The sequence below is a fragment of the Canis lupus genome, chromosome 10, assembly GCF_011100685.1.
Source record: "Canis lupus familiaris isolate Mischka breed German Shepherd chromosome 10, alternate assembly UU_Cfam_GSD_1.0, whole genome shotgun sequence".
Classification (NCBI taxonomy): Eukaryota; Metazoa; Chordata; class Mammalia; order Carnivora; family Canidae; genus Canis; species Canis lupus.
Genome location: NC_049231.1, coordinates 33,251,487 through 33,370,159, shown reverse-complemented (window position 1 = coordinate 33,370,159; position 118,673 = coordinate 33,251,487). Strand labels below are relative to the sequence as shown.

The 118,673-nt window shown below is 40.8% G+C and overlaps 1 protein-coding gene and 1 long non-coding RNA gene across 5 annotated transcripts; both read left to right on the top strand.

The window, feature by feature from the left end:
* The first annotated feature begins 7,168 nt into the window (after positions 1-7,168).
* On the top strand, positions 7,169-114,569 carry POLR3B (RNA polymerase III subunit B). 4 transcript variants are annotated; one of them, XM_038550791.1, is made up of 28 exons: positions 7,172-7,411; positions 11,634-11,666; positions 14,664-14,720; positions 14,906-14,970; positions 17,483-17,558; positions 20,894-20,994; positions 23,155-23,246; positions 25,067-25,184; positions 26,845-26,953; positions 35,212-35,334; positions 40,908-41,027; positions 42,705-42,839; positions 51,927-52,088; positions 54,738-54,938; positions 56,945-57,107; positions 58,257-58,410; positions 61,267-61,341; positions 62,349-62,447; positions 66,413-66,540; positions 75,267-75,476; positions 78,048-78,206; positions 80,326-80,443; positions 82,276-82,418; positions 101,850-101,953; positions 102,551-102,717; positions 106,365-106,478; positions 109,519-109,692; positions 114,120-114,569. In XM_038550791.1, exons 1-28 carry the CDS (start codon positions 7,340-7,342, stop codon positions 114,247-114,249), a joined length of 3,402 nt encoding a protein of 1,133 aa, XP_038406719.1. In that variant the 5' UTR covers positions 7,172-7,339; the 3' UTR covers positions 114,250-114,569. The 4 variants fall into 4 exon arrangements, with proteins under 4 accessions (XP_038406723.1, XP_038406719.1, XP_038406720.1 ...); XM_038550793.1 differs by lacking the exon at positions 7,172-7,411 and adding an exon at positions 8,258-8,277; XM_038550792.1 differs by lacking the exon at positions 51,927-52,088.
* On the top strand, positions 86,772-101,843 carry LOC119873647. The gene is made up of 3 exons (XR_005365691.1): positions 86,772-86,906; positions 88,665-88,819; positions 97,603-101,843. It is a non-coding gene; the product is annotated as an uncharacterized LOC119873647 (long non-coding RNA).
* Positions 114,570-118,673: the final 4,104 nt, after the last annotated feature.

Below are 118,673 nucleotides of genomic sequence, written 5' to 3'. Positions count from 1 at the left end.
TATAACCTAGGAAGAAGGACAAACTTGTGAACAATCACAACAAAGTGTAATAAAGGCCATAAAACAAGTACACATAGTGTGCTATGGGGAATACCATCAAATTCTATTTCATGGAGATCGTTCTTGAACTACAATAGGAAGGATGGGCTGGAATTGTCAAAAGCCTAAGAAAGTAAAAGTCACAATAGGCCAAGTGCATGGTGAATCCAGTGGGGTAGAGAGATGGCAAGCCAAGAACCAGCAAGCATATGGTAGAAAAGTGAAAGTGAGGGGAGGAGAAATGAGAGTGGTAAAAAGGTTCTGAGATGCTAATGCTAAAATTTTGGGGGTTGGTCCTAAAACAGATAAAGAATCTGAATCTTTTGAAATGGGAGGGTCGTATTTTAAAAATTATATATTTGGAAATTATATTTTGGGAAGATTACCTCAGCCAAGAACAGTTGCTATTGGTGCTGGAATATTCCTGTGTGTAGATTGTGTACTACGTGCTCTCACACATGAACACGTGGTATAAGCAACAGAAATGGACCCAGGCCAACTGAAGCAGAAAGGGAGCTTATTGCACAGATATCAAGTACCTCACAGAATCTTCTTAATCTGGGAAATCGGGCTCTGAAAATGAGTAGGAACCAGGGCAATGCAAGCTGCAGGACTCTGGATTCAGAATGCAATGCAAGCTGGATTCAGTCTTACAGCTCCAGAGATTCATTTCTCAACTGTCCTTGCTTCTTTGCCTCATTTGCTCAAGGGTTTTAACCCAGATATCAACAAGCAGTTAGAAGAATCCAGGCCAAGTGCCCAGGCTCTGATTTGTAGGGCATGGAATGAGTGAGTAGCTGACCCTTAGATTCCCATGATCCCATCAAGGTTACCCAACTAGAGATTTCTTCCAAATGGAAAAGACTTGTTGAATAGCAGAAACAAACAAACAAACAAACAAAAATCCATGATCACATACATTTGTGAAGTTTTAATAATTTGAATGTGAGAAATGTGTGAGGCCACCTAATCTAGCATTGCTTCTGAGAATAACACTAAAAAATGATTCAAGGGAAGGTATAGGCATGTGAAGTCAACTTTTATTGGTGTGTGCAGATGAACTGTTGAACAAATAGTTCCCAGATCTCAGTGGCCTCACATACCCACATTTCTCAAATTATGGCTGAAAGCAGGGGGTAGGTTGGTGGGCTCGGGGGGAGGTGCTGCTCCATTCAGCCTTTCAGTAGCCCAACTTCGTCCATTCTGTTGCTGCTGCCCCCTAGATCTTCAAAGTCTCCATTCACTCAGAAAATAGGGAAAGAAAAGGCTTGCCCACTTCCACTCATGGTTCATTGGCCAGAACTCAATCATGTGGCCTCATCTAACTGCAACAGAGGCAGAACAATGTGTTGAGGAAGAAGAGGCCGATTTGGGTATGTTGGTAAGCATTAGCAGTCTCTACCTCGGGTCCTTCCAGCTTCCTTCCACAAGCCCCATGGAACTTCTTCCCATGAAAAAGATTTAAAACCATGTGCTTGCTCTGATTTTTTTTAGTCGTAGTTCTCCAGAGCACCATGCAGAGAGGATTTTGAAGCCAGATCCAGGATAAGCAGTAAAGAGTGCTGGTTGGCAAAGCCTGCCACGGCTGTGAAGTGCGCCACCTGTTGTGCAACATATTTTTATTTCTAACTCGAATCATTCTTCCAACTCAAGTTCAGCTTGTTTTACTTCTGGGGATGTTAAGTTACAAAATTTTCCACTCATTGTTTAGTAAAAGTAACATGGGACTGAGGAGTCACAAGACCTGAGTTTGAATTCACTTCCTCTACTTAATAGCTCTATGAACTCAAGCCAGTTTTAATCCCCTTGAGCCTGTTTCCTATCCTACCTCACAGAAATGTTGTGAGAATCAAATAATGTATTCAAAATTGTCTGCAGACTCTAAAGCATAATGTAGTCAGAATACATTAAAATAACTATAATTAAAAAAAAAAATTAAAAAAAAAATAACTATAATTTATTAGTCCTAAATCTCTTTCAAGCTTCAGGAGGTTTTAGTATTGTGAGCTGTGATGGTCAAGCACTTAACTACATCAGAAAAGAAATTGTCATATCCCATCAGAACCACGGTTCATTAAGCTCAGTATTGTCATTGGCAGAGAAACTCAAGGATATGCAGAAGGTGGCGGTAATTGTCCTTGGTGTCAACTGCAAAGCAAAGTGACAAACCCAACATGTTCTAGTTGTATTTAGTAATCACTTACGATCTAATCTTTTAGAAAGTATGTTGGTATTATCAATTTATGTCCTCTTATTCTCTATTTTTGGGGTGAAGCTTTCTCTTTTTCTTTCTAAACTTACGTGAGCCTCTTTCAGATTTCAATGGAAAGAGACCGAGACATTTATTGCAAGGCTTTATAGAGAAGAAAGAAAACCCAGGAATCTGTCTCAGCAGCTTCACTGGCAGGCTTGATAGAGAACCTGAATATAATTCTTTAATCTTTCAGGAAAATAAATAATAATAATAATTATTAAATAGCAATAGCCACTGAGCACTTGCCATATGGCAAGAAATACTCTAAGCACTTCATACACCTGATCTATAAATGCACAACACCCTGAGCACCAACCTACCCCCTGCTTTCAGCGATAATTTGAGAAATGTGGGTATGTGAGGCCACTGAGATCTGGGAACTATTTGTTCAACAGTTCATCTGCACACACCAATAAAAGTTGACTTCACATGCCTATACCTTCCCTTGAATCATTTTTTAGTGTTATTCTCAGAAGCAATGCTAGATTAGGTGGCCTCACACATTTCTCACATTCAAATTATTAAAACTTCACAAATGTATGTGATCATGGATTTTTGTTTGTTTGTTTGTTTGTTTCTGCTATTCAACAAGCCTTTTCCATTTGGAAGACTGAGAGACTGACTTTATCACTATTTTCCATGTAGGCAAAATGAAACTCAGATTGACTGAGGAAGTTGTTCAAGGTCACAGAGCTAGTGTTTTTGAACCCGAGGAGTCTAGCCCTGGAATGTGTGCTCCTAAACTACTTGTTATATTGGTGTCCTAAGGGCCTCCAATCAAAAGTATTTCTCACTGACTGTCATGATGCTACCAAATGCATCCTTGGCATTTTACTTCTCTGCTTCTTTCTATGGCTGCCCTCCTTCTGATATCTCATTAAGAACATCCCAGAGAGAAGTTATTTGGTCCAATTGCCATTACTCAGTATGGACACTCTTCCCCACTCTCCTGCACTGATAGGGGTCTCCTTTATGGCAAGATACCTTGGCTCCCCTACATCACCGTCTTTGGCAGGTTCCTGGCCCTATCAATTCTCACAGTACGGGTGGATCCCTTGACACAATGCAAGGCTTTTCAGAGAAGGGGCTTGTGGGCATGTCAAGCAGCAAGAGGTTTTTGGACCATCCATCCTTGCTCAAAAGGCAGGCTGTTCTCTGATTACAGTGGTTTGGGGCGTCTGTCCATGTTCTTTCTTACCTTGCTATTTGTGAAATGATAGGCTTCACAGACTCCCATCTTTGCCCTTGCCTTTTCAGACTGAAGAGCCCATATTCTTTCTCCAACACTTGTAGTCTTTTCTAGTTCTATTGTTTACTCAGGTATAGAAATCAGGATCACAGGTTTTCTCCCAGTCTGGGGATTTTGAAGAAGAGAGGACCATCTTTTTCTTTTGTTTCTAGCGTCTTCATGTTGAAGCCTCTCAGAATAAGGTCTAATTTCTTTAACATGGCATAAAAGCTAACAACAGCCCAGCCCCACTGGATCTTTCTAGTGTCCTTTATAGACACTTCCCTATAGACAGGCTGATGGAGAACCACACTCGGTGTAGTGCTGTGTAAAGCTCTCATGCCACTGCTCACGCTGTTTTTCTCTGCTTGGAGTGTCTTCTGCCACCGTATCCACTCAGTGTGGTATCGTGATAGAGCGACTGGAAGCATGAGCTCTGGTGTCAGATACTTAGGGATTTAAATTGCACATCTGCTTGGCAGATTTCTTAATCCCTATGAACCTTAGTGTCTTCACCTGGATATAAGCATACTTAGCTCCCAGAGGTTGATCATTCCATCAGAGAATGCACACAGAGTGTATTCCAATGCCTGGCAAAGAGTAAATGGGCATCCAGCTTGGACAATTCCACTGTTCCCTTTTGCTCTGCTTTAACCAATGCCCCTATTCCCCTCCCCACTTCTCCACGGCACTGGTCACCTTCTCACCTGGCCCCTTGGCACTTTATACTTAAGTGATGGTCCCGTATTCCAAGATGTCAGCCAGGTTTCCCTCTGAGATTCCTTCCCCAAACGTCCAGGCTTCTATTCAAACCATGAGTCTTTTTTGCACTAATATCTCAAGTGACAACAGAAAACAGAGAAATAGGAGAACTGCTTCTGGCTTTTTGGTTTTTAAAATTCAGTTCCTTAGGTAATTAGAGAGGTCTTTTTAGGGAGGTTCTTGAGGCATTGTATCCTGTAGACAGAGAATCCATGAGATGCAGCACCTCTCCTGGGTGTACTCATTTTGAATTACTGCTCATCTGATGCTCACGTACTGTCACTGCCTGTTTGAGTAGACAGTGTAGGAAAGCACGTGCCCTCTGTCCCGATGCCTGCATTCATGCCCCCTACCACCCTACCCCAGCCCCCCACAGTTGGCACCTATTTGCTTTGAAAAATCCCACTTATTTTTGAATCGTGTAAGACAATTAGAATCTAATAAATGTTTTTATTTAATTTGTGGTGCCTTGCATAATGTTCAGAAGGCTCAAGTGTTTGTGAAGAAGGAAATAAACTATTTTTAAAGCTAAAAAAAAAGTACATTAATAGTACTTCACCTTAAAGAAATGAGGGTGCTTTTAAAAATGTGAACCGATAGGCTTAAATAAGTTACATTCCTATTTGCTGTTTGTAGAATTTATATTCAACACGTCAGCCTGAAATATTCTGACTCGTAACTCCCTTCTTCTCCATTTTCAAAAAAAATCTAAGACAAGACTAAGTTACCAACCAGTCTTAAACATCTTTTATAAACCCATGCTACTATAAATTATGTGACTAAATGATATTAAAAATAATTATAAAAAATATGGTGGCTTGGTCATGGTCAATGGTCATGGATTGACCTGGGGGCAAATACCAATACCAGGAGAAGGGGGAATTGGAGGGGGGAGGCAGGTGTACCAAGGGAAGGATTGCAAGGATTGTGGCAGCTGTGGTGTAAGGGGTCCCCACACCACTCAGCATCAGCTGACTGCTGCCATGCGCGAGTCTGGGACCACTGCCACCTGATCCACCTCTTAGCAAGAGAAACTAAAATCAACTTTTTAAAAACATGAAATATCAAATTTATTAACACTCATTGCATTATTTTCTTTCAAATTATTCAACAAAAATTTATTCAGGAAGGCACAGTGGGTGAGAACCCGGGAATGCAAAGACAAACAAGATGGTCCCCGTTCCAGGAGCTCCCCGTCTGAAGAGCTAGATGCATGAACAGAGAATACGGTATGCTGCGATATGTCTTACATTGGAGAGTGATTCCCGAAGTGTGATCACTGGGCCAGCAGCGTCCGCATCACCTGGGAACTTACTGGAAATGCAAACTGGCAGGCCCCAGCTCAAACCTGCCTAATATGAAAATTGAGGTTGTTTTAACAAGCTCTCCAGGTGATTCAAACGCTAAAATTGGAGAACCACTTTGAGCATGGAAAGCCAAAAGGACTTTGGAGCAGTAAGCCAACACATCTGAGCCAAACTTAAGAACATCTAAACATCACCTCGCAGTCCCCTACAGGCTCGATTAGAAATAGGCTGCTCTCTGGTAATTCACAAAGATGATACAAAAGTATATATGCCTCTTTAAGTTAAACCCGAAGATCTCTGAGAACAGGGTTAAGCTTCTTTTAACGTTTCTTTCCCTTCTACTTTCAGATCTCAGTGCAATACTTAGGAGATAAGCACTGAAATTTACTTGAAGTAGCTAATTCACAAACTGCATGCAAGGGTTATACGTTCACGATGAGAAAACGGTAGATCTACAAATTTTCAAAATTTACTGTGGCAAAATACACAAAATTTACCATTACAACTGTTTTGAAGTGTGCAGTTCAGTATGCTTTAAGGATGTTCACACTGTCCCGCAACACTTACCATTGCCCAATTCCATGATTTTTTTGTATTTTCCCAAATGTAAACTGTGTACCAATTAAACAACTGTTGGTCTTTCACCCTGTTTTCTTCCAATGGGAGCTTTTCCTATTGATCTGTAGGAGTTCATTTTAAATTAGGGCTACCAGTCCAATCCTTTGTCTTCTCTCAACTTGTGTTTTTAAAGAACTCTATGCATGGTGAGTTTAAAAATCTGTGCAGAAAAATCTGCACTTTTATGGAACCATTATAACTATGGTTACAATTACATTACCAAATCTATGAATATTTCCCTTTAGGATTTGTATGTTGCTGTCCTTGAAGGCTTTCACAATCTCAATCTAATGAACACATTTACTTACATTTTCTTTGAACGTCTTAAATTTAAATACTTAAGCCATATAGGGTTTAAAGTTTTTTTTTTTTCCTAAATGGCTCATCAGCTGTTCCAGTATCGTTTATTGGATAACCTGTCTTTGCCTGATTTAAAATGACAATTTCATACTAAATTTCTCCACATCCTGGTATTTATTCCCAGTCCTGTGAGAATTGAACATTGTCCTAATTACCATCCTGTTCTGCTCTAGTCTCTAGTGAGTGAATCGCTCACTTTAGGTCATCTTGATGGTTGCACAATATTCCATCACACACGTACTATAATTTTTTTTTAACCAATCCCCTACTACTAAGCATATAAGTTTCCCTAGTTTTCCATTCTATACAACGTGTCGTTTTTGGGTTGGATTAAACGAATTCTCTGCCTCGGCAGCTCAAGTCGCACAGAGTATCCGTTTACCCTTTTCTCTGGATTATTTAAAACATTGCAAGCAGTAGTGTACACAAACAACAGCGTATATAAACATTACAAACGATAGTGTAGTGTAAAAAATCACAAAACTGGTGTCCATCGTGGGAGAGCCGGCACTAAACCTGTCCTGTGGTTCAGATGAGCTGGCAGAGACCTCCGGGCGACGGCAGGGGGCGCAGGTTCCCGGCTTCGCCGCAGCCACATCCGGGTTCCACCGCAGGTTCGGGCCAGGAGCAGGCGGAACGTTTCTGTCACGCCGCCGATTAACCTCCGCGCGGGGACCGTTTAGGCAGGGGCGCGTCGCTCTTCACGCGTGTTGCAGCGAAAGCGGGCGCGGGGGCTCCGCTTGTTTCTGCCTTGGTCGGGAGCAGCGCAGCATGGATGTGCTCGCGGAGGAGTTCGGGAACCTGACCCCAGAGCAGCTGGCGGCGCCCATCCCCACCGTAGAGGTGAGGGCCGGGCAGGCGGGGAGCGGAAGGGGCCGGGAGCAGCCGCAGGAGGCGTTGCCCCGAGAGCTCTCGCGGCGCGGCGAGCGGGACGGGCGCGGCAGCTCTGCGCATGCCCGGGGCGCGGGGCCGGGTCTCTTCCGGTGCGGGTCGCCGCGTGCGCGGGGAGGGGGCAGCGCCCCTTTGAGGCTTTGCGTGTGTCGCTGCGGCCTGGGTCCTCGCGCCCAGCTGCGGGCCCGGAGCGCATCCTCGCAGGGTTGGGAGGACGCCTTGGGGAGGTCCCACCTCCGCGTCCCGGGCTAGGCATCATTTTAACCTGGAAGTCACTTTCGGGCTGCACGAGTATTTTCAACGCCCTGAATATTTACCCAATATCTTTTGAGTTAAAAAAAAAAAAAAATCTACATTTTGGGGAGTAGCCCCATCTCTTTCATCGGATAACCGGAGGCGAGCCCTACCGTGAGCCGCCTCGTGAGGTTCCGCCGGGGACAGGATTGTGCTCGCTGGAAAGGCTCACGTTACCTCTCTGCGGCTCACAATCGACCGGCGGGGAACGGGGACGTGGACCAGTCCAGGAGGGCTTTAAGGGGGAGGAGCAGGGAGGGTGAGGGTCAGGCCTGCGGCGTTCTCGGGGCCGTCCGGGGGAACTGGAGTGCGGAGAGCGCAGGGAGAGAGACGGGCAGTGAGTAGTGAGGGGGGCGCTCACCGGGGACGCTTTGGACCTTGCGTAGACCTCGGAAGGAGCCGTGCGGGATGCTCTTGAAGGGTCTAAGCCCGCCAGTGACGTGATCTGTGAATCCATTGCACTATAAGAATTTCTTTATAACCATTTGGCAGATTAGTGAGGTCCATCACGATGAGTCCATCAGGTTTGTTTTTTATTTATTTATTTATTTTCAAGATTTTATGTGTTTATTCATGAGAGACCCAGGCAGAGGGAGAAGCAGGCTCCCTGCGGGGAGCCCGATGCGGGACTCGATCCCAGGACCCGGGGATCACGCCCTGAGCCGAAGGCAGACGCTCCACCGATGGGCCTCCCAGGCGTCCCCGGTCCATCAGATTTAGCCCATGAGTGCCTGAAGTACATGGATGATCATCAGGCATTCCTGGATTTTTTTTTTTTTCTTTTCTTTCTTTTTTTAAAACTTGGTTGAAGTTAAGAGCCAGCATTTCCTGACCACGTGCTATGTGACAGGCTCTGGTTAAGCCTAGCGTGCATTGCATTATTTGATTCTCTGAAATAAGTACAATTTTCACTCCATTTTGCCAGTGAAGATTTTTGAGGCCCAGAGAGGTTATGTAATTAATCCAGTGTCTAAAAGCCATTAAGTGGCTGATTTGGATTTTGGATTCTTGACAGTCGGATTTTAGTCTTCATCCTTAGGCACGTCTCCCTAATCGTAAAGGATTTCTATATCTTTCCTGAATTTGCACAAATTGTGAAGGAACCAGAAGCACAGTCCCAGGCTTCTGAATCAGGAATAACAATCCTCTTCCTGGCCCTCTGTGTCCAGTCCACCATCATATCTTTTTTTTTTTAATTCTTTTTTTAAATTTTTATTTATTTACGATCACACACAGAGAGAGAGAGAGAGAGAGAGAGAGAGGCAGAGACACAGGCAGAGGGAGAAGCAGGCTCCATGCAGGGAGCCCGAGGTGGGATTCGATCCCGGGACTCCAGGATCACGCCCTGGGCTGAAGGCAGGCGCCAAACCGCTGCGCCACCCAGGGATCCCCTCCACCGTCATATCTTAAGGGTGCTACCTACTAAATACACTCAAATCTGTTGCTTCATTCTCATTACTTTTGAACTACTACTGTCCTCTCTTCTTACACTGCTGACTTACTTGTCTCACTCCAAGCCAGAGCCCTCAGTTTTATTTTTATTTTACCGTCAGTTTAAATACACAAATAAGATCGTGTTGCTCCCTTGGTTAAAATTCTTCAATCTCTGCCCTGTGCTCTTAGGGCACAATCTAACATCTTAACCATGTTTATAAGGTTCTGCTCAATCTGGCCACTATTTACTTCTACAGATTCCTTTCCCACCATTCCCACCTCCTTCCCCATTTTGCCCTGAAATCTTCATTCTCTACTCACAGTTCCTTCTAGATTTTTCACTTAATCCTTTTTGTAGATTTACATATAATAAAATGCACAGATGTCGAGTGTTCAATGACATTTGTTTTGACAGTTATGTATTCCCAAATAACTACCCCTCAAATACAAGGTCTAGAACTTTTCCATTACCCCAGAAAGTTCCCTTATGAACCTTTTTGAACCCCAAGTACCTTTAGATTAGTTTTGCCTGGCTCCCTTCTTTTTTAGTAGACTGACTTTTTTTAGAGTAGTTTTAGGGCCACAGCAACATTGAGAGGAAGTTACAGGTACATATGTACTCCATATGCCACCCGCCTCCTCTTCTTGAAGAATGTTTTTTACTTTCTCTAGGTTGTTTGCTTCCCTCCCTGACCACTCCTGGTCAATCTTCTTTGCTGAATCTGCCTTCTGCTGCTCCTTTCTGCATGTTGGAGTGTTTGTAATCTCACTTCATGGACTCTTCTCCATCCACACTCCTTAGGTGATCTCATCATTACATGTCTTTAATTGTCCTCCATCCGCTCACCTCTCCCTAAGTTATATCTCTAGGCCACTCTCTTCCCAAGTTCCAGATCCCCATTTGTTGTCTATTTGCCATCTCCCCCTGAATCTCTAATGGGTACATCAAACTTAATATGTTCCCAGCCTGACTCCCGACTCCACACCTGAACCTGCTGCTCAACAGTACCCCAGTCTCCTCCTCTCCATAAATGGAAGCTCTGGGGTGTCAGTCCTGACTCCTCTTTCTCAGAGTCTCTAATGTAGGATCAAGTCCTATTGACTTCGATTGTGCCTCCTAACTACAATTTCTCACTCTCTATACTGTGACCATTGGCCTGGAGTATTTAAATAAACTCCTAAGTCATTTCTCTGCTTCTAACCTTGTCTGTTCTCAACCCAGCAGCTAGAGTCATCCAGTTAAAATGAGTCATCATCACATCACTCTTTTGCTCAGAACCTACTGATGCTTCTAGTGAAAGTCAGTCTTTACAGCTATTGCCAGTCCTGTGTGGTCCTCAGGCCTTTACTCAGAAACTGCGATTCTTGCTTTAGACTCCTTTCTAACCATTTATCGGATTTCCCATTAGCAGAGTAGGTGCTGTACATAGACTTCTTATCTCAAGCCACTTACAATCTCAGGAAGGTATAAAAAGCAGACCTAAGAGCTTGAGCAGTGTGTGAGTTTGAAGTTATTTAATGAAGGAGATAAATATCATGTGTGGTCCTCCTGCAGCCATGAGATGAGCTTTGATCAGGCACTAGTTGGAGAAGAATGGGAGGGAGAAATAACTCTTTTTGGGCCAAGAGATCCAGCTTCCCCAAACTTACTTTCCCTGTCTCAGACTGGCAAGTCCCACTTGCTCAGGAGGTGTCATGACATAAAGTATGAACAGTGCTTGGAACCTTGAGTCATCAAGAGATTAAAGTCTATTCTGCTAAAGAAATTTTTTATATACGTGTACGTATATATATGTGTATATATACATATGTATTTGTATGCACATATATACATATATGATTTCCGTAAAGGTGGTTACAGTTTTTTTTTTTTTAAGATTTTGTTTATTTATTCATGAGAGACACAGAGGCAGAGACACAGGCAGAGGGAGAAGCAGACTCCATGGGCAGCCCCGGTGGCTCAGTGGTTTAGCGCCTCCTTCAGCCCAGGGCGTGATCCTGGAGACCTGGGATGGAGTCCCACGTCAGGCTCCCTGCATGGAGCTTGCTTCTCCCTCTGCCTGTGTCTCTGCCTCTCTTTCTCTTTCCCTCTCTCTCTTTCTCTCTCTTTGTGTGTGTGTATGTGTGTGTGTGTGTCTCATGAATAAATAAATAAAATCTTAAAAAAAAAAAAAAAAAAAGAGGCAGGCTCCATGTAGGCAGCCCAATGCAGGACCTGATCTCAGGTCTCCAGGATCTCACCCTCCGCTGAAGGCAGACACTTAACCGCTGAACCACCCAGGGGTCCAGGTGGTTACAATTTTTAAATTGTTCTTTTCATTTTTGTTTATTTTCTTCTGTTTTCTGTGATCAAGTAAGTTCTTTTTAGTAGACTAAAATAACTTCTTACAAGAATATTGTGGTTGCTGGCACAGAATGCTGATACTCCTCTTGTTTTGGTTCACAGGAAAAATGGAGGCTACTTCCAGCATTTTTAAAGGTAATCATTTAACATTTAATAATAATTGGTTATTTTTTAAATGAAAAAGCCAAGTTCATCTTTTTAAAAATGATTTAGTGTTTATCATCAACTAATAATTTTTGACTTTGCACAACTATGTAATTTGCTATATTTTAGAAATACAAAAAATTATAAGGCAGCTTCCCTGCCTATATCTAAGGTGCTGGTTGGGAGAGTGGTAATCTAATTTTAGAGGTAGGTTGTAGTTTAAGCAGTAGTAAAGTGGTGGTTAGCAAAAGAGTGATGCTATAGGTGGCCAGAGAAGGTCTCTCAAAGAGGTAAGATATAAACGGCATCTTAGGAGGACAGGGTTTGTAAGCTGAAAGGTATAATGCAGAGAGCATGCCATGATAAAAGCACTCAGGGGAGCCTCCACAGTGTTTATAGGAACAGTGACCAGTCTGTGTGGCTGGAATGGATAAGTGGATAGTCATAGGAACTGCTGAATATAAGGTTAGTGGAGGGCTTCAATTCACTTTAAAAGAGCTTATGCTAGGCCGGGGGCGGGTTCCACAATGACAGATCGCTTGACACCCACTAGGATGGCTGTAGTTGAAAAGAAAGGTAATAATAAATGTCGATGAGGATGTGGGGAAATTGGAACCCTACTGGTGGGAATATAAAATATTGCAACTGCTTCGGATAACAGCCTCAAATGGTTAAACAGAGTTACCACATATGATCCAGCGATTCTACTCCTACTTATTTACTCAAGAGAAATGAAAACACATGTCCACATAAAACTTGTACATACATGTTCATCATAGCCAAAAAGTAGGAACAACCCAAATGGAATCAACTGATGGATGGGTAAATAAAATACGGTATATCCATACTGTGGCTCTACAGTGGGCTATTATTTAGCAATATGAAGAAATCAAGTGCTGGTACATACTACAATATGGATGGATGTTGAAAGTATGCTAAATGAAAAGATGGAGGCTTGAAAAATGAGTAAAGTCTTACCTGACTTGGTTGTGTGTTGTAGGCAAAAAGAGAGTGTTGGGGGGTGGTTCTGGGGAGGCTGTCAGGGCCAGATTGTTAACCAGATTTGAAGCCACGTTAAGGAGTTGGTTTTTCTTTTAACAGCAATAGGAAGCTGTTAAGGAGGTTTTAGGAAGAAGAGTGACCCAGGATGATATAAAATGGTAAGAAGGTCAAGGGAAGGAAAGGTTTTTTTGTTGTTTTTAATTATTCCCTTTTTTTTAAGGGACTATATATAAGCAGAGGAGAAAAGGTGGTATTTATGATTCAAAAAAGAGGAGACAACTGATGACAGTCCAAGAAGAGAGTGAGAATTCAGTAGAAACCTAAGTCTGTGGTCATTTCATTCATTCATTCATTCATTCATTCATTCAGTCACTCAAAGTTGAGAATCTCCTTTACTCACACCACAATATATTTGTCCAAAAATATAGGTATAAAGATTTTAATACACAACTGAAGATAGAAACACAAAGTTTATAAGGCTGCCGATGCTGCTGGCCAACTGAATCAAGACTTAGTTCTTAGGCTAGGATGACAACAGTGAAGAGGGACAAATGTAAATCCTTGTACTTGGTTTCACACAAGCACCAAATTAGGTGTATTTGACTTGATAGCATTGCTTGGTGAAAATAAACATTACCTTTTGAGATTTAGTTGATGAGTTAGTAGTGTGGCCTTGATTTTTAAAGATTTTATTTATTCATGACAGACACAGAGAGAGAGACAGAGACACAGGCAGAGGGAGAAGCAGGCTCCATGCAGGGAGCCTGACATGGGACTCAATCCTGGGTCTCCAGGATCATACCCTGTCCTTGATTTTTTTTTTTTTTAATAGAAGTGCTGTAATATCCAGAATGAGGGAGGCCATATCCCCACTGTATGCATCAGATTGTCAAGAACACTGTCAGTGAGTTCAGGGTCCCCATGTTAGAAGGAACATTGGCCACCTGGAGCATGCCCAGGACCAGGCTGATAGAAGGGTCTGGAAGGCATGCATGTGAGACATAGTTGAATAGTTCCTAGTTATCCTGAATGTGACAACATGGAGAGTTGTGGTAAATAGTAAATAAATGGACTGTTGGAGAGCAGGCCTTTCTTTCCAGAGGGACAGTTAAGTTCAAGGGGTGGGACCTGGGGGAAGGGAGACCTCAGATCAGTATATGAGGTTAAATTTTTCCCTCAGTAATTAGGACCGCTTCTAAATGGGATGGTTGCTCTGTGAGCCTGTGAGATCCCAAGAAGGAAGTGTAATTAAAGCAAAGGCTCTGATTATGTGTTAGGATTGTTCTTGCAGTGCTGAACCCATTGTGCTTGAAGAATAAAGTGAAAAAAAAAAAAAAGAACACATGCAGGCCTTTTAAATTCTAGCACTTTAGAGTCCGTGTTACTGTTGCAGTGTTCTCCATAGCACACTACACTACCTCTGCCCGGTTGTTTCCTACTTCTGAGTTGAAAGGAGAGTCTCTGCTGGCTAGTATGTGTTCTTCCATGAATTTCACCTGCCTTTCCATTTCAAATGCCGTGATTTTCAATTTTCTTGATAAAGATCCTCATTTTTTCCCCCTCAGTCTTCTCTAAGTTATCTGAGTTTTGAAATTACCCAGATAGGGGAAAACAGACATTTTGAGGGTTGAGGAAATGATGCTCAATTGCTGTATTTTGTTTCTTGTCTTTTTTGTAAATTCAAAGTATGCAGAAAACATCTTGCCTCATTTGTTAGCTTATGGAGAGTCCTTAGATATGTTCAAATACTCCTACCTTGAATTTTCAGGTCAGATTGATTTTCAGGGAGGAAAATTTGAGTGTGTATTAGCAGGATGGAGGAGAAATGGAATGAGGAAACATAAATGTGAAGTTCCACCAGGTGACATTTGTGGATTTTTTTTTCTCACTTTGGTTTTGAGAAAAATCTGAAGATCACCTGTGGTTAGAGTCTGACATAGTATGCTGTATTGTTGCTAACCTGCTTTCTATTTTTTGTCTGTCTAGGTGAAAGGCCTTGTGAAACAGCATATAGATTCATTCAACTATTTCATTAATGTGGAGGTAAGCAGCAGGGCCTAGAAGCAGAGAGAGGGGTGCCTGGTAGGCTCATCAGGGTAGCAGGTGACTTGATCTCAGAGTTGTTGAGTTCGAGTCCCTTGTTGGGCATGGAACCTATTTAAAAAGAAAAGTAGAGATGAGAATTGATGGAAGCCAGAAATGCCCTAATGGTGCTCTTTCCACTGTAGATAAAGAAGATCATGAAGGCCAACGAAAAGGTCACGAGTGATGCCGACCCCATGTGGTACCTGAAGTAAGGAGTCATCTACTCTTGCTGCTTTGATTTCATCTAACATGTTTAAAAGTGAATATGGTTGTTAACCAAAAGCCTATCAAAATAACTGTCTTTATCTGGTTAATAAGAAAAGCACTCAATTTTTAATTGGTAAACTAATTATAACAAGTAGAGTTATGTTTGAGAAGTACTGAAACTGAGGTTTAAACACTTTTTAGAACAGTTTTTAAACTTAGAGAAAATTACCAACATAGTACAAAGAGTTCCATATTATCCTTTGCCCAGCCTGTGCTAATATTAGCAGCTTACATAACCAAACCACATTAGAAGACCCAGGCAATTAGCACCAATATAATACTGTCAACTACTCTGCACGTCCTATTTCAAGCTTTCCCTCTCATGTCTTTTTTTCTGGCCCAGGCTTCAATCCAGAGCCCGACATGATGATTAGTTCTCACGTCTCTTTAGCCGCCTCCAGCCTGTAACAGTTCCTCGTACTTTCTTGGTCTTTTATCACTTTGACACTTCTGAAGAATTCTGATCCATTGTTTTGTAGGAGGTCCTTCAATTTGGGTTTGTAAGATGTTTGCTCGTGATTCAGTTGGCTTATGCTTTTTTGGCACAGAAGTAATGTTTTGTGCCATCTTCACTGCATCATATCAGGGCTACAGATGTCAGTATATTTTACTGTTGGTGGTTTTAACTTTGTTCACTTGATTAAGATGGTATATGCGTGTTTGTCCACATATGTATTTTTCCTTTTGTAACAAGGGTCTTAGGGGGAGATCCTTTGATACTATACAAATAGCTTACACACTAATTTTAGCATCAAGGATGGTTCTTCTAACAGTTACTGCTGTATGTTTACCTATTGATGAGGCTTTCTTGTCATCGTTCCTTATACATTCATACTAGAATTTTATTGGAAGGAAGAGCTTTTTCTACCCTGCACCAGCCTGGAATCATCCATTTCCCCAGGAAGCCCTAATCTCCTTTTCTGGACAAGTGTTTAAAAACCAAGATAGAGATATTAAAACCTTGGTAGATGGAGCAAGGAAATATGTGTGTGTTTGCTAACATGCATGCACACATCCATATTTCCATATCCTATCCATTTTTATATAAAAAACCAGCATACTGATACCTCCAATTTCTGTTCAACTCCACGGGACTCATTCTAACTGACCTCTTTCCTTATTTGTAACTTCTGTCCCTAAAATGAAAAACCTGGCTCTCATTATCCACACTATTTGTACCTATTTATTCAATCCTAGAATATGCATATTTCAGAATTGCTAATTGATAACTCTGTGAGAATAAAATTTGCTAATTAGAGTACAGTATCTGTACATTGCTTTTTTGTCTTTACCTCTACAGTATCCAAGCAAAATATTGTTTCCAAAGCAACTTAGACTTGTTTCCATTCTCACCTTCTCAATGCAGTTATGTTATTCATTTGTAAGGCAGTGCCATTTGTATTCCATTCTGGGTCCCATTCTGCATCCTGGTAGATTTTAATTATGCGTTTACTTTTTGAGTGTGTGAAACATGGTTGTAAGAGTTAGTCCTTTAGAAAAAAATACTTTCAGGAAATTGTCACCCTTTCCAGTTCTTTCCACCCCTGTTGTCAGACACTCCCAGTAGGTATCCAGTCTCGTTAGTTTCTGCTTTCTTCCTATTTCTTTTGCTGTAATGAGTATATACAGATGGTCCCTGATTTACAGTGGTTCAACTTTATGATGGTGTGAAAACTAGATACATTCAGTAGAAACTGTACTTTCAATTTTGAATTTTGATCTTTTTTTTTCCCAGGCTAGCAATATGCAGTACAATCCTCTTATGTTGCTGGGCAGCGTGGCCACAGCCCCCGGCCAGCCCCACAGTCACAGGGATCAAGAACCGACACTCTTAAAATTGTTTTTGTTTTTCACTTTCTGTATAGTATTTAGTAAATTACATGAGATAGTTAACACATTATTTTAAAATAGGCTCCGTGTTAAATGATTTTCCCCTCCTATAAGCTAATATAATTATTCTGAGCGCATTTAAGGTAGGCCAAGCTAAGTTATGATGGTTGGCAGGTTAGGTATATTAAATGAATTTTTGGCTTAATAGTCTTTTCAACTTACAATGTGTTTATTGGGCTGTGACCCTGCTGTAAGTCAAGGAAGAGCTGTATTTTTTTCCCCTTTATAACCTCTTATTTCTTACATGAATAATAGTTCTTTTCATTAAATATCATCTCTAGAGAGCTATCTTTGCAGTATTTAAAAAAAATAAATTTACAGTAATTTCTTAAAGACTTCGATAGTTTTTTCCCTCCTTCATAGAGCTATATGTATTATCATGTCAAGAAGATCTCCAATTACAGTTTTTGACGTTCTTAGCAAGGTAAGTATTTATAATATACTCAAGTATAATATACTGATTATACTCAAAGTATAATCCTTGTATTTGGGAAGAAAATAGCTTGTTTGTTTGTATGTTCTTTGAAAAAGTATAATTGGTAATGGAATAATTTGCTTTTCAGGTATCTTAATATCTATGTGGGGCTTCCTGATGTTGAAGAAAGCTTCAATGTAACTAGACCAGTATCCCCTCATGAGGTAATTATCTACCTTACTATAATTGTATTTGTTTGCCTTGACTCATGGAGTCTGTGCTCTTAACATGTGAGCTTTTTAAAAAAGATTTTTAGGTCTATATTTTTGCAAGGGGGTGGGGGAACACAAGCACACACGTATGTGATCATGAGCAGAGTGGAGGGGGCTGGGCAGAGGGAGAAGCAGACTGCCTGCTGAGCAGGGAGCCCAATGTGGGCCTGGATCCCAGGACCCTGTGATCAGGACCTGAGCTGAAGGCTGACGCTTTACTGAATGAGCCACCCAGGCGCCCAACATATGCTCTTAAAATGATTTTAAAACAAGGAAAAAATATCTCTTATGACATAAAGATGACCAAAATAAATTAGCACTTATATAATACTGTATTAGGAAACAGTTTTGCACTAGTTTATTATTTAATCCTGCACTATTAGTTAATCTGCACTGTTATATAACTTTGTCCTATGTACATCCGTGCTTCTGACTTTTGAGCAGCCTCTCCATCATCCCCTGCCCTGGCCAGCCACTTTTGCCTAGTGCAGTGTGCGGTGCATTTGTAGATATTACTGAGCACATTTTTTGAGAGTCAGGCATTGTGTTAGGCAGGGGAGACCAAGGACAGGAGTTCACAGTCTGGTAGAAGAGATGGATAGGAAGAAAATTTAACTACCAGGATTTTAACAGACCTAAAGGGTTATAGAACAGGCCTATTTATTGGCTTTTAACATGTTCTAGATTCCTCTGGAAATTCTTCCACTTAATGTCCATAATTTGGAATTGATTTAGGAAAGAAAATGATTCTTGTAGATTTATCTAGTTTGTGTTAATGTAAAGCTAAACTGTAAAGCAATTAGGGAAAGTGGCAGAGGACTCTATTAAACAACAAGTAAGTTGTTAGAATGTTAGGGTTGTTGTCTGAGCAAAGTTAGACAGGAAGTATGATCATGGAACCAGACATTTCACACAAGCTAAATGTTAGTGTTATTTAATCGCCAAGTATTGAGTGTCAGTTGAACGTTTATTTTGTGCCTCCGCATTGAGAGATACCAAAGAAATGAGACCCTGTCCTTCCTCAAGGAGTTCATACTCTGTGGAGAGAGTAAAATAACAAAATACATGAAACAGACAGCAGGGGTTGCACACTGGAATGCCCAGGAGGGTGAGGTAGGCATGGTAGGTGACGTTGTATTGAGTAGGAAGTGGTGAGGTGTGGAATGTTGGGAAGCATGTGCCCCACTTTGGCTTTCCCCACTTCCCCATTTCATGTTGCTGGAGTTTTCCAATTTTTTAAGAACTATGCAGCCGATTAGCAATTTCTAAGTCATCTTCTGAACTGCATTACTGAGTGTAGAGAAGAGAGAAGACAAAGTGGTTTGAAGTAGTTCGAGAAGCCTGAGGCCACAGTTGTCATAATTATTCTTCCTGATGTTGGAAGAAACACATGGATGTTATTGCAGTTAGGGAGAGAGGGCACAGAGATTTCTTGGAGGGATTTTGATCCTTGGAGAGGCAGGGAGAGTGGGAGAGCAGCCGGGTGGGCAGTCAGGGTACCTACAGTAGGAGTGGTGGGATGCTGATTCTGCAGATTCCCCTGAGCAGTTCTACTCCTGTGATGACAGAGAGACAGAGCGGGAGAGAGGGAGCTCACGGGGGTTCTTTGGGGCCTCTGGAAAGGGTCCCCATTTTCACCACATTTATCAAATTTTATTTCCATTTGAAGGAGAGGAGTTTGTTGAAACACAAATGTTTGGGGGTGCTGGGTAGGTCAGTTGGTTAAGCATTTGCCTTCTGCTCAAGTCATGATCCTGGGGTCCTGGAATTGAGCCCCTGCATTAGGCTCCCTGCTCTGTGAGGATTCTGCTTCTCCCTTTCCCTCTTCCCACTTTTGCTTTCTCTCTCTAGTTCACACTCTCTCTCAAATAAATAAAATCTTAAAAAAAAAAGAAAAAAAGAAACACAAATATTTGCCCATCATGGGTGTTATGTTAATTTTTAATTTTTTAAATAAAAATGGGATATTATTTATGTAATACTCTGTTGCCAGACACTATTCCAAATATATATATATATATATATATATATATATATATATATATACACCACATACATATATATAAAACCTCTTGGGAATTAAAACTATTCTCATCCCCACTTTACATACGAGGAGACCAAGACACAGAAGGGTTATTCAAAACTTAGGTGGTAGAACCAGGATTTGAGCTCAGGCAACAGGGTGCACACAGAACCTCTACACATATCGCCTTTGGTGTGGCCTGAAGATGGAGGCTCAATCTAATTAAATATAAAATAAACAATTTTTATTCAACATTAATAGAGATATCTAATATTTTAAGATCCCAGGCCCTGGAAAAGAAATAAAAAGTTTAAATCTGTCTTTGGTTCAGATGAAGGCAGAGAGAGGATGCAGTAACATGAATTGTATGACTGATGTTACTCTCTTTTTGAGAATACAAGCCACTGATGACCATCAATAAAACAGGGACGTTGGGGCACCTGTGTGGCTCAGTGGTTAAGCGTCTTCCTTTGGTTCAGGTGGTGATCCCAGGGTCCTAGGATTGAGTCCTGCATCAGGCTCCCTGTGGGGAGCCTGCTTCTCCCTCTGCCTCTCACTCTGTGCCTCTCATGAATAAATAAAATAAAATAATAATTTTTAAAAAATTAAATAAAGGGGACATCATAAAAGATTTTTGCGGGGTTTGCTATGTCTGATCATGGCTCAGGTAAGGGCATCATTGAGCTCATTATCACTTTGTCAAACTGACACACACACCAGTAATTTCTAAAGTTCCCCAAATGGTGCAGAAATTGTTAATATGATGTGATGAATGATTTGTGCTATAGGATACCACTTGTTAAGGAATTCTGTGATAGAATTTATTTGGAAAATAAAAGGAAGTATAGTTTAATTTTTTTAGTTTGTGTATGTGTATACTTTAGGCATTATACTGGTGGTTAACTTTTTGAATAAGGTAACCACATTGATTACTTTCCATGGACCAGATTTTCAAGGAACAATCTAATTGCTTCAAAGGTGGGAGCAGACCGGTGATGGGATCAGATAGCGAGAAGAAAGTCAGCACCATATTTATTTCATGTCTGGGCTGGCAGGGGCAGAGAGGCCATGGGGCTGTCTAGATCAGTGGCCAGCATCATTCCCCCTATGGAGAAGGTAGGCTCATCACTCCCAGCATCCTTACGGCAGCACATTTAACAACTCAGTTCAGTGTGGGCTATACTTGTACTGGAAATGTGGCTCTTGGAGGCTTCAGGACCCTTTTCGAGGGAGGAGAAGCAGTGACTGTCTGATTATCTTTCAGTGCCGTTTACGGGATATGACGTACTCTGCCCCCATCACCGTGGATATTGAATATACCCGAGGCAGCCAGAGGATCATCCGTAATGCCTTACCAATTGGCAGGTGAGAAATGATGTCTGGGTTGGAGCCACGCTGCCTGCATTCTAGCCCTCTGGGGTGACCTTGAGCAAGGACCACAGTTCCCTCTGCCCTCATTTCCTTATCTGAAAAATGTGTGAAATGGTGCCTACTTCATAGGAGTCTTTTCTGGGGACCCAGTGAGTCAGCCCAGCACAGCACTCAGAGCAATATCGAATGCATAGCTGTGGTGGTGAATGCTTTTTCATTGAACTCTTTTCTGTAAAGCTAAGGAAAATACTTCCTTTTCTTCCTGAAATCCAGGCTACTAGGGAAACGTCAGGTAAGATAGCGTTTCAGTGAAGTTTCCTGGCCTCGCCTTCTTAGTGGATTCATGTGTATTTTGAGTTTCTTGAAAATTGAACTGTTTCCAATATAGCAGTATTTAAGGGAAAAGTTACTTATTTGCCTGGAACAGGTTTGGAAATGACAGATTGCTTCAGCTAGCATTGTTGCAGTCTGCTTTTCCTAATTAGGGAAAGATACTTGCCTGTAGAAATGGACAAAACTCAACGGTACTGTGAATCTGATAAGGTGTTGAATTTAAAACTTAGTGCAAACAGTTCCTGTCCAGTGTTTTTCAAAACCCCACCTTTAAAAATGCTAAGAGCTTAATAAACATCCACTGGTTCAGCAAATATGCACCAGTTGCCTGTCACTTGTTCTGCACTATGCTGGGTACTTGGGTAAACAGAAGATATTTAGACGTAAGTCCTGTTAGCTATGTTCATTTCTAGCTGCCAGGGAAGCCAGAGGGGGCTGTTTGTATCGTTCCTGTCCTCACTCTTCAGTCAGGAAAATAAGTTGGGATAGCAGAATAATAATCTTCATTTTATCAGGACTATTTATTTGTGTTAAGACCTTCTCTCTTTCTCACATATGGACCTGGTTGTGTCCAGTTAAATATTGGATCGTTAATAAATTCTTTCCCAGATTGAATATTATGAAGGGAAGATTGGAGAGACAGGAGCAAAGCATAACTAGTATGATTTAGGGATTAAATCCTGGCTAAGAGGAGGCAGGGAAGGGTGTTTAGTGTTAGGTGAAAAATGTGTTTCACCAGTGTTTGGTGAATACCTGCTATGTACCAGGATCTGGGAGAGATGATTGCATTTACTGCACTCATAAAAGTGACCTTGGTGAATCAGAGTGCTTGTACGTACCATGCACTGTCTACATTATATGCATCACCTTGTGCAAGTATTGTGGGTTTGGGACTTTTTTTTTTCCTGAGTGAAAAAGGTTTCCGTTTAATTCAGGTAATGTTCCTTCTCAGTAACAAATCAAATAGTATATGAGAGCACTTTATACAAAGTGATAGCCTCCCCCTTTCCTTACCCTAGTCCCATTCCCAATCTCATGACTATGTCTCTCATTCTGGTGGTTACATATATACCTCTGTTTCTTGGTACATCAACTCTAGATGCTATTTCTTAAAAACTCCAGAATTCTCGTTTTGTCTGGAAATCTCCTCATCTGGACCTCATTCTGAAAGATGACCTAACAACACACCAGTTAGGTTGCCAGTGACTTTCTGTCCGCACTTTGCATGTCCCCCCACCACTGTCCCTCATTGATTGCAGGTGTGTGCCTGTCCAGTCATCTTTCCCTGTTTAGTAAGCGGCCTTTTCTTCTCTCAGGGTTTTAACTCTTCTCTTTGTTTTGATGATTGTATCTTGACTATGGTGTGTTTTGATGTGGCTTTTCTGTTATTTACCCATGTAGATATGATTGTGCAGGTTTATGGCTTTCGTACATTTCTGAAAGTCCAGAGCCACTATCTCTGAATAGGACTTCTTGCCCAATGTGTGTTTTTTTCCACCTAGAACCTGATTAGATGTCTATGAGACGTTTTCACTTTGTCCTTCCATGTTTCTTAAACTGTCATACCTTCTTTATTTTCCTGAAATGTAATCTCAGTAATTTCTTTGGTTCTCTTTTACAACTCAATAATTCTGTCTCTTTTACAACTCAATAATTCTTCATTTCACTTGGTTTTTAATGTGACTGCCACTCCTCTGCCTTTTCTAAAATGTCCAAGAGGAATATGGACCCCTTGGGGATATGTACAGGGCAGGATTCTCCTCTTTTCACCTCTTTTGCCAGTGAACATCTTTATGTGATATTTTCTTTTATTTTCAACAGAATGCCCATAATGCTGCGTAGTTCGAACTGTGTTCTTACAGGGAAGACACCAGCAGAATTTGCCAAACTGAACGAATGTCCTTTAGATCCAGGTATGTCTGATTCCTTGGATTTTTGCCCCCCAACTCTTGCCCTTCTTTGGCTTTCTATTTACTGTTGCTGTTTCTTTAATTCTCAAAAACAATGCCAGCTTTTCTGCTTTATAATGAACTTGAATAAAACTGTTTACAGAACATGGGGCATCTGGGTAGTTTAGTTGATTAGTCCTCCAACTCTTAATTTCAGCTCATGTCATGATCTCTGGGTCATGAGATTAAGTCCTGCATCAACTCAATAATCCTTCATTTCACTTGGTTCTTAATGTGACTGCCACTCCTCTGCCTTTTCTAAAATATCCAAGAGGAATGTGGACCCCTTGGGGATATGTACAGGGCAGGATTCTCCTCTTTTCACCTCTTTTGCCAGTGAACATCTTTATGTGATATTTTCTTTTATTTTCAACAGAATGCCCATAATGCTGTGTAGTTCGAACTGTGTTCTTACAGGGAAGAGCATCAGGCTCTGCTCTCAGCACAGTCTGCTTAAGATTCTGTCTCTTTCTCCCTCTGCCTCTCCTCCCACCCTCTCACTGACTCATGTGTGCTTGCTTGCTCTTAAAAAAAAAAAAAGTTCACATAACAATCAGAAATTTAGCTCCAACTCTATTCTTTTAGTCTATATTTGTGAAAGGTGTAGTTTCCTCTTTTATTTCAGGTTTAAAACTGTAACACTCCAAGAAGTGATTTATTGTTATGGTTTGTCAGACTTTTCTTTGTCTTTGCTCAGTGATTTCTTTTGGTATGCCTAAAAATTCAAGAATAATCTTAAAAAGTGGCTTCTTTAGCTGGTTAGGAAAAACTCAAATAGCTTATTACTTCAGGCTGTTTTAAATGCAATAAAGGGGCAAAAACCAAAGTCTTTTGTTTAAATTTTAAAAACTTACATATTTATACGTAGTCCTAGGCAGTTCATTTTGCAAAGTTTCAGGCTTAGCGCTTAACAGAAAATTTTTCTTAATTCCTCAGTTCAGGTTGCACATTTAATTTGTAGTTATTTTCACCTATTGCTTTAAAGTTGCATTGATACAGAATCACAGAGGGTTTTGGAAAGAGGTTAACAAAGGACATGACTTTATTAGACTATAACAAAATGTTATGTAAGTCAAATATACTGCTTGTTTTTATTTATATTCTAAAAGTAAAATAAAATTTCGTTTTATTCTGAATTGTGTGCAAAAAAAGGCTATATGATAATGTTTTATGGGTTTTGTTCAGTATGGAATAGTTAGGAAACCTGATCCTTTTTTTTTTTTTTTTTTTAAGATTTTATTTGTTTATTCATGAGAGAGAGAGCCAGAGACACAGGCAGAGGGAGAAGCAGGCTCCTCACAGAGAGCCCGATGTGGGACTCAATCCTGTAATCCTGGGATCACGCCCTGAGCCAAAGACAGACGCTCAACTGCTGAGCCATCCAGGAAACCTGATCCTAATCTACCATTGTCACTGATATGTTAGAAAACTTAGGGCAATTTTGAGTTTATATTGAAGATTGTTGGTTATTTCTATGCTTAAGAAACTTAGAGACTAATTTATTTAACATACTTTTTTCATTCATCTCTGTACATGTCAGGTGCTGGTGATAAATACAACAGTGAGATCTGTACCCTATCCTCAGGAAATTTATTTTCTTGTGGCTCATGTGTATAAACTCATGTGCTGACACTGTCATCAATTCATAAAACAGTATCAGCAAACTCCTGAGTATTGGTTAGCACCACAGAGCAATGGTCTCTAAATCAGAAGATTGCTTGTTGTTACTAAATCACACTGTCAGAAAAAGAGGCAGTGAAACTTACCTTGCTTCCTTTGGACAGGTGGCTACTTCATTGTCAAAGGAGTAGAAAAAGTAATTCTTATCCAAGAGCAGCTGTCTAAGAACAGGATCATTGTGGAGGCTGACAGGAAAGGGACGGTTGGTGCTTCAGTTACCAGGTATGCACAGCAGGGGTAGTGTTAAGAAATACTGATAATTCCACTAATATCATGGCTGTCTTTCAGTACAGTGGTAGCCACTTATTTCTGATAGCAGGCAGCAAAATATTTACCTGTTTATTGAATTTATTGTGTAAGATGGGAAGCATATAGAATATTGTTTTAAAATTTTTAGTGATGGAAGTGTGTGAGACATTGGTTGTTGAAAGGCCACTAGTTTTATTCAAGTTGAATTTTGTTGCATTTAAGGAATCTTGAAAAAAAAATATGAAACCACTCTTTGTCACGTTTGTTTTTAGTCTTTGATCATTCTACATAATGTATTCCAACATTGATATAATTAGAGATTATTTTTTACTTAATATTTAATGAATTGTCATGGACTTAACATCTTATTGTTACTTTTCTTGACTGGTCTCTTTTACAGTGTACTCATTTTTCTCCAACATGTCATTTTTCTCCATCTCATGTCTCTTGTAACTTCTTTTCTCTGATTTATTATCATATGTAATTTGAGATTTATAAATCAATGAATTCTGAGAAAAAAATCATAGAATAATGAAGATGTCAGTATGCAATAATGTGTCTTCTAACAACCTATAATAAGATGTTTCACTCAGACTTTTAAAATTTTTCTTTCTAATGGGGGGTCAGCCAACAATAATGGCCATTTATTGAGCAGTACTAGGAGCCAGGCAATGTATCAGGTGCTCTGTGTTATTTGTCACCTCAGCCCTCCAAGATAAGTAAGTGGTGCATCTCTATTTTACTGCTGAGAAACAAGCTTTGGGCTCAAGGTCATACTGATCAGAAGAGGTGGCCAGCATTTGGACCCAGATCTAATAATTCTTCGACCAATGTCTTCCTACCATATGCAACTTTCAGAGCCAGGGAATTGGGAGTTGAATCCCAGAGTTGTTATTCGGTAGCTCTGAGGCATTTTGGGGAGGGTGACAGTTACACATCTTCTCTAAGCATTGGTTTCCTTATGTGATTTGGAGATACTACTTGAATGTAAGTGTTATTAGTATGGAGATCAGAGCTAGTATTAGTGGAGTATGCAGAGCAGTGTACATGGTATGTAGCAGGTGATCAGTATATGCCCTGTTGTGGCTGATTAAGCTTGGAAATACTTTTAAATCTGTTAGCAACTTTGTAGCTAATAGAGATACCAGTAAAAGGCAATTACTTAGCTTCTTTTGGCTTCACTGTGGAGTAAGAACATAGATGTGTTTTAATGGATTATTAATTTAAATACAGTGTATGACTTTCTTTCTTCGTAGTTTTGTCATTATGGTGTAGACTCATTTTGAGGTTTTTCTTTTGAAATGTGTAAAATTCATCATGAATATACCCCATACTGAATTTAAAGCGATTCAGGTGGAGTCAAAGTGAAGTAGGTCAAAATGAATTGGTGAGTGTCACTCATTCACCCCTAAAACTTCTACCATAATCTCAAAGCTAAAGAAACATCTATAGTGTGTTTTTAAATAGTCATGGAAGTGACAGGGAAGCTAGGAAAGGAGTTGTGTATCTTTAAAAGGAATTGTGTATCTGTTAGGAAGGACCTACTGATTGGTGAACCTTATTGACTGATGATCATGCTACTAGCTTGAAACCAAGTGGGGATGTGCTTTAACCAACCTGTGTTTCCTTGTAGCTCTACCCATGAGAAAAAAAGCAGAACCAATATGGCTGTGAAACAGGGGCGATTTTATTTGAGACATAATACTCTGTCAGAAGATATTCCCATTGTCATCATATTTAAGGTAAAGCTGCAAGTACCTACTGAAAATTATAAGGAGTCTTTCTCTGGTTAATTCTCATATGTCATTAGAAATTTCGAGGATAAGGAGTTCTAGGAATAGAAAGATTTGTGGCATAGATAAGTTGTGTCAGGTATGTAATTTTAATCTGAAAGCTACTAAGATCAGGGTTCAGATGTTTTCAGAAATACTATTTTTTAATAGTTACACAATAAAAAATCCTAAAGTACAAAGGGATATATAGTGAGAAATGAGCCTTCCACTCACCTGTACATAACCACCTAGTTATCCTACCCAAGGACACTACTGCTCCTGGTTTCTTGTGCATCTTTCTAAAGATAGTCTGTGCCTGTACAAGCACGTGAGTGTATAGCAGGTTTTTATTCTGTTTTACTTTTTACTTACATTGCACACCATTTTGCACTTGGCTTGTTTTCTTTTTTTGTAACTTCCATCTTGGAGATCAATGGTGTTATATTATTAGTTCATACATTGCTGCCACGTTGTTTCTGACAAACTGTTCCGTTATGGGTGTATGATAGTTTACTTAATTGTTCCTCCATTGGTGGATATACACATCTGTTGCTGTTACAGAACTGCTGTAATACCACGTTACACAGAGACAAGGATATCTATAGGCAAATTAAATTCCTAGCAGTGGAATTTTCCAGGTCAAAGAATGTGAACCAAGTTTGTTACTTTTTATGGACTTTGGGAGTCTGGTGTGTTTCTACATTAATGTGAATCTTTAAAACTGATGTTTTCCAGCTTGTTTGTAAACTAGTAACTTAGAAGCCAAAAGACATTTTTTCCATAGAAATTATATTTAAATGGTGCCTTCTTCGCACATAATTGCAAGATGGCTCACTTAACCTGCTCTGAGGCTTAAACATTACACATGTTTTAGGAACACTTGAATCGTTGTATTAGTCATTAAACAAGATTTTAAAATAGCATTATCTGATACAGTTGATCCGTGGAATTTGCGAATTCAGTTATTTGCCAATTCTACTTGCTAAAATTTATTTGTGACGTTGAAATCATCACCCGTGGTGGTTTTACGATTATTTATGCACACCCACTGGCTCAGTCTTGAAAACTTTGGGTCCCCAAACTCTCCGTTCCCAGCTGAGGCCCAAGAGAGCCACACTCCACCTCCCATCTCTGCTTTCATGCTGTAAATAGGTACCCTCTCTGCCACCTCTGCGGTGCCATGTTCTTTCACATTTTTGTGCTTTCTGGTGGGGTTTTGCTGGGTAAAATGGCCACTAGTTCCAAGGCTGAAGTGCTGTCTGGTGTTTCTAAGTGCAAGAAGGCAATGATGTGCCTTATGGAAAAACCACGAGTGTCAGGTATGCTGTATTCAGGCATGAGTTACACTGCTGCTGTCCTTGAGTTCAGAACTAGGAGTCAACAACATACGTTACCCAAGGCATCTTTGAGCAGAAACACACATAAAACAAGGCTCCATATTGATGGGCTGAAGGAAATGTAACCAGAGGCCAACAGGACCCACCTGTGTTTCCCACGAGCAGAGCTTCCCTGTTCTCCCTGCAGGGTTTGTGGCAGCTCTGTGGAACGCAGCCCAGGAGGCTCAGACCTGACCATGTATGGGCCGGAAGTGAATCTTGCTGACGAGGCTGATCGAAATGAAGGGCTCGGTTTGAGTCAGTCCTGAGGAGAGTGGGTACTTGGGATAAAGGTAGAGGTTAACACTCTTTTCTCATTTAGTTTCACTTCAGAGTCAAATATTCCTGTTCAGCAGTTGTTACAGTAGTAGAAACATCTCAGATGGCAGTAACTGAGTTGCTTAGAAAGGAAAGACATTTGGGTACTCGCCTCAGAGGAGTAAGAGAGAAAGACTTAAACTTGTCTTGTTGGAGTTGTGACCCAGTGACAGCAAAGGAGTGGGGGAGACAGTCCTCTTCATGTCAGGTTAGTGCAGGGCCGGTTTGGGGGTCCTGGGGTGCTCATAGGTGTTGAGTGGATGTTGAACAGTCAGGTTCTTTGACTCAGGAAATCATTGTATTCTGAATGCAATTACATGAAGAAGATTGTAGGAGGTTTCTGGGTTTTTTTAAGATTATTTTGTTATTTGGGAGAGAGCAAGAGCGACCGTGTTTGAGCAGAGGGATGGACAGAGGGAGAGGGAGAAGTAGACCCCCCCTGCTCCGAAGGAGCCTTACTTGGGCTTGACCCTGGGACCTCAGGATTATGACCTGAGCCGAAGTCAGATACCTAATGGACTGAGCCACACAGGCATTCCTATAGGCGATTTTTTTAAGTTTAGTGCAACTTAATATACTTTTATTTTCTCTAAATGAGATGGTGTCATTTTCTTTTTAGGATGATAATCATAACAGCAATACTATTTATATGGGATTGGGAGAAGCCAGAGAGAATTCTTAACTTATTATGTCTCCTTAAAGCTTATATTTGTAAAGCACTGAAGTAATTTTGGCTTTTTTTGGAGGCATCCCACAGCCCCCAATGGCAGTGCCTTGTGAACATAGTGTTGATTGGCAGATGAAGAGAATTTCATCTATGTGGAATTACATCTCCAGTAGAGGGCAGTGTGTTCCCATGCATCAAAAAGACTTCGCCGTTGTATTAAGAGACTTAAAGATGCATAGGACTGATGCAACTGAAATTATTGCATACTACATCTGAAACTAAGTATGTACTGTATGTTGGCTAATTGGATTTAAATTTAAAAAATGTATAGGACTGCTTTCCTTCGACCAGAATTTATAAGTTAATTATAATACATGTAGTCTTCTATTACTCACTTGGAAAATACATTGCTAGACACATGGACACATTAAAATCAGAAAACCTTTATCAAATACTTTTTTTGGCTAGGTAACAAAATTTTGGTAAGACAGTTTCTTCTGTCAAATTTAATATTATGTTACAAACGTGTCCACTGTTTATAGCCAACTTAAATCCTTTCTAAAATGTGTCTGTAAATTAACAATGTGCACTTTTATGTAACCTGCAGTTGAGATTTCAGATTTCTCCTTTTCTGATTATGAAACAGTCCTTGAATTGTACAAATTTAGGAAGCCACTAAGAAGTAGAACTACATTTTTGGAATTTTTTTTTTCCAAGCCCTTTTTTCTTTGCTTTGGTAGTAGTATATACAGCGATTTTACTATTTTTTTTTCCCACTTAACAGGGAATTGTGAATAGTTTTTCATATTTATAAATCTACATCATTTGTTCTACAACTCGATCTACATCTAGATCTATTTATAGATCTACATCATTATTTTTAGTAGGTATCAAACAGGAATTACACATGGTTGGTGTAATCTGTTTAACCAGTTCCCTATAGGGGGACATTTAGGTGTCCTTTTCCCCCCAAGTTTTCACTCTGATACATAACCCTGGGTGTTCTATATACATGTTTGTGCATATTGCTAAATATTTTATGAGACTTAATTCTTGAGAGTGGGATTATACATTTTTTTTAAAACTTGATGCAGGGGCACCTGGGTGGCTGTGGTTGAGTGTCTGCCTTTGTCTCAGGTCGTGATCCCAGGGTTCTAGGACCAAGTCCCACATCAGGCTCCCTGCGGGAAGCCTGCTTCCTCCTTCTATGTATGTCTCTGTGTTTCTCATGAATAAATAAATAAAATCTAAAAAAAAAAAAAAACAACAAATCTTGTTGCATGTTGCCAAAATTTTTTCCTGGAACATAACTGTTGCATAGTAATCAGCAGTGTATAAGAACTAAAACAACTATCTAAATGTTTTCGGTTTAAATAAATAAGTACATTGGTCACAGATAGTCCCATTTTGTGGTCTCCCGCTAGAGGGATGTTTTAATAGCCTGATGGAACCTTGTCTGATAACTTCTATGAAGACTTTTTCATCTGGGGAGCAGCACAGAATATGGAAGATTTTAGCAACAGATCTAGGCCTAATTCCAGCTTCTCCATTTGTAAGCTGTGTGACCCCAGGCAGATTTCCCAGTCTTGGACAACTCCCCTATAAAGTGACTTCAGAGATTTATTCTGAAGAGCAAAGGAGATAATACATTTTTTGAAAAGTGGACAGCCTAGAAGGAAGATACTGTTACTCTTGGCTTTACCCTGCTTACACATTTAATGTCAGGAGCTGGGGAAAATAAACTGGGAGACCAGGAAAGTCACATCATTTCTCTTTTTGTGTTGTGTGGCCCTAACACAGACCTTGACAGTCATTAGGACTTGATGGTTGTTGATTGTAACCAACAATTGGCTAAAAGTGACAGAAGCAGCAGGGTTTCCAGGTTCCATGCTGGGTCTGAATATGACGACTAAAGCTTTTTAAGACCTAGATCAGCCTTATTTATGGACTTGAATCACTACAAAGGTTCCCCTGCCCATGAATCTTTCCCATTTTACATTTTGTATTCCCAAGTATTCAGCAGTTGCTCTGTGATGGCATCTGTAGTCTGAAAGTTTTTACAGAAAAAAAGATCAGATTTCAAGGGAGCTGGGCATTGTTTCTTAGAAACTAACTTACCCTGAAATTTTTGATCTTTTAAGAAAAAAATTGCAGAATCAAAGAGGGCCATCATAGTTCTTTTATTATCTGCTAAGACTGCTTTAGTAATAATAGATTGATTCCTGTCTAAAGAAAGATTCGAGATTTCTGAATAGTAGGTATTTTAAGAACTTATTCCCATTCCCTCCTTCAGGTAATATATTTCAGCATATCACCATCAGTGGGCATGTTCTTCTCTTCTCTCATTAGTATTCTGTCTTTAAAAGTCACACTTGTAATCACACTTAGCGGGTATCCAAAGAGAAGACTTATGCCACTTCTTAAAGAGCATATGCCCTTATTTGTGTTCTGTCTTCTTGCCAATGGTCAGACTGGGTGACCTTCTGTTGAAACGTATTTTCTCTGCTGTTTCTTCATAAGGTTATTATATAGCATTCATTTCTGACTTATTAGTTAGGTGAAATGATTTCAGATATCTGGAGTACAAAGAGTTCCATATAAAGCTAGTTTTCAGATGTCTAAATTATGTCTGTAAAGCAAAATGGTTGAGCATTTTGCTGTCGTTTCCATAGCAATATGTCATTTATTTGTAGCTGTGACTTCCACAAGGCTAAATAGTCATAAAATCAGTTTGGTCTTTGGAGCTAGAGTGCTTTTGATGATAACCTGACTGAGTTATCACCCTGTAGTTCAGTGACCTGATACAGGAGGAGTTTAGTCCTTGTAGAACAGAGCTTTGCCACCGATCATTCTTTCTGCACATATGGTGTCATTTACCATGTACTTGGCATATCTTTCCTTCATGGCTTAGAAATATTTGGAAGGCCTAAGCAGTCTGTTTAGATCCACATTAGAACACTTGAAAATTTTATGCAGTTATAAAATTACTGCTCAGATTCAGCCTCGAGACAACTTGAAGCAGCAATCCATATGTCAAATGAGGAAGGACTTTTTCCGCTGTTATTAAATGCCAAAATAGGTAATGAAGCATATATAGTCTTTTTCACTTGGAGATTGCTGAACTAAAAATTAATTATTAAAATACTTCAGGTGGCTTCAGTTCAGAAGATCTAGAGGTTGATATGCCTCAAGAAAGGGGGATGATCCAGAAAGCTACTGCCACTTCAGCTCTAAGATTCTATTTCTGTCCCAGTGAGACCTTCTCCTGCTATATTATTTTGCATGCTCGATTTGGCATCTGCCCATGTAGATATCTTTTAGTGTTTGCACTTTCCCCTGAGGAGGGAAATGCATTTGTTACAAAGTTTTATTATCAATGATTTCAGAGAAGAGTGACTAGATTCTACTGCTAACTAATTGCCTTAGTGTTGTTTTTCTTATATTTTAATTCATTTGAAACCCAGATAACACTCTTTTGAGATATTGACAGGTAAAAGTTTATATTCTAATTAGCTTTTCACAGAAGTATTCTCATATTTCTGGCTGGCTTCTTGCAGACCAAGGAGAAAATGTAGATGGTCCTACATACATGCCATCACTGTCAGAGTAGATGGACTCAGTGTGCTTGATCAAAGGATAATCTAGAAAATTAGAAAAAAATATATAATTTTTTTCTTCATTTGTTTAAAAATTAGAACTGATAATATTTTAGAATTACTCTGTTAAATCCATGAAATGCTCAGTATTTTATGAATTTATATAATTTTTAAATAGTGGAGTTTTATGTCTAGCGTCCTTTTAAATAAATGCATCCTATCAAATTAGAGATAAAAAGATGAAAATTAAAATATAGAAAAGAGATTTGTGTTGTGAGAGCATCTTTATTTGTTCACTAAACAAAAACAAATTTGAACAAAACAAGTTATATCTTTATGAAGCTTTTGTTTCTTTAAAGATTTTATTTATTCATGAGAGACACACAGAGAGGGGCGGAGACACAGGCAGAGGGAGAAGCAGGCTCCCTGCAGGGAGCCTGATGTGGGACTCAATCCTGGAACTCCAGGATCACGCCATAAGCCAAAGGCAGAGCTCAACCGCTGAGCCACCCAGGCCTCCCTTTATGAAGCTTTTTAAAGTTTAAATGGCAAATTTAATTCCAAAAGTTGGTTTGTTAGTTGTATGTGCTGTGTAACAAATTACAGTAGAGTTTCTGTTGGTCAGAGATTTGGAAGTGGCTCAGTTGGGTGGTTCTGACTCAGGGTCTTTCAGGAGTCAACCAGGGCTCTTTCAGATGTCAGCCAGGGCTGAAGTCACCCGAGGGCTGGACTGGAGCATGTCAGGGTCTGCTCCCCTTGCAGCTCCACTATAATGGGAGTTGGCTCCTCCCCACTGGACCTTTCCATAGACTGAGTGAGTGTCTTGCAGACATAGCCCCTCGTTCCACCAAGGAGCACTCTAAGAGAAAGAGGAAGCAGGAAGCTGCAGTGCATTTCATAACCAGGCCTCCAAAGTTGTACTGTGTCTTGCACATTTTTCCTATAGAAGTGAGTCATTAAGTTTAGCCTACACTCAAGAGGAAGGGAGTTTGTCTTTACCTTTTGAAGAGAGTGTCAGAGAATTGGTGAACATTTTTCAAACCATACAGTTGGCCTAAAAGGGACATAGCACATATTTAGCTTCCCCAACAAAAGTTTAAAAACTTTCAGTAAGTTTACATCTGATCCTAAAGTATCTGTATCGAATTTCTGGATCACAGATGACTCAAATTCAAAGGTAGACTTGTAGAATTTTGAGTCCTCTTATTATAGACCTGAAGAAATAGAGGTGGACAAAGTTGACTTGGCAGTGGTGGTTGTGAGGTCTGTCATTGGCCTTGTTTTAGGACAGACACCTCAGATCTCTTGACTTAGGTGCCCTTTCCATTGTATTCTGGCTTAGGTTCTTGATGTTCCTCCCTGGAACTTGGGATTCAGTTTTCCCTCCCTCTCCCTTTTGTCTGAACTGGCCACCAGAGCTTCAAAGCCCAGCTAGACAGGTATCTCTGCTTCTGTCTTCTCTGTATAGCTAAAGGAAGAATTTTAATGCAAACATAACTTTTCCCATAACTTCTAAGAAGCAGATTCTTTCTCTGCCAAGAGAGGTTTAGTGAGATTATGTTCTATTTCTTGAAATGGCAGAATGCCAGGCAAACGTGTGAAGGAGGGAGCCATCGTGCCATATGGAATCCACAAAGACCTGCCTTGCCGGCTGCCACCTTGAAACACTTAAGAGGAGTGGGTTTCTGAAACCTCTTAAGTGCGTTTTTAGTTTAAAAAAAAAAAAAATCTCTTCTTAAAACCTGTGTAAAACATAGCTTGATATTTCTAGAATAGTGAGGTACAACATCCTTTAGGGAAAATTCTTCAAGCCCGAATGTGAATGATTTGACAGTTCTCAGAAAAATTAGTCTTGTGACAAAACTAATTGGGGTTCTGTTTATTTTCAGCAATGCATATTTTCTGATTTACTGCTCTTTGGCTGTTTTAATTTTTTCAGTTTGCTTTCGTAATTGTGACCAGTGTCTCCACTATACCTTTCTACCTCCTTTTTTCTTTTTTCAGTGATGACAGTCATAGGATATTTAAATATTTTAGAAGATTGCAAAAAGTGCTTGAGAATGTTTGTTTTCCTCTTCCCAATCGAAATTTCTGTTTCAGGTTCTTCTGCAGCTTGGGCTAGAGCTGCCAATGCCAGATGGCACCGTTTCTGAGAAAAGAGCTAGCTTTTGCTTAGAAGTAATACCCACAAACAATGCCAAATTAGCATAAGCAAATGTCAGTGAGTTAACACAAAGCCAACACTCTTTCTATCTTTTCTTTCCTTCCTAGGCCATGGGTGTTGAGAGTGACCAGGAAATTGTACAGATGATTGGAACAGAGGAGCACGTGATGGCTGCATTTGGGCCCAGTTTGGAAGAGTGCCAGAAAGCTCAGATTTTCACACAGATGCAGGTGTGTCTTTTCATGTTGTCCTTTGCCATGAAAGGGAATTGGAGATTTAATGCTGCTCATGGATAAAGCATCGGATGCGGTGACTTCTTGGGGTGTAGGTGTGGGAGGGTGTTGGGGAGTTGGGAGGAACAGTAGGGAAGCTTCTTTGACTCATGTTTTAGGAATTAGAGGAAGGAATTTGCCTTAACAGTTATCAGCCTGTGGTGTCTAACTTAGAAGGGGGATATGTGGCCAAGAGGCTTTTGTTCTGATATAATAACAAGTATTCTGTTTTTCACTTATTTGCCTGAGTGATATGTTTTTGTTTATTTGTTTTTTTTTTTTAAGATTTGTTTGTTTATTAGAGAAAGTGTGCATGAGGGAGCGCACAAGCAGGAGGGATAGAGAGAGAGAGAATCCTGAGCAGACTCTGTGCTGAGTGTGGAGCCTGATGTGGGGCTCTATCTCACGACCCTGAGATCACGACCTGAGCTGAAACCAGAAGTGGGACACTTAACCTACTGCCCACCCAGCTGCTCTAATAGATGTTTTGAACTATAGCAACTCTAGTGTAGAAGATTGTTTTTTTCCTGCATTTCTCTTCAATTTCTCTTTTTATTCCCTATTTCCAGTTCTCAGTGTTTAGTTGAATGTGGTCTCAAACTCTTTTTCTGAATTCCCCATGTCAGCAGTGAAAAAGCCAGGATCAGAAACCCTTTACCAGTACAGAGCCTTCATCAGCCTGATGAAGAACTCCTAGTTGGAACTTGGGGATTTTAGGATAAGACTCAAGCTATATATATCCATAGCTCCCTGCCTTCATCTATATATATGCTCAACATATTAAGAATAATTTTACTTCCCTTTGTTTGTGACAGGGAGCCCTAAGAGCCATGCTTAGGGTGCTTAGTCCTACATTTGTAAAGTACTTCACTAAATATAAATCAGTGGCAACACTCCTCATAGACATCCTGGGAGGTAGGGACTCCCTGCAGTACAAGTACAATAGTTCTTACTTATCCATATGTACATTGTCAATTCTGTGGGTTACTTACAACAAGGTATAAATTCCAGGCTGCTTTTTTCTTGTTACTCAGGATGCTTACAGAGATAACATTTTCCCACTTATATCATCTGTTAGTGTGTGTTCTGAAAATCACACACTCTTGATATTTTCATAGACTGAGCCAGACAGACATTTAAGGTTAATCATCATATGTAAGTTTATATAATTCCAAAGCACAAATCAGTAGGGATTATTCTTACCACTGCCTTCCTCTTTTTATGCAGTTAAGTAATAGCCAATTCAGGTTCTTGGGCAGGCAGCATGAGGAGAAGCTATTTGGATTTAGGAGTTTCTATTTTTGGTCTTTATTGAAAATGAAATATTTAGTAAGCATGAATCTTTGTTACAAACTGGAATTATATTGTTCAAGGGTTCCAAGAACATGAAGAGGAAACACAGAGAAATACCCAGGAGTTGGCTCAATTTGGGGAGACACACGATTTCCTTTAAAGCTGTGTAATGCTCAGGAAGAGCAGTTTACCTCAATGATACTTCAGGGAGATCCGTTATTCATTTCATAACAAACAGCACCATTGTTGCTCGGATAACCCAAAAACCCCAGCATCGTAAAGCTGTGTGAGCAGAGGGCTAAATAGTGGGTTGGAAAATCATTTATTTCCCCTAAATAGGTGCTGACAGAAAATGTTAATTAACCCAATGAGCAAGGTTCAGTTCAAAGATGAGAGGAATATGCAAACAGGAGCTGAGTGATGTGACTCATACTCTGTGTGCTGGATTAGAGCAGGGATTAATAATTTGCAACTAATAAGAGGCTATAGAGGCATGCATAATCCAAAGTCATTGGTAACTGGAACCTATGAGTTAGGGCACGTGAATATTGCATGTTACTCTGAGTGTGTGGCAGGTGCACGGTGTCTTATGTAATAGAGCTTCTGCACTTAGTGGATTGCTAAATGCCCATGTTGTGTTTGTGTTTAATGCTTCCCTTGTTATCTCTCCTCCATTCCTTTTGCTGGCTCTTGCTAACGGACATTTCCTGTCATCTTTCTAAGGGCTGTGGCATAGAAAGAATTATTTATTACCTTTTTGGAGAATAGGATGTCCTCCAAGATGACACGAGGGGTGTCATCTTGGCCTATTTGTGAGCAGATTGGGCTCTCACCCCAACCCTCACACTGTTGAAACCCTGGCAACATTATTAGTCACTCCAGGGAAAAGCCGGCTTCCTGCTAACTCAGAAGGGGTTCTAGGCTCCCCTGTGTTCCTCCATTTTTTCCCTCAAAGTGAAGAATCTTTGACCCCTTTCCCAAAGGAACGGGAAGACCAAAATTTAATGAGACAGCTCAGTTGAGAGAAGACCGAACTGCCTATCTCCTGGTGGTTTCTGCTGACTGCAGACTTGCTTTTATCTGCTTCTGGGTCCTACTTCTTGCTAGGTCGCCACAGCAAGGGTTGGCACCATCTTAGTTTATCTTAACGCTTTAATGGACACTAAATGGAGAGAATCCTAGGTCTGATATCCCGATCTAACCACGAAGGAGATCCATTCTGTTCCTGGTCCTGAACTAGTCCTCAGGAATCAAAGAATGACACAACACCTAGTAGGAGCAACATACCCGTAAATAGGTAAAATATGGCGTGGACTGAAGTGGAATGAAAGCACTTAATTCTTTATACATAAGAAATTCACACAGAAGAGAAAAAGGAGTGATGTGAGGAAGTGACACCAGAGCTAGGTTTTGAAGCACAGGAAAGATACTTCCAGGACACATAATTGGGACAGGGGTTCTAAGATAAAGAATCAGGAATCTCCGCTCTTTCTTCTGACTAACTGAAAGCCAGTTTTAAAAAGTACATTCATTGTTGTTACAAAATTACCCTCTCCTTTAAAAACTTTTTGTTATGAATAAACATCAACATACATAAAATATACAGAAGAGTGTTATGAGCCCTCCTCTGCCCATCACCCAGCTTCAATAATTACCAACACTGTGATGTTCTTGTTTCACCTGAATCTCCACCTACCCCTCATACCCACTATTTGATTAGTTTTTCATACTTCATTTTTTAGATAGAATTTATGTATGCTGAAATGTACAAATCCTAATTGCATCATTTTGCATAAGATATAGAGTGTTTTTCCATTACCCTGGGAAGTTCCCACATGCCTCCGCTTAGTCACTTTTTATCTCCATCCTCTGATTTTTTTTTCCCCACTGTTCTGATTTTTCACCACAGATTAATTTTGCCGTTCTAGAACTTTATGTATATGGAATTATACAGAATATACTCTTTTTTTGTCCAGTTTCTTTTGCTGAATGTACTGTCTGATAATTTTATATCATTTGTCGATGCAGTGCCTTCTTATTGCTGAGTAGTACCCATTATACAAGTGTTCCACACTTTATCTTTTCCTGTTGATGAACATTTGTTTTTTTTACTCTGGGTATTAAGAATAAAGTTTCTGTAAACATTCTTGTATAAGTCTTTGCCTCAACAGGTCAGCATTTCTCTTTTTTTTTTTAAATTTTTATTTATTTATGATAGTCACAGAGAGAGAGAGAAAGGCAGAGACACAGGCAGAGGGAGAAGCAGGCTCCATGCACCGGGAGCCCGATGTGGGATTCGATCCTGGGTCTCCAGGATCGCGCCCTGGGCCAAAGGCAGGCGCCAAACCGCTGCGCCACCCAGGGATCCCTTTATAAGTTTGGAACTGCCAAACCTTTCCCCAGAGTAATTGTACCATTTTGCAGTTCCATCCCAGTGCATGAGAGTTCTCATTGCTTCATGTCCTCACCAACATTTGGTCTTACCAGTCTTTTTAATTTTAGACATTCTACTAGGTGTTGGATGGTGTCTATACCATTAAGGTTTTAACATACATTTCCCTGATAATTAATGATATTGGACACTTTTCTTGGACTTGCTGACCTTCTTTGTAAAGTGTCCAAATCTTTTGCCATTTTCCTCACTGAGTTGTTTGTCTTTTTTTTTTTTTTTTTTTATTTATTTATGATAGTCACAGAGAGAGAGAGGCAGAGACATAGGCAGAGGGAGAAGCAGGCTCCATGCACCGGGAGCCCGATGTGGGATTCGATCCCGGGTCTCCAGGATCACGCCCTGGGCCAAAGGCAGGCGCCAAACCGCTGCGCCACCCAGGGATCCCTGTTTGTCTTTTTAGTATAGAATTTCAGAGTTCTTTTTTTAAAAAAGTATGCTGGGTATAAATCCCTTGTCAGATTTATGTATTGTAACTATTTTTTCTCTGTCCATTGCTTCCCTATTCATTATCATAACAGTATCTTTTGATGAGCAGTGTTAATTTTGATAAAATCTGATTGTCAGGAGGGTTTTTTTGTTTGTTTGTTTGTCTTATGGTTGTTGATTTCTGTGTCCTGTGTAAAGAAATTTTGCCTACCACAAGGGCAAGAATATAGTCTTCTGTGTTCTTTCCTAGAAGCTTTATAAAAGTTTTAGTTTTTATGTTTATGTCTCAAATCCATTTAGACGGATTTTTTATTTGGTGTGAGGTAGGGGTCAAAGTTAATTTTTTACTGTGTAGATATGTTGGTATTTCAACATTTGTTGAAAAGATTTTTCCCTTGCCTGTTGAACTGTTTTGGCGGCTTTTGCCAAAAATCATCTGATCTTAAAAGCATGAGTTTATTTCTGGACATACTTTGTTCCATCTATTTGTCTGCCCTTATGCCAGTCTCACACTGTCTTAATTACCATAGCTTTCTAATTGAAAGCAGGTAATGTAAAATCTTCCAACTTTTCCTTTTCAAAAGTATTTCAGCTATTCCAGGTCCTTTGCATTTGCATGTCAATTTTAGAATCAACTGATTTTTGTTTTTTAAAAACTGCCAGGAATAATTATGATGTATCTATGGTCAGTTCAGAGAGAATTTTAACAGTAAGCCATCTTAACACTATTAAACCTTCCAGTCCATGAAACCAGCATAGTCCTTGATTTACTTAGGTTTTATTTTCTTTTAGCAGTGCTTTGCAGCTCTCAGGATCTTTATATGGTATGATTCCTTTTTAAGGGAAGAAAAGTACAGCTCTAGAATGTTAACTGAGGACTGTAGTTCTCTTTGGGTAGAGGATTGCTGGCTGCTTCATATATGTAAAGTGATCAGGTATCAATTTTGTAGTAAGAAAGCAAATTATAGAAAGGAAACAAGTTTATTGGACAGCATATAATGCTACTTTGTTATTGATTTATGATAAATGTTGATTTTTGACTAAGCCTCATGCAGCAATCTCCATAGCCAAGATCCTCATCTTTCTGTTTATAGTGTTTTGTATGGGTAGGTGTTTAATAAATTCCCTGCAATGGGGACACCTGGGTGGCTCAGTGGTTGAACATCTGCCTTCAGCTCAGGTCGTGATCCTGGAGTCCTGGGATCAAGTCCCACATCAGGCTCCCTGTAGGGAGCCTGCTTCTCCCTCTGCCTGTGTCTCTGCCTCTCTTTCTGTGTCTCTCATAAGTAAATGAATAAAATCTTTAAAAAATTCCCTGCAATGGGTGTCATTCAAGCATTATTATATTCTGTTTTTATAGGCATTAAAATATATAGGGAACAAAGTAAGGAGGCAAAGGATGTGGGGCGGTGGACCAAAGAAGACGAAGATAGAAGAGGCAAGAGAGCTCCTGGCTTCTACCATCCTCACACACGTGCCAGTGAGTGGCAGCTGCACAGCTGTGAACTGTGGTCAAGGGGGGGGCCCGTCTGTTAAAGAATTTTGAATACAGGTTTACATTATTTAACATTTAGTTCCATAAGAAAAGATGGACTCTGAACAGACTGGACTGCACCATGGAAATAATCTTCCATTATCAGTAGTTTGTTTGTACTTCAGGAATGTTAGCTGTCTACTATCATTGGCATCATGTTTATTCTCTCATGGGTCCTGGTTTCAATCTAAAATTATAGTTTCTTATATTCATATATATGTTAGTGCTGCTACTAGATTTCATGGTTTTGAAGGACAGAGATGGTGTTAGATGTTTTTAAATGAAACAGGCTTACAGTGCCTTGCTCATATACTCTCTTTTATTGTAAAATACATAACATAAAATTTACCATTCTTAAGTGTACAGCCCTGAGTGCATTCTCACTGTTGTGCCACCACAGACTTTTTAAAATATTGGATGGTTCATCTCTTAGACCTTGAATGTTCAAGTTCACATTGTCCAGCCTCCTTTACTTAGAGTGAAGATGCTCAGGTCCAGACAAGCTGGATGGTTTATCTTGTCACCCAGCTGGTTACTGGTCAGAGAGAGAACTAGAATCTGTCTTCAGACCCTAGAACAGTTGACCCTCGAATAATACAGGTTTGAACTGTGTGGATCCACTTAAATTTGTTTTTTCTTTCAGTAAGTATAGTACTGTAAATGTATTTTCTCTTATGATTTTCTTGAGAACTCTTTTTTGTAGCTTACTTTATTAGAAGAATATATTATATAACAATCAAAAATATGTGTTCTTGGCTGTTTATGTTATCATAAGATTTTTGGTCAACAGTAGGCTATTAGAGGTTAAGTTTTGGAGGAAATAAAAGTATACACAGATTTTTGACATAGCGATGGGTCGGTGCCCCTAACCCATGTTGTTCAAAGGTCAGTTGTACTTACTTTTTATTCATTTTCTTTAAACAGAGATTGGCCATGTGGGATGTGGGCAAGAGCTATCATTCCTCTCTAATATGATATTATTCTTCTAAGCAATAGAATTACTTGTTAAACAATCTTGCTCACCAAATAGTCTGGTTTATAATGAGTTACATGTCTGTTGTTCATGAACGATCTAATTCAGGGGTTGCAGACTCTACTGTCAGGAGCTGATCATAAAGGACAGTTGAAGGATCTATAGAAGTGGAGACTGACCACCTAAACAGGAATTTATCATTTTAAAACACCTTGCTGGCTAAAAAATATACAGAAATCTGATTCTGCCCTTTGGCTGCCATTTGTATGTGTTTTGAGCTAATTCAAAGAATTAGAAAATTCATAATACTAAAGCTGGGACTCAAAGGAATTTTAAACTCCTCTGAATGACTGGAAAGACCATTTAAAAGTCAAATAGCAACAGTGAGTGTCTCTGGCTCCCCAGTGCTTTTCTAAGCAGCCTCTCTGTCCCTGGTAGAGTGTCCTGGCCCTTTTGCCATGGTGCCTAGTGACCCAGAGAAAGGAAGTGACAACTCTGAGTTCCCAGACCAGCCCAAGCAGGGTTAGTGGGTGCCACCTCTTTGGAAGAGTGGAGGAATATATACATGAAATGTATAGGGAAGGAAGGAGTTGATAGTGGCTAATGTGCATTGCCTCAGAAATTTTCTCTAACTCCTGAATTAATTACAGGTTAAAGAATTCAATTTCCGAGCGAAGTGTATCTACACTGCAGTGATGGTGCGAAGAGTAATTCTGGCCCAAGGAGATAATAAAGTGGATGACCGAGACTATTATGGTAACAAGCGATTGGAGTTGGCAGGACAGGTGATTTAATTACTTTATGTCAGCAGGCCTGAACTTCAGATGTGGGCTTCAAGGTTTTTCAAAGCATGAATGCTTACTTGCAATCCTCATATTAAAACAAGTAAAAGACGAGCCTCGCTGCCTGACATGCAGTCCTAGGGCTTATTTCTCTGCCCACTTTCCCTTTTCCTCCAGCTCCTCTGTGGAATTCATAAAAGTTCACTCTATAGAACAAAGTGTAGACTCTTAGCAGGGCTTGCGGGATCCCTGATGATGTTGGCGCCAGTACACCTTTCTAGCCCTGCCTCTTGCCAGGGCAGGCCACTTACATCTTCCCAAGCATACCCTGATGCTTGTTCATCCTACCATGCCTTTGACTCATGCCTTCTGCCTAAGTTGCTCCCTTGTTTCCCTCTGCCCCCTCCCTAGTGAGGTGCTCCCGCCCATCCTTCATTCTTTGAGTTATCCTCTTTGAAACCTTCCATGAATCCTAGGAGATGTTAGTTGATCTGTCTTTCAGATGTGCCAGTGGCACTTGTTTAGGTTTTTTTACATGCTGAAGTGTATATAATTCTTTACCTGCAAGTTTCTTTCCCCCTTAGCCAGTAAGCTCATCGAGGACAGGAATCGCTTATATTTCTCTCTTGGATCCACATGCAAAGTTACTAGGCACCAGAGGATGTCTGGGTGAGTGACACTCTGTGAGGCACCTGCTCTCACAAGTTGGTGGAGGGGAGAGAGACAGTGAACAAGTGAACAGGAAAGAAATGAGATAGTATTAAATAGTCCTAGGTATTTAAAGAAAACTCCCCAAAAAGGTTAATGTTCGAGAGCTGGCGTGTTGGTGGAGGGAAGGATGTTACCTTAGTGAGGTAAGATCAAGAAAGATCTCTTTGAAAAAAGTGATGTATTTTAAGCTGAGCCCTCAGACATTCCTGCTGAGACTTGAGTGAAGAGAAGCCAGTCTCTTGCAACCTCAGGAACCATGTTCCAGCAAGAGACCCTTGTGAGCGCATCCATCCCCACAGAGTTCCAGCAATGGGGAGCTGGAGGAGGATCACTGGGCTGACCTGAATGAGGTGTGGGGATGGGGAGGACTTGGAGAACAGCCTGTGGGCCAAAGAAGGGGTTTGGATTCAGTTTTCCACATAGTGGACAACCATTGGAGAGTTTCAACCAGGGAAGTAACGCTATCTGATTTTCAGTTGATCAGATTTGGAGACAAACAGGCCAGGAAATGAGCAGTTAGGAGGCTGTGGCAATATTCTAGATGACACATGATGGTGGCTAGCATAACAGATACTACAACTAAAATTTTAAAACTAGGATTAAAAAATGATAGCAATTTTGGGTTTTAGAAAAGGGCTAGTGTCTAGACTACTGGAGAAGTTTTGTGTGGTTACTAGGTAATGTTAGCAGGCGAGTTTTCTGCCACTTTCAGATTGACCTCTGTTCAGGGTATTACAGGTATCCCCACCACTATCAATCCTAATTTTTAGTTTCTTAATGGGAAGAAATCATGGTATTAAATGAGTTCATTAAAAAATGTTGATTGTTTAGAGGAATAAGGAATGGAGTCAGGAGAGGAGAGACTATCCTGTTGCTTAAAAAATTAGAATTAAAAAGAGGGTTCCCATGTGCAAGAAAACATTGCTTTATAAACAATGTAAGGACATAAAAGGCATTGTGTTGGCAAAAATGTGTAAAAACAATAGCTGCTAATTTCACACCCCATGGGACGGGGGAGTATAAATGTGCTTCAGCTTTAGATAACAGAGCTGCATCCACTGGCCAAGTGGGTTCACAGAGCTTTTCCTCAGTCTTCCTGCCACCAGAGGGCTGGCAGGCCAGCCGCCAGTAGAGGTGTTAGCAAAACCTACCGATTTCAGGCTTAATCTTTTCACCTACCTTTTCTTTTTCGGTAATGTGTTCATTATTTGCTGAGCATTACTCTATTCTTTGTCTGCAAATTTTTTGTTTCTAATGCAGCTTGCTTTGTATGGGTGAGATATGGAACGGCACCAAAAATCCGGCACCCTGGAAAGCCAGGGATTTCCACCCTGTGACAAAAGAATGCCGTCTTGACTTCAGAGATTGCCTAATCCCAGCTGTTCTGATAATGTAATTAAGGCTGCCTAATGTCTTTAATTTTGCAACCAGTTTGTGTGAAAAGGAGAATTTGGCACAATGAAGGCTTAACACTAAATAGCAATCTCAAGACGCCTAATTAGAATTCTCTGACATTAAGCTAATTGGTGAAACTGTATTTCAGCAGCTTAACTTCTTTATTAATTTTTTTAGCATTTTCATTGCAAATCAATTGATGAGCTGTCAGCATTTTTTCCCTTAAATATAATTTGCTCTTTAGTGTTCCTGTTGTAAGCAGGCTGGAAGGCCTCATACTAGCAACGAAAGGTGTTGAATATTATCACCAGCGCTTCATCGCTTTTAATCATTTTACTCTTGACCTAAATAATGTGACTTATTATACGATGTGGCCCTATAGTTTCTCACTGCCCTGTGAACAGGAGAATGCAGTTTCTCTTAAACCGAACATCTAGAGGTGCGGAAATTTAATGAGGCAGTAGTTGCGTCGAGCGTACTCCTACGTTTTACTTCTTTAATATGAGAGGCATTTCCTTGCGTGTGAATCGGGGAGGGGGGGGGGGCGGGGGGAGGTGAAGGGGGAGACAAGTTCAGCTGGAATCCAGAAAATCTTTGTCATAACTTGAGACACAGAAGTCTAAGTGTAAAGGGCTAATTAAAATAGAGCTGAGCTTCTGTGATTTAGGTTAAGGGCATTTACTTCTGTTCAAGACGCTTTATTCAAGTTCCTTTTGCCAGTTTCCACAGGAAGTTGCTGCAATGGGCTTCTTCATCCCACTCACCCCTCTGCACCTGCTCCCATTCCCACATCCTTTTCTTTCCATGAGTGAAACTGCAGGGTCTGCGTGGAAGAAAGGATTAAGCTCTCAGAGGAGGAAGTTTTCTTTTTTAGAACACTTCTGACATGGTATAGTCAAATTTAAGATCCGGGTTTTCCTATCTGCAGAGTGAATTTTAGTAGAAAGACGTGTCTAACTTAAAATCACATTCCACTTTGGAAATCTCACTTTGGTAGTAAGTAGCTTGAGAAGACTCATTTGTTTTGAATATCTTCATTATGAATCCAAAAACTACCTATGGGTTTATAAACATTCAAGAATATAGTCTGTTTGGAACTTGGAATATCTTTAGCTTACTGAGGTTCAGAATTTCCTTGTAAGTAAATGATGTGGTATGTAACACCTCAGTGATAATACTTTAATGTTTTGTTAGGTAACGTACATTACAAATATGTCAAGGCTTTTTCTTTTAAAGGAAAAAAAAGGCCTACAAAGGGACAAAAAACTAATGTAATTAATTTTACAGAGGAACTGAAGTACTTGTAATATCCATTATATTTTAATATTGAAGAAGTGTACTTGCTATTTATTAGTAGTGAGACACCTACTTAGGTGTCTCAAGACACCTAAGAACTTTTTTTTTTTTTAAGATTTTATTTATTTATTCATGAGAGACGCAGAGAGAGAGGCAGAGACACAGGCAGAGGGAGAAGCAGACTCCATGCAGGGAACCTGACGCGGGACTCGATCCCAGGTCTCCAGGATCACACCCCAGGCTGAAGGCAGTGCTAACCTGCTGAGCCATCCGGGCTGCCCTAGTTTTAAGAACTTTATATAAATGACTGGTTATCTCTTGCTATGTGGCATGGTATCCCAAAACGGTGGCTTAAAACAACAACCATTACTTTATAACTTACAGCTTTATGGGTCAGGAGTTCAAGCAGGAATTTGGCTGTTTGATTCTTCTGTTTTACATGGTGTTGGAGGTCAGTTGGTAGTATTCTACAAATGGCTGTGGGGAGGGCTGGAAGGCTGGTCTTGGCTAGGACCTGACCAGGGCTGTGGCTCAGAGCTCCAGACGAATGTTTCCCATCAATGAGACAGAACCCATGTCACCTTAATGAGCTAGGCTTCAGTTTCATTTATTTCTACTATATTGGAAGAAGCAGTTATAACTTCTACCCACATTTGGGCTAGTGGGAGGACTTGCGCCACACCTCTCAATGTGTAGTTCAAGGGTCAAACAGAAATTTCTTTAAAATTTAAAAATTTTTTAAAAATTTTTATTTATTTATGATAGAGAGAGAGAGAGAGAGAGAGGCAGAGACACAGGCAGAGGGAGAAGCAGGCTCCACGCACCGGGAGCCCGACGTGGGACTCGATCCCGGGTCTCCAGGATCGCGCCCTGGGCCAAAGGCAGGCACCAAACAGCTGCGCCACCCAGGGATCCCTAAAATTTAAAAATTTTTAAATATTTTATTACATATAAGTTTTTTTGCTTATTTTTGGGTTTTGTAAAAATAGATTCATACTGGGGTGCCTGGCTTAGTTGGTTAATAAACATCTGCCTTTGGCTCAGGTCATGGTCTTGGAGTCCCAGGATCAAGCCCCATATCAGGGTCCCTGCTCAGCGAGGGGTCTGCTTCTCCCTCTGACCCTGACCCCGCTCATGCTTACTCTCTCACACTCTCACTCTCTCAAATAAATAAAAATACTTAAAAAAAGGTTCATAATTTATTCATTTTTTGCAACATTTTTTGTCACTCAGCATTATATTTAATATTTATTTTGTTGCATGTCACTATACTTCCAGTTTTGTATTATATTCTATTGTATATATGGAATATGATGTGATATATAAGATATATATGATAAATAACACTTTATCCATTCTACCAATCATTTCTCTTTATGATTTCCCTTTTTAAAAATTATTAACATTTATATTTTCTAGTGCAAGAATTTCTACAAATAGGAATGCTTAGTCCTGGAGTCAAGTTAAATCTTCAGTTTAACTGGAGACTATCAGACTAGTTTCCCAAATACTTGTATGTTGACTGTTTATGAGTTCCTCATGATCTCCATCCTATGTCTTAGTATCAAACTTTAAAAACTTTTGTCTAGTGGGTGTGAAGTAGCATCTCCTTATGGTATTAATTTGCATTTTCCTTATTGATTTAAAGAGGTTTTTTTTTGTAAGTTTGGGTTTTGCTAATGATATACTCATGATGTCTTTCTATATATATTTTTTTTTTCCTCTCTATTTTTCTCTTCTCTAAATTTCTTGTAAACCAGGAGTTAAATTCAGAGGCTAGATCATATTCAAATTCTCTCTCTCTCTCTTTTCTTTTTTGGCTAGTATGCTTTGTGGGTTGCACTATACAGTTTGCTGTTGTATCCTATCAGGAAGAATATGACTGGTTGTATCTACACTTTGTGCCATTGTAATTGGTCACTGGGTTTAGGTGTTTGGGCCCTGATTGATCTGTTTTAAAGTTCCCTATCAGCTTTTCTCCTGATGGTTTTATTTAACAGCTGATGGTGATCATTCCATTACCCTGATTAGGGCATGCAAAATAGTCATACTCTACTCTTTCTGCTTTTTTTTTTTTTTTTTTAAGCTGGAGTTTTTTCAATAAAGAATATTTTTCATTATCATCTCTGGTTACCGAGACAATTTATATGGGAAAGGCAGGGTAAATGCTTGCTAGATTTTTTTAAACCAGGTTATAGACTATTGATTTAGCTATCTCATTTCTTCCACAGATGAAGGGTTTTTTTTTTTTTTTCCTTTCTATCATCATAAACTTAGGAGTTTAACATTTTTACTTATTATTTTTATTTTTTTAACATTTTTACTTAAATGTTAGTATTACCATTTCCATTTTTTTTAAAAAAGGGATGCTAGTTTCTGATTGATATTTTGATTGAATTTATAGAATAATTTGGGGAGAATTGACATCTAAGTAATACTGAGTCTTCAAATCTGTGAACATAGTATATCTCTACTACTGAGATTCTCTTTAATGTCTCTCAGTAATGTTTTAAATACAGTTTCTTTTAGGGGCACCTGGGCAGCTCAGTCAGTTAAGCATCTGACTCTTGGTTTCTGCTCAGATCATCTCAGACTCGTGAGACTGAAGCCCGCATTGGGCTCAGTGCTCAGCTGGAGTCTGCTTGAGATTCTCTCTTTCCTTCTCCCTCTGTCCCACTCCCTGCTCATGCTCTCCCTCTTTCTCTTTCTCTCTCTCAAATAAATCTTTTAATAAAATTTAAATACAGTTTCTTTTTGTATACTAACCTTGTATCTTGCAGGCTTGCTGAACTTAATTGGTTCTAGTAGGTTCTGTTTTGTTTTTTTAAAGACTCTGAGATTTCTTACGTGGACATACATGTTATTTGCAAGTAATGGCAGTTTTACTTCTTCCCTTCCAACATTTATATATTTTCTTTTTCTTGCCCCTAGTTCCCTGAATGGTACCCCCAATCCCATGTTGAATAGAAGTGGTAAAAATGGGCAATCTGTCCTATTCCTCAATTTTATAAAGTGAAGCTTTCAGTTTCCTGCCCTTTCCTGTGGTATGCAGCTTTTGCTATGTACCAGTACAGGATCCTTGACCCAGGACTGTTTCCTGCTCCTCTCAGGGAAAGTTGCAGTTTGGCTTCTGGTCCTCTTCCATCTGGCCTGGTATCTTTTCCTGGAATTGGTGGCCAAAGGGTTAACTGGCCTTCCTCCAGCGGTAGACTTGCTGTTCTTATTACTGGATGCAGGGCTTAATGGTGGGAGCAGGGGGACTTTCCTTTCCACCCTCAAGGACAGAAGGCTTCTTCTATCCCTTCTCAGTGCAGGTCACCTTTCCCTGGAACTATATTGGCAGGAGGGTTTCCTGATGCTTCTCTGGCAACTTAAAGATTTTGTTTCATATGAGCAAAAGTCCAAGGAAATAGGGTTTTGTTGCTTGTTCCAACGAAGGCATCTTTCTCAGGTCTTTTGTTTTATTTACTCCAGTCTTTTGTGAGCACTCCATGGAAAAGAACTTGTGAGTGCAAATCCTCTTGTGTCTGAGGCTCCAAATGATTCTAAGCTTCCATAGTAGCTCACATTTGGCATTTAAGAAGTCCTTAAAATTTTGTCTGATTCTTCTGGGGCAGACATCATCATCTTTGTCATATGTCCCATCTCTCTCTGGACAGACTGTCACCATTTGTATTCTGTTCACCTGGGTGCCTTGCAACCTTACCTCTCTGCTGGACTCCAGAAATACATGATTTTGTAGCCGATTTATCTTTTTTTATTAGAGTGGAAGGGATGTTGTCTTCTGGCTTTCTCCTTCCTACTGGATGTGGAATTTGCAAATCATTCATAAGCTCTCCACTCCCTCCAAATCCTAGCCTTCCTTCCATCTCTGGTATTCATCTGTTTCATGAAATCATTCATTAATGTTGTTTTCCAATAATCTTAGGATGAGGACTTAAACACTTTAATTTTTTTTTTCCTAGCATAGGCTGAGCTGTCTTGTTTCAGACTTTACTTTGGTCTCTGTTGCCTTTATATCATTCTCTGCTTATGTAGACTTGTGCCCAGACCACTAGTCTGAGGATTGGTATTGTCCATGGGCCAGTTTTCACTGGTCTGGAGAGGGATGAATAAGTATGGATGGTAAGGGTTTTATGGAGCAAATTGTATTTACTTCTTGTTTTTCTTCTGAGATTATTTGCTCTGCCTTAAAATGTCATTTTGAAATGAGATGATGTTAGAGTAATTGGTGGATATTGTATTATATAACCTTTTTATTAAGAAATATTACGTACAAAAAAGTTCATGAAACGTACATTTTAGCTTAACAAATTGTAATAAAACAGATACCTTTGTACATAGCACTCAGATTGAGAAAAAAAAATCATTTGAACAGTTTAGAAGTCATCCCTTGGGGATCCCTGGGTGGCGCAGTGGTTTGGTGCCTGCCTTTGGCCCGGGGCGCGATCCTGGAGACCCAGGATTGAATCCCACGTCGGGCTCCCTCCATGGAGCCTGCTTCTCCCTCCGCCTGTGTCTCTGCCTCTCTCTCTCTCTCTCTCTGTGACTATCATGAATAAATAAATAAAATCTTAAAAAAAAAAAAAAAAACGGATGGGAGACTTTAAAAAAAAAAAATATAGAAGTCATCCCTTGCCCACAACATGCTCCTACCTGATCAAAATCCTCCCCCAGCCTGATTTTTATGATATTCATATCCTTGATTTTTCTGTAGAGTTTTGCCATCAAATTATAGTTCAGTTTTGCTGATTTTGAACCTTGTGTCAGTGGAATCATACCATACATATTCTTTTGTATGTGGCTTCTTTCACTCAATATTATGCTTTTAAGATCCAGCCATGATTTTGTGCGTTTTTTTGTTCATTTTCATTGCTTTATAGTGTTCCATTATTTCGAATATGCCACAATTTGTCTAACTAAATATTATTTGTATGGCTTTCAGGTTTTAGTTCGTACAAATAATGCTGCTGTGAACATCTTGTATCTGTCTAGGGATGCCCATTTCTGTAGGGCAGTGATTTTCAAGGTGCCTTTCCCCCACCAGCAGCTCTGACATCTCCTGGGAACTTGTTAGAAATGCAAATTATTGGACCTGTTGAATTAGAAACTGTAGGGGTGGGGCCAGCAATTTGCATTTTAACAATCCTTGAGCATTTTTACCACGCATGCTGATGTTTGAGAAGCACTGCTGTGGAGATGTACCTAGGGGAGGAACTGAGGGGGCATAGGGAAGATGAGATTAATGGCAAACTGTCCTCCTAGTAGTGGTACCAATTTACATTTTTACCAGAGATATAGGAGAGGTCCAAACAGCACTGTATCATCCAAGTTGTCAGACTTTTTAATGGTAATTCTTCTCCACCACCCCCTTTTTGGGATTTTAATTATCTTTATCTATAAAATTAAAACATAGGTCTCTGGACAGTAACATCTAAAAGTCTGGACGTGACTGGTCTAAATTAGTACAGAAATTATGTCACTGTTTTTGCTTTTATTGCCAGTGCCTAGTATAGTGATAAACACATAGAAAAATGCATATTTATCAAATTGAATTTTTGAATATTTCTTCGTTGTTAAGCAGTTTCTCCATCTTTTTTTAAAAAACAGTTTAATAGAGACCTAAAGTTTACTAAATAGATGAGTAATGCATCACCATATACTCTTTTTTTTTTTTTTTTTTTTTAGCTTTTATCACTTCTTTTTGAAGATTTATTCAAAAAATTTAATTCTGAAATGAAGAAGATTGCAGACCAGGTGATTCCTAAGCAAAGAGCAGCTCAGTTTGATGTTGTGAAACACATGCGTCAGGACCAGATTACCAACGGCATGGTGAATGCCATTTCTACAGTAAGTCTTCAGTCATTTGTTTAGGGTTTCCTGACTTAGTTACACATCTATTCCATGAAATGGAAGTTCAAAGCACTTTGGGAATCTAGGTTAAAAAATACATTTATATTTAAAGGATGTTAACAAATCACAGATTTTCTACTTTGAAATACAGTCTACAGTTTAAATGTTAATCATTAGGAATTTTGATACTGTGTAGCTTTATTGCCAATTATAGTCCCTGTTTTAACAGGCAGTAAAAAAAAAACCGGTAACTCTTACATAGAGGGAAAATCTTTTAGTTTAACTGGTAATAGGCATTCTTTTAATGGATACTTCTTCCCATTTTTTTTCTGTAATAAAACTGACATAGTGGGAGTAGGTTTATTAATGATAGCTTTTGTTCGCAACAATACAAAATGTTTCATTTCATTGTAAGTTTATATTCCTAAAAGGGCTATCAGCTGTGCCTCACATGAGTGATGAATTCAGGCCTGGGCAGCTGCTATGTACGCAGGGCTCCTGGCTGTTCATAAAGGCTTATCAGATAGGTTTTTGCTCCCTTTCTTAAAGCATCATGACTATAGGTCTATCTGATGAAATCTAGTTGTGCTTTGTATGCCAGACATAAAACTGGTTTTATAGATGGGATTTCACCCCAACAGAAGAATAGTTTGGTATAACATGTTTATTCCCTTAACAATGAAAAGAATTAGTGGCAGACTTGCTGCAGTGCTCATCTTTAGAAACTAGCCCATGAGTCCATGTGAACAGCTCCTGCAAGGGACAGCTACCTCAAACTGGAGGTGAACCAGACCTTTGTGCCTGTGTAGGCTTGTTATATTCTTGTGGCCCAAACGTGTCAGAAACAAGATCCCTAGATGTTTGAGGAAAAGCCTCCAAAGAGCACTTGAACACACGTTTGTTAGAATTATTTTTTCTTGCTTTCTGACCCATGAGTTTCAGGTTATGATAGCTTTTTAAGGTAGTTCTTTTGCCCCTTAGTACTCTGCTTTACCGCCTGGAGAAAACTGCTTGTTGAAAAAGTTTGTAGTAGACCTTGTTGCAGGTATACCCCAGGATCAACTTCTAAAATTCTCTGTTACCATTAGGAGCATATTTTCAACACATAAGTTTTCTCAGAAGAGCATTTTTAGACTCCTTGTCTGTTTCTCCTCTCCCTTTCATTAGACTTGCACGGAATACTAGAACAAATCCTCTTGTTGGACATCTTGGCTTTACTCCCCATCTACTTCCTATTTGCCGGCAGCTGTGGCCTTCCTTTAGCTCTGTGTGGAATATTTATTTACCATCCTTATGCCTACTTGCGGGACATCGGTTTACTGAGCTTACCCCGTTCAGAGCAGAAAAGGAGTTAACCGAAAAAGCAACATGTGTTTAACCAGTGGAATAAATATGTTTGCTCCGTTTCTTCGCTTTGTAAAGGATAGTTTCTTCCTAGAATTTAACTCTTTTCCACATTATCGAAAAACTCAAGTTTCTGCAATGATAGCTCTTCCATAATAATGATTAAACTTTAGTGACCCTGGGAATGCCCCCAGGGTTACAAATTTTAATTCAAGCAGATTACCTATCTCCTCCTGAAACTCTAGCAGTTTTTCTCCTGTTAGGGTTTTTAACCTGGGATTCATGGGTCTTCCCTGGAAGTGGAATGTGAAATTTTGGTTCATGGGCCTACCTGCATTTTCCCCAAGAGAACAGACATCTCTTTCATCAGATTCTCAAAAGAAAAATAAAGAGCCACCATTTAGCAGATGTAATTTTTTTCTTTTGAATCGGAAAGATTATTGAATCAGTAATTTCTTTGACATGTTTAACTTCACTTTTCTAGTCATACTGTTTTTTCCTGTCCCATTGCCATGAATTGAAAATTTAACCATTCCTAACCTTCATCTTTAAATTACCTTTCAGAATAGTTAATGTGTATATTGGATACAACTATAAAGTAATATATTTAATATAACACGATATATTCAGTACGTACAAGAGAAACTAAATTTAATGTTCAAGATTTATTTCCTATGAATCTATTTTAAGATCAACATGATAGTCACAGAGAATATATACTATTTCTTCACGTGAATATATATATGCAATTTTTAGCCTTGATTAGGAAGCCAACAGTTTATTCATTATCCCTAATAACTGCTATTGGAGTCATTTTTCTGGTATTTTCTATTCGTGTATTTTCCTCTAATTAAGACAGATTTTGGAAGACATCCAAATAATGACATATTCCAACATGAAATTACTCTTTGAGCTACAAGCTACTTTTACTTTTACTTTTACCTCGTGTTCTATTAATGAGCTTATTGCTTCCAGTGGAAATCTCTGGTTAAACTGGTTTGTTCAGGATATTACCAGTTCTTCAGAAAGTAAATGTTGCAGTGTGATAAGGTTGATATATCAGAGCGTTCTGACCTGGTTGCTAGACACAGGTGATATTCATTAAACCCCTAGAAAGCACCAGTGAATGACCTGACTCAATTTTCATTTTAATTGTGGTATTTTGATTTCTGAATATACATTATGGCTCTAATTTCACAAATACATAGTTCCTGTGATGAGCTTCTCAGAGTAACTGTAAAGTACCAGGCAACATATGAACAGATCAGAAGTGGTCTTATGTCTTTTTTTTCTCCTCTACAGGGAAATTGGTCTCTCAAGAGATTTAAAATGGACCGCCAGGGTGTGACTCAAGTCTTGTCTCGCTTGTCATATATATCTGCCCTGGGCATGATGACAAGAATCTCCTCTCAGTTTGAAAAAACAAGAAAAGTGAGTGGTCCTCGTTCCCTCCAGCCATCTCAGTGGGGAATGCTCTGTCCCTCGGACACTCCTGAAGGAGAGGTAAGATACCCGAGGAGTCTCTGCTATGTCATAGGTAGTACCTGTTGGTGATGTTCTGCTTCTACCTCCATTTCTCTGGGGCATATCCTTTTTTGGGTCAGCCACTTATCTGGCAGAGAAATAATTGATGCAGCCTGTTAGGACAACATCAGTGTCCATTTGAAAACCAGTACTGACAAGGCATTCAATTTAGTATCTCACCTGATAGAAATACAGTCCCAGTTTTCTTACTTACTTTGGTTTATCACAAGAATCAAACCATGCAGTGAAGACAGGATAAGAATGTGAGGGAAAATTAAGAGACCCTCATCTTTGTTTGCAAAGATCTTTTTTAAAGCAACTCCTTACTTTCCTTAGGTGTACTTAGAGGGCATCAGACTTGCAGCCAACAGGGAGCACAGAACCAAGCAGCTTAAGTAGGTTTGCTTCTGACACACCACCACTTCTGCATCATGGCCCTTTCTCCCTCATGCTGACCGTTGTTGGTTTCACTGGATTCTGTTCATTGTAAACTTCTGGAAGAAGGAACTTTGTTAGGTTCACATTCTATCGCAAGCTCCTGGCACAGAGCTTCATTCATAGTAGATACCCCATAGATACCTGCTAAATGAATCAATACGTTAGTTACGATGTATAAAACATGTAAGTTCCAAAGTGTAGGAATTTGTTATGACTGGGGGAGGTGAAAATAGAAGTCCATATGAGTTAAGATTTTTAGAAAATTATCATTCCTATCTTAATTTATCTTAAACCATATGGAAATTCACACTAGAATTTATGCAGCTTGTCACAGTTGCATAATTTATAACCCTTGGGCTTTGGAACACTGAATTTTCCAGAGTTTGTTTCAGCTAACCTCAGTAAAGTACCTATGTTGTGCATCACTAGCAGATAATTTCAAAGAATCAAAGATACAGTCTTTACACATCAGATCTCAAGTGTTTTGTTTTCTACTTCCTGTGTTATGTCCTTGTTCATATTTTGCCTTAAATTTTTTTTTGGTTGTATAAAAATATAAAGACATTTTATTTCTTTTTCATTTTGAAGTAATTTCAGTTGTACACAAAAGTTGCAAAAATAGTACAAAGAATTTCTATAGTGCCTAACCTAGATTCCCCAAATATGAACATCTTACATGACCGTTGCTCAGTTATCAACCTTGTGAAATTCACATTGATAACAGGATTATAATCTAGATTATAGAATCTTACCTTATTCAGATGTTGCCAGTTATCCCACCAATATCTTTTTTCTGACCCGGGATTACACATTGCTTCCAGTTGCCACGTCTCCTTAAGTCTCTTAATCCGGAGCGATTCTTCAGTCTTTCCTTTGCCTTCTATGACCAACAAGCTTTATAGAGTACTGAGCATTGACTTTGTTGACTCTCTTATTTCTGGCCAGTTGTAGATTTTTAGGTGCCCACATCTATTACTATTTTGTTTTACTGTTTCTATACAGTGTCATGGTAATGACTGTGGTGTTTCATTGTCTGGGCATAACAGTTTACGTAATCGGTTTCTTTTTTTTTTTTTTTTTTTTTTTTAAGATTTTATTTATTTATTCATGAGAGATACAGAAGAGAGGCAGAGACATAGGCAGAGGGAGGGAGAAGCAGGCTCCATGCAGGAGCCCAATGCGGGACTTGATCCCGGAACTCCAGGATCACATCCTGAGCCGAAGGCAGACGCTCAATCACTGAGCCACCCAGGTGTCCCTCTGTTTCTTTTTTTAAGGCAGCATTCATGATGCCATCCTTATTTGCCATTTCACATAGTACTTTACTGAGCATTTCTGTGGCTAAATCTATGTTTGTATCCTTGCTTATTACCTTAGGATAAATTCCTCTGTGTATACGTTTAAGTCTTTTGTTTGAATCTCCAGACTGTCCCCCACAGGACTGTACTGCTTTGCATTGCCACCAGCAAAGCAGTGAGCTATTTTCAGACACAAACCGTACCTTGTATTACTCATGGCCATTCTTAGAAATGACTTTTGTTTTTTAGGCATGTGGTTTGGTTAAAAACTTGGCCCTTATGACGCACATCACAACTGACATGGAAGATGGACCCATTGTTAAATTAGCCAGTAACCTGGGGGTAGAAGATGTGAATTTATTATGTGGGGAAGAACTCTCTTATCCAAATGTGTTTCTCGTCTTCCTCAATGGTGAGTGTATCAAGGAGACCTGTTGAGCCTGATTAGTCTTGGGGAGGTGGAAGGAAGCCATATCATCCAGGTGTTTAAGGACAAATAAACCTCAATTCTGGGTCCAGGGGGCCTTAATTTAAAGGTAGAAAAATGGTGATAGAAACTGTTATCCCACTGGCTGGGTCCTTAGGGTCTTAGAGGTCCTGCTGTCAGAGCCCAAGGTAGCATTGCAGAAGCTAGCTGCCTTCTGCCCTTTGACAGCTGCCAGCTGATCTACAGCGATAAAGTTCAACGCAGTATCTTTAAGTTCAAGTTAAATATGTGAGACGTACTGCAAAAACTGACCAGTCCTGACAGCAAGTTGACTTATATTCAGCCACTTGATGATGGACTGTCAGTGGCCTGTAGCAAGAGGTCCCTCTCTTCAGTTCATGATTCAGTTGCTCCTTTCATCCCCTTCAGAGCCCTCCAGAGCCTTGGCAGCAAGTGTGTGCTCATCCTGACTACCTGGCTCCCATGCTCTTCTCCCCTTTCGCCTCATTCCAGGGGCATTAGTCCCTCCCCGTGTGGGCTGGTGAGAAGCAAAACAGGCCTGCTCCCTGGCCACTTCATTCAGGAAATCCCAGTGGCTAGCACGGAAAGAGCTCTTAGTCTGCATTGTCATCCAGGGCCCCTCTGAGTCCTCACATGGACCCTGGGGCACAAAGTCCACCTTCCTCATTTCGCAGATGACAATGGCAGGAAGAGCAGTTGAAGAAGAATAGCGGTACTCAGTGCTGGGCAGAGCAGCTCTAAGTGTTTGATGGAAGATCAACTCATTTTGTTCTCACATCAACCCTTTGGAAGTGTTAGAACCAGTGTTTGAACCCAGGTGGTCTGGACCCCGCATTCATAGTTCCCAGCATGGTGCTGACCAATGAGGAAAATGAGGCTCACTTTTGCAACTTGGACTTGCATGTGGTAGGGCTACCTCTCAACTCACGTCCTTGGCCACCCTCAGCTGCTCCGCTGTGTTGCCTTCCTGCAGCCTGTGGACTGGCTGCCCTGTGTGAAGAATAGAATTTTCAAATGAACTGCTCACTGCTGCTTTTCATCTTTATTGGGTGGATATTTCCAATTGAATAGATCTGGTTTTTTGTTCCTCTAGCAAATATTCTTTCTGCTTAGGTAACATCCTGGGTGTGATTCGAGACCACAAGAAGCTAGTGAATACATTTCGACTGATGCGAAGAGCAGGCTATATCAATGAATTTGTTTCCATCTCAACAAATCTCACAGATCGATGTGTCTATATTTCCTCTGATGGAGGAAGGCTTTGCAGGTATAAGTTGCTAAAAAAGAGTTTTTATGTGTACTTCTGAAAGAAATGTGCTTGTTTTTGTTTTTGAATCCACTTTCACCTTTTTCATTGTTGAGAGGACTTCAGTTAGCAGATCCCTCATGAATATGCATGTGGGTGCTGAGGACCCAAAGATTAATGGGGGTCAGTCTCTGCCCTCAGAGAGCTCTGTTCACGGTCAAAGCAGCAGTAATTACTAATAACCACCATGCTAGGAATAATGCTTACCTGCCATTACTGATGATTTCAGTAGATGTGCCACATGTAAGGCTTTTACTACATTCAGCTGTGTACGGGTGGATTACTATTTTCATTTAACAAACGAGGAAGAAGATATAAGTAACTTACTTAAAGCTAGATTGTGACAGGTCTGTTCTTTACTTGATAGTCCTTATAGTTCATTTGACTCCAACAGTCATGATTTTACCCACTGTATTCTCCTGCTGTGAGCTGAACTTTAAAGGATGAGTGAGATGGTGTTACCCTGGACGAAGGAGGAAAGGAGAAAGGCTAGGGAATGTCAGGAACAAAAACATGAAGGCATGAGCATGTTGCATTAAACCCTGTGGAAAGCAGGTGCCTTCTAGTCACTCAGCACATCTGAAGGGCTTGTAATGCTCAGGTCCTGGCCAAGAAGTCAGGGCAGAGATGAATAGGACAGGGTGTCTGGTCTTTGGGGAACATTCAGGGACATCCGTGAGGATCTTACCTTGTCTCGTAAGCTTCTGTGTGTTTTACTGTGGTCATTCCTTGTGGACCTCAGGTAGGGCTAGGGCCTAAGTTAGTGAGCTGACAATGGCTGGGGTGGTGGGAAGAGTTTGGGCTTCGACGTCTGTTAGAGCGGAGAATAGACCGCCCTTATCTGTCGAGTAGCCAGCTTCTCCTTCTAGTTACCCTCCTCACTTTCCTTTAGGACCTGCTCCTCCCCACTGGCAGTCTTCTCGGAACAGTCAGGTGCCCTCTCCTCCTCAACCAGAGGTCAGACATGTTATCCAAGCTAGGCCAGTCACACTCTCCTCAGAGAATTCAAATCCCAAATAGAATAACTCAAGGAATAAGTGGTTGGAACTGATTTATCCTGACAGCAGCACGTGTTGAGAGACTGCATGTTATTCCTCCCGTTCTGGAGCTTTGGGATCTTTTCCTTTGTGAGGCTGGGCATATTACCTTTTTGATGTTTTGTTTTGTTTTGTTTTGTTTATTGATTTTTTGTTTTTGGATTCTTATCCTTATAAATTCTTATGCTTTCAGTAAATTCCTTTAAATTTTTTTAAAATTTTTATTAGTAAATTCCATTTTTGCTTACATTAGCCAGAATTGGTTTCTGTTCTTTGCAACCAAAGAACCCTAGGTGATGACATACCTGTTTGAGTCCTGACTTCTCACTTACTAACTTGCGTGGCTCTGATTGTATTACTTTCCTTGGCTGAAAAAAATGTAAATAATCATAATACCCCCTAGGACTGTCCTGAGAACTAAGTGGTAGACAGTGTGGTCAGGGCCTTGTAGATGCCAGGCATGTAGCAGGTGCTTACCTATAGCTATTAACATAATCCGTTCGGTTCGGTGGGGAAAAAAGTAATGTGTTCTTAGTTCTTAGGTTACTACTCTTTCTTGGGGTTTTTCTCTTTAATTACATCCAGTATATGATGGGATAGTCTAAAAAACAAATTCTTTTTTAGAAGTCAGTTTATACCGGCCTGACATAGATCTGGACGTACAGGTAGTTTATGGAATAAATAGAACATGAGTGAGGTAGCTGTGACCTGTGCCATCTCCTGCTCCCACGTCCGTCCCTATCCTCACTTTTGAATCTCGTAGCCTCTGCTTGCTGTAGCCCTTGAATGAGGTAGCAGTGCTCTCTGCCTCCCTCTCAAGAAAAAGCCAAGATTTTGAGGTAATGTTGATTTCCATGAAAAGTTCATTCAGTTCATTTTTTCAGCAACTTGTGTTCCCTTTTTGTAATTGTGCAGCTCTTCTTAACTGTTCAAAAGTGCTCATTAGTCCTCAAATAGTTATTTGGACTTTAGGGTAGAGCGCACAAGTGTCTGCTGGTTGCTCTCTCCTCTCTGTAAGAGCCGCTTATCCAAATAGCAACAGCCCTTGATGTCTTGGGGCCGCATGCCATCCTTTGTGTCCGTATTTCCTTGTGGTGGCGAGGCCCTCAGCAGCAGATCACCACTGACAGTTACAGGTTAATCTACCAGAATGGGGAGACCGAAAGCTCTCTCTACCTTAACACCCGTTATCTCACTAAAAATCACAATGTAAAAAGCTTTATTCTCTGTGAACATGTAGCCTTAGGTAACCTGCCAGTGTAGCCCTGTGATGTCTGTCCAAAAAGAAGCTGACGTTCACCAGACTTTCACTACAGGACACATTGTTATTCTCAATGACAATTCTCTGCCTGCGTCTTGGGGAGCAGGCCCCATATTTCCTCTGTGAAATCCTATGAAATGCCTTTGGTATGATGCGTTTATACTCTTTTAAAAAAATAAAGCATGAAGGATTTTGTTTCCTTTCTAGGTCTTATTATTTTTGTGTTGCCTTTCCATTTAAAACCAGATATTTCCTAAGATAGTTGGAGGAAGTCCTGTTTGTGCATACATGTGCACACATACAAACATTGTTGGCATGTGTGCCTGTGCCTGTATATGGGAGAGAGAGTAAAGAGGCCCCAATGTATTTGCACATGCAGAGAATACCTGGTGTCCTCAAGGCAGTCTAGGAATCAGTTTGATTATATCCCAGCTTCCCTCATTTCACTATAGTGAACTTACTTGCTGACTTAATTCTTTTGAACTACTATGATTTTTTTTTTTTTTTTTTTCATTTCAGACCCTACATTATCGTTAAGAAACAGAAGCCTGCAGTCACAAATAAGCATATGGAAGAGCTGGCTCAGGGATACAGGTAAATGACCAAAAGCAAAACTTCTCAAACTCTGTAATATTTATTTATATAATTTAATCAGCAACAACATTATTTGATCTGAGCTTTTAAGAAAAGAGTATTTTCATTTTTAGTCTCTTAATTCCTCCCTACCAAATGTATCAGCCAGTTAACCCATTCCTCTCTGTGTGAACTTGCGTAGACTTTGTAAAATATTTACCAGTTTGTATCATGAGGATCACAGAGTGTTGGTGTAAATTAGCACACTATGAAGTAACAGGGATATATCAATGTCAGTGCTGGGTCTCTCATCATAGGGGCTCTTAAAAGTCATAGAAGATATTTTCAGAAGTGGGAACCAGATTAGGGCACGTTGGTGGCTCAGTCAGTTAAGCATCCAATTCTTGATTTTGGCTCAAGTCTTGATCTCAAGGTCATGAGATCCAGCCCCGTGTCAGGCTCTGTGCTGGGTGTGGGAGCCTGGTTAAGATTCTCTCTCTCGGGCAGCCCCTGTGGCGCAGCGGTTTAGCGCCGCCTGCAGCCCAGGGCGTGATCCTGGAGACCCGGGATCGAGTCCCATGTTAGGCTCTCTGCATGGAGCCTGCTTCTCCCTTTGCCTGTGTCTCTGCCTCTCTCTCTCTCTGCATCTCTATGAATAAATAAATAAAAAATCTAAAAAAAAAAAAGTTTAAGCCCTAAAAAAAAAAAAAAAAGATTCTCTCTCTCCTTCTGCCGCTCCCCTCGTGCAGTACACCTCACTTTCTCTCTGTCTCTGTCTCTCTCTCTCAAACAAAAACAGGGAGAGGAGTGAGTGACCAGATTGACAAATACCATGGATGTTTTTGTTTCAATGATTTGCCTTCATTCTGTGATCCATGAATAACATGTTTCAAGCATCCCAATGTATGGTACTTTCTGGGAGAGAAAGGTGCTTTGGATATAAATGAAAGCTGGTATCCTCCATTATCACACATAAAGCATTGCAGTAAAATTTATTAATTATGTATATTTCACCAATATTTTCCCAGGAATTTTGAAGACTTCTTACATGAGAGTCTGGTTGAATATTTAGATGTGAATGAAGAAAATGACTGTAACATCGCACTCTATGAACATACAATTAATAAGTAAGTAATAATAACAACCATAATTAACACCTGTTCTGATTATAGAAATCACCGTTTCATTTCATCTCTTCTGTAGTGTTCCCTATTAGTAGGATCTGTTAAAAGTGTACTATCCTTTTATAAAGTATAACCTATCATTTATCTCAATGTAGGATTATCACAAAACTGCTAACAATTTTTAGACTTAATTATCTTTTCTATTCATTTTACACTTAGTGTATATGTTTTGAAAGGAAGTGCTTCTCTGATTCTGAAATTTGATAACTGTCAAAATTGAAATAATGGATCACACTATGGAAAGATGGATTTCTCTCTTCTAGAGAAGACATCTGATTTCTTGTTTATACAGGAATTCCATATGTTTTGTGTTATAAGGATGTCTCTAAACTTATATGCAGTATAAACAAGAAATAGTAATATGTTGATATTTCAAGAATAGTAATATTTTTAGAAGCATCTGTTCTACTTGAAATACATTAGAAAACATTTATATAGCTTTCTGTTTGCTGTGTGTGACTGGTGGTACTACTTACCTGAAACTGGAGTTTTTGTACTTTTATTGTTAAATAATTAGGGAGTTTGATACACCTATTTTAGGTCTTCAGTCAAGAAAGTACTTTTCTGTTTTCCTGCTACCAAATGAAAAATGTACTACTTCATTAGTTTCTTATTATAATTTAGTAAACATTGATTTTCAGTCAAAATCTTTATTCCTTAAAGGTATGACTCTAACAAAGTACTATACTCCTCATTTGAAGATTGAGTAAAATACAAAGGAGTATGTTGGTAGTATGTAGTAACCTTGTGTAGTGTGGTGTGTAGTAACCCGGTGAATAGGAATCCGTCCTTCTTGTTTCTCAGCTAGAAACCTCAGTTTCAGCCTTGACTCCTCTACGCCCACATCCAGGCCCTTAGCTTATCATGTCGACCTTCAGCGCTCTCAACCCTTTCCACCCCTCCATCTGCCACCCTCATCTAGGCTGCTGCCATTGCTTGCGTGGGGACTTGCAAGAGGCTCCTGACTCTATTGCACTTGTTCTCATATAGTCTTCTTCATCGGTGAAAGTGCTCTTTTCCCTTCTCTTCTCAAACCCCCAGTGGGTTCCCTCTCCCTTGGAAATCCTTACAGATCTGCCTACCCCTCCTGGTACCTGCAGCACTATCTCCTACCTCTCCTCTTTAACTGCTTCCTCACACCTCAAGCGTGTTTCTGCCTTAGCATCTTTGCACTGGCTGTCCCCTCCCTGGGATGCTCACATCCTTCATGACTCACTCCTTCACCTCCTGGTCTTCCTCAGAGGTCACCTTCTCAGTGCTATTTCCTGATGACCCCAATTAGATAGATACCCCTCCTCTGTGCACCCTCTTCTCTGCTGTATTTTTCTTTTTCTTTTTTTTTTTTTAATATTTTTATTTATTTATTAGAGACACAGAGAGAGAGGCAGAGACACAGGCTGAGGCAGAAGCAGGCTCCATGCAGGGAGCTCGACGTGGGACTAGATCCTGGGTCTCCAGGATCAGGCCCTGGGCTGAAGGCGGCGCTAAACCACTGGGCCACCCAGGCTGCCCTCTGCTGTATTTTTCTAATGCTTATTACCTTACAAAAAGATCTATAAAATGTGTATTTTATTGACTTATCTGTCTTATTTGTCTTATTTATTTGTCTTATTTGTCTCTCCACTAGAAGCTTCACAAAAGCAGATTTTTCTTATTCACTGTTAAAAAGGAATGCAGCCATTAGTATCAGCACCAATCATCCAAATACATTTTGTTTCAAAAATAGAAAAACTGTGGTATTCTGTAATTCATCATTGTGACCTTTTTTTCAATGTGGACATGCATGAAGTAAAAAGATTGAACCCCCTTCTTCCCTATCCTACTGAACTCCAGCCTCCAGACATCACCAGTGCCAGTGGTTTAATGTATACTCTTCAGTTTTTTCCTAAGTGAATATAAACATATATACATGACCTCAAGGCAATGTATTTCAGTTACCTTCATTTTTAAAGTTAGCATCATTATCAACTTTATCATGCTAGATATTTTTCTATATTAATGTCTACTTGTATGTTTATATAAATATATTACTTTAATTTCTTTATATTACATTGTCTGACTACACATAGTTTATTTAACCTATTAATGAATATTGAGACGCTTTCCAGTTTTTCTGCTGTTGGAAACAACAGGTTACTGAGTCTTCATTTGAGCCAAGTTTAAGGCCCTTATACACGTTGTCTAGAAAGTCTTCTATTTCCTGTTCAGGACAGAAGATTATGGTGGTTATCTTTTTTAATAGTAGTATCCTCTTTTGTTTGACAAAAGTCAAAATCCAGAGCATTTAGACTTTGAATAATTATTAGGTAATGTATGATCTCATTTTATATATATTGTGTTACAAAAAAAGAAGAAACTTAGGTCTGTATCTTGTTCATTTTCAGCTTGCTCGAATCTGTACATCTGAAAAAGTAGTTTTTATTTATATGGGGCAATTGGCCCATATTGTCAAATTGGCCAATATTTAAACAAAATGATACATTTAAAGCAAACTCTGTTTTACTCTAGGCCATAAAATGTCACTATAAGCTGTTTCTCTTTAAACACACACACACACACACACACACACACACACACAAAGAAAACAAATCCTAGCCCTTTCCCTCTCTGCTGACAAAGGCCTAAGCTGTCTGAGAGAGTTGGAGTTCTGCTAGATCATAGGGTCAAAACTATCTTCTTCAAACAAAGAGCTGCATGGAAATCCTCTGTAACTAAACTAGGGACATAATTCATACAGGTATTGAAAAAAAAAAAAACTCAATGGATAAGTGGGAGGTCATTTGCCATGTGCGCTGCAACTAATTTTCCACAAAGGGCTGGATTATCTTGGAAATCCCTTGTCCTCACAGGTACTATAAACCATTGAAATTACTGAAGTTATGCCTTACGAGTACTTGAAGAAGGAATATAGGGGATCAGCAGACTGCACAGACACTACATGTGATGTCTGTTACTTCCAGCAAGATCCAGAAAAATCTGGCTGCCCTTCTCCCCTTTGAAATACCTGAGTTGCTATATCAGTTAGCCAAAACTGGGATTTTTACAATAATATGTTACAAAAGCAGCCACAATTTTAACACCTACTAGATAAAGTCTTACTTTATATCCAGTTCCTACAGCTGAGTTGTCCAAAAAAATACCATGCAAGTCCATACACTGAAGTTTTCCAATAGCCACACTGAAAAAAGCAAAAAGAACCAAATAAAGTTAATCTTAATAATTTTATTTAACTCACTCTATCTAAAATATTGTATGTCAACATGCAATCAGTATAAAAACTTTGAGGTTTTTTTTTTCCTACAAGGCTTCAAAATCTGCTGTGCACTTATAGCACATCTCAATTTGAAGGCTAAATGTTTATTGGAAATACCTTATCTGATCATAACATTTACAGTTGAAAAAGTAGATTCACAAGTGTAAGTTGTTACAAACATAACTCAAAGGCTTTTGAGTAACTGAACTGAGTTATTTAAATTTGAGTTTTAAAATGTAAAGTGATTAAAATTAAGTAAAATAAAAAATTCAGTGAAAAGTGCTGAACAGCCACACTTAGCTGGTGGCTGTGGTCTTGGTCCCATTAGGTCTGTGGTAACTTTCTGAAATGGGATATATTCTTCTCTAAGATGGTAATACAACTTTGCCATTGACACAAGTTGGAGAAGTGAAGAAAAGCAGCCCACTCATCCATGTGGATATCAGTTTTACTAGAATCAGATTTTATTGTTCTTGAGGTTTTATATAAATTACTTATATATTTTTTACATATAAATTTTCATAAACATTTATATAAACTTGCACATTTTGTTGGAGCCCTTTGGGGACCTTGCTGATAATATTTTTATGACCTTTAAGAGAGACTTATTTTGGTCCTTGGTTTCTAAAATGTCTGTTCTTAATTAACTTGACAGGGATACCACCCACTTGGAGATTGAGCCCTTTACTCTCCTTGGTGTTTGTGCCGGCCTCATCCCATACCCTCATCACAACCAGTCCCCAAGAAACACATATCAGTGTGCCATGGGGAAGCAAGCCATGGGTAAGATTTCCTTCTTGAACTTGGTTCTAAGTACTTGAATAAAAAGATTTAAGTCTTTATTTTTACTTTACTAGTATTAAATGTTTGGCTAAGTCAGGCATTGCTAATACCCAAGTGTCACTAACCTCAGAGGGCTTGCAGATGCCACTGCCATATCTAAAGCATAAAAAAAAAAAAAAAAAAAAAAGGAAAAAAACCTCCTCTGAACTTATTCCTTTGACCAAACAAGGGGATGTATAATAAATGTCACAGAATGATGAGGGGGTAAATATAAAGAGAAAAGCTCTATAAAGCTCTATGAAGTATAAGTTGTGAACCAGGAGAAATGGAAGCAAGAGCAGGAAAACACAAGTTTTAAGGGAAGAAAGGGAAAGGGAATAGAGTCGAAGATGCACAGTGTGTATTAGAAGGCATTCATGATGGTCTTGGTGATAGTCATTGAGCACATTACATCCTTGCAGTTCTCCTGTAGCTTCTGAAACATCCAGTTCATGTCACACCAAAATCTGAATTCATTTTCCTTCCTTCCTTCCCTTTTAATTGATTATCCATTGCTAACACTTATTGAGCATCATGGATAGACCAGATGGTGAGGCTAGAACCTGAAAATGGAAGGGAGAGAGAGCCCTGTCCCCAAGGAGTTCACAATCTAGTAGGAGAGCCCAACAAGTACAACTGTAGTTGAATATATATGATAAATGCTGTAGTAGACCAGCAGCTAAACTCTCGAGGAATGAGAACAGAAAGATCACTTGAAGTTGAGAGTAGGTTGTTTCTGAAGAATAGAACTAAACAGCCTTGAAAGACCTTGAGTATTTTTTATAGGCATGGAAATAGAAGCAAGCATTGCATGGGGATCTTGGTGCTTTGGTATGGCTGTTAAACATAATAGGAATATAGTCTGTACTGGAGAGGTACCACAGAATAAGGAGTTTGGGTTTTATCTTGAAGGTGATACAGAGAGGCTACGAGGCCAAAAAAACAAAAGTTTTGCTTATAAACTTTTTTGGAAGTGTTTTTAAAAATAAGCTTAATACATTTATTTTCATATATGTCTATGATGTCAATATGATTTGTCATTTCTGGTTTAAGTATGCTACAGGGGGCTTCATGAAGAAACTAAAAGGTTTTTGCATTGCCTTTCGGTAACAACCAGAATGCATTTAGCTTCTCAGTTACCAGCAATCAGCTGCAATTGACTATGGCTTGACGGTTAAGGAATCCTCCATCTTATCCTGGAGTAAACAGTGTGTATTTCTTTTCTGAGTTTTTATACTGTCCTTTTGGTTGTCAAAACATGTTGTCCTGCAACCATTTACCTGAATGATGTAATGCTTCGACAGTTTGGAATAATTCCCAGTGGGAAAATCTAAACAGCGGCTCATCAATTTCGTCTTTTCCATTCATCCTCAGCAGCAACGTAGTGATTTCCCGCGTGTGCTTGTGACTTGCTAACAAGTTGAAATATACAGTACTGAACCCTGTGTGTCATGAAAGGGCTATCACTTCTATTGGGTTTACCAAACCATTTTGTTTCATGATGTGAATCCTGGCTGAAACAATACACCTTTTGTGTAGAACCTTCAGAATTAACGGAAGACTAATCACTTCATCACTAATGCCACTCCTTGGTTGTGTTTGAAGATTAAAACAGAAAGGGCTACAAATTTATCTCCACTTGGTGAATCTTTTTTTTTTTTTTTTAATAAAGAAGTGACTTGAAGGAAAGAAATAATATTTTTATTTTTGTAACTCCTCACCCTACAAAAAAAAGCCTTTATTTTGTGGCCATGAGTATCTGAAACGTTTGGTTAGTTACCACACACAGTTAAGCAGGATCAGTGTGTACAGAAAGCCAATTCAGTGTCTGTAGAGTTCTTTTGTAGTTTTCTGTGTGAAGGTTTTTTTTCTCGTTTTGTTTTGAGTGTCATTTGCAATTCATTGTCTGTGTTTTCTGAGGTTGGTGTATTCAGCTGCTCTGACCCTGGGTCCTGCACATTTAGCTCCTTGGATACAATCCTCTGACGTTACTGCTGACGCTAGGAAGACAAAAGCCACTGAATATCTTAAGTAATAAAAAAAAGGCTTTGTTACTGTTTGTTATTATAAAACACCTGACTGGAAAGAAAAGCATCAAGATAAAAGTACATTCAAAGTTGGCACATTACATGACCACGTTTCTCTTTGGACACTCAAATAGCTGCAGAAGTACTGAGCGAGGTCTGTATGAAAAATCACAAAAGGAACAAGGCCGGCAGAGGGAGAAAACCCACAGCAGAAACCCAGGTCTGTAAAGCAGACCTGGCACTTTGAGTTGGACTTCTCTGAGTTATTTTAATTCCATGCAGTCTTGGCAGCTGATAACTAAAAGGCACGTTATCCCATTTTAAGTATGAGCCATTGCTAAAGACTATATACATCTCAGAGATTCTGTGTGAATGTTCTGAAGTAATATTTTAACTGCTGTTCATCCCTGAGTCCATGTGGAAAATGGAAGACAGTAGCCCAGAATTAAATCATTGCATATTCTAACCAACCTGGAAGATATGCTACCTAATTTTCACTACCAACCGCCGCCTGCCCCCAGTGAACAGTGATGAAATGAGAGAAAGTCATTTTTCTATCACTATGAAGGAGATCAAGACAAGCACAAAGTGCAGACTAAAAGCCTTACCTTGTACGTTGAGAATGAGTTCACTTTAGTAAACATGAAACACCAGCTGAGATGTTTCTTTTTCTTTTTTTTTAAGATTTTATTTATTCATGAGAGGCTGAGACACAGGCAGAGGGAGAAGCAGACTCCCTCCGGGGAGCCTAATGTGCCCTAAGTCGAAGGCCAACACTCAACTGCTCAACCACTGAGCCATCCAGGCATCCAAGCAGAGGTGTTTCTTAAGTCTAGGGCTCTTTCACTTGTTGATAAAGTACAGGTTTCCACATTACACCTTACTGTGCTACTGAGGAACACCATATCCTTGGATATGGCTCTGTTGTGACAAGGTTCAGAACAAGAAGCCAGGTAGACATGTCTGGAAATGGCCAGGTCTCCAGGTCAGTCAGCCCTACAAGTAAAAGTTGTTTGTTGGAGCTGCATTGTGTGTACCTTTTGGCACCAGATGCCATGTCCACATGAGTCACACTTTCATATCCTGTCCATTTTATTAGTTGGCAATCCTCTAGTGGAACACTTTTTCCTGGTTAAAAGGATCTTTCAGTCACTATCAGCTCAGTTAATGAATATGCATCACATACCTCCCCTAGCCATGGCCTCTTCCCAACCCCCCTTCACCTCCAAATTGCTGGGACTTTTTTTCCCCCCTTTTTTTTAAAGCTCAGGAGCTAATGCAGCTTCTGTTTTGTTTTGTTTTGTTGCCATTAGATTCTGTTCCAAAGCAGATAGTTCCTTCTCTTGTATTCCCCACTTTACAGTAGGATGGGATGTCGGGAATAGCCCAGAAGAATTTGAGGTCTTAAAAACACATAATATATAAAGATCCTCATAAAATTTTCTTTCACTGTACATCTCCTTCCTCTGTATGTCATCCAAATTTCTGTTTGAATTTTTTTTAGAATATTTATTCTTTATCCATTTGGTGGATAGAAAATGGAAAGATGTCTTGGCCAAATTATTCCTGACAATTATATTTTAGAATCTCACTGTTGGTTCAAAAAGAAAATTAAAATCATTGTAGCTATTTCAGATGTAAGATGATATGACATTTCCTGAGATTGGGAAGTTAATAATAAATACTTGTGAAGATAAAACTAAAATGTAATTCAGTATGTAAGGTTAAAATTAGAGGCAGAGGGACCCCTGGGTGGCTCAGTGGTTGAGCATCTGCCTTCAGCTCAGGTCATGATCCCGGGGTCCTGGGATCGAGTCCCCATCAGGTTCCCTGCAGGGAACCTGCTTGTCCCTCTGCCTGTGTCTCTGCTTCTCTGTGTCTCTCATGAATAAATGAATAAAATATTTTCAAAAAGAAAAAAGGATTAGAGGCAGAACGAGTGATAGCACAGGGTCAAGGGGTGTGTATTTATTACTACTACTGTTGTCAATAGTATCATTAGTGAATATTACCACATATTGACTACTCAAATGATCATAGTAACCCTGTCAGATACAACTTTGTTTCAGATACAACTGTCCGATACAACTTTGTTTCTGACAAGGAAAAGGAATCCCACTTTGGTTGAGTAACTTAGAAATATTACATTATGTCTTCTGTGCACAACGTAATGTAACTATGTAACTATAAAACTTAATGTAACTATAAAACTTAAAAGATTCTTCTCGGTTGAAACTAACTTCTTTCCTCACTTTTTCCCCTTCACTGTGGATCATGACCTACTAAGTGTCAGTGAGGATGTAGAGCAGCTAAAAAGTGCATGCTTTCCCTGCAAGACAGTAGAATAAAAGCACTTTGAGGACAGGACCACATCTTTGTTATTTATTACTATATCCTTGGTGCCTAGCATAGTGCCAGCTCAGTAGGCTTAATAAGTACTTAATAAATGTTTCAACAGCAAATTAATATCTGAGCACATTAAGGTTGTTAAGAAATCAGGTACATATTTTTGAGAAGAATCTTTGAAAAGAACTAAGTTGGAAAGCTTATATAACCTGATTTTAAGCTCTGCTATAAAGCCAGTGTAACAAAGACAGTATGATGCTGACGTAAGGGTGGACGTATAGATCAGTGGAACAGAATCAAGAATCCAGAAACAGACCCACATTTCTGTGGGCATTTGATTTTTAGTGAGTGTGTCAGGACAATTCTAGGGGAAAGGAAACTGTTTTCAACAAAATGTATATATGTGTATCTATATAGAAATAAATGAACATCAACTCCTACCTCATACCATACAAGGAACTAACACAAAGTGGGTCATAGCTCAGAATGTAAGAGCTAAACTCATAAAATGTGTAGCAAGAAACCAAGGCAAAAGTCTTCATGACCTTCCTTGAATGACCTACGTCATTTCTTAGAACTCAGAAATCACAGGTTATGACAAAGGAAAAAAAATAATTTAGACTTTCTCAAAGTTAAACTTTTGCCCTTTGAAAGACACTGTTAAGAATGTGAGAGACATTAATCCACAGAATGGGAACAAGTACTTGCAATATATACATCTGATAAAGGATTTGTGTCGGGTACATATATAGAACTCTTCAATGATAAGGCTACTTGGTTAAAAGATGGCAAAAATGAAAACCAGACACTTCAGTAAGAGTAAGAGGAATGACCAGTAAGCTCATGAAATTATGTTCAATGTTATTAGTCTTTAGATAAATGTAAATTTAAACCAAGACCCACTCATTAGAATGACTAAAATTGAAAAGGTGGACATACTCAGTGTCAGTGAGGATGTACAGCAGCTGAGGAGTACATACGCTGCTGGTACAAACATAAAAAGGTTTAATACTGTGGAAAACTCTTACGCAGTGTTTTAGGTTAACTGTACCCTTAGGAAACCACCGAGAAATTCCACTCTGGTGTATTTATCCAAGAGAAGTGAACACACACAGTCTTATGTGTGAATGTTCATAGCAGCTTTATTCACAAGAGCCCCAAACTGGAAAGCAATTCAGATATCCATCAGCAGGTAAATGGGTAAATAAACAGTATAAACATGTAGTGGAATAGTTCTCAGCGATAGCAAAGAATCAAGTATGATAGAGCCGCATGGATGGATCTCAGAATCATTATGCTAAATGAGAAAAGCAGCACAAGAGTGTCCATACTGCAGGATTCCATTCATATAAAATTCTAGAAAATGGGAATCCCTGGGTGGCTCAGCGGTTTAGCCTGCCTTTGGCCCAGGGCGTGATCCTGGAGTCCCGGGATCGAGTCCCACGTCGGGCTCCCGGCATGGAGTCTGCTTCTCCCTCTGCCTGTGTCTCTGCCTCTCTCTCTCTCTATGTCAATCATGAATAAGTAAATTAAAAAATCTTAAAAAAAAATTCTAGAAAATGTAAACTGTAATGATAAACAGCTGTTATTGCCTGGGGTCAGGAATAGAGGGAGGGATATTTTGGGAGTGTCAGAAATGTTCTAGATCTTGGTGGTGGTGGTGGTGGTTTTACAAAGGCATAAATCTGTCAGAACCCATTAATATGTATACTGTAAATGAGTAAAGTTTATGTATTTAATAATGTTACTAATTTTTTTTAAAAAACTGGGCAAAGGAAGACAAAAATAGTTAAATGGATAAAACTTCATCTTATTTTTTTCAGTATACATTTCCTAAGGTATATATCCTAAGCTGTATGTGTGCTTACTAACCTTTTCTCATACCACCTTAAAATAAAAAACTTCCTCACTATTTTCACCTACATTTAATGTACCTTGCTGTGCCAACCTGTGACTTCTTAAGAAAGTTATGATCAAGAAAATATGATTTTTGTAAGAAAGATCATGTCCTGGGTAGTAAGGAAATGCGTTCTTAGTTATAATACTGAAGACTGCAATTACAGCAAAATGGAGCAGTAGAGGGAGAGCCCTGCTTACAGATATTCTCATTGTGTTAGTTATTATGTATGTGCAATGCACTTTTTAAGGAAGTTGAAAATAGTAAAAGGCATCCTACTTTAAGCATGTGCTTTAACCAGACTAGTCTTTTAATTTCTGCATGACATTTTCTCAAAAAGAGCTTGCTTACTGGCAAAATAGTCATTTAGGATTTCTATAAAAACTCTGGGGTATGATGGCATTTTGAAGTTTTATAATGCAGAAGTCCTCCTAGCTTATAAATCATGTTGTAACCAACACACCCGTCAGGGCTGCTAAAAACATATATACATGTGGACTCCTACAAGTTCTTTAAAAAATCTTTAAGGAAAATTTCTAATGCAATCATAAGTGCCAGACATTTGCTAAACCATTTTGCTGTTCATCCACTCAGTGGTCAGGTCATTTGTGATGCCTGAGAATTACGTTCTGGGCCTGGTAGCACAATTTATAGCGGGATCCAATCTCTTTCACCATTGTTTAGAGGTGCAGCCATTAATGCTTCCCTGCTGCATAATTATGCTTGTCTCAGGTTTCAGAAGCTGTGTTTGGCAGCCTGGTGGGACATTGCGTGAACCCTTGTCTCAAGCTGGGTGAAGTATACAATTGAAGCTGAAATCTCAACATAAATTTTAAATAATTTCATGTAAGAGGACAAACTTATTGTCAGTGAACTTTACCATGATCCGGGCAACAGTGATTTTATTTCTAAAACAGTAAGTGATCTATTACCAGGTATCCTGCCCAGTTTATTAGTTGGCACTAAAATAGCATAAATTAATTAGCAATTTATTGCTCGTGTAAACTCCAGAAAAAGTTTGAGATTCAGTTTAGCTGTTGTTTTTCAACTCAATCTTGATAAATTTCCTAGAGATTTAAGTACAAATATATACTATCACAAAAAGTATAATTACATTTCATTTACTGACATTTATTGAGCATCTAGGTGTTAATACCCTACAGATATCATTATTTTTTTCAGTACTCAAGGAATATCATATCATTTTTGCTGCCTGCATAGGTTCTTTTCATCCCTGAATGGAAATCACTGTTGATTTCTTGACATGAGTACTGAGTTTTGCTATCTGCTTATCTTGGAGCTTAACTCCATTAAATAACACTTAGGCATCTTGAGGTATGTGGGTGTTGAGGATGTGTCTCTATGGAAGCATGTGCAAGAGAACAAGAGACTTAAGGCTACCTTCTTAGCCACTCGAGGGAAAAAAAGAGATATCTGGGAGAAGTTAACGAGGCTCAGTAACTTACGAATAAGTTTAGTAGTCAGGCAAACATTAGTCCCCATTTTACGGTCTGTGAATAGGAGAGTATATTGTATTCACAAGACCATGAGAGTGAAACCCTTTTTTTGGGTGCAGACCTTAGTGAACCCCCCTATAGGGTAAAAGAAGAAAGACAGCATTCTGATTTCACTTCTAGTTGATAGTAACAACCTTACAAGGTCCAATTAGGTGGGAAACCTGATTGCTAAGGACCTAAAAGCCTGTACCTGATTGGACAGGACCCTGGATTCCTAAGGGGGAAGGACAGTTCCTTTCCCCATTTTATCTCCAGTGTGTGGGGCACAGAGTAGGTGTTTATTCTGCTTTGTGAAATGAAGAGTTAAGGAGATGAGTAAATCCAATCTTCTGCTTTCACTTTCTTCCTCTTCTTTCCTTTTGTCCTGCTTTCTTTTTTATTTAGAACTTTTGTAATGATTGATTTCTTTTTATGGAATGTATCTGTTTGTCCTACTGTATAAGCTCCTTTCCTGTCAACATTGGGTGTGGTTTCTAATTATCTTCCTACAGCAGCTGAAAATGTGTCCGCAACTTAGCAGAACTGAGTACAGAACTGTTGACTTCCCTGTGAGATTAACCAGTGGAGACTGGTAATTCCTAAAATGGGGTCAATTGTATAAATCCAGTAGGTTGAAGTTATTTAGGTTAGAATACATTGGGTGTGATTTTTCTTTATTGTAGAACTATTAACATTACCAAGAAAAATTGCTTTTACGTGTTGTTAGGCACTGTGAGAATATTGTTTTTGAAAATTTTTTTTTCTTGAAATGTTTAACCTGAAGGTTTTCTTCATGTTAATCAGTGAAATGAATATGGGTTATGTTTTTGTTTTTGTTTTTTTTTCATATCTGTACTCATGGCTACCTAGTTATTTGACATAATACAGTGTTGCATTTTGCTTTCTCCAATATCAATGAAGGTACCATTGGATACAACCAGCGGAACAGAATCGATACTCTCATGTATCTACTAGCATACCCACAAAAACCCATGGTTAAAACAAAGACCATTGAGTTGATAGAATTTGAGAAACTGCCAGCTGGACAAAATGCAACAGTTGCCGTGATGAGTTACAGTGGCTATGATATTGAAGATGCCCTGGTTTTAAACAAGGCGTCCCTGGACAGGGGTAAGTGGGTTTTCAGAGTTCTGACACCAGAGGTGCTCTGCCCAGAAGAATTAGGTATGAGGACAGTCAGTTAAAAATTACCCCGTGTCAAAATGTTAACATTGATTTTAAGTGATTTGAATTTTATAACATACAAACAGGAGGCAATTAGGTTTCAGTGTTGACTTTTGTTTTTTTATGATTTTATTTATCCATGAGAGACAGAGACAGAGAGACACAGGCAGAGGGAGAAGCAGGCCCCGGTAGGGAGCCCGATGTGGGACTCATTCCTGGGTCCCCAGGATCATGCTCTGGGCCGAAGGCCATGCCTAAACCACTGAGCCACATGGAGCCTAAGGCTGCACCTAAACTGCTGAGCCACCTGGGCTGCCCCAGTGTTGACTTTTTTAGTGAATATTATTACATAGAGGTAATTTGTTAAATGTGTTACTAAATGTATTTTTTTCTTTGTTATTTTACTTTATTGATGAGACAGTTTCTCAACAGAAAATCATGGGTAAGAATTTGTTTATTTCTTGGCAGGAATTATAATAAATGAAATATGGTCTTGGAATCTATCCAGTTATGTATTCAACAACAAACTGCTAAAACAGTCGCAGTATTTCTGTATTAAAGGTTATTTTTTAAATTGTATGTCTCAACCTCCTGATGTTCATACCTTTTTGTTAGTAAAATACTAGAAGTTAGAAATACACATACACAAACACTGATTTGTTAGAGTTTTTATGCAACCCTTTGTCAATTTTTTGACAGTTTACTTTTGCAAGTCACCACTTCATGGTTTGTTACTCGTCACCTGACCTGAAGTCTGACTCCTCTCTCTTCATAATCTGTTTCTCTTTTTCCGCCCTGGCACACCCACTCTGCTTTCCCCTTCACTCTGTAGTTGCTAGGCAGCCATAATAGTACTCCTAGACATGTGTCTTTGGCATTAATGTTGGCTGCACTTAATTTATGCCTCTTTTTTTCCTCCAAATGACAACAGCCATGCTTTAAAACTAGATGTTTTCCTTTCTGATTAACTGGTAACGTTTATGTGGAAATCTGAAGACTTTGTGATATCTGTCAGAAACTGCACAACACAATTTAATGATCTGAGTTTACTGTACTCTCACTTTTCAGCTATCACCTGTAAATAAAATGTCCATTTATACTTGGAGGAAAACACTTCTTGATTTCAGGAAGTTCAGATTCTCATTGCACTCCAGCACGTTGCAGTTAGTGGCCATTGTACGGAATTTCAAGATCATGTAATGTTTCCAAAGCAGCTGCCTGTCTGAGCAGAGTTTATTATGGCCATACACAATTTACTAGGAGCCATAATGATTGAGACCTTTCCTGAAGACAGACTAATATCTTCATCTACCATCCAGATATAGAAATTTGTTATTTCATTACACGGTAGCCTTCATATTTTAAAAATTACATTAGAGCATTAAGGTTTTATTTAGAAATCTACTTTTTTCCTGATTTTCTAAACTTCCATTCTTAGATTTCTTTTAAGAGTTCTGCCTTTGGTGGAGAATCTTAAGTGAAGGATTTTACAGCTATGCATTTATCTCATCAGTGATAGCTGGAATTTAATCCCAAGTCATTTTCCTATTTCAGTGAAGCTCTAACATGGCTCAGTATATCCTGGGGAGATTAGAGAGAATCCAGCTTAGAATAATTGCTTGGCCAAAGGGAGAAAAAGACAAAAAGAAAGAAATGCAGTCACAGGATCTTGGGAAATGATATTTAGTGCTGAAGGCTTGACAGCTCTTCTGGGCAACTCTACAGCTGATGAATCTTCTTGTGGGATTCAGTCCTGGAAGTTTTTGCTCCATCGAAAGGTTTCCTTCTGTTCATTTTGCTGATCTTTCATAATGTTCATTTAGCTTGTTAGTTGGTCTCATGACTTTTCCTCAGGAACTAGATAAATGTGATCTAAAAATATAATCAGCATAAATTCTGATCTTCAGGACACAGGCAAACATTTTCTCCCATTAAAATTATTTGATTGCAGCTGCTTTTCATTTTCTCTCCTCTCTGGAGGAAAATTAATCTTTTGTTTCCTTGTTTGAGACTTCCTCTGAATGCCAAAATTAGAAAAAGGAAAACTTTCCAGGGAAGGTTAGCAGAAGTTATGCACCAGAAGGATGTGTAGGAAGAATCGTGGCTGATCAGCAGACTTGGGGTGTTTCAGCTCTGCCACCAACTTGCTGGGTAACCTTGGCCACGTCACCTCCCTGGACCTCATTTTGTAGCAATTATAGCACCTGTAGCGAGAGGGGTTAAGCCAGGTGGCTTCTGGGGCCCTTTCTGGTTCCCATATTCTGTGGCTTCGTGTTCTGAAAGAATCATAATGACACTCGAATTTCTCTCACCTCCCTCCAGCATGGCACAGTCTATGCCATAGTGAAACATGGTTATAGTTATACCAATGTCGATATGGACAGTGGTAGGGGAGAAGCCCTGAGCCAGTTCTTTAGATTATCAGATCGTTGTTTGGCCCATCCCAGATTATCCAAATATAGAACATGTTTGAGGGGGGTAGGGTGTTCACTAACACAAATCTGATCCCCATTTTAGGCTTTGGGCGTTGTCTTGTATATAAAAATGCTAAATGTACACTGAAACGCTATACCAATCAGACCTTTGATAAAGTGATGGGGCCGATGTTGGATGCTGCTACAAGGAAACCCATCTGGCGACATGAAATTTTAGATGCGGATGGTATTTGTTCTCCAGGTAAGAGCCTTTTTAAAAAACTATTTATATGTATACTTTTTGAAATATGAAAGCTATTCAACAATATTTCTGAATATTTGGTAAACAGAAAAGAAAAAATAACAACTTACAAAACCACTTTCCTGACTCAGTGTGGTCATTTTTCTAAGGGGTTTTGTTCTGTTTTCTTTTGCTTTGTCTTTGATTTTAGAGAGAGAGCATGCAAGCAGGGGGAAGACTAGAAGGACAGGGAAAGCACCTCAGGCAGACTCCGCCTGCTGAGCTTGGAGCCTGACACGGGCTCAATCTCATGACCCTGAATTGTGACCTGAGCCAGAATCAAGAGTCAGACGTTTGGCTGACTGAGCCACCCTGGCACCTCAATGTGGTCATTTTTCATGAATTTCCCTCCAGTCTGTTTTTCTGTGCATATATTTTTACATGGTAGTAATCATTCTAGTTATACTTTTCTACTTAAAATTTTTAATCACAAAAGAACCACTTTAAGGAAATGTTTAGAATAAGGGTGTATCCCTGCATCTACACTGGTGTGTCATCATTTGTGCATTTAGCTTAGACTAACTTTATTAGAATCCTCTTCCACTAAAAAGTGTGACTCCATTATAATGACAAACTTGTAATGAATTTTGTTGATGCAACCTGTAACAACTGCCCTTACGAGTCTTAGAGGCTAGTGTAGGAGACTGACATTGGCCAAAGGATCACATGTAAACATTTGTCCAGTCACAACCAGGTTAAGGGATCCTATAAAGAGCTATGAAGGCATTAGATAGCAAGAGGATCTGACCTAGGCAGGAAGCTCGTGTAGACTTCCCTAAGGAAGTGATCCAAGATCTGGAGGATGAATAGAGTTAACTAGTAAATATGGGAGGAAGTGTGTTCTGAGCAGTGGGAAGGGCTTGTGTAACTATCAAGCTGCAGAACCTGATATTTAAAACTTGTGAAAGGAAGCCAGTGTGAGAGTGGCTCATGGGGAGAGGCCAGGGGAGGGTAGTAAACTAGAATCTAGAGAGAGAAGGAGAGAGAGTACCAGGGCACAGACACAAGACCTTGCAGCCATGCTACTACTTCATTATGATCCTAAAAGCAATGCTGTAATTTGCATTTTGAAATGATCATTCTGATCACAGTGGAGAAAAGAGTAGAAAAGGGCCAAAAGAGAGGAGACCAACCGAGAGCTCCGGCAGAGCAGGTGATGAGAGCCACAGTGAGGTGGAGAGATAGGCTGTGTCAGGGAGGTCACTGGGAGGGGAAATCCACATGACTTGTGATGGTGCACAGATGGTAAGTGCTGCATCTGTGGGGCCCACAGCCATGTGGTGCACGGCTTCCTCTCCTTGCTGTGTGTGTTTCTTGGAGAATTTCTTTCACTTTTAACCTGGGTTATGTGGCTGGGAAGATAGTTCTGTGACAGTACTATAGTAGTTGGCCTTTGAGCTTACCAGGAATAGTTGCAAAGAAAGGTGAGAATAGGAAGAAAATCCAAGAAATATTTTGATTTCCTCATTGTTCAAGTTGGCAGTGACTTACTATTGGTTGAAATAATAACTATTAATAAAAAGTAAATGGCTTGGGCTTATTCTAACACTCTGAGAGATATATAAAATTTCCAACTTATTGGGGCACCTGGGTGGTTCAGTTGGTTGAGATCAGGTCATGATCTCAGGGTTGTGAGATGAAGCCCTGCATTGGGCTCTTCTTCGCTCAGTGTGGAGTCTGAGATTCTCTCTCCCCTCTCCCCCTTCCCCCACTCAAGTGTGCACACACACACACGTACACACTCTGTCTCTAAAATAAATGAATAAATAAATGAATAAAATCTTTTTAAAAGAAAGTAAAATTGCCACTTATAACATGAGTTTCTCTTGTTTGTATGGACCCTAAATCAGTTTCTTGATTTTTTTTACACACTGTAAGCTAATCTGTGATTTTTCAAATGGGTTGTCACAATTAGAGACGAGCCCTCATTGGACACTAGCCTACACTGTATCAACTTTTTCCTTTCTTCTCTGCCTTTCATGGACCAATCTAATCATGTAGTTCTATGTCCCAATAATGTTTGCATTCCACAGAGATGATAATGATTGGCCTGTAATTAATTCCCTTCTCTTATTCTTAGGTGAGAAGGTAGAAAACAAACAAGTGCTGGTAAATAAGTCCATGCCCACAGTAACCCAGATTCCTTTGGAAGGAAGTAATGTGCCACAGCAGCCACAGTACAAAGATGTGCCCATCACGTATGTATTGCATGTGTCTCGGAAATACATAAAAAGATTCAAAAAAAAAAAAAAGAGAGAGAGAGAGAGAAGGGACAGGAGAAATCAGAAGTTACCTCTTAGAGGATTAGAGAGTGGAAATTACAGTTTTGGGTAATAATAGTTGTCATGACGATAGCATGGCGTGGAGGAAGAAAGTAGGCTGTGGAATTGTGTAGGCCTTCCAACCTGGGTTTGAACTGGGAACCTAATAAAGGTTCCAGGTAGAGGGAGCAGTGACATGAAGGCCCCATGGGCAGAAGAGCACATGCCTGGATTTGGAGGACCAGTGTAGCCTGCCAGGACGAGGTTGTGCAGTACTTGGGAATTCAGTTGGTAGAGGGCAGGTTATCGCTATGATCAGATTTGTGTTAAATAAGTAAAATAAATGCTCTGGCCACAGTGTGGCATCACCACTATACTGGACTACACAGTTGGAAATTGTACTAGTTGTGTCATGTGTTACCTTACTTGGATGAAGTACTCAAACTCTTGGGCTCAGATTTTTCATCTGTACAATGAAATATTTCAAATATAGTAAAATATGATACTTCATGAGATGAGCCATGGGCCAATGATAGCGTAAAAACCAAACTAGAAGAAGTAACAAGATACTTAATCTGGCCCAGAATTGGGTTAAATCAGGTGGGGGCAGAGAGTGACATAGGAGAGTTGTATTCCTGGGCATAGAAGGCAGTCCAGCAGATCCATTCAACAACAGCTGAGATTTGCTCTGGGCCAGCCACTGTGCCACTCATACTGGGGATGAGAGCTGGAAGAAACCACAAGCCTGCAAGGAGCCACATCTAGTTAGTGAAGGCTTACATAAAAAAATAAGTGTGGTGAATATGATCATAGTGGCTTAATGGAGATCTTTTACTATACTAGTTACCATTCCAGGCATTTTACATGTGTTAGCTCATTTGCTCCTACCACCATCCCCTGAGCTCTATTAATGGCTTTGTTTGAAAGACACAGAAACTGAGGCACAGAGAGGTTAAGTAATTTATCAAGGTCACAGAGTGACAAGTGGCAGTTAGGATTCGAACTCATACAGTCTGGCTTCAGAGCCCAACTCCTGCCCACTATGCAAAATGCTGTAGTGCTGTGGATACCATGGATCTATCTGTAGAGTAGGGAGCACAGGGGAGAAAGTGGGTCTTCTACCTAGGAGAAGGGTCAGGACCCTTGCACCCAATCCTGCAAAACAAAAAGCAAGTTTCAGAATGACAAAGATGGTTATGCTAGCTGGTTTTCTTCCTGTCCTGGAGGAGATCTTTTTTCCTCTTCAAAGCTTGCTCCTCCTCCTCCTGGGTTCTTCATTTAATTTAGTTTTTTAGGGACCTATCATTTTTCTCTTCTGTCCTTCCACATCTTCAACTGGTTTTCTATTGATTCCTTACCTACAGGCTAGCAAATGTACTTGTGTATTCTTATCTTTAAAAGAAAACAAAACCTTCCTCGGGGCTCTGTGATCCTTCCAAGCTGCCACCCTTGCTCTCCAAGCATCCCTTTTCCTTGTCTGCAGTAAGGGAGTAGCCACGTGTGAATGATATGCGTGGTGCAGGCTACATTACCTTACGCCAGCCTCATGATAAGTATTTAGTAAATGTTAGCCAATTCAGACTAAGACTGTAAAAGGGAGGTGGTAACCTTTGAGTTTAACATTGAGAAATGAAAGGCACGTTTCAGAGTCCAAAATGGCAATGTCAAAACATCCTGTGGTTGATATTAAGTAAAATATGGCTCATGGGTAATAGGTTCACAAAGGGCAGTTTGCAAACTCTGTTTTGGTGACTTCCTCTTACTGTTAGCTACAAAGGAGCAACGGATTCCTACATTGAAAAAGTGATGATCTCTTCAAATGCTGAAGATGCTTTTCTGATCAAAATGCTGCTGAGACAGACCAGGCGTCCAGAGATTGGAGACAAATTCAGCAGCCGTCATGGGCAAAAAGGTAAATTGTGTCGTTCCTCAACTTCTTTATAAAACTGAAAATAGTATTTATTGACCATATACATGAAAAATGTTGCATAAGGTTATACAGGTAAAGAAAATTTAGTCTTTTGGAGAAATTATTATATTGTTACCAAAATTATGCTTGTTTTATTTCTTAGGTTAACCTGTTTATACTTTAATAGCATTGAAAAAAAAATGCACTGCAGGATTGCTTTTCTTTGCCATTTATTTCATTCTTTTGCAACTGCTACACTTGAAATTATAATTATGAATACATTCTAGATGATGTACCTACGAAAGTACAGGTAGCTGTTTGAAAAAAATAAATAATATAATCTGTAGTGGTGCTTATGTACAGTACTGTCTGTTGGGTCGTAGGATCATGGGATGTCAGCAGGCACTTCTGGATTACCTGGGCCTGTATGTATGTAGCAGTGAGGAATTGCAGACTGTGGTGTCAGGTGGCCAGGCAGAGGCACAGGCAGGTTGGCTCTTGAGCCATATTACAGCCCAGGTCTCCTGATGCCTACACAGGACCCTGTCCGCTGCCCAGTGGTCCCTTACTTTGATGGGTTTCTCCACCTGGTGCCACTGGCAAGCCCCATTCGTCACTGGTAGTTGCCGATGAGTACTCATGCATTTGAGCTTTCCTTTGTCTTGTTTTTTATCTTCAAGAAACACAGCACTGTGTCACTACTGATTAACTCATTTTCAGCAGGGTCTTTTTTCGTATATATCCATCACATTTCAGAGTGGATTGTTGGCCCTGGGGATTGAATTGTGGCTATGCCTGCCACTTAACTGGCTTAAGAACAACCAGAGCAGCTAACACTTCTGTGGCACTGACCATGTGCCTGGCAGTCTTTTCAGCATTTTCTTTTTACTAACTCATTGGCTTCTCACATATGCCTGGGAGGTCGGTGTTATTCTCATCTGCATTTTATAGATGAAGAAACAGAGGCACAGTGGCGTGAGTAGCTTATTTGGTGCCCCCAGTCGGTGGTAGAACTGGTTTTTGAAACCTAACCGTCTGGCCCCAGAGTCTACACTCTTGCCTAACAACTGTGCTGTCCTCAGTGGTGAACATTTAATGTTGTGCCTGGCACACAGTAGGTACTCAATAAGGGAGAGCAGTGCTCACTGGTGTCGGTTATCATGCATTCTGCTCTCCAACGTTGTGTCTCTTCTTTACTCATAAATTCCTAGTGTGATGTCTTCTTGTTTTTAATTGATTGAAGATCATTGCATATTATGTTCTTGCTGATTTCAACTTTTATTTGCTAAGCAAGTGTATAAAATATTACAATTTGTTTAGTCGATGAATCCAGCCTTAGTTGTCATTACTTGCATCAGTGAAACTATTCCAGACTAAGATACGGTTTCATCAAAAGCATTTTTAGTTCACTTGATAGACACAAGATTATTTTAGCCTGTCATAGCTTATTTTAAAAATTGATTTTAAATAAATAAATAAATAAATAAATCTATTTTATTCATGTGAATTTGACACTTCTACTACTTCAAACAGTTCCCTAAGATGCTAACTTCTAATAACCTTTTCAGTATTTGTAAACATTTCTTGAGATTCTAGTATTTTCTACTACTTACCAGTGAAAATCAAATTCTCTGTATTGAAACTATTTCTCCTCTCTCTTGGTCGAGACAATTTCTGAGATGTATTCCTAAGTCATTCTGGGGTAACCCCATTAATCTTATTTACAGCCTCTATTTTACTTGACTTATCCCCTGGATAAGGGCAAAGTTTGATACTCTTCTGATAGATAAAATGTTGGCACTGGACGTTTTACAAGATTGCTCACTATAAGAGATGATCTCCATTCTGAATCCATTTATAAACTTCAAATATCCCATATCCTTATGTTTTATTCCACCAGAATATTGTGCAAAGAGTAGAATAGAAGGATGGCAAACATTTCAGTGATAATCCACTGTATTCTAACTCCACTAAACTTGAAGACAGAGATCATGTCCTTAAATTTTCATAAAGCCTGATAGAGCCTTCCTCATGGAGGATACCTAATAGGTAGTTGATAATGGTTGAATAGATGAATAAATTGAAGGTGGGGAAGTATGAAAGGGGACAGATTCTGTACTCCTGATGGATTGATTTTACTGAGGTTTTCATCTATACATAATATGTAAGTGTGTGTATATAGTGTAGACAAAACAGTAGCTTTGAAAATGAGAAACACATCGTTAGTAAGTAAATACAGACCTCTACAGGTACAGGGAAGATATCTGTGAGTCTTTGCACTATAACATTTTTTCAAACTATTAATATGATAGGGATCATGTTCATTGACAGAAGTGGTTTCCAGTCTGTGTGATCTGAAACAGCACATTTTGGAGATCGGTTCAACCTTAGTGGGGCTTGACTTGTACATCTCTATGAAACGGAAAGAAGGGATCCCTGGGTGGCGCAGCGGTTTGGCGCCTGCCTTTGGCCCAGGGCGCGATCCTGGAGACCCGGGATCGAATCCCACATCGGGCTCCCGGTGCATGGAGCCTGCTTCTCCCTCTGCCTGAGTCTCTGCCTCTCTCTCTCTCTCTCTCTCTCTGTGACTATCATAAATAAATAAAAATTAAAAAAAAAAAATAAAAAATAAAAAATAAAAATAAATAAAAAAAAAAAAAAAAGAAACGGAAAGAAGCCCTCTGGGGTTAGGTGACCTTTCACTCATAGTGAGGAGTTTCTCTCACAAGTTTTTTTTTTTTTCCAGATGGCTTTTAATCCAAGGATGAAAACCTTCTGATTAGCCTAGATTCCCTTGATACTCCCTTCTCTTACAGCTTCATCAGATTTATTGAAAAGACTGGGAGGAAACGGGCAAACAAAAAATAGGTACTGTAAGTTATAAGACAGTGATGTAGGACCATTAATTGAACATAATTTTTGTTTCTTTTAAGTATAGTTTTTAAATCAAATAATAAATGCAGATGGTTTAAAAAGTCAAATAGTACAAAAAGGGGGATTTGAACTGAAAAACTTCAGTCCCTGCCTTTTCTCCAGTTCTCCTTCCCAGAAGCAATTTCTTCTCATTTTTACCTTCATATTTCAAAGTACTGTTTTTAAGCAACTGTATATTCAGTCATCCATTTTAGAGATTACCTATTGATTTTCTGTTATGATAGACAGGAGGAGCAGCACTTCGCTACCTCTCTTTCTCACTCCCCACCTCCATTCCCTGCACAGATTCATCATAATTTTGGGTTACTTAATTATTTGGATTGCGTTATTATGACCACATAAATATTGTTCACTTCCAAACCAAGTAGTTAAGTGCATTTTCTTTATTTATTTGAGTGTATTTTTTTCAGAAGTTAATGATTACCTCATTTTAAAAATTTGCTTCATTTTCTTATTCCTGTTACCATTCTTTGGTACCATCAACAGCCTCTCAACACAATTTCCCACATGATCAGTAGTCTATTAGGACCATTTCCCCCTCAACAAAAGACCTCCTCTATAGCGCCTCCATTCTTCCTATCCACACTGAGCCCTAGCTTCCCAGCCAGTGTGTTAAGGATTGATCCCCACTGGCTACTGGAGTGCTGAGCAGAGCCTGCCTCAGCCAGGGCCCAGAGTGGCTTCCACTGTGTGCTGCAGAACGTTTTCAAGAAAGGTGAGAACATGCTCTGCGTGAGTCTGCTGTAACCAGATACCACAGGCTGAGGGCTTCAACAACAGAAATTTGTTCTATAAGGTTCTGGAGGCTGAAGTCTGAGGTCAGGGTAGTGGCAGCTTTGGCTTCTCCTTAGACCTCTTTCTGTGGCTTGCAGGCAGCCAGTTGGTCCCAGTGTCCTCACAGGGTCTTTTCCCTGTGCACCTGCACCCTGACGCCTCTCCCTCTTTTTACAAGGATGCCAGCCACATTGGGTTAGGGCCCACGCTGTGACCTCAGTTAGCCTTAATTACCTCTTTAAAGAAGCTGTCCCCAAATAGAGTCACATTCTGAGGTCCTCTGGGGGTTAGGACTTGAACATAGGAATCTGGGGGTGAGGGACACAGTTCATAAAACACTCGAGATCTGCTCAGCAGTAGTCATTTATGAAATTCCCATTTGAACCCCCATTTCATGGCTCATCCAATGCTATCCTCACTCCCCACACCGTGCAACAATGGAATAGTCTATTCATTAAGTTGCTGAGAAAGGATGCACAAGAAGTAACTTTGTAAGATCATGTACATCTGAACATGTTGTATCCTCATACGTGATTTATACTCTGATTATAGAATTCTAGATTGAAAAGTTCTTTTCTCTAAGGGTTCTGATGACATTGCTGCATCACCATCTGGATTCCATGTTGCATCATTCTTCCTAATCTGTTATGTGTGTGAGCATGTACACCTTGTTTCACTCTTTCCCTCCTTTCCTCACTTCCCTCCTCCTCCCTCTGAAGCTTTTACTATCCTTCTTCTATTCTTAGAATTTTTGAATTTTCATTCCTTGTCCCAGGAAATCAGGTACCTTCTTTTCTGGAAGTTCAAGTTCCTTCCATTTTCAGACACTTTCTTATATTACTTTATTGATAATCTCTGTCATGTTCTTTGTACCCTCATTGCCCATTTCCTTCTCTTCTTTTTTTTTTTTTTTTTTGTAGGAGATTTGACTGACTTTTATTTTCCAGATTTTTTTAACCTATTATGTTTCAATTTATAATTAAAAATTTGTATTTGTAGTCTTTTTTATAACTATGAGTGTATATTTTTAGTATTATTTTCATCTTTAGTTTTAGTTTTTTAGGTGTTGTTTTCTTTTTAGCTTTCTTGTATTCCTAATCGTCTGTATTCCTTCAGCAGTTTCTTCCCTTCCTGTGTGTTTTAGGGTCTGATTTGTCATTGCTGGGAACTTTCCTGGTATACCTGTGAACCCTAAAAAGCCTTTGGAAGCTTTATGGCCTAGGAATAGAATTGGTTGACTGGTGGACATCACTGTAGGGGGATCAGGCCATGAGCTACAGTTATTGCTGGTGCTAGTCTACATATTAGGATCTTTCTAACTTTTGCTGAAACATTGGAGTATTTAAGGGACAGTATTTAAGACTACCAGCTGGCCTTCAGGGAGCCAGGTAGGGGACAGGGAGCTGGGGCCCACTGTTTACTGCACGGACTTTGATTTAATTCCGCTGTGTCAGGCTGGTTCCTCATGCCACCATCTGTTGTGCTTGCTACCCTGGGGTGTCAGGTCATTGTGGTTCAGTTTCTCAAGCAAGGGCTGGGGGAAAAGTGTAGTTTCCTGGCTATACAGGGTAGGGAATGGAAAGTCAGGGGTCGATGATTTCTTATTCAAACATTTATCTTTACAGATGTTTGTTAAGTGTCTTCTAAGTGTCTGATAGTATTCTAAGCCCTTGTAATAAGCAGTGAACAAACCAGACAAAATTCCAGTCCTCATGGGGTTTACTTGTGGGCAAAAGAGATAATGATACATTTTGAAATAAAACAAAAGGGGAGAATAGGAAGCATGTGAGGGGAAGGCATATGGTCAGTAGTTGAAATTTTGGGTAAAATGGCTGAGGAGCTATACCTTCTTGAAAAGGTGGCATTGAGAGAAATAATGGAGTAGTCAACCCTCCCTGGCACTAGAGACAAAAGGAAGGCCTGAGGGCATGCCACGAGCGATGGAGCTGGAGAACCATCCAGGAGGGCTGGAGGCCAGTATGACGGGAGCAGAGGGGTGAGTGCTGAGTTGTCAAAGCCACTCGTGAACTTGGGCTTTTCCTCTGTGTCAGATGGAGAGCTGCTGGAAGAGTCTGAGCAGACGAGAGAAATGATCTGACTTACTCTGGCTACAGTGATGAAAACAGACTGGAGGCCAAGGGAGAGGCACAGTACCAGCCAGATGCTTTTACAGGAACCTGAGTGCGAGTCAGTGAGGAGCGGGAAAAGAATGACAGTGGGGAAACCATGAGAAAGGATCAGTCTGGACATACTCTAGAATTAGCACCCATTAGACTTGCTGAGGGCTGGGATAACAGCCCCACACTTTATCCTGCTTATCATCATACTTTGCGCCTCTGCTTCCTGACCTTCCACCGAGCTGAGGAGAGGGCTGGGCCAGGTCACTGCTTCATGCAGTGACCTGAGGGTACTGGGCTTTACCTTTCTCCTTCTGTTAAGCCACTTACCTTTACTCTGCAGCCTTCCCAACTCTACCATTACCTCTGCCAGTTCTTTTTCTTGTAGGTTTATACCTTAATTTTTTTTCAACTCTAATGTTAGGTTTGCAGAAGGAAGAACTAAACATACATGTTTCAACAGCCATATTTACTGGGAACCCCTCTGCGCTCCAGCACAAGAGTGTTTGTGTGCTCGGTGGTTTTTTACTACAATTTGTAGAACTGAAGTTAAATTTATTATTTCTAAATTAACCAAAGGTAAGAGGGTATTTAGCACACCAAACTTTTGTCTAATGACCAGAGCCTTGCCTCTAAGGCTTCATGTTTTTATTGGATATTTTAATCATTTCTAAGATTGAAAACTAACTTACAAACATTTAAAGCTCACACACTCAGGATTTTGACCTAAATGTAACCATTATTATAAGAATATTACTCACATTCGGTCAATTCTTAATTATCTGAGAATATCTCATCTTTCTCCTGGGTCATAATTGTAGCTCAGGTCTGCCATTTCGTTCCTTCCCATGAATGTTACTCATCTGAAACAAGAGGCATGACACTAGCAGATGCCTGTTTTTTCAAGTTCTTTTTAATTACAAATAAAATTGTGAAGATTCAAAATAGCAGTGATTCTGTTAAAATAATCATATATGTGGTTAAATATCCAGAATACCATGTTGGGTAACTTCAGGAAGTATGTTTTAAGTTCACTGAGGATAGGAAACACACCCTGCAAATTTATTTAACCTCCAGAGCACCCAGCACAACACTTTGTGTATAATATAGTATCCTGTCAATATGTAGATAATTTATTGAGTATCTGAAATGTATAGACATAATAAGCTAAATTCATCATCTTCCCAATGAGTGTAATTTATTCTTCCTAGTAAATATGTGAAATGGGATGTGTTATCTTTGTCTGGCTGGTACCAGGAGCATCACCACTCAAGACTGCTAGCACCCGAGGCCTAACTGAGATCACAAGACCCCTGGAGCATTTCCAGCCAGGTGCCTGAATACAAATGCTCACCCTGGCCACCACTGGGAATGTGCCTTGACTGCCCTAGAGAAATCTGTGTGGTCATATTTAAGTCACTACGGTGGACTCAAAACTCTGTTGGGCTCCCAGGAGCTAGAAGGGAAATTCCCCCCTCTGCTAATATCCAGGAAGAGTTGACTCTGCAGTTGAAGCAAGAAAATCCTGTGTGGTCACAGGCTAAATAACGTGAGAAAGACCAGTAGTGACAGGTTTGGAGTTATTTGTGGATGGGAATAAAATCTTCCAAGTTTGAAAAGACCTTTTAGTAGCCTTGTCTAGATCCATCTTCCTGGAGTAAGAATTCTTCTAGCTCATCTTTGGCAAGTGGTTTTCCACTTTGTGTGTGGGCTGTGTGGGGAAGGCCCTACTGTTCTCCAAGGCAACGTGCTCCATGATGGCACCATACTGATGGTTCCCTGAGCCTGCATGTACTTCTCTCTAGGCTATACCCATCTTGCCCTGTCCTGTGTGGGTAGGCAGACACCTTCCCCTTTTCTTCATGGCCACTCTCTATACAGCATCGAAGGAAGGCCTTCAGGTTGGGAAAAGGTAGAGCAAAGAGGTAAAGGTCTTGAACCCTAACCAAGTGAGCTGTTTTATCTCTTTGTGCCTTGAGCTGTTTTATCTCTTTGTGCCTTGATCTCCTTGTCTCTAAAATGGAGACTGTGTCCTAGGAGTTGTCACTGGAATTGAAGAAATTAATGTGTGTAAACCAGTGAACCCGGTGTTTGGTGCAGTCAGCAAAGGTGAGCTGCCGCTGGTAGGTCCCTCCCTGGTCTCATGCACACCAGGCAGGAAAGGAATGTCGGAGGCTGGGTGATGTGGATGCAGGCAAGTCAGTGGGGCTTGTTGACCAACAGCAACAAGGAGAGGAAGGAGGCCCCATGCCTGGTTTTAAGCTTGGTAAATGATGGCACCAGTCACAAAGCAGCTTTGTCTCATTGAACTTGAGGCATAGAAGATTGTGCTGAGTGCTTATGTCATTAACTCATCTGTTTATCAAGCTTTCACTGTGTACCAGACAGGCACTGTTCTAGATCCTGGACTCACAGTGGTTAAACAGGACTGACAGGGTCTCAGCTCTTCTGGAGCTGATGTTTTCCTGGAGGAGGAAACAGAAAAGAAATAAAAATATGAACACGATCATTTGAGATACTGTTAAGTGCTGTGAATGGAAGATGACGTGGGAGAGTGACTGATTTGAGGGTGAGTGGGGTGCACTTTAGATTGGTGATCAAGAATGGCATGCATCTTGGAGGAAGTGATATTTGAGCCAAGATTGAAGGAAGAGAAGGAGCCAGACAAGCAGAAGCCTGGAACAATTAAGTCGAAAAGCCCTGAAGCATGAGCGATCTTGGCATATTCAAGGGACTGAATGAAGGCCGTTCTGGCCTGTGTGGCCTGTGGAGAAGCACACAATGTAAGAGAAGCAAGAGGGGCATCCCACAGAGACTTGTTTGAAATACGCTGGGAGCCCCGAGGGCTGTTGGGTGACGAGTCTAAGAAAGGCACAAGGAGATCTGAATTCCAGTTTCAGAGATCACCCTGGATTCCTGTGGAGAGCAGGTTAGAGGGGAACAAGGAAGGAAGCAGGGTGACTGTCAGGTGGTCCAGGCAAAGAGGATGGCAGTGGGTGCTTGGGAGGAGTGCTGGAGAAATGGAGGGAAGTGATGGACTCGGGGTGTGCTCAGGAGGTCTGGCCGGCAAGACTTGCTGCTGGCCAAGGTTTTGGGGGAGGAAGGGCAGGAACTGAAGGCCAGGATGAGGCCTGAGCAGCTGCTGGATGCTGTTTACCAAGCAAGGGAGGACTGGGGAGGGGGCATTCAGAGTTAGGCAGGGGCAGGGGTTGAGAGTTGGGACCTCAGGTCTGAGACGCCCAGGAGACTCCCAAGTGAAGATATTTCGTGGGCATTTGGATGTAGAGTCTGGAGCTCTAGGGAGAGGTTAAATCTGCAGATACAATGTGGGAGTCGTGCGTGTGTAAATTTATAGCTTTTACCTTCTGCATTATTAATAATTTACAAGCATTTTCATTCCATCCTTAACCTCTGCAGACTAATTGGTATTGGTACTCCTACTCTGTAGAACCAGAACGTTGAGGCTCAGAAAGGTGATGGATAACTTGCCTATACTACCTCAGTGCTGGCAGAGGCAAGATTCAAATCCAGAGTTTTGATATCAGTACATTTCCCATTCTGTTCAGTCTTGTTAAAGGTGGTTCTTGTCTCTCCTGGTAGCCCACTATCACTCTTCCCTAAGATTGCCATATTCCCTGGGAACCCAGGGATATAAGGTATTTCTTGGGATCCCTGGGTGGCTCAGCGGTTTAGCGCCTTCCTTTGGCCCAGGGCACGGTCCTGGAGTCCCGGGATCAAGTCCCGCGTCGGGCTCCCGGTGTAGAGCCTGCTTCTCCTTCCTCCTGTGTCTCTGCCTCTCGCTCTCTCTATGTCTATCATGAATAAATAAATCTTTTTAAAAAAAGATATTTCTTACATCTTTCCTATATCTCGTACTCAAGGTGGTCATTTTTCAAAATTCCCATTCTTGGATAAGCAGGTTTACATGGTTTTTCTCTGCCACCAATCTGGAGGAAATACTCATCCTCATGTACTTTGTTCAAGAAATACCTGCCAAACCCCCATGTTAAGAGCTACTCCTAGCAGAAAGCTGTGTTTTTCTGGGATCCCTTCCCTTGTAGAATCAACTCCTTGAAAAATACTGTCCCCATTCCCTTCTTTAATCAGTCCTCTGCCAGGCTTTCATGGCCTTGGTTAAAATTCTATCAAGAATTTGAGCAAATATGAAAGGAAGTAAATTATTGAGCCCTCAGCTTTGACCATTCTCCTGATTCCTCTGGCTAGCTGTGATGGAGCCAGTGAGGACAGCTGGTTTGGAACATTCGCATGCAGCGGGCACAGCTGGTGGCATCTGTAAGGGACCACACAACCCATTCCCTTCATGTGGGGCCCTGGAAGAGCTGCATGTTAGCCAGTGGGATGTGAAAGGGATGGAGAAGGCAGTTCCCAGTCTCAGCCATTCTCTCCATGGTCGTTATGAAATGAACCAGCAAAAGTTCCCCAGTGCTGGGAGTCTGCAGGGTATATGTGTCATACCATGATTCCTGCAGTGATTTGTTTCTCTTTTTGGCCCAGACATGTGCCAGAGTAAGAGCAGTGTTAGCTGGACTTTGTTTCCACTCTCAGAAGGCAGGATTGTCTGGAAATAGTATTTTGTCCTTCGTAGGTATTTTGTCCTGCAACTTGACATGTACATACGTTCTAGGAGACAATGTGAAGATCATTTTAATTTAATGTATCTTTATGCCTATTTATTTTTTCATCCTGAATTTTTTTAAGAGATCTTATTTATTTATTTATCCATGAGAGACACACAGAGAGAGGCAGAGACACAGACACAGGCTCCCTGCAGGAGCCCTGATTTGGGACTCAGTCCCTGGACCTTGGGATCACGCCCTGAGCCGAAGGCAGATGCTTAACAACTGAACCACCCAGGTGCCCCTCATCTTGCATTTAGAGCATTATATTTGTTATCTTTGGTGTTCAGAAAGCAGTGTGGCCCTACAGATTGCCCGATTGTTGTCCTTTGTTAGTAGTTTACTTTGACGAAGCTATTGTGAGCAAGGATTCTTTTGGTACACCTGTAGTGTGTAGATTGCATTTTCTGCCCCTAAGGCTTCTTAAAATATCCTCTTCAGCAATTAGAGGAGGCTTCAAAATCTAGTTTCACAGAACATGAGTGTCTATCCTGCTCTAGGCCTGATCAGTTCAAAGGTGGTGAGGTCTTTAGTAGCTCAGTGAAACAAATGTGAAGCGGAGGCTACATGGCCATTCTATTTATGTGTCGTAACAGCCTAGGAGGCAGGTGGAAGGGGACAGAGCAGGGGTGAACTCAACACCAAGTAGTGGGAGCCAGCACCAGTGCTGTGGGTAGGCAGTCAGGGAGGTAAGTGATCGGAGAAGGCCGACTGAACAATGGAAATGTTTGAGCAGGAGCTGTTACAAATGTGACAGTGTGGTAAGCAGCGCTGCCCTCTGTGGCCTCATATCGAGGAGCACTAAGCAGAGAGTCCAGTGTGGAGGAGGAAGGAAGTGCTTCATGAAGAAGTGGGTATCACAACACAGAGACTACTCCAGCTTGAGCGGGAGGCAGGATTGACTCACAGCACACTTTTTAGATAAGGGAATTCCAGTAGTCTTCTAATGAGAAATTCAAAGAATTTTAATGAAATACAGCCCTACTTTGGGTCTTTGCAAGGCCTATTAGGTATCTCATCACTAACTGCCACTGCATCAGCTCCCCCCAGAAGAGCTGGGCCTTTAATCAAGAATCTCTAGAGCTAAAAAAAAAAAAAAAAAAAAAAAAAAAGAATCTCTAGAGCTGTTCATCCTTTGGTAGAACCCAGAATACTTCCCATACATCAAAATTGTGAATTTGTTATGTTTGTTTACAAAGCAAGAAAAGCTTTGTTTAGTGTGTTTCAATCTCCACTGGGGAGAAGTGTTAAAACCCTGAGATCTTATTCTCTTTTCCTATGTTCCAGACCTCTGAGTACCTTAGAAGGACCTGTGATATGGGCACAGTGAGGCTGCGAATGGGGGAAAGTAGAGCAGTATGTGAGCCTAGAATGTTCATGTTTTCTCTTCATAATCTTCCTTAGTTTGTACACAGAGCTGAAGATAGAAAAAGACATGCGCATATAATGTGATTAGAGTTCTGTTTGAAATATGACTTTATTAAAATCAAAATTACGTGTTTATGGGCAGCCCGGGTGGCTCAGTGGTTTAGCTCTGCCTTCAGCCCAGGGTGTGACCCTGGAGACCCGGGATTGAGTCCCACATCAGGCTCCCTGAATGGAGCCTGCTTCTCCCTCTGTCTCCCTATGTCTCTGTCTCTGTCTCTCTCTCTGTGTCTCTCATGAATAAATAAATAAAATCTTTTAAAAAAAATTATGTGTTTAAGCGTCTCAAGCTTTGGTGTAAGTTCTTCCTGAAGGGAACTCATCAAAAGCAAATGTTATTTCTTTTTTTTTGTTTTTGTTTTTAAGATTTTATTTATTTGTTTGAGAAACAGAGATAGCAAGAGAGAACACAGCCAGGGAAGAGAGGAAGAAGCAGGCTCCCCACTGAGCAGGGAGACTGGGGCTCGATCCCAGGACCCTGAATCACGACCTGAGCCAAAGGCAGACACTTAACCGACTGAGCCACCCTAACAGGAGCCCCTAAACATTTATTATCTTGAGCCTTGCTTTTTCTGATGGTTATTTCATTTATGAGAAGGGTGAGCAGATTCCTGCTCCTTTTTAAAAAAAGGAATTTTTGACAGAAATTATCTGTTGGCCAGAGGAGTTCCCAAGTTTCCTTTCAGTGTGCAGACAAACCAAATTACTATATTTCCAGATTTCCTCCTACTTTTGCTGCCATTCACAAGGAGGGAGGAAAAAGTGGACTCCTTTGATGTGGGGGGAAAAAAAGCAATATATCACTTCCCTGAAAGCACATTTCTCAGTCTCTCATGTGAAAAAGGATTAGCACCTCCAACAAAGGTCCTGTAGATCACAGAATCGGGCAGCAATACCAAATAGTACTCCTAAGGAGAGGAAAAACTGTATTTGAGCAAGAATGTTTGTCCTGGCAAACAGAAGCTTTTTAATAACTGCAAATCTGAGATAAAGGCCTATGCTCCTCAGAGTCTCCCCGTAAATCCTCAGACAGCCAGTTTAAACAGAGTGACGCTGACTTTTGTTTTAAAATAGAAGTATAGTCTTGTCAAAATACAGTGTTTTCATGGACCGGCTCCGAATATCTTTGGTTAATAAAGATCATGTATTTAGGGATAAAATGGTTTAGAAGATTCTTCTTTGACCCTCTCCTGTCAATGGCAGTTCGTTCGAAGGCTACTTACTTCTGTGGCGTGTGAATAAAAGTTATTCCACACCTTGCTGAATTAATGTATTACGGTTTTGGTTGAGTGTTTATTAGGAGAAAAGAAAAAGTACACTGACTTTCCAGCACATTACAGAATCCTTACATGGTTGGTATAAAGAGGCTTCGGTAAGTAAGAAAACGCCAATTCTGTGTGGCAGAAAAACTGAAAGTTCATTCGTTAAACCAGCTTTGGTTAAAAACCTTGCTTTTTCCAGGTATTCCTGTATTTCCTTTTTCTGGATTCTGTTTCCTAATATTGAGAGGGTGAAAAGACTCTGATTGAAAATAATAATCATACTAACAGCACCTTGTACACATGTGGCACTTGAGGCTGCCTAAAATCCTCTCTGCTCGCCTGAAGCTTCAAAGTCTGGATGTCTTTGGCTCCCTACTTTGCTTGATCCTGCTTGAATGAAAGATTCTAAGTGGGAGGGGAGAAGGGGGCCGATGGAGCTAACAGTGGGGGAGCCCCGGGACAGGACGAGGTGTAGGATGCCAAGTGACCCTTCAGAATTTTGGTCCAAAAACAAAATCTGGGAACTCTTTAATGTTGGAAATCAGGATTATTTAGTCCACATGGACCCCTTAATTGTAAGAAGTTTTTATTTGATTTACTTTTTTAAGAACAAATTTTGGTCTTCGGTAGCTAGCCAGTAACCCTCTGACCTTTCAGTAAATACCCAACTAAAGCTTTGAAATTAGGGTGTTTAGTGTTTTATGGCCCAGAATAAAAATCTCCAATTCTGTTTCCAAATAGTGTAGCCTCAACACATTTTATTAAGCTCTTGACACATTCAGCCGTGTGTATTTTGTAAAGTTCCTATGGTTATTGTTTTACAATAGCTGCTTCCAGAAGCATTGTAAGGGTTTCAATTAATCAGCCCTTTGTGTGCTTCAGACTATGCAAATTTATCACATCAAACCATTCAACTGCTCATGGGAAAGCCGTGTAAAAACTGTATTGTCTTCTAGCGCCTCCTCTCATTTAGAGTGATGTTTTAATAAGAAAGCTAATCAAGTTTTCTTATGCATTATTTATCTGTTAACATGTAAGGAAGAGCCGAATTAAAATTATGTCAACTGGGATATGGCAAGAGATGTGATAGATCTGGAAGTGATTCAACGACAAAACAAAGCTCATATGATTCAACAGTTTTTGTCTTCTCTCCTCCCCCTGGGGATTATTTAAGGTGCTGGTGTGGAAAATAAAAGGAGGTTAATTCAATAACTGGAAAGGATGGAGGGAAGAAAGGAGGAGCCACCTGTGTTAGCCTTCCCGTTTTGATTTAGAGATTTACATTTCTGAATATAGGAAGGCTAATCGAGATAAGTTCATTCAAAGCAAAACCATTTCTTCCTTGATGCAGACAGTCAAACTGGAAAGCATCTCCATGGCTTACCCCTGCCACTCAGCCCTGCTTCCCTCACTTGGTCAACTCTTTTGCCCTAGAAGTCCGCAGCCCAGGCCCTGTGAGTTGTAAAGTTAGTAGGGGACACCGTCCTGCTAATGGGAGATGATCTGAATAGCCCGGCCCCAGTGAGCTGCTTTTCGGCCTCTTCATCCAGTTGGTGCAACTGCTGCTACTCCTTCTATTCATTAGGCCGGTCTCCTCTGCTTTGCTAGTTTGCTTCCTGCTGAGAGTAATTAGGTTTCTTATATAATAATAATTCCTTGTATTTAGAATGCTGCCTTTTTCTAAGGACCTTAAAGTGCCTCTCAGACATTAGCTCATCTGTTCTTCTCACACAATTGCCTCATGAGATAGGTGCTAATTGTTCCCATTACAAAGACCAAACAACTAAGGCTCACCCGAGAAAGTGGTGCTTTCCCTGCCCAGAGTAGCACAATATCTCTTGAACAGCAGAGTCAAATTAAGGTCGCCTGATTCCTCAATAGCCTGCCTTACTTAGATCTTAGAGTCCAGGAGGTGATGAGCCCTCTGCAGATAGAAACCGCCCCCCACACTCCCTCTAGGAACCTCATTAGCACTGGGCGTGGCCGAGCGTCACTCTTTCACTAAACACCAACACTTTTCTTACACTGTGACTGATAGAGAAAAATCACAGCAGCATTTCACCCTTCGTTGGTGCAATGTTCAAATGTGCAGAGTTGGTGCAATGTTCAACTGTGCAGAATAAATAGCGTTGTCTCAGAGGTAAGTACCTGCAGAAGGTAAAAGTAGATCATTTAGCCTCCAATTAGTAGTATTTCAGCAGAACCCACTGCCAGTGTTCTCTGCAGCAGTTAGAGCATTCGAACGTGTCACGTTGGGTGGTATAAATGTTTCTACTTTCAGTATTCAGTTGTTTTAATCTGCATCGGACACCTTTCAAGTGGAGTGGAGTCCTGAACCTCTTCCTCTTTCCCCCAAGCAGCCCTTATCCCACAGCGTGGGCTTGGCAACTGAGGTAAAGGACTCTCTCCCCACTCAGAAAAGCGAGAGGCCTAACACAGATCAACCTCACAGTGCTACACTGAATCCAAAAGTGGTTATACAAGGAGGGTAGACTTGCTAAATAAAAAGTGAAACAATTAAAAAGTGAAGCAGAGTGTGGTATTCAAATGAGACCTGGCTATCAACAAAACAAAACCATTCACTAGTCAATGCTCAGCACACTTCAGTCACATCAAAAACAGCTCTTGAATTAAAGACTGCATTACAGTTTTCTTCTGCCAGTTGCTACTCCCTTTCCTGTCTTGACACGGTACTAGAATGCTTTCGGTTTTCCTTCTTTTTTTTTTTAACTTTCTTTTTATTTTTTTCTATTTGAATTAAGAGAGATCCATTACACTAAAACTAGTTTTTTAAAAAAGCCAAAAATGACTTGTGAACAAGTCATTTGCTATTTATAATTAGAAATACTTTCTAAGAATGATTCATTAGATTAACTGAACTTTCACTGGGCAAACCTATTCTTAAAATGATTTATATGTTGTTCTGCAAGGCCACGGAAATAGAAATAACAAATTGGTGTAAGATCCTCCAGTGTCTAGGACATAACCCAGAACTGTTACCGTGGGTCCCCAGATGTGCCTTTCCAGCATGGCTTGGCAGTCAGACTTGTGGCTTTAGATTCCCTAAAATTATTCTCCTTTACAATTTGAAATTAATATTGATGTTGATGGAATAACATTATTATCTTTTGGGTATTTGTGGAACCATTCTGCTCATTCTGTGTTCTGGTTTCTCCTTATTACCTATTTTCATTTCTTAAAAGGCCTGTCATGTAGTCTGTGGTTTAATTCTCTGTTGGCCCCTATGAGTCCATGACATGTTCCGGGCCTGTTCAACTGGTGTATTTGCATTTTGCTGCCAGGAGGTTGTGCTATAAACAATGGGGTTGAGACACCAGCATGAGCCAGGGGATGAAATTTTATTTTAAAATCTGAAATGCTGTGTAAGCATTTAAGGTATGAATCGGTAATTGTTTCAGTAACAGCTTCCATTAGATATGGTTTATTTGTAGTCCATCCTCTTTTCAAGGATCCAGGGGAGTGTTAACACACTGGAGCAGACTGCATATCATTTACATTTTTAAACCAGCATTAAAGGAAAATGACCATAACTTTCGAGAGTTCTAAATATTGGGAGAGATTTTATGCCTCCATCCTTAGAGAAAACAGTTTTAATTTTTCATTTGAAAATAAGAAAAGAAACCTCCCTTTGCTTTGAGGAAGGATTTGAATGATTCTGAAACCAAGAAATACCTTTTTAAAAAAGAAAAGTCTGGTTCGAAGACTGAGAGCTCTTTTCTCCCCTCTAATGAAATCTGTAGAATACAAACTTTTAAAAATCATCTGTCTCATTTGAGATTCAAGATCATCAAATTCTGTCTAAATATTTTGTTTTAACTTCTAAGCTCATTATGGTTTCTTTGTGTTAACTTGTATTAAAATCTGTCAGCTATGACTGGTCTCATAAGCACAGTCAGCGGACCAGAATAAGTTAATTATTTACTTGTGTCACTAGTGCTCTTCATCTAATGAAATGCACAGCTGTGTTAGATCTGCAGTTGGATGTGTAGCTTCCATTGTTCGGCGAGTCAGCAGAGGGTAGAAGCCCCAGTGATGGAGAGCCCTCAGTTCTTTCTGCTGTTCTGGCTTTCTGTGTCGATTTCATGGATCTTTTATCATTCACTTTCACACAAAACAAACAACACAGGGCTGTCTGCTATGGGAACCATCTTGGCATATAAAAGGGTTTTCAGAGCCTAAAGTAATTTTAAGTTAGCTAAGATTTAATTTTTGGCTTACAGGTGCCCTTGATTCGGATGTGACCAAAGCAGTTCCTCTAATGGAATGAAAAATTTCCAGAGTTACTTATATGTTTTTAAACGCAGCATCAAAAAGGGGCCAATGGAGTTATTTCCCCCCAAAAAAGAAAGCGTACTACATTTTACTCAGATTTCAAGCAAAGTTATTAGTTTCAGATTTCAGGGGAAGGAGCATTGCTTTCATTTTAATAGCGGAGTTAAATGGGCCTGATTAAATGTGTCAACGAAAACTAAAAATACCAGATGCAAATCCCCTCTCCTAACCTCCCCCCTTGTAAGTATTCCCTACTTCTCCTTGAGCTTCTGTACCTCCTGCCCCTCACTCCCACCTTCTCCAGTTAGGGGGTGGACGCCAGCTTCCCCCTGTGAACTGTTGCTGAAGGGTGCCGAGGTCTTCCTTTGGTTTTGTTTTTAAGGGATCTAGCCAAGCCTCCACCTCCTCAACAGCCAAAGTGACATTCTGTCCAGAGCACGTCCCAGGACCAGCCTCTGCAGGAATTGCCGTTTTTAACATTTTGGTCACTGCCACACAATGTTGTTGTCGATGTACCTAGATTTACAATTTGATCTCTTTCAGAGAAGATTTCCCAGTAGCCCAAGTGTTTGTCAGATAATTTCAGTGTGGACAAGATGGATTTTTAGAGGGAAGAAAGAAGGGGTCACACACTCAGCTTGATTTAAATTCTAATATATTGTAGTTGAATTTGAAATAAACTGAACTGAATGATCGTTTCTGTGCTTCATGTAGGAAAGCATATGTTCTTTTATAATAAAACAGTACAATTTCAACCAAAAAGCCAATTAAATGTACCTACAGGCTCTAGAATTCAACACCACAAACCTGATTACCATATTGTTGGCAGCCACTAGAAATCAGAATATTAATAACCAATACTGAAATAAGCAAATGGCTTTCTTTTTCTTTAGACTTTAGCTCTTGGTGATTATAACATATCACAAAAAAAATTATTTTAAAATAGTTTGAGTGATTATGTAGAAATCAAACTGAGGAATTAAGTTTCTTGGAGAGCATTTTTTTTCAGTAGGTACAGATTGTTGATAACTTTATATACAAAGGAAAAGAAATTTTATCTTAGGATAAAAGGATCTTATTTCTTTGTTCAAAGCCACTGCACATTCCCAATTTTAAATTATGTAGATTGGGGTTAACAATCCAAATTATGCCCTTATCCGTCCTACCAAGAAAGAGAAATTAAAAACAATTTAAGCAACAGAATCTCCTACAGGTTAGATTAATATGAAGAGAATAATAAAATACAGTTAATTTTAGAGACAATAGTGTGCATAGAGCTGGTAGGTTTTTGTTTTATTCTGTTTCTGTTCTTAGAATTCTTCTAATTCTAGCCTTTTCTTCCAATAATAACCTGGCATTTAATTTTCTTGTTCAACTTTACAACTTCAATCAGAGATCACTTTCTAATGTGTTGTCAGCTATAGGAATTAAAATTCCTTAGGGTGGTTTAGGCTCAGCCAGGGAAGCCCTGGCAAAAGCTAACCAACCAGCCAGTGCTCTGGTTGCCCCATTAGCACATCAGCCACACACGAATACTTTTTGTCACCGTTTTTTTAAAACCACAATGTCAATACACTTTTCAGGTAGTTCTGTGTTTGATAGAGGAGTCGGATCCCTCTGAGGTGGGTGTACTAGGCAGCAGATCACAGACTAGCTTATGAGGAGCAGAATTGCTGTGGACTGGAAACTTCAGAGATGGTGACAGGGCCAGGGCCCAAAGTCACCATCTTGGCTTCCATGGCACAGGAGGTTGTGTGAGCAGCTTAGCAGCACCATCATTGTGTCATGCTAGCAGTCGGGTCCGCAGGCTGCAATGCCTCCCTGCAATGAAATGCCATTTTCAAATGCTTTATTGCTGGAAATTGCTTTTGTTACTCTTGGTAGAGACCACAGAGACAGAGATAAAGGTAGCAGGGGGAGATTCCAATTAAGTACCATAGTCATCTCTTCTCCACACGTGCTGTACATGGCATGAGATCTTCTCTTCCCCAGGTGTTTGCGGCTTGATCGTCCCGCAGGAAGACATGCCATTCTGTGATTCTGGCATCTGTCCGGACATCATAATGAACCCACACGGCTTCCCATCACGAATGACGGTCAGTACATTTCTCAAAGGTACTGCTTTAAGGAAGAAAGCAGCAGTGGGTTCGTAGGAAGTATTAGCCATGTGACCCTGAAACTTATTTTTAGAAAGGGCCTTTGACCCTCTTGCCACATCACTAGGTTCCCCCAACTGTGCTGGGTTACTCTTCCCTATGGAGGGCTCGCGTGCGGAGCAGGTCTGCCCTTCCCTTTGAGAGCTGTCTTCTGAGGGATGAACTTAGCCCACGGCAAAGAGAGCCTCTTGTATTGACCCTAGTGGATCTCCCTTTCCATGGTTGTTGTTTGGCAGTCTGGCTCCACCACTTAGCAGCTATATGACTTGGGAAAGCTGCTTAACCTGTGTATACTTGAGCTCCCTCGTGTACAGGGAGGGAAGTAACTGCCTGTCTCAGTTTCTGGGGGCACAAACCTGGGTCCCACATGTCAACCTTAAGGCCACACGTTAAGAGAGCAATATATACTTGCCACTATTAATTTATCACTCTTATTAATAGTAGTAATATCACAGTCTTTGGGGGGAGTCGGCCACAGCTAAATAAATAGATCTTCTACACCACAGGAAGGGGCTCACTTGGGTTGTTCCATCCCAGGTGGGAAAGCTGATTGAGCTGTTGGCGGGCAAGGCTGGTGTGCTGGACGGGAGGTTCCACTATGGCACTGCGTTTGGAGGCAGCAAAGTGAAAGATGTGTGTGAAGACCTCGTTCGCCATGGTTATAACTACTTGGGGAAAGACTTTGTGACATCTGGCATTACAGGGTAAGTACATTTGTAGACATTTTTAAGAAAAAGTTTGATTTTATTAGAATAAGAAGTCAGAGTCTTTAAGGTATACCTTAAGATGAGCTTCACTCTTGTAAGAAATCGGACACAAGAAAATCTAAATTTGCTGTGGAGGTGTTAGCTGATGCTACAGTGATCATGTTGCACTATGTCAGCATATCAAATCAACACATAGCACACTTTAAACTTGTTCACAGTTATATGTCAATTATATCTCAATAAAACTGTGACAGGGGCGGGGAAGGGGATTGGGGATCCAAATTCACCAAACTGATAAATTAAGGAGTGGTGCTTTACTGGTGAGGCAATCATTTTAAAAGGAGAAAAGACTTAATTTACCAACATAGATTTTCTATACAATTTTTAATTATATATAATGCAAAATCCCATAACTATTGAACTTTCTCTGCATTAATAGGACAAATATCAGGTAAATTGTGCTCAGATAGCCTGAGACCTGACATTTGCATATTCATTCACTGGTGTGTGAAAGATCTAACATGTGCTAGGCATTAAGTATATAATGGCAAATAGAATAGGGTCCTTAAGCTGTGGAGCTAACCAATGATATTTGTTTCTAGACTTATTAAAAATTAAGACAAAAAAGAGTCCCTTCTTAGCAGAGCCTACCCTGACTCCTTAATCTGAAACTACAACTCTGTATTGCCCATTTCCTACTTTATTTTTCTCTCTAGCATCATTATCAAATACCCTGTGTAATAGTACTAATACCATTACCTGTCTCCTCCGTGAAAGCAGGGCTCATTTGTTTTGTTGGTTGTTTTATTTCCTGTGTCTGCACACAGCAGACTCTCCATAAATATTTATTCAATAAAGAAATGAAAACAAATCAGTACAAACAGCTCTCACCAAAATGGAGGCAGAGAATGGGTTAGGACACCTCTGTGAAGTGGAGTGTGTTCCAGCAGAGGTACAAAAGGTGAAAAGAGTAGCCCATTTGAAGACTGTTTCTTGTAGAGGGGAGTTTGACACCTTCCAAGGGGAGGTGAGGCTGCACAAGGGGAAGAATGTTCTCACGGGCAGAGCGCTTGCTCCTCCCATTAACTTGGGAGAACCAGAGATCCCTGAAATTCTCGTAAATGACAGACTTTTGAAACTTGACTCACACATGGTTTTAAAGGATCAACTCAGTTTCTTAAGTTAAGACACACATTGTGTTTTGTGCCAGATAAAACTCTGGGACATAGTGTTTATACCATTCTTCTGATGCTTCAAACTGCTTGTATACAAGTGAAACTGGGCCTGAAAGTATATGTAAGAACCCAGGACTTGATTTGGTGCTGCACATAGATTATCCAGGTGGGATTAAAATGGTCAGAATTGGTATCTGTTAAAAATATTGAGTGGTCTCTAAAATGTTCTGTCCGAACTGTGGTAACATAGATTTCCTTAGGTGTGTCATACCTAGGTGTTCTAGAAAATCACATTACAGGAAGAGAGTAATGGTCCATTTCAAAAGTGATTCATTGAAGTAATTGAGGTCCACTTCAAAATTTGCATTTGCCGTGGCAAAACATGGTCTTGGTTTTGTTCCTCATCCAGAAATAATGCAGAAGTTGACCAAAAAGTGTACAGAACAATGAATGAATTTGTTTGGCCTGCTGAACGTAGTTTTACTGAAAAATTTGGATGGGTTATGCTCTGCTTCCCATAGATAACTTTAGGCTCTGTCTACACCACCTTCCTCTGTGCCCTAGCTAGTATTTCATGTCTGCCAGTTGTCTCAGGGGCAAAGTTTGAGAAATAGTAGTGTAGCTTGTGAGTTGAAAGTTTTCCCAAAGGGCTTGCAAACACATTCACCCACCAGCTTCACCCCTTGCCAAATTCTTGAGCATAACTAGAAGGGAAAATTGCACACGCCTCTCTTCAGTGGGTGATGGATGGCATTAGGTGAGTCTACCAGGAGCAGCCACACCGAGGAGGACTGGAATCATTGATGATCAGAGATGGAAAGGACCTTGCTCTGACCCCCTTGTACAACTAGGAAACTTGGGATAAGGAGGTCACATAAGGACTGCATGACAGAGCTGGGACAGGGGTCATGTCTCCCGACACTCCGTCTTTTGTGCCCTGCAGTCCCTTCTGTGTCCCCATGAATTTGGCCATCCCTTACTGGCACAGCGGCTTGGAGGCCAAGATACTGGTGCTGGTGGTGCTGAGGGTGCTAGGAGGTAAGGCAGGGGCGCAGGGGCCTCCGCATGGTGCTCGTGGCCTTTGCTGTTTCCGCTCCTTCTTGGTGCCATGGCCCACACGTGCACATACAGTGTTTGAGCTGGGCCAGCGCGGCTGGGAGAGCCCTAGACATGCTGCCCTGCTCACCAGCTCTCATTAACCCCTCAGACTCTCTGTGCCTGTGCCTTCATCCTCAAGATAGGAAGGACAGTGGCTCCCTCCCCTGATGCTATATGGAGCAGGTGGCACATGGTAACTTCTCCCCTTCTTTTGAGGAGGTTGTGGGGCAGTTAAACTTTCTTAGAGGCACCAACCTCCCCCCCACCCCTGCTGTTGCTCCAGACTAAAGGAGAAAGGTTTCTTCTGTCAGAGCACTGAAATAGTCACCGTCTTTTATAACCCTTATTACAGTTTTTCTAAGGATTCATTGAGTCAGCTGCGTTCTAACAGACATTTACTGAGCACCAATTCTGTGCCAGGCAGGGTCACTGCTGCTAGAGCCGTAGTGACCAAGGAGACAAAGTGCTGATCCTGAGGCGTTCCTCATCTGTGATGGGGAAGACCTATAATAATCGGGGAAATAATAAATGTATGTTATAATATCAAGTGGTGACAAGTGCTCTGAAGGTAAAACCAAGGTAAGAGTTGAGACAATGTGGGGGCACACTGATGGTGGGGTGGGAGGAGCACTCCTTTACATAAGGTGATAAGGGAACAGGAAGTCTCTGGGGGTGAAATGTTTCACAGCCATGTGAATACCTGGTAGAAGAATGTTTTACAAATAGTAAGTGCAAAGGCCCTGAGGCAGACAGGCTTGCTATGTTTGAAGAGCAATGAAGAGGCTGGTATTACTGGAGCAGAATGAACAATGGGGAAAGGGAATAGGATGTGAGTCTGAGAGGGGCAAGAAGCAGATTATATTAAACCTTATGGTGTGATAGAAAATTTGGATGATACGGATTCTGAGTGGTAGGAAACCATATGGAATTTAGAGCAGAAGAATAACTTGCTGTGATTTACATTTTAGGAGTCACTCTGGTTTGTTTTGTGAAAAACAGATTGTTGAGGGACAGGAACGGAGGCAGGGAGAGCAGCCAGAGGGCTGTCTGTGGGGGTCCAGGCAAGAAAGCCTGGTGGCCGGACCTGGGTGGGGGGTAGGGGTGAAGGAAGGACCATCCTGTACGTACTTATTCACAACCTTTTGAGTTTTCATTTATTAATGAAACAGTAGGTCTTCTGATATATCTATGGTGTGTTTCTATTTTCAGATATAGCCTTCTCATTCCATGCAGACTGAAAATCACCCTCCCAGTCACTCATGAACCCGTTCTGGAACAAACCAGGCCCTGCCAGTAAGGGGTCCTGGAAAAGGCTACCTCTTCTTAACCCAAACCTGATTTCTTAGCCCAAAACTCTGACATTTCTTTCAGCGAGCCCTTAGAAGCATACATCTATTTTGGCCCGGTGTACTATCAGAAACTGAAGCACATGGTGTTGGATAAGATGCATGCCCGAGCCCGGGGGCCACGAGCTGTTCTCACCAGGTAAGAGAAGGGCAGTTACAGAATTTATAATGCAGCCAAGTCTATCTTGCATTTCCTAGATGCAGCAATAAGCAGACTCAGCGAAGTTTTGGTTTCCTAGAAATGTCAAAATTTGGAGTGTTAGACATCAACAGGAATGCTGTGTGTCTGCTTAGCATGAAACAATAGCGGCTGATTCAGAATCATTCCAGAGGCTTGAGAGCAAACCCCTCACTGGTCCTGTCAGTAGTCGCTGAATATAGTCCTTGACTGTACCTGTCTGCATAGACCATCTTATTCAAAGAGGTTCATATATGAGAATGTGGACACACTTACAGACCCACCGCATTACACACATGGATACACCTGCATGCTCCCTCGTATACACAGAAAACACAAACATACAGTGTTTGGGAGCCCAAGCCACAGCTGTCATTTATTAAAACTTCTGTTACTGGAGCAGAAGATCCTGCACTGGGGTCCAGTGTGCCCCATTCACCAGTGTATTCTCCACTCTAAGCACAGTGTTGTATGTTAATGAATGGTTGGGTATAAATGTTGGGAAGGGAATCACAAATGCTAAGTTTCGTGTGTTCTGGGTACTACATTTTCTGGCTAGAAAAGCATATTTCAGGGCATTGGTTCTCCACCACAAGCACTTTGGCCTCCCAGGGGACATTTGACATCTTGGGATGTCACAGCTAGAGGTGTGGGGAGGGAGCTACTGGCACCTGGTAGGTGGAGGCCAGGAAAGCTGCTGAAGATCCTACAGTGCCCAGGGCAGCCTGCACCACAGGAAATGACCCAGCTCAGTATGAGGTTCGTGCCAAGGCTGAGGAACTGCTCCCAGGAGAGGGAGCATAGGCCTTGAGGCCAGATAGACATGGATGTGAACTCACCTCTGCCTCGTAACTTTACCACAAGTCTTGGACAGATCACTTAGCTTCTCACAGCTTCAGTTTTTCTCATACGTCAAGAGGTGACAGTAATGCCCACTTCACAGCGTGTGGGGAACAGTCAGATGTTCAGATACGGAATGTATATGGTGCCAATCCATGGGGGATGCTCCATAACTGCCCAGGTCCCTGCCTGCTTGCACTCATCATGGCTCGATGTTCCATATAGGGCAAGGGATTCAGGGCGAAGCAGTCAGTGTCTGACTTTACTTTTTTAAACCAAGGGAGAGGTATGGATGACTCAGTTCCATGACCATTTAAAACTGAGTAAATGCACATACCTGTTGAAATGCTGTGTGTGGTCCAAATTGCAGAAGAGGGAAGTGAAGTCAAGATTCTCAAGACCCTAGTGACCCAGCAGTGAGACCCAACTTGGTTTAGGTGTTCCTGTCCCTTGAGCGCTGTCCCTCTGGAGCTTCCGTTTCAGTTAGAACATCCAAAAACTATTCCAGAGGAATGAGTGTCAAACAGTTATTTTCTATTTTGTACTTTGTTGTGTACAGAGTTATTACTTCTGTGCATTCTGTGGGAAGACTACCAGGGGTGCATTTGTCCGCCCACTTTTTTGATTGATTTAATCCAAGTTTTGGTTTCTGCCCACATGTGATCTAGCCACCTTCACTTGTCCAATGGCCACAGATGGAGGGACTCCTCTCCTATCCCAGGTATTCTGTCAGCAGATAAAGACAGCCCTTGTGCTCAGTGATGAAGTTTCCACTACAGTGTGTTCATTTTGATCATTTGTAAGTTTTTCACACGTAGATTGTCTTTGAAAGAATAATCTACAACTTAAATTGAGCTCCCAATATAACTTTGGCAACAACAAAAGGTAAAATTTCAGCATGGGTTGGCATACGCCCTGTTTACCTTTTTAAATCTAAAGCAAGCTTGAGGGAACCCTGGGTGGCGCAGCGGTTTGGCGCCTGCCTTTGGCCCAGGGCGCGATCCTGGAGACCCGGGATCGAGTCCCACGTCGGGCTCCCGGTGCATGGAGCCTGCTTCTCCCTCTGCCTGTGTCTCTGCCTCTCTCTCTCACTGCGTGCCTATCATAAATAAATAAAAATTAAACAAAACAAAACAAAATCAGCTAGCCAGGGCAGCCCTGGTGGCTCAGCGGTTTAGCGCCAACTTCAGCCCAGGGCCTGATCCTGGAGACCTGGGATGGAGTCCTACGTCAGGCTCCCTGCTAGGAGCCTGCTTCTCCCTCTGCCTGTGTCTCTGCCTCTCTCTCTCTCTCTCTCTCTGTCTCTCATGAATAAATAAATAAAATCTTTAAAAAAAAAAATCAACTAGCCAGGGAGCTCAATTTTTTCTTTTCTTTTTTTTTTTTTTGTTTTTTTTTTTTCTCTTTTCCTTTTTAATAGTTTGTGTCAGCACTACCTGGCTAGGGCTGCCTGTGCTGTTTCAGAATCCCCTGATTGTCCCTGCACCCTGGAATCCTTTTGAAGGATTCCCAAGCACGGCAGATACATAAGCCACAGGGAAGCTCTTCAGGGGACTCATAGCTCCCAGCTCACCCCCGTCTGAGGAGGAATGGAACATGTTCATACATGAAGGACAGCTCAGACAGTGTCTGATTCCATGTGATTCCTGATCTATTCCAAATTTTAAAAAAATCCATTTGATTCTTTCCATGTTTGTTTCTCAGTAACTGGAGCCCCAACAACTACTGGGGGACCCAGGCTTCCTCCACGCTCTCTTCTGTATAGTTTCTCCACTTTCAGACAACAGAACTGAAACATCTCTGAAAATACTCCAAAGACATTCTTCCCTGATGTGAGGACAATAACAGTAACGGTATCATGATGGTGGTAGTATGATGATATGTTGATTTATTATTCCATCACATAATATGACTTCTTACTACCACTTAATAACAGTAGCAGCCACTAGTATTGTCCTCCCATGGCTCTTTGGGAGCCTTACATCCTATGTTGTACAGATGCGGCTGAGGGGCAGGCTGAGCAGCTCCTCAGGTTACCGTCCCGTGAATGATTTGAACCAAGGTGAGCCTGCTCTGGAGCCTCGTGTGCTTGGCCAGGACGGGATGCTGCCCTTTGTTGGTTCAGCAGAATAATGACACATCTGTCTGATTTGTCTCCAAGGCAGCCCACTGAAGGTCGGTCTCGTGATGGCGGTTTGCGTCTTGGAGAAATGGAACGTGACTGTTTAATCGGCTACGGAGCCAGCATGCTCCTACTAGAGAGATTGATGATTTCAAGTGATGCCTTTGAAGTTGATGTCTGTGGGCAGTGTGGACTTCTGGGGTATTCTGGCTGGTAAGTGGGTGCCATATGCCTCTTGTACCGCACACCTTGCCTCTTAAATCATAGCTCAGGAATCGACCCCAGATCCCACCCACATATTACCCATACTGCCCCATCCACGCACTCCTAGAACTGGGGATTTTATATGTATCTGTTTAGTTTGTCTGCCTAATGCTCTGCTTTCTACACACTAGAGTTTAAATACCCAAGGAGTATGGACTTGCTCTTCTTCTTTTTTTTAAGATTTTATTTTGCAAGTGAGTTAGAGAGAGAACTAGTACAAGCAGTAGCGGGGAAGGGCAGAGGGAGAAGCAGACTCCCTGCTGAGCAGGACTTGGGACCCGATCCTAGGACCCACAGATCGTGACCTGAGCCAAAGGCAGACGCTCAACCAACTGAGCCAATTACGCACCTGATTTTGTCTTTTTAATATTTTTTCAAACACCTTTTATCACTGTTTACCTGTAAAAAAATTGCTAGCAGATCCATTGTCAGATATGAGAAGTACAGCATGTTGTAACTAGAACTTTTTAGAGAACATTTTGTTGAATGCACTTATTTAACTTCAAACCCAGAGAGCCCGGTATGTTGTGCAGGTTACGTAGCACATTGGTGACCAGGACCAGGACCTGACACCCTGGCCCCTTGTCTGTGCTCCAGCTGAACAGCAAGCTGTTTTACACCATGAATTCCATGATAGCAGAGCCTAGGTCTGTCTCAGGCACTCACTCAACACACAGAGTTTGCTGAGTGCCAGGCACTCTTCCAGGCCCAGAGTGCAGTGGTGAATAAGACACATGAATGACTGCTCACAGGGAATTTACCTTCTAGTTCATTCCAACTACATTGGAAGCCCTCCTGCAGGGGCTCCCTGCTCAGTGGGAGCCTGCTTCTCTCTCCCTCTCCTTCCCCCTCCCCCTCCTTGTGCTCTCTTGCTCTTTTTCTCTCTCAAAAAAATCTTTAAATTTATTTTTTTTAAAAAGATGAAGCTACATGTTTGTTGGTTTTGTTTGTGTAGACAGAGCATCTTTACACCTCTTAAGTGGAGAAAAGGTGTTCCTTGCACTGAGGAACAGCTACCGTGCCTTGGGTTAGTCACCTCTTGTGACCCTGACTGAGCCTGTTGGCAGGAGGACCTGTAGCTTACCATCTCCACTTACTTTCCTACCAGAGATGAGGTCTAATGAGGTCTGAAGTGGGTCCGCAGGGACAGGAAGCTGCCTTGACTCCCTAGTCAGCCTTCTCCTGACCTCCCAGAGCCTCTTCTCCCCAGGGATGCATCATCCCCTGGAGGAGAAAATTAGGCCCAGTTGTGCAATCCTTGCCAGAGTTCGAGGGCTTGAAGGTTACCTGGGCCACCTTCCCCTGCTGAGTCTCCCCTCAGTGAAGCCTCCTTCTCAGCCCTACCACCCTAGGCCTCCAGTTTCTTGGTTGAATAAAGCAAATCAAGAGCCAGAGTGAGCAAGCATCTTCAAATATAGTATATGCCTTGCTTGGTAAATGACAGACCTTTTAGCCAATTATTCAGTGGGTTTTTGCGTAGAAGAGTTGATGAGACTTGTCCATGAAGAAATCATTTCATTTAAAAACGAACACAAGAGGTGGCCATTTGCAGCTCATTCCTTTCATTAGGTTGCAGAGACAAGTGATATGATTCTAAGCATGAGACTGGCTCTTGTATCAGTGACTGGGGTGGGGATTTCAATCCGGAGATTCTATTCGCCTTTTGAAATGCATATTGAATTTGTGTTTTATTGTCCTGGCTGTGTAACAACGGCCACACAGTGTAATAGGAAGGTGCCCGGGACCAATGCCACTGTGCTTGCATCTCCAGATTTGGCACAAGGATTTTTAAGTCATTTGCTTTGAAAAGATGGTACAGAAGAACCATTTTATTAAAAATAGGGATCAAGAAACTTCAGAATGGATTTCCTTTCCTTCTCCATCCTCCCTGCATTTTCTCCTGTGCCCCCCACCCAAAGAAGAGAGAGAAAGAGAAAGCAATAGACCAGATTCTCTCACGTACTTTGACAACCTTGCCCTCTCTATCACTGAATCTTCAGGGAAACTAATGAAGGCAGTAATTGATCTCAATATTATTCTGTTAAATTCTTACCTTCTTTCCTGCTTCATTTCTGTCTCATTTAGAGATCATGTGATGGCAGTGCCTGATTTTGAAGCTCATGTGTGTCATGTGTATTATATTTGAAATCCTTTGAAAGAGGGCTAAATCAGGTTACACAGTTTAAGGGTATTCTCTGTAATTAAACAGACCTGGATGTAGTGTGTCTGATTTTGAGTGGCCCGCTTGTACCCTTGTTGCCAACAGAAAAAAATCCTAATCTAGTCTGGTAGTCTTAACAGCCTCCTTGTGTGCGGCTGTCTGGCAGAGGAGCATAATGATGCTGTGCCTTTCCATCATTACCTGGGCGTGTGTGCTGGGCAGTGTCGGGGGAGCACGGGCGTGTGTAGGAGGAAGTCGCTCTTTAATGAACAGCACAATGGAGGCTGAGTAATTAGAGCAGTTCAGAACCTTGAAACTGGCCTTTTGTCAGTGATTTGCACATTAGTAAGGCATTGCTATGGGGATGTTTACAGCAAGACTGTTGTTCAGCAGTAGACGTGAGGGGCATAAGTCACAAAAGAGAGGTCCGGAAGAAAACTGCAGAGAAAAGAAAATCCCTATTAAGATAATTAGCTCATAGAGGACGTTTCCCTGGACAGTCATTTCTCATGTGGAACCACAGCTGCCTTCTTTTGCTGCCTTTGCCCTAAAAAGTCAGTTTATTTTATTGTTTTGGGTCAAGCTTCTTCCTTTTGAAATTGTTCCAGACACAGGGTAAGGTAACCAAAGGGCTTGTAATTTGTATGTGTGTGTATATGTATATATATTTCTATGTATGTGTGTATGTAGGTATATGCATTGGAACACTTTAAATGATGGAGAAATATTTAATAATAGAGAAGGTTTGAGGGCTTCCTGGATTATGAAACCAGCACGTATGGAAATTTTTAGAAAGCTTGAATTGAAGTTGCAGAGTACTATAGACAGAACCAGCAAGAAGTTGCTTCAGTTAAAACTATTTCTCCAATCTAATTAAAGCATGAACATGATTCCTGAATAAATTAAGTCAACCAGACACATTAAAAACATAGTTCTTAAATGATAATGCATTAAGAGGTCTTTAGGTGCAATCTTTTAGGAAGAAGTCTTTCACCATGTTTGTGTTAGTACTGTTGATGGGACCCAGCACTTTCTGTGTGTCCTCAATTCTCCACGGGGACCACACTGGTGGCACAGGCCTGTGCCGGCTCATCTTTCCCCTGTCCCTTCTCAAGAAGCTCACATCTGTAGCGTCACTCACACCACACTCAAAATCTTAGTACTTTTCTTTTCTAAAATATTAAAAGCTTGATTTTGGTGATTTTATAAATGATCCCTGTACTTTATAAGGTATTCAGTGTTATAAAAAAATAAAGAAAAAATGTAAGTAGTCACATTAATTCTCATCCCAAAGATGACCACTATGAACATTTTAGTGACTCTTTTTGGGACATCTGTTTGTGAGCCTTAGCTGCCCCAGACTCGAGGTGTAGGGTGAGGTCCTATTTTGGTCTGAAACCTGAGAGGATAGTTTGCTTTCTCCCTGGGGAGACTCTTCATTAGTTGTAGCCATTAATTAAGAACTAAGTTCGGTTCCCTGGCTCTTCCTGAAGGAAGAGAAAAGAAAATTCTAATTGGAATAGACATGTCTTGATCAGGAGCACAGGCTTTTGTAGGGATTTGATGGAAATATATGCACACAGGGAGAGCATGTTGTAAGTACAGTAGCTTCTACTAGTTGAAATAACCAAGCTTGAAGAGTGCTGGAAAAATAAATAACATTTGATGGCCACCACATTCTATATGAAAGCCTTGTGTTCCTCATCACACTGAAAGTGTCTCAGTGACAGATGAAATTGTAATTGTTGAAAATCATGCCTTGAAGAGTATAATATAATAAATTTCTATCAAATACTTGGAGATTGAATTGATTTTCAAAGTTTTCAACAATGAAAAAGTCTAAGTCTGAGTGACTTCAAGACGGCTCAGATTTCTGGGCCTCACTCAAAACAAGTAAATTGGAAAATGTTTTGCATTGTAAAGAGAAAGATCTAGAAACATGGTAGTAACTGAATGAAATTGCACGCTTTTAAAACTGCAGGAGTGATAGGTGTTTTGTTTTTCCTTTTGCTTCTTGGATGCTGCTTTTTGGGGACTGAGGGAGACTTGGAGGGGGCACAATGTACATATCTGGTAGCAGGCAGGACTGAACCCCAATGAATAGAATAGACTGATAGGATGGCAGTAAAACTTTGTAGAGAAAATTCTTACTTCTATATGCAGGGCTTCGTTGCCGAGTCACCGTCCCTCTAACATGTACTGATTTGGGTTTCAGGTGCCATTACTGCAAGTCATCATGCCATGTGTCTTCCCTCCGCATCCCATATGCCTGCAAGCTGCTCTTCCAGGAGCTGCAGTCTATGAACATCATCCCCCGGTTAAAACTGTCCAAATACAATGAGTAAGGACAGAAAAGGTGATTATTTAAAGAGAACAACCGGTAGTTCCAACACAGTGGATAGTAGAGGGGATTGAGGACCACGTCTCCTTCTGTAATTCCTTTGAATGTACCCCCTCAAAGAAGAAAGATGAGGAGGCTTTCTTACACTAGGGATGGACCACACAGCCTTGATCAGTGAGCCACGGGCACTGGGAGATATATGCTGCCAACACGGACAGTGATGCAATGTCTTGTTCCTGTACTGAATGCGATTCACAAATGGATGTGACCTAAAAGATAAATAAACTTTTATTTATGTTCTGGTATCTTGACATCTACTCATGAGAAAGATCAAGTGAATGGTTATATTTTTTTAATATCTTTTTTTTTTTTTTTCCCAGAAACCATTCCAGGCAACTCTGATAATTTTGAGGAGAGTTCTCTATCCTTCTAGGAAGTTTTCAGTTCTCTAACAAAGATTAGAAAGTGCGTGTTCCAAACTGAGACATCCTTGAGGAAAAAAAATTGTGTCGGGTCGATATTTCTATAAACTAGCAGATACAGCATTTGAATAGGTGTTTGAGAAATACCATAATATGAAGTGGCCAAAATTGTTGAGTTCGTCCTGCTATGGTTTTCTTTTTTCAAGTTATTTGTAAGTTCCTTGTTTTAACAACTACCAATTAGATTCCTATTTTAGGTAATGATAGAGTAAACTTTTTCAGGCCACCCTCGAAGCCCTTTTCCCCTCAAGGATTTGCCATGTTGGAAGTGGCACAAGGACAAGAGACTGAAAAGCCACACCAAAGCGCCTGAGAGGCCACAGCCCTGACCTGAGCTTTGGCAGAGCACAAGAGCTGGAAGACAAAACCGTGAGCTCAGAGTTGCCCAGACACCCAAACAAGAAAGGCCAACATCCCAAGTAGAAAGAAAGCTCATTGAGGTGAGCCCAACTTCTCTACCACCTTTCCCTTTTATGAGTCTGCTCAGGCTGCCACAACAGAATACCACAGACCAGGTGGCTTACACAACAGAAATGTATGTTGTTGCCATTCTGGAGGCTTGAAGTCCAAGATCAGAGTACTTGCCAACAGGTTTGGTTTCTGGTGAGGACTCTGTTCCTTTCTGGCCACAGATGGTCACCTTCCCACCGTGTCCTCACACAGCCTTTCCTTGATGTGCATGAGGAGAGCAAGCAAGCTCTAGTGTCTCTTCCACTCCTTGAAAGAATTCCCTTTCCTGTCACATTATGGCTCCTGTGACCTCACTTAACATTAATCACCTCCTTAAAGGCTCTACCTCCACACACAGTCCCATCGGAAGCTGGGGCTTCAACATAGGAGTTTTGGAGGGACACAATAGTCCTCAAGGCATTTGCCAACTCGGAACGCACAGGTGGAAATACTAGCAGTGTCTGCTCAAGCTGAACGTACCCAGCAATCTCCCTCATAGGTGTATGTATGCCCAGCAGACGCATATCCATACATGTCACCAATGGGCATGTACCAAAATGTTTCCCACAGCATTATTTATAGTGGTCCCGGTTTATAAATAATCCCTGCCCACTAGCAATAGGATAAATGTTGGTATGTTCACACCATGGAACACTAGACAGCAAAGAAAAAACTTAACACTATTATAGATACATCTCACAGCTGTAATATTGGGTAAAAAAAAAACGCACACACAAAACAATACATACTGTAGTGGTTCCATTTAAGGTCAAAAATAGGCAAAACTAATCCAAAATCTAAGAAGTCACAATAATAGTTCCTGTCTGTAGAGTGGGTGGCTAATGAGTGGAGCAGGAAGGCCTCTAGTTTGCTGGTAGTATTGGCGGGGGGCGGGGGGGGATGGATTGAGTGTTGGTTACATGGGTGTGTTTATTTTATGAAAATCCATTGAGCTATATACACAGGATTTTCCATTTTTCTGAGTATGGTATACTTTAAGTTTTAAAAAAGGACACAGGTTCTAAATCTGTGTTTGTCTCTTAACTTCATAGCTTTGTTACCCCAAATAGAACACAACTGTCTTCATTCTTTTAGTTGCCTCATTTTTTGGTTTCTCTCATCTTCAAAATGGGAATGATACTGACACCTAGGGCCTTTTTAAGATTAAATGAGATAATACATCCAAAGGACTCAGCACAGTGGCACCTAACAGATGTTCACAGATGTTTGTCATGTTTTCTTTGATACCATTCTCCCCCACAGCGCTGCTGGGACAGTCCATAGCCAGTACCACTTCGTGGGAAAGAGGACAGGCAGATGCTGAGTTTGCTTTGGAAGAGGGAGTTTGGAAACTGGGACCAAGTGCGGAAACTGTAGGGTTTTGCACAAACTGCCTGGGTTGGTGGTGATAGGAAGGCAGGAGGGTGGGAGGGTTAGAGAACGCACTTCCCCGGAACAGCCATTTACCACAGACATCAAAGTGAGGCCTGTTGGCGGCACGGGAGTCCCGGAATAGCTCCGTGGAGCCCTCAGAACCAGTTCTCAAAACGCTTCCATGTGGGGAGAGTCAAGAAACGGATTTCAAAAGAGAGAAGAAAAAGGCCTTGATTGGGTGCTACATAATGGGATAGTTTTCAGCTGCTTCAGAGCATTTGGGCCCAACACGTCTATTTGCCGTAATGAGTCACATGAGAATGAGCATTAGGGCTGGTGGCTGGGCCCATACACCTCGGCCTCCTGAGTAACAGAGAAGCCCGTTTCTGAGAGACCTGTAAATAATTTGTGAAACGGATGGTCAGAAAAGTGACTGTAAAAGTAGCACCTCTTTACCATCCATATTTACTCCATATGTGTCTTGAAAACACTTTATTTCATTTGCTGAACAAAAGTTGGGTTTTTCTATATTAGCCCCCACAGGGCCAAGTTGGTGGGAAATTAAAGTCAAGCTTTAAGTTTAGGCAGTTTTTAATTGAAGAAAGAAAAACAACAAGTGGTAATCCGGAAGTATACGCTGTTTGTTGCCAAAATCAAGCTATTCACTGGGACCTCAGACACAGGCTCCAGGAGCAATTAAGAGATTTGCTTCAGCAAATCAGATCTATCGTGACCAGGATATCAGGGCAGAAGGTCTCAGAACAACCAGAAACTCACATGTTCACTCACGAGGCTAAGATCTCAGACCACGGTCAGAGGAGTTAAAGTATTTTTCAATCCAGGTAATAGCTCTAATTCTATGCACAATAAATTTTAAGTCTGGTTAAGTCCCAATCATTCACGTTGATAGAGGCAAGGAATGGTCTGAATATATTTAAACAGATGAGGGATCCAAATTCTTTTGTGTTGGATGCTGGGGTGAAGTTTATACTCACGTTCTTAATATAAAGAAACGTGAGTGAAGCCTTGTTGCATCTGCTGTACTTTGGTGACTCCTATGAACGCTGTATTTGAAGAAACTGGATTTAAGTAATGACAGATCCCGGAGGGTCGGGTAGCCTGGCCACTGGAGTGTTCCTCAAAGTGTGGTCCCTGGACCAGCAGCATCACCCTCATCCGGGAGTTTGGTAGATATTTGCTGCGACCCCGCAATCCCTGTCTTAACAAGCCCAATGCAAGCTAAAAGTTGAGGTCCACCCTTGTGAGCTACCTGAAGAGTTTTGGATCCTGTCCTTAGAGCCAGACTTTGGATTTTTCGGGAATGCCAAAGCACCCCACCTCTTGGGAACTAGCCGCCCACTTTCCTCTCTTTTTTGCTGGTGTTATACTCCTCAGGCATAGCTTGTATTGGCCTGCCCCTCCTGCTGGCTCCAGCCCCCCACCCCCGGCATCCCCCAGTCCCCCTGGCATTCTCTGACCCCCCTGGCATCCCCTGGCCCCTCCTGGCATTCCCCAGACCCCCTTGGCATCCTCTGACTCCACCTGGCATCCTCCAGCCCCCATGGCATCCTCTGACCGCCCCCCGGCATCCTCTGGCCCCCTCGGCATCCCCCAGCACCCCCACACCGCCCCCCCTCCGGCATCCCCCGGCATCCCCCGGCCCCTGCACCTGCCGGAGGAGAGCCTGCACGGAGGACGCGGGTGGGGACGGCGAGAGTCGCTGGAGGATGCGCTGCTGCTGCTCACCTGTGCGGGCTCGGTGCGGGCTGGGTGCGGGCTCTGGCCTTCAGGTGTCTGCTCCCCCCGGCAGCTCCCCCCGCCCCCCGCCGCCCACCAGAGCTGCTGCCAGCCCCACAAACGGAGCCTGCATCAAAAGTGGGCCCTTCTGAAGTCACTGCTGGGAAAGCCAGGATGTCTGTCTCGACGCCGGCTGCTCACCCCAGTCCTCGCGGGTCCTCGCGGGTCCTCGCAGGGAGGACACAGTCCCTCTTCCAAAGCCAAGCACAGAGTCAGCAGATGCCCTCCGGCGAGCAAGGCTTCCTGGGGCCCGCAGGGGTAGTCTGGTGCTGGGCTTTTCCGACTCTTTCCAGATGCGGAGTGGCTCCCCTGGCCTCCACCCATG

Excerpts from the sequence above, each read along its gene's own strand:
- POLR3B (XM_038550791.1), top strand. The coding sequence starts at position 7,340 with ATGGATGTGCTCGCGGAGGAGTTCGGGAACCTGACCCCAGAGCAGCTG. Across the intron at positions 54,939-56,944 it reads CGGACACTCCTGAAGGAGAG|GCATGTGGTTTGGTTAAAAA; the intron begins GTAAGATACCCG and ends TTTGTTTTTTAG. Across the intron at positions 82,419-101,849 it reads CAGCCGTCATGGGCAAAAAG|GTGTTTGCGGCTTGATCGTC; the intron begins GTAAATTGTGTC and ends TCTCTTCCCCAG.